The sequence below is a fragment of the Glycine soja genome, chromosome 16 (genome assembly GCF_004193775.1).
Source record: "Glycine soja cultivar W05 chromosome 16, ASM419377v2, whole genome shotgun sequence".
NCBI lineage: Eukaryota > Viridiplantae > Streptophyta > Magnoliopsida > Fabales > Fabaceae > Glycine > Glycine soja.
The window spans coordinates 30665396-30806043 of NC_041017.1; the positions used below are offsets into that span (position 1 = coordinate 30665396).

The 140648-nt window shown below is 33.7% G+C and overlaps 6 protein-coding genes and 1 pseudogene across 8 annotated transcripts; 3 read left to right on the forward strand and 4 right to left on the reverse strand.

The window, feature by feature from the left end:
* Window positions 1-3658: 3658 nt before the first annotated feature.
* LOC114390575 (wall-associated receptor kinase-like 14) lies at window positions 3659-8586 on the reverse strand. The gene is made up of 4 exons (XM_028351355.1): window positions 8110-8586; window positions 6942-7732; window positions 5552-5626; window positions 3659-5176 (listed from the first exon to the last, which is right to left on the reverse strand). Exons 2-4 carry the CDS (start codon window positions 7723-7725, stop codon window positions 3885-3887), a joined length of 2151 nt encoding a protein of 716 aa, XP_028207156.1. The 5' UTR covers window positions 7726-7732; window positions 8110-8586; the 3' UTR covers window positions 3659-3884.
* Window positions 8587-23064: 14478 nt separating this feature from the next.
* Window positions 23065-23964, reverse strand: LOC114389450. The gene has a single exon (XM_028350132.1). The coding sequence runs from the start codon at window positions 23786-23788 to the stop codon at window positions 23465-23467; it is 324 nt and encodes a 107-aa protein (XP_028205933.1). The 5' UTR covers window positions 23789-23964; the 3' UTR covers window positions 23065-23464.
* Window positions 23965-24244: 280 nt separating this feature from the next.
* Window positions 24245-68222, reverse strand: LOC114389449 (annotated as a pseudogene). Its single transcript, XR_003661773.1, has 36 exons — window positions 67713-68222; window positions 67501-67597; window positions 64413-66616; window positions 53142-53256; window positions 49279-50145; window positions 48823-49090; window positions 48307-48740; window positions 48007-48133; window positions 47802-47926; window positions 46595-47250; window positions 46374-46491; window positions 46168-46284; window positions 45847-45938; window positions 45194-45345; window positions 44183-44238; window positions 43839-44052; window positions 43015-43431; window positions 42666-42940; window positions 42469-42554; window positions 42296-42382; window positions 41935-42196; window positions 41451-41858; window positions 41274-41370; window positions 39408-39727; window positions 32110-32226; window positions 31806-31973; window positions 31511-31633; window positions 31334-31423; window positions 31136-31242; window positions 30918-31066; window positions 28166-28248; window positions 27972-28067; window positions 27732-27854; window positions 26134-26217; window positions 25486-25629; window positions 24245-25037 (listed from the first exon to the last, which is right to left on the reverse strand). The product of XR_003661773.1 is annotated as an uncharacterized LOC114389449 (transcript).
* A 17832-nt stretch (window positions 68223-86054) lies between these two features.
* Window positions 86055-90236, forward strand: LOC114389521. Its single transcript, XM_028350207.1, has one exon. The coding sequence runs from the start codon at window positions 86959-86961 to the stop codon at window positions 89761-89763; it is 2805 nt and encodes a 934-aa protein (XP_028206008.1). The 5' UTR covers window positions 86055-86958; the 3' UTR covers window positions 89764-90236.
* Window positions 90237-93413: 3177 nt separating this feature from the next.
* Window positions 93414-98767, forward strand: LOC114390861 (extra-large guanine nucleotide-binding protein 1-like). Its single transcript, XM_028351769.1, has 8 exons — window positions 93414-94998; window positions 95196-95333; window positions 95459-95563; window positions 95672-95863; window positions 96073-96250; window positions 96802-97043; window positions 97619-97782; window positions 97909-98767. The coding sequence occupies exons 1-8, from the start codon at window positions 93922-93924 to the stop codon at window positions 98498-98500; spliced, it is 2688 nt and encodes an 895-aa protein (XP_028207570.1). The 5' UTR covers window positions 93414-93921; the 3' UTR covers window positions 98501-98767.
* Window positions 98768-106832: 8065 nt separating this feature from the next.
* LOC114389434 (protease 2-like) lies at window positions 106833-111894 on the forward strand. 2 transcript variants are annotated; one of them, XR_003661769.1, is made up of 11 exons: window positions 106833-107429; window positions 107959-108181; window positions 108478-108619; window positions 108694-108891; window positions 109095-109226; window positions 109327-109455; window positions 109965-110377; window positions 110502-110718; window positions 110825-111015; window positions 111189-111307; window positions 111436-111551. XR_003661769.1 is itself a non-coding variant. In XM_028350107.1 (10 exons), exons 1-10 carry the CDS (start codon window positions 106925-106927, stop codon window positions 111611-111613), a joined length of 2328 nt encoding a protein of 775 aa, XP_028205908.1. In that variant the 5' UTR covers window positions 106835-106924; the 3' UTR covers window positions 111614-111894. The 2 variants fall into 2 exon arrangements, 1 of the variants encoding a protein (XP_028205908.1); XM_028350107.1 differs by lacking the exon at window positions 111189-111307 and having other exon boundaries at window positions 106835-107429; window positions 111436-111894.
* Window positions 111895-113582: 1688 nt separating this feature from the next.
* LOC114389455 lies at window positions 113583-117604 on the reverse strand. Its single transcript, XM_028350138.1, has one exon. The coding sequence runs from the start codon at window positions 116707-116709 to the stop codon at window positions 113902-113904; it is 2808 nt and encodes a 935-aa protein (XP_028205939.1). The 5' UTR covers window positions 116710-117604; the 3' UTR covers window positions 113583-113901.
* Window positions 117605-140648: the final 23044 nt, after the last annotated feature.

Consider the following 140648-nt stretch of genomic DNA (forward strand, 5'->3'; position numbering starts at 1 on the left):
CTTGCCTTAATCTCTCTCAAATCTCAATGGCTCGCTTGTCTTTAAACTTCTCAGCTCTTCACATATTCAGACCATGCTTAAATATTCCTCAATCTCCTCTAATAGTTGCAAATCTATTAATATTGCAGCATCACAAGACTCGTAAAATCAAGATCTTAGCTTGCCAAGCTAATCAAAACCTTGGCCAATCATAGACAACGGTAAATTTTTTAATTTATACTATTATCATTCATATATAAATATATGATTATGACTATATAATTAAGATTAGTTTATTTTAATTTTCAATTTTATTAGGCACGTCTACGATTCATTTTAACATAAGTCATGTTAATCTATTGAACTTGTTAAGAATAATTCCTCAAATAGTTGAACCTTCTCTCGTTGAGTAGAATTAAATCATGTTGTATGGATCAAACAATATTATAGTGTCTGTACAAAAGAAAACAATAATATAGTGTTTTATTGTGAAAAATTAATACCATTACATCATATATTGATCCATATTAGATTAATTAAAATAGATTTAAAATATAAATATTCTTATACTTTTAACTAATCTTATCATTGATTTTTTAATATTTATTTTAAAAGTAATAATTTTGAAATTATCTTTAATAAAAAAATACACGTGATCTTTTAAAGAAATATTATATAATCTCTACACCAGTATATTAAAATTAAGTTATCAATACATATTAAAGAAATCTATTTATCCATATAATTATGTTTCGGTTAGTTGTAATAACACTTACACCTATGGTGCCAGGAAAAATCTATAGCTGAACTTGGCAATAGCAAAGGAACAAGTTCCACAAATGGTGCTCCCCCTAAATTCCCAAGCAAAGATGTCAAGAAGAAAATCGACATTGCTTCCTTTTTAGGAGCTCTGGGACTTTTATTATCTTTAAAGCTTCACTTCTTTGGTGTTCCTATGAAGGATCACTGTACTCATGCTCATGCAGTACCGTCCAAAGAGGTTTGCTCCTCATGCATGTCACACGAACATGATAATTGATAATTCGTTTATACCCAACTCTAATTCCACCAGAACATAGTTGACAATAAGGAATTTCATTTTTTACATGCCAGTAACTCAGTAAGGAAAAATTGTTTCTTTGAAGATATATATGATAGATTGGCGAAAACTTTAATTTGTTACATCACTTCATTTTTGCTTATAGGATTTTTAATTGTAATTTACTTTGTTGTTGGGTGTTCCAGGCTCGACCCAATGGGAGGAAGTCCACTGTCGTGGAGTTTAATGCTGATTGGTGTGAAGTATGAGGGGAATTAACTGCTGATGTGTACGAAGTAGAGTAGCAGTATAACAGTGTGTGGATCAACTGGTGTGGCTTAACAAGAGGTTTCAGATTTGAATCCTAAGCATGCAGTTGCCTTAAAAGAGAGAGAAAGTAGCAGTATAAGTGATGGCTACTATTGCTGTAGATGCCTTTTGCATAATATCTCAAATTATTGAACTTTTTGTAACTTTTTAGGTGCAATAATTTACTATCTTGATTCCACTGACATCTGAGAACAGGGAACGGGTGAACTTTGTTATGTTCAATGTGGATAACCATGAGTAAACATGAACACTTTTTATCCTCTTCCCCTTGTGCCCAATCAGAAAGCGCGTGTTTGGTAGATGGAAACAACTCACAACTAAGAAACCGTAATGAAATTATGCTTGATGAGTTGAACCTAATGCGTGTCTTCTACAACTTTATTAGGTTCTATCTTCCTTTTACTTGGACACTCTTCTATGAGCCACTATCTTTAGGTTCAATTCTTGTAATGTTCCTTGGTGCAACACAAAATTTTATAGGGTATGTTTGATTTAAAGTTATAATAGTGTTTGGAAATTTTAAGGCAAAATTGCACGTTTCAATGTATAAAATGAGAAGGAAAGAGTTGTTGTTTTGAAAGTAAAAGTACTTTTAAGCTCTACAAACTTTAATTCAAACATGCACTATGTTTTCACATTAATCTAACAGCCACCTGTCGTTCATGTTATTTGTCAATTCAACATTGATGATGTTACGGAAAACTCAGATAGCGGAAGCAGCGTTATTCAAATGCTTATTAAAATCGGTTGAAAATGGAGAAATTTGAATTACAACTGGATAGAATGGAGGATGTCTGATACTTCATTTTCCTACTTCCAATTTTATTTGGTACCTTTCAAATACCTGGCAGGTGAATTTAATTTCAGCGAACTCTTTTGGTAGCAAAATAACACTCTTGTCAGCAAAAGATCGTTCAGTTTTCTTGTTGAAAAGGGGTAAAGTAAAAGTAGAGCATGTTTTAAAATCTTGGTGGTTACCTCAAAACCACGTGTCACCATGATTTTTGCAAAGTAACTATATGTTGCTTCACATTCACCATGATTCCATAATTGAGTTTGGTTCATCTGGCTGCTACCCCCAGACATGCTAATAGTGTGCTACAACTAGGACCTTTGTCGAAATATATATTAGTTTCCCTGGCTGATTGCATGAACTTGATACTATTTCTTGAATGGCAGCACCTGAGCAATATTTTTTATTGGACTAGTGAAACTCTTGATGGAGTTGTATTACTATCAATTTTATTTTTCCTACAACTGAATGCTACAAATCCTACACGCCTAATTTCATAGCAAAATTGGCTAAGTTAACTCACCTTCATATTCATTCCCAGCCCCCTCTTACACAAAACTTCAACATTTTTTTCTTTCTTTCTATAGTTTCCACCCAAATTATGGGTGCTTTGAATAAGGGACTACAAAAAACAATAAGAAAAACCTTGAAGGTTGCCTTTAGGTTCTAATGGTAGTCTGAAGTTGAATGAATAAACCGCATTACACAAGCATCTGTCAAATTGTCATTAAATCCTGATAGGCTGATACAACCAGTGAATGCAAAGTTAGGCCTACAGATATCACCACTAGAGGGAAGGTAGAGTTGTTGGAACTTGGAACACATCATTTCTTGTTGAAAAAATCCAATATTAGCTTCTAATTTATCCAATTTGCAACAATTTAGCAGTAAATTTTGATCGCGAAAGAACTAAATTGGTGTGCATTTATTGATGTATATTTTGATCAGTGACGGGATAGATTGCTAAAATTGATCAAAATACTTTTTTTTATTAGTTTGAGTTGCTAAATTTGAGCCTTTCCCTTGACTAAATTCTCTGGCTTACACAGAAACGGGGTTAGAGGAGTAAAAGCCTAAAAGGGCATGGTAGGAATCGGAACCATGACATCAAACACAGAAACGAAAACAATGATTGTTGTAATATCACTTATTAGCTCATTGGCTAAGTTAACTTCTACAATTGAAGCACCGATAGCAAATAGCATTGTCATGTTGCATGTTTCAACTAATAGGTGTGCCCTGGTAGTATATTCACCTAGCAACCTTCCATCACCAAGTGTGTGTTTGCGTACGAGTTGAGGAGAACACAACTAGTGCTAAAAAAAAAAAAAAAGCCACCCTCACGTAGCTTTTGGTTTTATGCATTTGGACATGTGATTTCTCCGTTCAACGGGATTTCAATGCGTTTCAAAACATACCCTAACTAAACAAATACAAACAAGATAGCTATAGGCTCAGGCGTTGGTTATTTCCAGCAACAATTGTACATGGTAGCTCTTCATATATCACTTTCTGTATGAACAAAGAATAGTGAATTCTGTTTATTAATTACTTAGGATTGGTCAAACATAATTAACTGCCTTGGATGAGTTAGTACGATTCAGAGAGAAAAACGAAAGCAGAATCCTGGTGCCAATCATACACCAAAATGGTTATATCCTACAACTACAAAAGAGAAAAGGAAAACATTAATGACCTTTGCCATTCAAATAATAGGTGTTCCACCCAAAATAAGTATATATGTCACTGAACTACATGTCCTAACAAGCTATTTGTTGAAGGTGAGCTAGTTCCACTTAACCAACTATCATGCACAGACACAGGAGAGCTGTCCTTCACCTCCTCAATTGATTGCAAAAAAACATCAGTCTTGTGGGGAACAATCAATGTCTCACTCCCAAGTCCTGCAGCTCTCTCAAAACTAACACCTCTAAGTGAATTAACACTTCCATTTCGAGGCGATGAACACACGGACCCAACCGAAGAAGCCATGCATATGGTTTCCTCCATGGTCGCCCACCCACTGCGCCTGATAAGATCTAGCTCCTCAGCCACTTCAATCATGGTAGGCCTCATGTCACTATGAAAAGCAAGGCATCTAAATGCAAGCTCAGCCACCTTGTTAATAGAATAGAGCGTCCAAGCATCCCTATGTGGCTCAAGGAAGGGATCTATGATGTCATCTATGCAACCCTTCTTGATCCTATCAACAGCAAGTGCAGCCAAGTTGATTTCACTCTGAGGCCGTGCGAAATCAACCACTTTCATGGCTGTTATTATCTCTACCAAAACCACTCCAAAACTGTAGACGTCACTTTTATCAGAAAGGTGGAAGTTCTGGTGGTATTGAGGATCAACATAGCCCGGGGTCCCTTGTGGGGCGGTCGAAATATGTGATGTTTCTGACATGCCAAGCCTAGAAAGCCCAAAATCTGCCACTTTTGATTGAAAATTATAATCCAAGAGTATGTTGCTGGATTTTATGTCTCTATGATAAATTGGATGATCATTTGCGGAATGGAGATATGCTATAGCATTAGCGGTTTCAGTAGCAATGGTGAGTCTTATTGTCCATGGAAGTACTCCACCCCTCTCTCTTTGCAAATGTTGAGATAGTGTTCCATTTGGCATGTACTCATAAACAAGTATCTGCTCTCCCCCTTCTATGCAGCAACCTAAGAGGCGCACTAAATTCGGGTGACTCACCGAAGAAAGGAGCTTGATCTCATTCATAACTTGGTCAACACTGTTGGTGTCTCTATACTTAATCTTTTTTATAGCAACACACTCATCATTGTGAAGGTGTCCAGCATAAACTGTGCCAAAAGCCCCAGTTCCCAGCCTATGTTTTTCAGAGAAAAAACTGGTGGCTCTCTCTATTTCTTTGTAGGGATATAGAGGAACAGTGGAGTCTCCTGCAGCTTCGCGTAATAGGCGCTTTACTGTCACTTGTTTTCTCAGCCAAGAGGACTGACGCCTATTAAAGTAACATACAAGAAACAGAGCAGCCACAAGGATACCTCCAAATATGATCCCTGCAAACAATTATGCAGCATTTGTTCAAATTCTACTTGACATTTTTTCATGAACAATGAAGAAGAAGAGTATAACTGAATCAATTATGTATCCGGATAATGGGAGCAGATAAGTAATTGAATCAAGAAAAACACAAAAACTACTTGTACTTAGTCTTATAAATTGAAATTAGTGATTTACTTTTCATTCAGTTTTCTCCAACTGTTGTTTATTTTAGTATTATCTTTTAATAAATCTACCAGTACACTAATTAACAAGAAACTTTGAGGGGATAATGATTTCTGTATAAAATCCATTTATCAGGTAATCATTGAATAAGAAGTCTATGAACTATGCTATATACAATATATTAGCAGAAGTTGGTAGGGGTTTACCTCCAACAAGGACACCAATTTTGACTGCTTTCCTACATCCGCCAGACCACAGTGTTGAAGCTTTGCATTCAGAAACTGATGAGAAGGCAAAAACGAAAAAAAGGGATTAGGAAAATGACAATATTAAATACATAGAAGCTTACTTCTCCAAGGAAATCAAATAGTTAGTACTACAGTTATTACACGATGCAGCTGATATTTTTACACATGATTTTATTCCAGACACCAAAACTTACACCTAAACTAAAACATTATGGCATTACTCTGGTCTGAACAACAAAGTCGGTGAGTTCAATAATGTTCCTTATTGATTGAGTCAAAGTAGATGTTTACTTAGTTTTAGTTTTCCGAGGACTCGTATCACACTCAATTTCTAGTGTCTGCAAAACATAAAATGATAAGCAACATGTGTCGGTTGGTGATGTCCTTAACTTAGAAGTTACAACTTGATATTAGGTTCATTTCCTAATTCTCCACATGATAATTTACCACTAATCTCTCCCCATTGACCACTTATAATATAGAATAAAAAAATTCAAATCCATCCTACCAGACATGGGATTTGCCTATATTGATCCATAAACCCAAAGGTACCACCAGAAAATGTTGACTTTTGAAGGATTCTTTATTTGTCAAGTTACCCTTATTCAAAACAAGAACATATCAAGCCAAGCATTGAAAAGTTCCAATTTTTCCATATTCTCTGCGAAATTAAGGGTGACCAATCACCCATTAACTTCAAAACTTTCTCAATAACCAATTACCCCACTCTCCAGAGAATCAAGAACATCATGATCAATATTAGATTTGGCCCACAAGAATCAAAATAGTGAACCTTATGCTTAAATCGACACACCATTCACACTCCTAACAAATCAAATCTCGCCATTATGGACTTGGTAAAAGCACACCATTATCTTTAAAAGATTCCCCCACTTAAAAAACTCAACCCAAAATTCCCGATGCACAATCCCCACATTAGTATGATATATACTCAAACAACCTGGTTCCCCTAAGCATAAAGCCGCAACCAGATGTCAAACACCACTTGGTCATCATTCAACAATCATAATCACCGTCCATAATAATAATAATAATAATAATAATAATAATAATAATAATAATAATAATAATAATAATCATTTTCACAATAATTACTTAATAAAAAGTAAACAATACATAGACTTCCTTTCTTAAACAATAATTTAGACATTATTCACCATTTACCTTATTACAATTATTCCCATAACCAGGATAAAGTTAAATACATCTACAATCAATTTCTGCACTATTAACCAATCAGACATTTTTCTTAATATAACTTTTAAAATAATTATTATAAAAATTTGCAAATTTTATCACAAATGACAATGTGAAAAGACAAACTAACCTCTCCGGCAACCATCGCCGGCTCTGAATCCGTCTCCGATGAAACCTTCATCGCAGCGGCACCGGAAGCCTCGTTTTCCACCATCAGTATTCACCTCCGTGCAGGACGCATTGTTGGAGCAACTACAGTTTCCTTGAAGCCACCACCCCAATTCAACCATCTGAAATTGGAGCGAGAGCTCCTTCACTTTACTCCTATCAAAAGCAAGAGCAGAGAACAAGAATCTACACCCAACTCGCTCCCAATCACTGTGCGTGAGAACATCATCTTCCCTCGAGCCATTACTCTTACTCTTCTGCAACTGCGTGAAGCAACTAAGATCTTCACACCCCTCCACATCTTTGCGGCCGCCAGCGAAACTCGATGTGGGGATAACACAGCCATCGAGCTTGGGCTTGCAGCTCTGCACAAGAAAGGTGTTGTTCCACGTGGGAGCAAAGTTGTCTCTGAAGAGAGGGTCAATGAAACTCACGCTGCGGTTGCACTGCACCGGAAGACTAACGAAGATGCCATCAGAGGTCACGCTCTGAACCTCTAACTCGCCAATTTCAGCTTTGTTCTCTTTGCTGCAATTTAGTTTCACTTCGCAATCAGAAGAGAAGCCAAAAGGGTATTGCAGGGAATGTTCTCCACAGCTACGCTCGCAATTGTTGTTACTTCTGGCGCTCGTTGAACAGAAAAAACAGAACATGAAGATAAAGAAAGTGAGGACCATAGCGAACTTTGTGTTGTAGTGAAACATTTTCTGGAGATTTGAGGGAACAGTGTTATAAATTGTAATCATCACCCTTCTGCGGAAAATAAAGAGATACAGTTAGTACTTTTTTTTTGGTTAGTTTGTTGTCATCATGAGGGATCAAACTGGTCTTCTCGTTCTCTTTTTTTCATAACTACCCAACCAATCTTATATCTTCATAAAGTTAGTAGTACCATGAAGTATCTATCTTTTTTTCTGGTGAAATTGGAAAAAAAGTGTATAAGTATGTGGTTGACTTTGTGGACTAAATGGAAATTAAGTCTTGTGAACGAGGCGGTTGGGGAGCCATCTATCTCAATAAATGCTTGCAGGAAATAAATAAAGGTTTTCAATGGAAAATAAGAGAGAAGAAAATTGAAAGAGTGATGTTGATATGCATGAATATGCATATACTACTACTACTACTACTACCTGGTGATAGCTTTAGCTTCAGGGCTGGGTAACGTTTGGAGAATTAATGGGTGTGGCAGTGGCAGGAGTTACTCACCAAACCAAACAACTCGAAGATCGAGCTTCAACATCAATGAAATGTCATGTACTATAAGAAATAAAACAGAGTTGTCTATGGATGTTGTTTGTAAAGAAGAAAACTATGGAATGAAAGAAAAGCATGGTATAAAAGACAGGGAGCGTTTGGTTATGAATCAATGAGGGAGATTTTCTGAGAAGGTTCTTATGGTTCACAGAGACACGCTTGTAATTGTTCTGTGGCGGCTAAGATCACAGACTTGTTATGGAACCGTAACGTAAAGTAAAATACATGTCCTCATTTTACGGTTCTTTTTTGCTGAATGACGAATATGGCCTTTGTTGAATTTTCTTCGGCACAGAAAAGCCCCTGCTCTTCACGATAAATTGCCTCTGTGCCGCTGTGTTTGGGGCAACAGGATGGATAGAATAGAAAGGATTTTTGGATTATTTGATTTGAAAGAAATTGGAGTGAATTGGAAGGAATAAATAGAATTCTTTCCATCTTGTTTGATTTGCAACGAAAACAAAGAAGAAAGAAAAAAAAATAATGAATTTTCTGTAATAAAGGTTATTTACAAGATTAAGTTTATTATGTATAGACAAGCGCATTGTATTTGTTTTAACATCTTCACATAGGTATTATTGTATTAGGAAAACTTTTGATTTTCTCTGATTGCGGGATATGTTGTATCATTTTGGGTTTAATATAATTTACATTTTTTCAAAAAAAAAAAATTATAGATTATAAGACTAAACTATCCTAACAAATAAATTGATTGTCCAATCATAAAAATTGATTCTTAATTATGGAAGAAAATTATGTAAACTGAGAATACTTGATTTCAGTTGAACCACACTCAATTATGTTGAATGCATGAGATAAATCAAGACAAATAGGGAAAAGAATTGACCGTAATATCTCACAATTGATTATTAAAATGTTTAAGCGAGGGTTTAAAGGCACCTAAAAGTATGTTTGAGACAAAAGTGACGAAAATATATTTTATTTGAAAGGACATTCAACTCACAGGAATTTTCATCCAAACAAGCATTTTTCTTGTAAAAGTTTAGATCAAGACTCTCCACGACCTAAAAAAACAATTTTTTACACAAACTAATTGAAGCTTTAAACCATTAACTTGGCATCAAAGATAATCAACAATCAAGCATAAAAAGGCAACATGTAATCTCTATAGCATCTAAAAATCGATTCCGTGCATACTTACGTGTGCCTTTGATCGACGCAAATCCAACGAAGGTGGGAATAAATCTATAGTTCTGTAGTGGTTGAGAGACAAAGACTCGTCTTAGGACCGAAAGGAATAATGAAATGAAAGAGTTGATTTGAGCATTTATTTTATAATCTCTTCTTCTTCTTGTATCAGAATTTCATCATATTTTTTCCTTTTTGGCATGAAAAGTTTCGATGTGAAATTTACCAATTTTAAGTTTTTTCGAGACGTTTTCTATTTATTGAATAAGCTCAATTTTAAATTTTTTCTTTATTTTTTTTTTCTCTCCTCTCAACTTGTTTAACATTCACTTGATAACCTATTCTCTCTTAGTAGGTCTTATTCTCTCTCCTATAGTCTTAGAGTTTCATCCCGTTTCTTTTCCTTCTAGGCGTGAAAATGTTTTGATGTGGAACCTATAAACAAATTCTTTTGAAACATTTCATACTCATTAAATGAGCTCAATTTCAATTTTTTTATTCTTCTCTCCTCTCAAATTGCTTAACATTCATTTGATAACGTATTCTCTCTCCTTAAGTATCATAATTTTGCCCCCATTTTCTCCTTCTCAGCATGAAAAAGTTTTGATGTGAGACTTACATACTTTAAGTTTTTTCAAGACATTTCCTACTCATTAAATGAGCTTAATTACAAATTATTTCTTTATTTATTTTCTCTCCTCTCAACTTGTCTAGCATTCACTTGATAATCTATTCTCTCTTCTCATGTCTCGGAATCTTATCCCCATTTTTCCCTTCTTAGCATGAATTTTTTTTTATGTGAAGCCTACCAACTTTAAGTTTCTTTTGATATGTTTCTTAATCATTAAATGAGCTCAATTTCAAATTTTAGCTTTATTTCTTTTCTCTCCTCTCAATGTGTCTATCATTTTCATTGTATCAAATAAAGTAATAATGTTTGACACTATTTGGATAAGCATCTCTAACAGAAATTAATCATTGATAAAGGAAATGTTTCACATCAATAACATTGTTACAAAAGAAAAAATGGTATGAGGATGTAATCCTATAGTGTGTGATTTTAAAACTTGTGTTGAGCTCCTTCTAAATTCACTAAGAGTCTTTCCAATGCTAATTGTATAAGCAATTTATTTTATGTCATTTAATTGTACTAATTCAACCAACTTTCTCTCTAGTGAGAGTTTCTATTAACAACTGCTTAATTCACAAATATCCTCCATCTCTCTTTAGTATATCAAATTCTCTCTCTTATTCTCTCATATACTCAAGATTGCATATAGGAATTTTGGAGTCTTAGGTAATTTTTTTAAAAAAGACTCAGAAAATAAATGTGTTTTATGAATGATAACAATTTTTTAAGAGCACGTGCTGCATTAAAATTGAATTAATTTTTCAATTTTTTCTTTAAAAAACTATAAACCAAATTCATACTTTTATATTTCACATTTTCTATTACTAAAAGTACAAGAAAAAAAAGAAACAACAATCAAGAAATATAAAATAATTTTTCAAAGTAAATAAAAAATAATGAAATGATAGAACCCGAAAAATGAAAACAATTGCATGTCCATATTATCTCTTGCAAGTCTATAATGATTTGATATAACCTTTGAAAATTCACTTCAAGTCTTCAAAATAATATTCAAATGAGAAGAAAAAAAGAGATAAAATAAGAGAACTCAAAAAAATTTAAGTGATAATAAGAAAATTTTAGAATATATATAAATAATAAAATAATGGTTAAGTTTTGGAATTTTGAGATGATTAAATTAAACGCGGCACTGTAACCTTTAAATAATAAAGGCAATAATATTTTAATAATAAAAAATGCAACAACAATAAAACCTAAAAGCTAGACCTTGTAAGTTGAAAACATAACTCCCACTTACCATACCCAAACGACACTGTAGCCTCGTTAGGCCTTAATTATTGAAACTCCTTATCAAGCCAATTGTCATCATCTATTATATATATATATATATATATATATATATATATATATATATATATATATATATATATATATATATATATATATAAAAGGTTAAAAAAATATGAGACCTAATTTGTGTGGCCTAACTGGCCGTGTCTTGTGCACGGCTTTGATTATACTTCATATAAATCATGAGCAACATCAAATAGTTGTTTATATAAATAATTCTCTTTAAATTTAAAATTATATTTGACACATTAAAATAAAATTTTAATATTTTGAGAAATTAATTTTTAATTTTTTAGTATATTATATCTTAGATCCATACAAAATTACGTTTTTAACTTTTAAGGATGGTATCAATGAAAAAATGATGACTGTCTATGTTTGTTTGAACAAAAAACTAGTTTTTGAATAACACGAATAATCCGGTAGTGTGTGGGAGGGGTCAAATTTCAGTAGTTAAAAGCCATTGATCATCATTAACCTACAAGTGATAAAAGAAGGGATAGTGATACTTGTATATGTATAATAATTTTTACAATTAATTTATAAGAAAGATAAAATAAATAAATAAATAAAATATATAATGTGGCAAGCAAAATAGAAGATAGTAAATTATAAATACGCAACCAAAGTTGTCATCATCGGTGGACAACGACAAAGAGACCAAATTTCGGTAATCAATAACCACGGTAGTGATTGATTAACAACAAGAACAAAGAGGAAATAATAATAATAATAACAATAATAAAAAAGTACAGTGTAATAGTCATCCAATTGCAATTAAATGAATGAATAAACCGCGTAAAGATACTGGAAATTTTTTTAAGTTTAAAGAAGAAAAAAAAGTAAGGGAAACAAAAGTTGGGACACAAACACTTTTTAGATGGTGACAGCTTGTGGGCCATGGATGAAAAATTGGAATTGTCGTATACTCTTTTAAATTCCACTAGTAGTTGTATCAAATCTTTGAATTGATTGTAGTGGCCAACAAGGAGCTTTAAAAGGTTATTAAAGGAAACTGCAACTAAGGAGGGATTTTTTTTTTAATGTGTATGAAAATAAAACAATCACAGAAAGATTTAATGTAATAAGGAGGGATTGGTTCATAACTACATATATTAATTAGTGTGAGAGATTTACCATAGAGCGTGAACACATGCAATGAACAGATAAATTTGTAGGGAAAGATTTTTTGTGTATATAAAAAATTAAATTGATAATTTTTATATTATTAAAAAGATTTAATATTAATTCAAATTTCTTCAATATGAAACTTGCTCATAATTAAAAAATAATAAAATATGCTTATTTCAATACAACTATAAATTTAAAATTGACAATGTTGCTTTTCTTTTTTTTTAAGTTAAATATGTGAGATTCATTAAATAGAAGAAAAAAAGAACTATGATCAATCAAATGATTAGACACAAGTGATTAATGTGTTAAAGTTAAGGTTGAATCACTTAGATAATGTCCGAATTTGATCCTTAACGAAAATAATTTTTTGTTAGACTTTACTTATTTCTCGTCTGAATTTTGAATTAATCAAGGTTTCTTTCCTATGATAAATATGAGGTTTAAGACAAAAAAAAGGGGCCTATGAACTTTTGCAAAACATGATTTATCTTTTGCCATCAAGGTTTAAGTTGAATCAAGCTTCTTTTTGGTAGATTGCCTCATAATTGTTTGTAACTTTTGTGATTCTCAACCAAAACCAAATCTCTTGCTTGACCATCATCGATAATTGGATTGGTTGAGACATTTAGCCAAGAAGAACATAGATGTGTATCCTCATCATTTGTAAAGTATATCTTTCTTTTCTTCTTTTTCAAATTCTCTCCTCCTCCATCTAGTGTGATACTTTCTAGCATAATTTTGGTAGAAAATTGTGAAATTATGTTTCAACTTCATCAATGGAAGGAGATTGTGTACCACTATAAGCATTGGCTGGCATACAAAACACACAGGAGGTGTTTGGTGGAATTGAAGAAAAAGTTTAAGAACTTTTGAGAATTTTCGGTTGAGATGGATTTACTATTTTGCATGAAATTCATTGGTGGTGGTTGCAATGGGAAAAAAATGAGGAGGATTTTAAGAATTTTCGATTGACAAAGGTATTGGGTTATTTTGCAAATAATTAAATATGCTTGCCAATATTGTTGATTCATGTTCATTAGGCAATAAAAAAAAGTTAACCTAAAACTAGGTTTGGAAAATTTGGATTGAGAATGAGAGAATGACACTCAAAAAGGAAGGAGAATGAAAAAATGGTGTAAAATATATCATGACCAATGGGTGAATTTATAAAATTTAAAATACCTAATTTTATAGTTTTTAAATTTGATTAGACAAGATTGCTTGACAAAAATCACAACTACATTGGTCTAATTTTACAATAGCCAACATTATAATTTTTGTAACAAACTTTCAAATTGCAGCTGGTTATTGCATACAGTCATTCCTGATGCCTAATTGGCAATGTGCAATGGTAAGATGTTACTTGCACAAAAAAAGGAAACCAATTACTAGTCCCTTTCCTTTCCTCCCAATCTCAAATCCTAAAACTCAGAGAACCTCTTCTCTTTCTCTCCTCACACCGCTCCCCTTCCCTTTCCTTGGATGCTTTTCTTCACAACCCACACTCATCCATGGTCGCTCCTCCTCACGACCCATAGTCATGACCCACACTTGTCCACCATGGTCGCACCTCCTCCGATCTCGCCGTTGTCTTCACCGAAGTGGACTCCTTCAGTGCTCAAGGTCGAGATCTTTACTACCTGGGTGACATCTTCAGTGCTCAAGGTTAGGGTAGCCATGGTCAAGATCTTGAGAAAAAGGACATAGATTAGCACTTGAAAGCGATGATCACCTCTCAGACCAACAAATTGTGTTGCCTCTTTGCTTCCCTTTGAAATCAATTAGGGAAAGAGACATTAAAAAAATTATTTTTTTTAAAAAGAACAGTTCTTGAAAATTCTTCCTCTAAAACCTAACCCCTGGCCTCGAGAACTTAGGACATGTCTAGTGATAGATCGGTGAAGAGAAATTATTTTACTCAAGAATTCTCATTAAAGATGCTTTAATCATCATCATCAACATTAAGTTTGGTCCATCATGTAATTGTTTTATTTTGGTACATTAAGTTTTAAAAGTTTTATTATGATCTTTTATGTTTTCAAAATGTATATCGTTTTTGTCCTTTTTTTTTCAATTTTCAGTTAGAAACATTAGTATTCTATTAATTTTAAATTTTAAAAAAAATCAAAATAATGCAATTTGAAAACACAAAAGACCAGAATGAAACTTTTAAAACTTAATGCACCAAAGCAAAACAACTACAAAAAATAATGGACCAAAAGTGACATTAAACCTTTTAAAATAATTAATTTTACATAGGAATGATTAAAAGCCGCCACTATTTTTATTTTATTTTTTTAAAAAATAAACAGGTAAAAAAAATTAACATCTCCTCCAACCACTTTCAGTCTTGAAAAAGGTAAAAAAATACAATACCATATAGATTGAATGGTGTTAACACATAATCTCGATGGGATCATCTTTATTAATGCATGTCATGCTACCGGTGGCCGCCATGATGAGATGATTGTTGTCATTAGGTGAGGTGGCAATTTGGGTTGTGTAGAGAGGTTGTGACAAAGATAAAAGTAGGGATGAGACATCGGTCTTTTTGGGTCAGCAACAAGAGATGAATTGACCAAAGGAGAAAGAGTTCTTTGAAGAAGAAAAAAAAAATAAGAAGAAGATAATAATAATAATATTATGTGAGTGAAGGTTGTTGTTATTTGTGGTTTCAAATTCATATTCTATTCATTTACTTAGTGATTTTTTTATTTTTTAAATAAAAAAGATAGTGTCGATTTTTAGTGGTCATTATATTAACTTAATTATTTTAAAATTGAAAACACTAACAGACACTTAGGTTGCTAACGAAAAATTGAAAAATGACTAAAATGATATATTTTAAAAATATAAAGGATCAAAATGAAACTATTAAAATATAATCTACTAAAACGAAACAATTGAAAAACATAATGCGACAAAAATAATATTAAACCATTTTAAATTTAAAAGTTAACAAAATATGAACATTTTTATCAAAAAATTGACAAAAAGGACCAAAATGATACATTTTGAAACTATAAAATACTAGAATAAAAATTTTAATACTTAATATAGGGAAACAAAACAACTACAAAATATAATATACCAAAAATAACGTTAAACATTTAGTTTAACAGGTTATATGGTGATTGTTGCTCAATAAATTTTGCTTATATCATAAGCTTATTTTAAGTTTTTATTTTATTTTCTATATATTTATTTTAATTAGTTTTCTGTTAAAATTCATTTTCATATAATTTTATATTACAATTTAATTCTATATTATTAAAAAAATAATTATAATTCATTTTAAAATGTTTAATTTTTAAAAATATTATTATGATACACTACTAAATAAGAGAGTAAATCTTTACCATAATAGATAAAATTAATAATTGAGAATTTATATAGAAAAAGTATTAATGGAGCATTAACAATGCATAATTGATTAGATGAGTTGTTTATTTTAATTTTGTGGACTTATAATTTTACATAAATTTAAGTATTCTACACGAAAATTTACTCCAATGTTAAAGTTGTTAAAAATGAGTGATTAACATAATTTCACATATACCACAATCATTGAAAAATGTTATTTTTGTTATAAATTTGTTAAGCAATATGTTTATATAAACAATATTATATCACTTGCTCTAGTGTTAAGCAATATTACTTATACTTAAACAAGTCAAATAATCATTCCATCGGAGATGTTATTAGAGTGTTTGGAAATGTTTATATAGAATATTATAAAAAAAATTGTCATTACTAAAAAAAACAGATGTTAGGCATTACAACTATTTCCAGTTTTATAAAAAAATTATAGAAATTAAATTGTTAGTATATATATTAATTTGTGTGTTTATATCAATAATATAATTATTTATATTAATTGTATAATATACCAACACTATAGTAATATATTAAGATTCTATATCTTTTTTTATCAGTCAATTCCATATTTAGAGATATATGTTCCTAATATGCATTAATTATGTTATTACAAGCTCACGAACCAATTTATTTTCCATTAAATAATGTCTACACCAAAACCCGACACTTAACTTTTGGTAGTATATAACATTTTTTGAAACTTGGTTGAACTTTTTTTTTTTTTTTTTGACAGAATCTTAGTGAACTTATTATATCATTCACACTTAAATTGGAAGTTGAAAAGAAGATTTTTACGCATATGAAAATGACTAATATTTTATATATTATTTTTAATCTATTTCAATAAATTCCATATCACAAGTATAATTATGGAAATAAACTTTCTAAATTAAATACTTATATCATAAACTCTATAAGAAACTTTTGTTAAATACTAAATCTTTCCTTGTTTTTTTAAGTTGAAAATAAAAAAACATGACGAGCTACAGTACTCAACTACTATTTCAATAATTTGATACACCAAATTAGTGACTAAGATCTTCTTTTAAGATTAACACGAAGAATAGGTACTGTATGAGGAAAACGCCCCGAAGCAGACGCCAAATTTCATGATAATGATTTTTTATTTGAAAAAGTAAAACAAAAAAAAAAGTAGGAACATGTTGGTGATGGTGATGGTCAACCAATAAATTATAAAATGGTTTGACTAGAAAACACAAGATGGAGTGAGTGGGATATGTGCTGTGAGGTCACAAACTTAGTATATCAATAATATAAATTTATGAAAGGCTAGGCGTAGGACAGCATATGCATCTTCAAGTGGACAAGTTAAAGGCACACAGTATTTTATGGTTGCTTTTTAGAAAGAAAAAAAGAAGTATTTTATCATTGCCAAATTAAGTTGTTGGGTTGCAATTTGGATTGTGATGATGAAAGTGTATCCCTTCCCAGTCCAACACATTCTGGTTGAACCTAAATGCTATGTTATGTTCCCAAGTCAATTCAATTTATGTAGTACTACATATGTATTGATTTGGATTTGGATAATTACAGGAAACAAACAATGTTTAGGTAACCTAACATAAATATAATATGTCACTTAACCAAACTTGGCTGTGTTCTCAAGGCATTAATATCAATGATTGCTACCACAATTGGGGAGGGAAAACCTTTCTAAAAGGTTGAGAAAAATCGCAGCAATACTAATTATTTATCAGACAAGAGCAGGAGGAATATAAGAGTCTGGCCTGGCTTCAATTGTTTTTCTGAAGTTATACACGTGTTGTATAAATTAATGTTAGCTTATTTTTTTAATATTAATAGTTAAAAATATTTTTATTATTTTAATTTGATTTCCAGTTCTGAGACTTTATTAATTTGACTGTGTAATTGTTTTTCAATATAATTATAAACATAAAAAAATCACAATTAAATTCTGTTTATTTTGTTATTAAAAAAGTTAGTTTGTTTTATCTAACCGTGTGGTCTAGTTGTCGGTCAACAACATACATTAAACTTGTAAAAAAGAGATATAGGATTGATACTAATATAATACAATTTTTTTTAGAGAAACAAAAAGTTAACACAAAACACAAAAACATATGAAAATGTATTAGAATTTTACTTAAAAGTCAAAGGTTACAAAACAGAGGTTATAAAGAAAAGTTTTTTATTATTTATTTTCTGTTATTTGTTGAATATAAGGTTTAAATCCATCCTTCTTTCAATTTGAAAGAAAAACCTGTTTATGGTTGAAGTAAGTTAAGAAAAATTACATCAATTATTTTCAAACAAGAATAAATTATTAAGATTTTTTTGGTATGTGTATCCAAGAGGTATATAGGACTTTTTTCTTGGTATTCAACTAATTTTCTTCCACCTAGTCTAGGTATTGCTATTGGCACTACTTATGTGGGTGCCTTTTAGACATATTCCAAAAGGATTCCATAGATAGAAACAAAAAAGAAATATATTTTGGTTGCCTAAATGGGTGAGAAACAATAAAATATAATAAAAATATGATTTTGTTGTAATTTTTTCACGTCCATATAGACAACAAAATCTTGTTTTCATTGATGAATTGGGGGTGAAAAAAATAATAAAAATATGATTCTATTGTATATTGTATAACAACGAAATCATATTTTCATTGTTCTCTCCCCAATCCTTCCTTGCAACCCTCTTCTATCAAACCAAAACATCCCCAACCCCCAACCCTTTCCTCCCCTCCTTGCCGCAACCCCTCCTGCCCCCTCCCAAACTAGATCACCATCCCAAACCCCTAAAAAAAATTGCAACAAAATGCAAAAATGATGGTGAAGGGGAGTCACACTTGTAGTGATGGAGTGCGTGGATGATATGATGCTCACAAAGCCTCGAAGGGAAAGGGTGGCGCGAGGGGATGGGTGGTGTAGAGGAGGGAGGCACGATCTGGGGTGGCATGAGGGAGGGTGGCAACACATGTGTTCTGGATCTAGACTGGGTGACGGAGACAGTTTTGAATTTAAGGAGAAAGGAAATGGGGGTGTGGGGATTGATGAATGGGCAAAAGAGAAATGATAACAATACAATCCAAAGGGAAAATAGGCCCAAGAGGGTGCAGAAGACACCAACATATTCCTTGCTCGACAGCACTATCACAATTATAACAAATTAGCATGTTTTCACTATTCTGTTATTTGTAATTCTGTTATCATTATCTTTTTCTGTTATGGGTCATAAGTGTCAAGCCTTATCAATTGTGTATGATCACTATAAATATACCATGGAAAGAAAATAAGAACCAGAGAAGAATTATCAAATATAGGTTAGTGTAATTAGTTAATCCTCTGTTCCTATCAAGAAATTTTCCTTGGTAGTACCAATAAGAAGGATTTTTAGTAGAAATAGTAGCTAACCTTACTATGTCAATTTTTAATTTTTTAAAAAAGTAGTATCTCTACTAAGCAATTTCATATTTAAGTTGGAGATTTAATTCCAAATCTTGATTAAGAGACCCAAATACTTATAAGAGACCTGGCCATGGGGGGAGAACTAAGATCTTTGAAATTAACAATGATTTGCTTGATCAAGTTGTAACCAATACAATTAGTTCAGTTAACTTTCTAAAATTTTAACTGAAAAAAGCAATTGAATCATAAACTAATGGAAGTTCATTATGAATCCACCTTAAGCCGTCACTCTTCACATCCAATTTGTACGTCATTTTCTTGTTTTTCATTGATTGGCCCACCAACCAAAATCAACCTTTTACTCAGTCTTGCGAAGAAAACCAATGTACCCTTCAGAAAAATTGTTCGCCACGTCCAATGTCAATGTGCCCCTCTTGAATTACTTGCGTTGGCTTTGTGTGCACTTTTTCTTAGTTTTTCTCTGCCTTTTCTTCTTGGCATTGTTAGAATAGACAGATGCGTGTCTCTCCATTCCACAATCACTGCGTATTCATGCATTGCAAGTCCATCATATTATCATGGCAATTCATAAGAAACCTTCTAATTGTGACGGGTCAATTACTTTAGGCTCTTGTTTCTTATCTTTTTCTTTGGATTTGGATTATTCCAATTGGATCTTCTTTATGACGTGTGTGTATATACTTATTTATTTGCATGCATACATAATTACATACACACTGTACAATTGCCCTCAAAATGGTTTGGTTGAAACCACTATCACTATGATTGCCACAGTGTAGTAGAATAACATCATCACACATTTAATAAGACGCAGAGAAATTAACAAGGATTCAACATAGAAAATGAGCGTTAGGGACCGTGTCTCGTAAGCCGAAGATATTTTCAATGGCCACAACGACTTGTAGTCCACACTTGTAAAAGATCAAAGGAGTTACACCTTTTTTTCTTTTATTCTTTTTACACACTTTATTTTGGCATATTTTCATATTATGGTCTTGATTCTACTTCGTTGGAGTGCAATAAGATTATTCCTCCACAACTTATATGTAAATACGTAGCTATTTTAAAAATTGTATTTTTTTTTCTTCCAAAAACATAATAAAACAGCACCGGAGTACCCATTAACGTACCGTGAGGTTTTTTTTTTTATCCAGCCGTAAGACAACAAAGTAGTTAATAATGTGTGTAGATATGATTAATTTGTGTCAATGAATGTAATTATATATAAGAGGAGGAGTGTTAATAATACATTTTTTAATTTACTCTAAAATTGATTTAAAATTATTAATGCTTGTTAACATTAACTACTAAAGTTATATTCAACAACATATTTTAATTAATTTTTAATTTTTTTACTAATTAAAAAATTTATTTGGCTGTTCGGTAAACAAACTTTTTTTAATAGTTTCTAACATTTTTTCGAAACACTAATTGAAGTAATATTTTTTAAAACGTTAACTTCTAACTTATAACTTTTTATATTTTTTTTCTTTTTTATTCTCAATATATTTATCTAATTTTCTAGTTATCCTTTTTAAGTAAATCATGATTTTATTATTTTTTATTTTTTTATATTTTTTAACTACTTCAACCCTTATAATTTATTAGACTAATTTTTTTAGCTTTAAGTTAGTTTTTCAATCAAACATAACCTAGTTTTAAGACACAATAACAACTACTCTTTGTCTCTCTCGTATCGTTGTATCATTGTGTAAGAAAAAATAAAAATTATCTTAAAATAACTTTATAAAAATCAATAACTTTATGACACTATTATCATCGAAAATGCTAATGACATATTTTCTAACACACTTATTTAACATACTCTATTATTGTTAAAATTTAATAAAATTAAAAAATAAAAAAGATTCAATAAATAAGAAGTTAACTAGTTTTATTTAGTATACATTCAGCACTATTTTTTTTCAGGCAAGTAAATATATTACTTGAATTTCCACTGTTTAAAATTGGAATATTAACACGCATTTATATATATATATATATATATATATATATATATATATATATATATATATATATATATATATATATATATATATATAAGTATACCGTAGTTCACATTTTCTTTCCCTTCTTTTTCGGCTATATGTTCACTTTTCTTGTCTGATTGACATTTGAGCTGTCAAACAGAAAGGCCTGCTTTTTTGCTCTTTAAACAGTGGCATATTCTCATATGATTCTATTTGCACTCTTCTCTTTTATCTCATCTCACCCCTAACTTTTGATTTTTTGGTAAAAAAATCGTTTTTGAAACTAAGTTTTTAAATGTATTTTTTTTATAAGATAATATTCTGAAATCTAATATATGATTTGGAAATTGATTTTAAGAAAGAATGTTTTTAATATATTTAAGGAACTAACGCATTTGCGTATTCCTAAAACAAGGTTTCAAAAATTAGTTTATGTGAAGGATTATTTTAGCAAAACAAATTCAAGAAGAATCATCCAACAATTTCATATTTTTTCAATTTTACCCTTTCATCCGTCCGTATAAGGCATAACATTATAAAATAAATAATGTTGTTATACATAACATTAAAATTTCTAATGTATATTTAATGCGTATGTAAATTTAAATAATAAATTTTGTGACAATTAATTTTGATATAATTCATACGAATTATTTAATCTGTATATTTTTTATAAATAAAAAATATTTATTATTATAAAATTTAATATATATTAAATTTTGTAATAGTAATCTTTTTAATGCACAAATGAGTAATTTAACATACTAATAATTAAAAAAAATAAAAACTTTAAGGAATTAAAAGAAAAACCAATATTGATGAACTTTATCCATATAAACCATATGGATCAACTTGATCCCTATGCTTTATACATACGGACTTCATACTTACGGATTAACTTCATCCGTATAATTCATAGGGATCAAGTTGATCCATTTGTGAAAAATCTGTTTATAGATCACCACTAGCCAAAAAAAGTAACTTGAAAAGAAACATCGAGTCAGGGACATTTTTGGCTTTAACAAAAAATGTTGGGTGAAAAAAACCTAGCAACACCCTTATTTGGGTCATAGGCTATGGAATAGACCACCAATAGTAGGGCTGATGTTAGGTACACCCAATATTATTGTTGGTGCATCCAGCATTTTTTAAAAATGTCAAATGCCCCTACGCTTTCTTCGCATTTGTGTTGGGTATACGTGAGAATGATCCGTAAATCGTACGAATCAAGTTGATCCGTATGTTGATATTAAGCATTCGAATCAAGTTGATCCGTAAAAGACAATCAAGTTAATCCGTAAAAGTCTTTTACGGATCAACTTGATCCGTAAAAGATGATCCGTAAGTCTTTTACGGATCAATTTAAAAGGCTTACGGATCATGGACATTTCAATTGTTGGGTACACCTATCATCAACTAAACTGTAGCTCAAAGACAAAGATTATTTCTTTTTGTACCCTACTTTTCTTTCTTCCCCCTCCTATTAAATAGAAGGCGTATAAAGTAAATAACTCTTAAAATATTTATCTACTTTATACATCTTCTATTTATTTATGGCCTTCTAACAACTTTTATACTTAACGGTAAAAAGAAAAAAGTGAATTAACTGGTTTACCTACTACTGACTGGCTACCCAGTGCTTCAATAAGATCGGGTCGATTTTTACAACACTCATTGATACCATTCTTTTAACAGTTTTATCTAAAGTTTCCTCCCGAAACTAAAATAATAATAATAATAAAAAATAGAGCTGCATATGACGTTCAGATTTCTTTGCAAGTGACATGGATGCTGCTTAAGAATCTTAAGCCAATTTTTCTTTTCTTTTTGTGACACAAAATAAAAACTAATTGTCTGTGGATCAAACCGATCCAAGTAGCAAACAAAGGTTTCCAAGGATTGCCAACCTGATAGTGATGGGTGATGATATACTTGCAAAACAAAGCTTAGACTTTCCATATTAGATATATAACATCATAATATAATATATTTATATAACAATTGAACGTGGTATTCACAAGGTCACACCTAAAGTAGCAAACCGACAAGGTCTACTACAGTTAATAGATACATAGTGGGATTTCTTAAGCATGCCGATAAAGATCGGGTTGGATTTCCTTTCCTAGCCATGCAAGCGTATGGAAAAGATGACTTTGTTGGGTGAAGGAAACTAAAGAGGGTATTTATAGATGGGTTGCAAACTGGGGGGAGATTGTGTTTCCAGTTAAGGAGATGAGAAAGAGTCACCCAGTTGAAGCCACTTCTGTTCTTGGGCAGTGCCGGTATTGTTGGCTTCTGAGGTGCCTATGAGAGCTTCCAGAGCGGTTTTGGCTTTGTTATTAAACCTGCGTTGCCTGATACGTCGAAGGATTGCATGTTTGTCCATGCTTTGATGAGAAGACGCTTTGGATGACAAAGAAGACTTCAACTTGAGCTGGCTCGATATCATACCCTCTGTGGTTGCACACTCCTTGTCAACTAAGTTGTCAAGATTCTCCTTCTCTCTATCTGTCAAAGCAGATTGAGATCTGGAAATCGTGAAAGCCATTTCTCTCTCTTTCTCTCTATTGAGAATCTGAATCTTTAAGAGCGGATACTTGATTATTGAGGTTCACATATATAGTGACTCAGGGAAACATATTACTAACTTTTTTATGTGAAATTTTTTTTCTCGTGTTTATTTCTGGGAAATGGTTTCAGTTTCTTTTCAGCCAGTGGTTTTACTCAAACAGGGGTTATAGCCGAAAATATGGCGGTAGAGAGAAAGAGCGCGTGGCAAAAGGATTGACACCACACCATCAACATTCAGTTGCCTCTGTTAAGTAGTGTGGTGTCAATCTTACATGATGCCACATTTTTTGCTTTTCCTACGTGGCCAGTTATGGTGAAGAGATATTTCGGTTCATCATTTACTGCAAAACCGATAACATGCATTGGGTTTGGAGCATAAAGAATGTACTGTACTAGTATAACGCTATAATTATTAAAACAGTTAAAGGCGGTATGCAATAAATCGAATTTTATATAACAGAGGAAGACGAGTAAATAATTTTTACAGCAAATTATTCTCACCTCTCAAATAGGGTGACTATTTAGATAATCAAGATCTCCGGTGCATCAATTACCACTGCTCCAAGATACTCGTATTAGAGAACCAATCTCAATTGTGTTCTGGGGACAAGTGAGATATTGACCACAGTTACGTAAAAAAAATGATTAAATTGTTAGTACCAAAAGGAGGGAAGGATTAAACAGCATTGGTCGATCAGAAACCAGTGAAGTCAATACTGGAGGTAGTAGGACCCTTAATACTATTTAAAAGGTATTGAATTTGAACGTGAAGTTACGCAAGCTTGTCACCGATATTCTCATGTACACGATGGGATTGTTTTCGGCATGTCAAGGCACAAGGGGACATCACATTCTATTTCTTTTGCGAACATAAGAAGTAAAATTTGTTATTCATCATCATTTTGGTCAATATAACTCAATAGAAAACCACTAACTACTCTCCGTGCTACAGGATTGGGAATGCCACGGCATAGACGTCCATCAATATATGCCAACAAGCCAGACAAGACAAATTTGCCGATTCCCCATTTTCGAATGAAGCTCACTTTCTGCACTTTTTGACTAGAGTTTTCTGGCACTTCGGCATCATTGCCAACATCCTCTGACTTCTTTCCCCATTTTATGCTGAACATAAACTTATTAGCCTGCCTTCGCAGAATGCGTATTGCAAAGCTAACAAAAAGATGTTCGCACAATGTCAACACTGTTGGCCCTATTCTCCATTCCTGACACAAATATATATCCCCGAATCAATAACTTCACATATATAATTGGCAAAACTACTTACGGCCATTAGTGATTCTATATCAAGAAGTATGCAGATTTCCAAACAAGTCAAGCTCTGAATGTTAAACTAACTAACAATAGTATATAAGATAATCATATATAGAATCACTTTGAGGCAACTAAACTAGTGCATTCCAGGCATGCAGAGAAGTATTAGTTCGGAAAGATATTTAGCACGATATCATAAATATATATACCCGCAATTCTCATATAAAGAAACGGGGATACTTTAAATGAAAGTAGAGAAGATAGATGAGTCATCATTATAATCATGGGAAATTATTGCTGTGACAAAATATGACAAGCAGGGAGATGGAAATACCAAATAGAGAAGAAAAAGATCAGATAGTGGGATAAAGGAGACACGCTCACTAGAATAGAACATACACTTTCTCCACGAAGACGGCTTAAAGGGCGCGATGTGGTTGAGGGATCTCCTTTTAGCAATGCCTTGCTCACAAGGAACTCCTTAACACGACCCGTTATCTCATTGATAAGAGAATGATTTGGAGGTAGGTTTTTCAGGATAACCTAAACATGTACAAGAGTCCATCACAACCGCACAGTAAAGGGCAAAGTTTAATATATTTTTTATATCGAAAAAAAAATCATTAAGAAAGCAAATGATTATAAAGATAGGAGGATAACAGGTCATCCACCAGACGACTAACTAAAGGATATTACAAAGAAGAATAAAAAAAAAGCTCAACAGTAACAATGCACAAAGACAGCACAATCACTGTGCAGATCAAATTCCACACTCCTTAATCAGTTGTCCTTCATGCATACTCAAGATATTTTGTTTAATGATTTTCGAATTTGTATGCTCTCCAGTATTAAAATCCAACCTATCACTTCACTGCATAACGTACATGAAAAGTTGTGAACATTCTCAAAACAAGGTTTTGTGATTAATTTCAAAAGAATGTGCTAGTGTTGGCATGCAATGCAATTTTTCCAGATGTAGTCAAACTTGAAAGATACTCAGTTATGCATACCTCACCAACTTATATGAGCACTTAGCTCAACTATTACCTGATTGTCAATAACTCTCACTCTAAGGTATTCTTGTCTATAAACTGTATCAAGCATGGCTTGGATATATCCTTCAATGTATAACTGCACCAGGCCACAAATCTAATTATTAGCAGACAACCAAATCAAGATTTTCAAAAATCAAGATGGAAGAACTGAAAGTATAAATATTTCTTTTGTCAAACATTAATGTATAAACATAATCACATAAGTTAGAAATTGAAGTCATTAGCATAATTAATCATTATCCTTAGAACTCTTCGTAGATTTTGTTAGAATATCTAGAAATATCTTGTAAAAGTCTCTGACAAGTAATAATTTTCTTAATCCAAAAGTTGAAGGTACAAGACAGATTATATAAAATATAACCTGAGCTAAATGGGCCTGTGGGCCTAATACTAAAAGATATTGTAACATCTTTCTTAGAATAAATAACATATTAAATGATCTTATAAGAGTATACATTTCTTGCAGTATATTTTTTACTTAGTTGTTATTCTAACTATAGTTAGTAGTTAGTCAGTTTATATTTAGTTGTTTAGACTGTTAGTTCTGACAGCTTTGTGACATCTGTATCAACTAACTCAGGTTAGTTGACAGTTATCCAACTATATAAACAGACTTGTAATCTGATTATACTTTGGGTTGAATAATATCTGTTCTCTCAATCTCAATCTTTCTCTTCTCTCAAATTCTCTCAACTCTAGTAAATCTCTTAGGAGTGGTTTCCATATTTCATAATATTGCGCTGAATTGGTTTGTATCTGTTGCTCACTATTGTTAGTGACTTAGTTATCATTTGTTAGGACTGAGAATGAATGCCCCATACAGTTACAAGTTTACTATAAAAAGAGGAGGAAAGGGGGGAAATTAGTAACGAGGGTAGTTTGGGGAAAGTGAGAATGTTATTAGGCTGTGGTGAAAAGTGAGGTCTGTTAGTATAAATAGTGTGTGTTAAGGGAAAGAGAGGGCATTATTCATCAAATTTGTAAATTGAGCTTAGGCTCTTTGTGAAGGGGCAACCCTTGGAGGAGGATTCATTCTCCTAGTTCTTGTACTGTCCTTACCCATCAATAATATTCTCTCTTTTCATCTCATCATTTCTTGGTTCCTAACATCAGTCTAACAGAATTTGACAATATATGCTACGAAGATTGAATCTGGCATTGTGATCAGTACTCATGGACAAAAACTAGGGCTAGACCACTTTATATGATGTGTTGCATTACTAGAATGAGATGCAAAGCATGAAACAGAAACCCTTAATACTATATCAATATTTTTTATTCTAAAGAACAAATAATAACTTCCTAAAGATAAGATCCCTAATAATTAGTCTAGTGTAATGCTGTGTACAGTTGCATTTATTCAAAAATATAATATTCAGTTCTTTTTCATTCAATTTCTAGTTCTCTTAGTCCCCCCACCCCTCATATCATATGTTTGATACATGCATACATTCGTTCAACCTAAGAAATCGGAAACAATTTTTTTTTAAAACAAAAGAACAAAGAAAGAGATAATCCGGGGTATAAGCATACAACCCAAGGGAATGAAATACAGAGATTTTATAGGCACAACAAGATATTATTTAACACCTCATCGACTCCTGGACTTCGATCAAGCAATATTTTTCTATCTGGACCACCTTCCATCAATGCAGTTCCCAGAACTGATGGCTCCATAGCCAATTTTAGAATTCCTTGGTGAAAGCCACTCACCTTAAAAATTAAATTTGTCAAAATTGCAAATATGAAACACATCATAATTCAATAGAGAATAAATCCAGCTAAAATTATGGTAACTGAATTAACAAACAAAAGGTGGTAATTCATTACCAATCCATTGAAACCATTCGCCTCTGCACCTTTCAGAACAGAATCCGATATTTCAGCTACAACTGCAAAAGCTATATTGGAGCCAGCTGATCTCAACTGCTGACCAGTCATGAATTGATTAATATGCTGATACCCCACAATGACAGTGTAATTCAATGAAAAAAATAATAAACAACAAAAAGATAAGAACTTACAGTTTTCCCTAAATCACCAAAGTACCGTTTTGTCCCTGAAAAACCTTTACCTTTGATACATTTACTTATAATTTTAAAAGTACCTGATCAATAGCAAAGCAGAAAAAATTAATACAAATAGTTAGTAGAAATACCGTAGGAATACTTGTCCTAATGTCATATTTGAAATAGCAGACACAACTATCACCCTGCACTTACTAGAAAAGATTAATTGAAAAATAAGTGAATTTTGCAAATGGACACTAATTTAGGATGGGCAATTTTTCATCATGGCTGAAGACAAGTTCCTCCTTCTAATCATTGGGTCCTAGTAAATGCTCTTTTAGTAAGGGTTCTCAGTAAGCCTTCTGGCACCTTGATCAATAAATTTTTATATGCTTATTATAGCTTTGAACTTGACTTTATTGGATGGTTATTTTTTTTTTATATGGGCATTTTAGTTGAGTTTTGGATGTTTAAACATAATTGGACTTTATTGAAAATCCTTGTTGATTTTCAAATTTTAGCTCATTTTGACCTTGTCTCTAACAGGGTGCAACTAGAGCTACAGAGGTAGAACTTTGCCAAATTAGGATTGTTATTAAAAAAAGAGTAGGTACACTATCTATAAAAGATGCAGACTATGGTCCACCTCATGGTAGTGCATGTTTCTTGGAGGAAATCTGATGGAATGCAATATTAAGCAAAATATAATTGCACAATCAAGTGTAGAAGTGGAGATTCGAACAGTGTCACAGTATCAGAGAAGTGTTATGGATGAAGGTCATACTTGATGACCTAAAGATAAAGTATGAGAACCCAATGAAGCTATTTTGTGAATGATTTTGTTATTAGTGTTGCACACAACTCCAATGCAACATGATAGAACCAAGCAGAGAGATAAACACACTTTATTAAAGAGAAGCTACCCTACATCCTTTCGAGACTCCAATTGGATGATGTATTTATCAAGGGACTTCCCACAGCAAATTCCAAGAACTTACTAGCAAGTGGGGAATGATTGAAATCAATTCACTAACTTGAGGAAAAGTTTTGAAAATAGACACCAACTTAGGATAGACTATTCCCCGAACATATTCAGATTATTTTGTAATTATTAGGATAGATGTTATTTTTCGTATTTTCTGTCTTTCCTTTAATAGGTTTAGCCTACAAATATAGATTAGTGCTTGTATTGGAAACATCGTAAAATAATATTTGGTTTTCTTCTGCTCCAAGTGTGAGTAACCTTTCCCACTTATCTATTTGTTCATCCAAATCTACAAGAACTGAGTTCAAGAAATATCATTGAAAATAAAATGATTCTCAGTTGAAAGTTGATATTGAATCTCCTAAAGATGAGGAAAGGCCATAAGGGAGTGCATAATTTGCATCCCATAATCGGTGCTTCTTTATCTTTAAATTCAACTCTAATGTGAATAACCTGCTAGTGCTGCATAAAACTATTTACTGCAAAGCCACTACTCAACAAATGTTACACCTATCAACCTGCAAAGAAGATTACATCTTAGGTTCTCAAATTCTAAGTCAAAATCAAAATGCAAGGAAGATACTACAACACCATTATGCTGCCATGGGAAGCTCTTTTAGTAAACACTGTAAATTACCAAATGGGGAAAACTTTAGCCAAAAGCCACATTATCCCTAAAACCTACAAAATCAATCATCTTATCTTAGATTTTCAGTACCCCTAATAAGAAATCACTCAAGAAACAAACAGTATGTCAAACTTTCATGAGGAGGTGTAAATTTAGGCTATTGCCTATTCATGACTATGTATATTGCATGGATACAGGTATGGTACCAGGACACGGTACAGAAACAAGATACGACAAAGTTTTAAATTTGGAGTACAAGACTAAAAGTACATTATGCAATATATTTTTTAAAGAAATTATATAATACAAAACCACACAATCACACGTGCGTGTGCATTAGCAGTATCACTTCATGATAAAATTATATAAAACAAATAATACTTTTCTTTAACACTATCACTTTAGCCACTATTTAATTATTTACAGAATGATGTTTCTTGTCATGAAGGATATTATAAACATTTTCTCTCTAAAATCATTGGAAAAGCTTTCATTAGAAATTCATAAAGTTAACGCCAATATTTGAACATTAAAAGGGCATTAATATAAAATAAAAAGAAATGCAAACTGGGAAAAAATGAATGTTTGCCTCTCCAAATGGTATGGAGCAAGTAAACAGAGAAATAATGTTGATGCCACCACTAAATTGGAAATACTTACCTAATAGTAATACTCCTATTTCATACAAGGCATATCATCCCATTAGCAGTATTTTTCAATTTTCTCAATCTAGGGATGGACAAAATTTCTGAATAGCTTAAGGAAATCCTCATCCAAATTCATTATATGTACATGGTTTAAAATATCTAATATACTAGGAAACTAAGAAAGTGAGGAATCTAGAATAGATAGTTATGTTCAGGGGATTCAAATTTTAAGGTAAATCAGCTTAAATATTAGAGGGGGGGAGGCATTCAGATTGGTTAGCACATGGGAATTGGGCCTTAGTCCAGTTGTAGAAAGGGGAAAGCCTTGGAAGGAGAATTTTCTACTTTGGTCTCTGTTTTTTTAATTTAATAAAACATTGCAGAAGTATTCTTTCACTTTGCACTACTGAAAACACAGAATCTATTTCTGGGTTCTTAACACAAAATGGAACTTAATACAAAATACAAGTGGGAGCAGACAAGAAGCCCATAGAGCATATCATATACCTAAGGTGAATCCTGGAAGATTTGCCAATCCACGGGACGGATCAAAGAAGACATCAAGAGATGATGAAGCCAAGTCATCAAAAATAGAAACAAAATCTGGAGGAAGCAAGGGGCTTCCTTTAGCAATATATATGGCCCTCATTGTATACCTGGACAAGCTCTTCAATTTTCAGTCGTGACTTTGATATAAAATTGAAAAGAGTATTTCATAGGCTTACCATGAATAATGTTGTGCACATTTAATAAATAATTCACGCATTGTTATCAAAGCATGGGTAATCAGGACCCCGTTCAATTCTACTACCATATTTTTTATGGGAGGCACCTGAGAAGAGCAAAATGAGTATTAACATGACTAAGTACATAAGTATGCATCACAGTTTAGAAAACAAGGCTGATGAAGTATGTTAAACAACCTTAATCACACTATGAATTAAGGACCTCAGAGCCTCCTGCGTTGAGCTGTAACTTGAACGTGATTCCCCAGGGATAAAGTTTGCAATGATCTACAAAACACAGGATAGATTCAGAAATAAAAATGAAGTCAAAATATTCAAATTTAAGGAAGGATAGATATTAATGAAGGACAAAACCTTTATTGGATGGATTTCAAAATGATCAAAGTAAAACCGCTGACTCTCTGATTCATTAAGAGATGTCCTCCAAAATGATGCAATTTTCATTAATGTCTCCTCATCAAGGTTCAAATCAATTGGCTACACAAAATGGTATGTCAAATCAGCACTACCAGTTCACATATGGAACAGTTGAATTGATTCCTCACAGTTGAATATTATTGGCTTCTTAAAATCTAAAAAATCTTAAAAGCAAACAAAATCCAGGAACAAGGGTAAAAAAGGGAGATAAAAAGCTAGCGTTCAGCTTTACCTGAAGAAAAATTGATGAGTATCTAAATTGCTTAACATTGGAACTTGATGCAAGTAGAACAAAAACAACCGTCAGTACACTATCATTTGAGTCACAGTAATCTAATTGATGTCTGCGAAGCATTGATGCAAAGGGAGCTCCATTCCACTTAAGCTCCAAATTGATGTACTGGAACAATAACAAATAGGATATGATCAACAAAGTCCTTAACTGCAATAATTTCCTTGAGACTTGGTATTTAAAAAGGTGAATTAAATACTACAAGGAAGTTGTGAAGTTGAATTAAGCATTTTAATCTTATTACCTGTAAACTGAACTGGTTATATGTCTGGTGATTATTAGAAATACTAATCATGTGCAGATTCCCAAGCTTTGCAATTACAATTGGTGTAAAATCTTTGCTCTCATTGTCATCTTCTTCCTTCACAATGGAAGCTTCGTAATATCAGTAGCAATTAGCAAGTGTGCAAATGTTTCAAAACAGAAAAGTGGAGTTTAAAACTTGGGAAAACAAAAGGCATAACTGTACCTGCTGTGCTTTCACTGTGAATGGAATATGATAACATATTGTAAACAAAGAAAAACGAAGTCCCTTTTCCAAGGGAAACATTTCATGACACTAAAACTTCACAATCACTATACTTTTGTCAATGTTTGAAATTGTGCCATTGATATTATCCATATAAAATCCTTAATTACAGATATATGTGAAATACCCCGTTCCATTTTATTAGGAAAGACTAAACAGAATTGAAATGAATGGTGGAGCTTATTATGATTACTCAAATTATAATTGGGGTACAAGCTATCCTTATATAGAAGGAAGCTACAGCTGCACTGTACAGCCGTTATATATTCTAACAAACTAATTATGAAATTATTTTTCTGTATATTTACACATATAGTGTATTTACATACACCAATACCCCCCTCAAACTCATGAGGAAGGTTTTCCAGAGGAAAATCCTTTCGCATGGAGTTTGGCCTTAAGAACCTCAAATCTGGATGGAGAGCAGTGTTGTTAAATGGCAGCCATGGCGGAAAGGCGTGGCGGTTTTTTGAAAAAACGTCACCGAATAGCGGTGGCGTGGCGGGTTGTGAATGGCAGCGCCATGGCGGTCATGGCGGCGTGGCGGAAATGGCAGATTTTTTTTGTTTTTTGTCCGCGGTAGGAGTTGGGCTGACCCGACCCAACCCTACCCGGTAATTCATTCAAAAGTGCAGCCCTCCCCTCCCACGCAGTTGTGAATCAGAACGCAGCCCTCCAACTAAAAGCGCACTCAGCCGCAACGCCCCGCACCCAGCCGCGACACCCCCTGCACGCAGAACGCAGCCAACAAAGACTACCCTACGGCGGCGACGAGCACCCGCACGAAGGCAGTCAACATCGCGGGCGAAGTGGTGCGGGTCAGCTTTTATTTTTTTTTAAATTTTGTTTTTGCTATTTAACACCCCTTTTTTCTGTCTACAGCTTTTTTTCCTTTTGCTATTTGACACCCCTTTTTACTTTTGACAGTCCCATTTTTATTTTTTTTCTATTTGACACCACATTTTTTTTCTATTCAGTCCTCTTTTAAATGGCTGAACCATCATCTAATGCTGGTACTGCAAGTGCAACGAGAAAAAATAAGACAGACTCAGGCTGGAAATATTGTCATACACTGGTGGAAGGAGATACAAACACCATTGTTTGTAATTTCTGTGAAAAAATCACAAAGGGAGGAATAACCAGAGCCAAACAACACCTAATTGGGAAGTCGGATAACGTTGTAGCTTGCAAGAAAACTCCACCAAATATAGTCGAAGAGTTGAAGAAATATATGACTACCAAAAAAAGTGGGACCACTTAAAATACTTCTGGCAGTGGTAATATGGAAAATATAAGAGATTTTGAATTTGGTGAACCAATTGGATGTGATGGAAGTGAAGAAGATGAGTTTGCGGACTCTTGTAATGCTACTACAAGTGCAAAGACAAAGTGTGGACTAAAAAAGGACCAATGGACAAATTTTGTAAGAATCCAGAAAATGCAATCAATCGAAGAAAAATGGAGATGTTGAGGCAAATGAACAGAAGAGAGTCAATGGATAAGAATGAAGTATTGAAGATGCATCAACATATTGCTCGCTTTTGGTACTAAGCAGGTTTGTCATTCAACCTCATTAAATTGAAAAGCTTTGAGAATATGGTTGCAGCCATTGGTCAATATGGGCCACATTTGCCCATTCCTAGCTATCATGACATCAGAGTTCCACTCTTGAAGAAGGAAGTTGAATATACTGAAAATTTGATGAAAGGCCATAGGGAGCAATGGGTCAAGTATAGTTGTACTATTATGTCCGATGCATGGACTGATCGGAAACAAAGATGCATCATTAATTTTTGATTAACTCTCAAGCTGGTACCATGTTTTTGAAGTCTGTTGATGGCTCTGATTTTGTAAAGACAGGTGAAAAGCTTTTTGAGTTGCTTGATGCCATTGTGGAGGAAGTTGGAGAAGAGAATGTTGTTCAAGTTGTAACCGATAATGGGAGCAACTATGTTTTAGCGGGTAAGTTCTTGGAGGAGAAAAGGAAACATATTTATTAGACTCCTTGTGCAACTCATTGTATTGATTTCATGCTTGAAGATATTGGGAAACTTCCCTTGATAAGGAAGACAATTAGAAGGGGAATTAATCTAGTTGGGTTTATCTATGCCCATTCTAGTACCTTAAGTTTGTTGAGAAATTTTACAAACAAGAGAGAATTGGTGAGACATGCTATTACTAGATTTGTCTCTTCTTATCTAACCTTGGAAAGGCTCCACAAAGAGAAAGTCAATATTAGAAAGATGTTTACTTCTGATGAATGGACCTTGAACAAGCTATCTAAGGAGCCTAAGGGAAAAGAAGCTGCAAAGGTAGTGCTCATGCTTTCTTTTTGGAATAGTGTGATATACACTCTTAAAGTCATGGCTCCACTTGTGAAAGTGCTTCGTCTTGTTGATGGTGAAAGGAAATCAGCCATGGGCTATATTTATGAAGCAATGGACAAGGCAAAAGAAACAATTATCAAGTCTTTCAACAACAATGAAAGCAAGTACAAAGATGTGTTTGCAATCATTGATAAAAGATGGAATTGTCAGCTTCATAGGCCATTGCATGCAGCTGCCCACTTCTTAAATCCAGAGTTCTTTTATGACAACACTGACTTGGAGTTTGATTTTGAGGTCACCAATGGTTTGTTTGAGTGCATTAAGAAGTTGATTTCACAATTTGATGTGCAACAGAAAATTCTAACCGAGTTGCATCTTTACAAGATTGGTGTTGAACACTTTGGTTCTGACTTTGCAATGGCTCAAAGGAAAACTCATTCTCCTAGTAAGAAACTTTTACCATTTGACAGAAATTTTTTTATGTATTAGTGTTATAATTCAGAATTCTAAGTTATGCTCTTAGTTGGTAATTGGTATTGCAGCATATTCGTGGCGAATATTTGGGTCACAAACTCCAAATTTGCAAAAGCTAGCTATTAAAATTTTGAGTTTGACTTGCAGTGCTTCAGGATGTGAAAGAAATTGGAGTGTGTTTGAGCAAGTAATTGTGACTAAACTCTAACTATACTTTTTAATTTTGTTTAATTTTGATGATCAAGTTTTATTTGGAGTATATTTGAGATTGAAATCAACATTTATTTGTTATGTTGTAGATTCATTCCAAAAAAAGAAATAGGCTTGAGCACAAGAGGTTGCATGATTTGGTGTTTGTCAAATACAACCAACAATTGAAGCAAAGATATAATGCAAGAGATGAAATTGATCCAATTTCTCTTAATGATATTGATGTGTGCAATGAATGGCTCGTGGGAGAGATGGATCAAGATGATGATAATGATGCTGGAAATGATTTGGTATTTGAAGATGATGATGCTCTAAATTGGGCAACTGTGTATCAGGCTTCGGGGGTTGGAGAGTGTAGGATGTATACTAGGCGGAAAAAGCAAAAAACAACAAGTGTTGCTGCTGCCCAAACTTCTAAAAAAAGGCAATGGTTGTTGGATCAAGGAAGCAAAAAGCAGTCCAAGAAAATGATGAGGATCTAGATTTTGAGGAGAATATTGATCTTGAATCTGAAGAAGAAGAAATCATGGTCAATTTTGAGGCGTCTAATGGGGAAGAGGGAGAGGGAGATGCTCCATTACCATATGATAACAACGAAGATGATTATGTTGGGATTGGAGAAGATGATTAGAGCTTCAACCTTCACTTTGCACTTTACATTATGTTTTAATCATTTTCTTATTTTGAACTCTTTAATGAGTTTATTTGGTGTTGGTAATTGATTATTGTATGAACTCATGAAACTTTTTTAGTTTATTTGAATGCAATCCATTGTTTTTTTCAATTTCAATGAGTTTATATATATGTATTTTTTTTTTTGTCCGCCATGACATCCGCCATATATTTATGGCGGATTTTTGGCTTTCCGCCATGAACCGCCATCCGTCATTAACAACATTGGTTTGAACTAGGGGAAGCAACAAGAACATTTGGTTGAGGTGAGGACTGAGAAGAAGACTCGGAGGAGGCAGACTCAGTAGCTGCAGTATGAGAGGACTAAGATGCAGAATGAGTGACAGAATTAGATGACTGAAGAAGAGGGTGACAAATCAGGTTGGAGAGTGAAATATTGAGGCAAGATGGAGGAGGCAACAGGACATTGAGGGAACAAATCAGCATAAGGAAATCTTTGTTCATTAAAAATAACATCCTTGGAGATGTAAATTCTTCCATAAGCAGAAAGACACTTATAACCCTTGTGAGACTGAGAGTAGCCAAGAAATAGACATTCTTGAGATCTAAAATTTAGTTTATGAGCATTGTAGGGTCTTAAGAGAGGCAAACAATCACAACCAAATGATTTCAAGAAATTATAATCTGGAGATGTTTAGAACAAGACAGTATAAGGAATATCAAAATTGAGTGCAGTACTAGGTAACCTAATAAGGTAAACTGCAGTCATAAAAGCAAAGTCCCAAAATTTTAATGGTAAAGAAGCACGATGCAACAAAGTGAGACCACTTTTGGCAATATGTCTATGCTTCCTCTCAACAGTCCCATTTTGACGATGAGTGTGTGGGCATCTAAGTCTGTGAGTAATGCCAAGAGAGGCTAAAAAGGATGTAAAAGGTCTAAATTCCCCTCCCCAGTCAGATTGTACACTTTTATCTTATGATTAAGTTGAAGTTCAACCATAGACTTGAAGTGTTGAAACAGAGAGCCTCAGATTTTTCTTTTAAGGGATAAATCCAAGTATATTTGGAAAAGGCATCAATAAAAGCAATGTAATAACTATAACCAGAAAAGGAATGAACCCCATAAGTCTATGTAAATCAACTCCAATGGAGTACTGTAAACAGAATCAGAAAGTGCGGAAGGTAAACAATGAGATTTGCCAATAACACATGATTTGCAAAAGACAAAGGTATTTTTATTTACTAAACCAAGTTTACATTGATTGAGAACAAGCTTCAGTACATGTAAATTTGGATGGCCTGGCCTAGTGTGCCAAAGAGTACTAGAACTAGAAGACAACAGCAGGAGCTGGAACATCAACAGAGGTGACAGTAGCCAGGAAATGTACAGGGACAGAATGTACATCAGCCTTATTCTTGCAAGGGGAAACAGCAGAATCAGAAGAATCGTGCAGCCTTAGATGAGGAAAGGAATAGAGACAATTGGATCCAACAGCACCTTGAAGCAAAATTTCATGAGTCTCCTAAAATTTGACCAGACACAAATGAGGATGAAACTCAAAGTATACTGAATTGTCTTTAGCAAACTGACTCACACTCGACAGGTTTTTAGTAATGGCAGGAACATGGAGTAAATTATTAAGTTTAAAGGAAACTTGAGAATTAAAGGGAGAGATGATCGATGAAGAACCAGAACCCTTAATTTGCAAAACTTGACCATTACCAATGTAGATCTGGTCAGGACCATCAAAGTGTGAAAACTGAGTGATGTTTTGAACTGCACCAGTAACATGATTCGAGGCACCTGAGTCTGGGATCCAAGTTGTGTTGGCTTCAGCAGAAGAACCTTGAGAGGTGGAATCAGTGATCATAGCACTAGGAGCAGCAGATTTGTAACTAGGATTCGTCCAAATGTTGGAACTTTTGAAATTGACAGGTTGCTGTGTTGTTGGATCATACAACACCATAGAATCTGGTGGTTGATAGGATTCATCAGCTCAGAAATGGAAAACATTAGCAGTATGACCAAATTTTAAACAGATTTGGCGCTGAAAGTTTGCAAAGCGACCACCGCGACCACGGCCACTGCAATCAGAGGCACCACCGTGTTCCAAGACACTACCACTGCCGTGACTAACACTGGAGGCTCCATAGCCACCACGACTGCCAGAGGAGCCACCGCGAGTTCCAGAACCACCGTGCGACGCGTAATTGACCCTCGGAAAGGACTGCTGACAAAACTGATTGTTGAGAGACTCAAAGGAAAGAAGTTGAGCCTCAACTTCATTGACCGGAGGCGTTTTGAAATTTCCTTCAATAACAGCAATGACCAGTGCATATTCTTGTGGAAGATTGACAAGAATCACATCAACATACTCCTCATGCTTCACCAGAATGCCAACGCTGGCGAGTTCATCTGCTATGCTCTTGATCTGCGAAAGGTACTCGCACATGGATTTTCCATCAAGTTGAACCGAGCAAAGGTCGGGGCAAAGTTGATGCACACGAACCTTCATCTGCAGTTGGAAGTACTCATGAATCGTCTCCCACACCTCGTAGGAGTGAGTCGCACTGAGGGCACGCGATAAAACGGACTTTGACAAGGTTGATTCAAGCCATGTCTAGAAAGTTTGGTCTTGAACCTCCCACGCCTTAAATGCAAGATTGACGTGATCGGAAGCACGATCATCATTGTTGAGGTAGCGCAGAGGAATCTGCGGATTGACAACGAAGTGCTGAAACTTGTGCGACTTGATAACAGGTTCAACCTGTTGCTTCTAATGAAGATAATTCAAATCATCGAGACGCTCAGTGAGTGAGTTTGGAAAGGATTGCGAAGCAGATGCAGTGGAATTCACCATTGAAGGAGCTTCGATTAGGAAGCAAGAAGAAGAAGAAGAACTAGGGATTCGAAAAAAAAATCAGAGAGAAACAGGTGGGGCTCATTATGATTACTCAAATTATAATTGGGGTACAAGCTATCCTTATGTAGAAGGAAGCTACAGCTGTACTGTACAGCTGTTATATTCTAACAAACTAACAAATATCCTAAAAAACTAATTATGAAATTACTTTTCTTTATATTTATACATATAGTGTATTTACATACACCGATACGTTTGTGTCTCTTTTTGGATGGATGGACTCAAGGTCATACAAACTACAAACTGAAAAAAGTTCAGTATGACCTGATAGAGCAGGATGCAATGTATGTTTTTTGTTCCAAAACTAACTTCTTTTTCATTATGTTCACACAACATATATACATTACCAGCAATAAATACCAAACATGGAAGGTACGCCATCAATGACAATCAACAGATATTAGATGTTGACAGATTCAAACACCCAATAGAAGCAAGAATACCTGTTTTACATGTTCAAGTAGGTGAACTGCAAACTGAGAAGCTCTCAATTGAATTTTTGCACACAAATCAAGAACTGTATCTCTCTTGAAACTATCAGAGATTTCACAAATTCGTAAAACTCGGGTTGGACCCTCGGCATATATTTCATACCCCACTTTTGTCATTTCCAGGCCATTATGCTCACTGAATCCCATCATCTGATCTCTTGATCTTTTGTCTAAAAGCAAACGTGGAGCCAATACCCTTTGTTGCCCAAGTTTGTGAAAAGGTTTCCATGCTCGCACCTTATCCAACTTAATCTCTCGTAATTGAAGGCTATCTACAACAGAAATCAATAGTGCTATTAGATTTTAACATAAACCACTCTACCACTGCCTGCATCAGACTTTAGATCCACCTACTAACTAAAACGTTAAAGGGCTTAACAATGCAACAAAACAATGCAATCATAGCAAACCTTAATTTTCTTAACAATATAACAACACCATGCAATCATCTTCAGGGGGGAGAATAGTAGAAGACTTAACAAAATACCTTCAAATTGATGAGTCAAACATGTTAAATAATGGAACAAGTCCTGTGAATAATGAAAATTTTAGTGCCAGTCTTGTACCACGTAATGAAAATTCTACAATTCATGACTTGGTATAAGCCTATGAGAATATTGGTCCTAATCCATATCTTCAAGTTGTTGTGCGGATTGTCTCAGTCATCATGCTTCCAATAGTGGGACCCTAGTGTGGGCTTTATTTCAGCAATCACAAGTTGTTCACCTTGGGGACAAGATGAAACTTTAGGGGGAGGAGTATTTGATAGAACTGGTATCAAAAACAGTAAGGAAATTGAAATTTTATTGAATGAATAATAGGGGAATATCTCCCTGTGAGAATGATGCAATCCTCTTTATGTTTCAAGAGGTCTGGCCCCACTCCTCACAACTTTATAACTCAAAAGTCACCCTAAACTGTTTACAGTTATTCCTATGTATAGGCATGTAGTTGACAGTTTATAACCAAAACCCACTCTTAATGGACCTAATCAGTTGCAGACCATTCCCCTTCTTTCACTGACTAAATGGCATCTATCACATAATCACCTAAATCAGTAATGTATTTAATTAAATAACCCAAAATAATTAAAAATGAATCCCAACACATGAATAGTCTTATGTCTAACACCCCCCCCCCCCCCCCCAACAGCAGTCCTTTGGTCTTCAACTAGACAATGCACAGTATCATCCTACCTTCTGCAGAAATTCAACTTCTGTATAAAACAGACAACAAGGATGAAAGTCTAGACTGCATGGCTATCATTGTAAGTGTATACGAGTAACTAACTCTTGTAGTCAGTTGACAGTTAGCTTTAGTTAGTCTTCAGTTACAACTTAATTTCAGCAGTATAAATACTGCTCTTCTAGGAGATCTCAGTGGCTTTTGTAGTATTTTCTAAGGTCAATATACAAATCCCTTTTCTCCTCTCTAGAGTTTCTACAATCATGAACCAAGTATCCCAAAAGTTTCATTGGGGGAAAAACACGAGTGGTTTATAACCAATAGTTTCTTATCTAATTCACTTTAAGTTGTATCGCTAATATTTTTTGTTCAGGAAAGCACAAAACAAGAATCACAATTTGGTAATCATGGTCAGAACTAAAAAAATCCAACTTAGGAACATTAAACATTTTAGTGGTTAATGTACTAATCTCGTGCCAATTTAATCAGTTAAATGGTCAATATTCATTAATTGGAATTTTTTTTACCAAGATTTATTAAATTTTAACTTTCCCAATCATAAGCACCACTCCAGCATTAGCTATACTGAGATTCATTTAAAGAAAGAGTCTATAGCCAGGTTCAAATGACAACCGTTGATGCGGATAACCAGCCTCCGAGGAAGGGTTAGATCATCCCAGACATAATCAGCACTACATGCAGGTCCAAGAACCTCTGGCTCCAACAAACCCTGGAAATTTCTCAAATGATGTGATGGGAAAAAGGGAAACGATTAAATGAAAATACCAAAAAGACAGAATTTTATGCAACCTTTTGATAGTAAGTTATTGATAGACTATGCAAACAATTCTCAATTCGATAAGGCAGACTCGTATTTGGTGGCTTGTAGAACCTTGAGACAAGAGTAGAACCTTCTTCCACCACATGCACAGCTGCAAATTGTGTCATTTTGTTGTCTGATATTGTATCTTCATTAGTCTGTTTTCTGAATTTCAGGAAAAAATGTCCTAGTGAGGCTATACAGACTGGCCCAGACCATCCCAATCCAGCCTCATTTAATTGAATCTGAATATATAACAAGGAATTGTCACTTTTACTTCTGTGCTTTCTGATAAAATGCTCAAATAAACTGAACTCTCTTGTGTTTTTAAATCCTTCTTTCAGCTGTAGTGGCATTCTCTGTTTGCTGTTAATGGAGATAACACCTGCCACCTCATCCTTCACAGACAACTAAAATCACTTACTGAAGACACATACACGTGCACATATAAACTACTACATACATAATGCATACCTGAAAATAGCATTGGCGTATGGTGATACATTCTTCATATTCATTGCAAACAACATACCGTGGAACCAAAGTCACCATTTGTGATGGCACAACAATTTCTCCTGAAGAAGGACCTATAGAAACTCCAAGCTTTGTCACAGATTTAATCCCAGATCCCTCTTCTTTCTCAAAGCTTATTTCTGTAAGGCCTGATAAAGAACCCAAGTCAAGCAGTGCCTCAGATGTATGGTTGTCCAGCAATTTCATTAGCACTCTTTCAGATCTGGAAACAGGGAAAAATAAAGAGTATAATAAAACAGGAAAATCTAGGTTGCATTGTATAACAATAAATCAGTAAGAAACAGAGAATAACTCATCTTACTTCAAGAACCATGAGCTAATTGACTTTGGAGGCAAACATAAGCCTAGTGCTGAAGGAATGCTCGGATTTAAATTCTCCAACTCAATTCTGCATATGGAGAGCCAAAGGATATGTCAAGAATGGATAGACATGCAACTAATGCTTATATTAATTGTCTAAAAGTGTGGAAATACCTGGATAAAGGTGACCTTTTAGTTTCAAGAACATAAATTGGGAAGTCTGTGTCATTCTTCATGGAATACGATGTAAAAATTACAGCCTGCATGCAGCCCACAGATTCACAAGAAACTAGAGTAACTGTACCAACCTATATATAGAAATTCACCAGATATATATTCTGCAGAATGAAAACAAAGGCTAGGATAACAACCTCTAATACACCCCTGCTTCCACGGTACAATCTCAAGGTTGCGGAAAATTTTCCTCCATCAAAGTCCAAATTTATATCCAGATGATGGACATCATTGTTCTTCTTCAGAAACTTCTTCACACAGTCCCCACTATTTACCAGCTTGGAACTTGAATTAGAAGTTAAAGTAACAGTGAAGTATATAACTTCTGGATTGGCATAAAAGTCAACTGTTGAACCACATGATATGACTGCCTGCTTTCCAATTTTGTCATATCCATCCAGATTCGACTGATCTTCAGCATAATTAACATTAAGAATTAATTCAGAATTAAAAGAAATACATTCTTTAATGCAATTATTTCTATACCTGTTTCACTTAGAATGACATCTATCTGGGAATGCAGCAAATTGGTCATCCGTACAGTAGGAAGAAGATATATTTCTTTCTGCTCTAGCACTGAAACTGTTGGATTCTCATTTTTAAATGCAACAGCAGACTTTTCAGGTGCAACAGGGATATCTCTAGCAACTGTCTGAATGAGAAAATGCATATTGGCAACACTCACCCCCTCAGACTTAATGGTGCAATGTGCTGTGCTAAAGGAACACTTAACTGATTTTGCAAATAATGCCTTGCGAACTCTGTAGTTTAATTTATTAAATATTCCAGAAAGACGGACAGCTTTTCCACCTTTAATATAATCCGACCATTCCAAAGAAAGAGAACTTTCAGAATTAATTAGTTCCTCTGTTATTTTGGGTCTAAATGAAAATAAGAAGTTACCTGAAAAGTAATCATTAAACTACATCAACTCAGGATAAAGGTTAAATGATGCAACCAAGTCTTGGAGGAAAAATAATGACAGATCCCTCAGAAGAAAATTCAGCCACATACACTATCATATTAACCAGGATAGAAGAGCTACCAATACCAAGAGCAGCCACATACAGTATCATTTTCATGTTCTACGTAGTAAAATAATGCATTAGAATAGTGAATGGATAGCATACAACAACAACAACGCCTTATCCCACTAGGTGGGGTCGGCTACATGGATCAACTTCCGTCATAATGTTCTATCAAGTACCATACTTCTATCCATCCAAAAAATATTATTATAACTTCTAAGGGATAGCAGTCAATAAAAGCAATAGCAGTCAATAAAAGTACATGTAGATGAAAGTGTATACCAACACTTAGAGAAATTAAAGCCCTCTTTACTCCCCCAGAGAAGTTTATGGCATCAAACATAGCCATCGAATCATCAATAGAATCGCCTGGTCTTAACAAAAGAGATGCAAACTCATCTTCCTTTGGTTCAAGCCGCTGGAATTGAAGTTCCATTGAAAATCCAGTTCCATTATGTATTCTAATCAAAGGAGAAACCTCAACTGACAAACCAACCTGATTAAAAAAATAAAATCATTAAAACTTACAGATATAGATGAGGCAATCTATCTCTATCACGTAAATTATACACACATATAAAGACAGGCACACAATTATTTTTACTTTTCAGTGACATTGCAGATACCTCTGAATTTCTAGAAATGTTAACCACAAACATTGGCCCAGGGAAAGTCGTTGAACCTGTTCAATGAATAATGAAAACAATAAGAACAGTCTTTTCCGATTTTGCATGATCTCAAATATGCACACCAATAAATAAACCACAAATATAAAGAGCATAAAACATCCTAAACCACTCTTAGAATTGTAAGTTTGGGACAAGCTCAACCCTACAAAAATAGCTTGTAAGGTGAGGGTTGTCCCTACTTATATATTTTAATTTGGCCATATCTCTAGTCTATGTGGGACTAAACCACTAAACCACCACCCTCAAGGTTGCACTTCAGGCAACCCCCAAAGAGGCCGCAACTATGGCGGGCTAAGAGGTGTCCGCAATTAAGACGGCTTTTCCAACACTCCACTTCACGCCTAGGACTTCCATCCCAGAGCATGCCAAATGCAAGTAGCCCAACAATGGATCTAGGATAAACTTTGATACCATCTTAGAATTATGGGTTTAGGCCTAACTCAACCCTACAAAACCAGCTTGTGAGGTGAGGGTTGCCCCCCAATTACATATTTTAAGTTGGCCATATCTCTAGTCGATGTGGGACTAAACCACCACCCTCAAGGTTGTACTTCAGGCAACCCTCAAAGAGGAAACAACTAAAGCAAGCAGGCTACGGGGTGTCCACAATAAGGCGGCTTTTCCAACAACCACTCAACACCTCCAACCATGGTTAAGAAACTTCATAGCAATGAATGAGTATGAAATATATTGTTTATCAATAATTTGCCATCATGTCAGATAATTCCATTTATATTGCATGTCACAAATAATTCAAGAAGATAAGGTAACAAAATTAATATTTCAATGAAGGCAGCATACTGCATACGAAATGTAGTTCAAATACTTTGGTGGCTAGAAACAACATTGCCATAGTAAAAAAGTGTCTTTAAATAATTTTACTGTAGACCATTTTAGATAATGTCAGTTTAACAATAATGCATGGGAAAGAAAATAGTTATGAAAAACCTTCTGTAGACATAATTCGAGTTCTCCAAGCAAGAGTTTGTGTTCGTGAAAGTAAGAGATGATTAGAAGAAGTTGCAAAAGAACCAAAATCAGTAAGTTGGATAGAAATAGAAGTTGCTTCTGAAGCTTGATGTTTGAAATCAGAGATCCTCCTGTCACATAAAAATCACAAATTCACGATAATAAAAAACACAGGTATCCAACAATAAATATTTATTTTCTCGTCAATAACAAATATGAATAAGCAATAACTTAATTACATGGCATGAATCATTGCTTAAAATAGAAGAGAGGAGTACAAAAGAGAAAGGAAAGATGGATCCTTCGAAAACATTATCATAACATCAGATAAGCACAAAATATGAACACAATTTTATCAAGAGCTACCATTCAATAAAGCATCAACCTCGATGAAGCCAAAAATCAAGATATTGGATCAAATAGTCAAATTTCCAACCAAAATCAAATGATTGTGAAATAATACTAAAAAAATTAATCAGGAATATGTATGCTATGTATGAAAATAGCAATTAAATAAGTGTGGAAATGAAATTTCTTTTCTTTGCCAGAGCCTACACTCTCCAGCATAAGAAAAGGGTTGTTTGATATTTGACAATAAGTCATATACATGGAAATGAATAACAATTGCATACCTTAATAAAATGGAGGCAGACTGTTTTCTGGGTATTGTTATACTTTGCTGATCAAAGTGAACAACAAGATTTAAGCCTGACTGATTTTCCACCTGCCATCTAGCAATTATTATTAGTTGATCATAATGATACCAATTGCACTATTAATTTAGTAGAGCTTAAAACATTAGCTTATTTGATTTAAGGTAAACAAGATATAGACAATGAGAAGATTAAACAAAATGAGATTAAGCAAAAATGGAAAATGAGAGAAGGACCATCAAATAGGTCCTTTTGTTTCTTTATAATGGTAAGAACACATTGATGCACTAGTTTTAGAACCTTGCAGCAGTTAGCCTGAATGATGGAGCTTCGCAGTGAATAAGGACCAGATAGGTTCAGTATCCCAATCACAAAGAGAAGCACATCCAATGAATTCTCATTTAGGTAAACGTCCATCTGTCCAGATGATCAATAATTTTAAGAAAATAGTGATACAATGCTAAATGAAAATAAAGAACCAAAAAAACAGATATAACTCTAACAACCTCTTTCATTCTGCAGAAGAAATTAACAGGCACAGCATGAGATCTATACTCTGAAAGCTGGGCTTGAATATTAGATCGGTAAAAAATGCAAATTTCAACAGGATGGAGAAGTTCTCCCCTATAATTTAAAAATAAAATAATATCATGAATGTAGTTCAATTGAAACGTGTTAAAAAGTAAGTGTACAGGAGTGGACATTTCAAATGGGAATTTAGACTAACCATAAGTTTCTTTCAGCATCAAAATAATGTGCTACTGCACTTGACGTGCTTATGACCCTGGATTTTGTTGCTAAAGTTTGTATAATAAGTTGTGTATTGTTGATGAACAAGCAAATGAGAGGGAAAAGATATTCTGTATCTGAAAGTTCATGAACGATATTCAGAGAAATTTTTTCAATTCTTATATCAATACAAGGATGTTTCCCACCCTGCCACGAAGTACTTTCTTCATCTGTGCGCAGAGTAGTTTGTGGAGCCATTCTAGGATAGCTGGCTGTCTCTGAAATGCCATAAGCAGCAGTAATATCATTAAAAACTTTGAACTTGATTGGACTTCCAGGCTTCCTGACAAACTCTAGAGCACCATCAACAAAAGCAATAGCAGAGTCATTCTTTTTGTTCACAAGGTAGAAAGTTCTCTTCATTGATTGATTGCTAGCCTCTGAGTCAGTGATTCCTACATAGTTTTCACCTTGAGGAGGATAAACTCTCCAAAGTGCACATCCTCCATCATTAGTACAAGAGATGTCAACAAAACATGATCCTGGTTGAAAATTTAATCTTAACGGCACACCCATATCATTCTTAGCAAACAATGATATAAAGGAAAACCACAAAACCGTTGACTTCCACCTTCTTTGGGGACAATGTTTGACCTGAAGAAAAGCAATAGTGTTAACCTAATAACTCCCTTGTAAATTGTATTTGTAATTTATTTATCTCTGTAATCTTCATGCATATAAATTAAAAACATACTGCTGGATAAGCACACTAAAGTCAGAAAAATTCTTATTTCTCATTTATCACAAACACAAACTTCCACAACTTAACAAAAATCACACCTACAACAACTAAAAGTATTACTGATTTGATAAGTGAGTAATTAAGATAGTCTAAATCAAACTCCAATAAAACTATAACAGTTTGATTCTTCTAAAATGAGAAAATAAGGGTGTACCCCTCCCTCCCCCCCCCCCCCCCAAAAAAAAAAAAACTCCAATGCTTTGCTAATTGCTAAGACCGTAAAATTACTTTATTTTCTAAAAACAGATAATTAGGAGTTTAACAAGGATGTCAAGAATATATTACTGAATGGAGAGGGACATCTGCAAAATTTGCAGCAATTGAGAGATAGAGCCAAAGATCGAACAGTGATTAAAAAAATAAAATAAAATAGAAAGGAAGATAAGCTAGACATATTTCATACCATGAAAAGAGCCCTTTCTCCTACAAGTGAATAATGCATGACACCGCCTAAACTGAAATTCTTTTCTTCACCTTCAACTGTAAAATACATGTGTTGGTTGACATCTTGAATAGCAACAATTGCCCCTACACAAGATCATAGCTAATTACAACTGAAATTTTGCAATAGATTACAGACAGATAGCATATAGCTAGAGTTGGAATACCATCAGGAATCATTGCTTCCAAACTATTGTCAACTTCATGGCTAGTAGACCAATGATTTCTCTCCAAATTTTTTATTGTATTCTGACTAGATATCCCAGAGAGTGCGGAGTACAGTAACAAAATTGTCTGGCATATCAGCATAGCAAAACATAAGTTAGAACAAATGCAACATAACTTTAGTAGCTGTACATGCAGGAAAAGAAAACAATAATAAAAGACTGTCATATTTGATTAAAAAACAAAGCAGCAGGGGCAACTATTGACTATTATAATAAATTAGTAATACTATTAAAGTTCACCTGAATTTCAGATACAGAAAGTGTCATATCAAAACCTGAAAGAGAACCAATGCCAAACCAACACCGAGACAAATGCATAGTACCATTATCTGGCCTCTCCAGTGACATGAAAGCTCTTAAATTTTTCAAAATTTGGTTTTGATGACTTAACTGAACAGGAACAATGTTTTTTGAACTACTTGCTTCACTAACTGAGTTCAATGCACCAAAGTTCTGAAATCCTGAAATAGGATCTGCTGAAGTAAGCTGAGATGACAAATCTTTTGATGAAACAGAAGAAAAATGAGGAATTGCTGTTTCATCTTCCACCCTCCCTTGCATAATTTGAGATAGGATTGATAAACGAGAAAGGTCAATTGTTAATTTCCTCCCAGTAGTTGCCAATTCAAAATTCAGATGAATGTCAACCTCTACCATAATTTCTTGGATACCACCTGCAGTAGTGAACTGTATTATATTTGGAAAAGAAAAAAAAAATCCAAGTTACACTACAAAACTAGAGAAGAGATTATTTACCAGATTCGTTTTCAAGAGCTAAAACAAAAACAAAGTCAGACAAAGATAACTGAAATGCATCCGGCAATCTACGTGAAGCTTGTTGAGATGTACTAGCAGTCCCTTGATCAATCACATCATCTAAAGTATTGTTTCCATCCTCATCCTTCTTGGTGCCTTTATTAGGTTGTCGTGCATCAGAAGTGAGATTGCCAATACAATGAAGATATGAAGAATAGTTATCAATGGCCATTGCCAAAGATGTTGTTTCAAGAAAAATGAATCCACCCTGATCAATAACATTTATAATTTAGTATGATAAGATGTAAATTTTAAATTCCGGGATGTTCAACAAAAACAGCTTCATCTGTAAAATTGATAAACTCACTGAGATTCAATTTGTAAAAGGCACAAAAAATAGATGCAGGAACATGTTTGAGAGATTATTAATCCCTTTCTAGCTCCTTAAATAATTACCTGGACCTTCCAGGATATCATATGAAACTCTCCACCAATTGAAAGCAAAGAATGAAGCTTATTCAATTTATGTGCTTCAATCAGATCACTCTTCAGTGAACATCTCCCTATGAAGATATTAGTTATTGCAACATCTATTAGTAACCAGTGACTAGCTGAAGCTGGCATGCTGATATTTGTAGGAGATCCCATTTTTATAACTGATTGGGAAGATTGATTACTTAACCTTTCAGAGGCTGTCAAATTAGTTTCTCGTACTGAGTAAGATGTATTGCCATTAGCATTAAAACCACCAAATGTTTTGCTTGCAGTTCCTGAAGATGAGGTATTTTGAATACCACTCAAGCATAAAGTAAACAAGCAACCCAAAATAGATATTTCATGTAAACAATTAATAGAACGCAATAGTAAATTTTCAAGTACAATATGATCAATGTTGTATCCAACTGAGTTCTTGAATTCAAAAACAGAAGACAGAATTCTTGATAAATCAGTCAGGAGATCCATTTTCCCTTCTTCACAAGATATTACAATAGTTGTTTGCTGAACAGAAATCCATATTCCACAGCCAGGCAACTTATGTACATCCATTTTGTTTTCAGTTAAAGAGTGAAACTTTGTGGTAGAACTCTCCAAATTATCACTTGTCCTAGAATTATGAAGAACAATCTCCATAGAGTTGAATCTGCAGGTCAGATTAATAAAAAAAGGGCAGACATTATTCTTCAGTAAAGCTCCTCGGGTAATTGCCTCACTGCTATCAGGTGCTACAAACAGTGATTGTTGAATAGTTTCAGGATGTATGAAATCAGCATTGCCAAAGCTACTAAACAGACAAGATACCACAGAAGACAAACTTGCAACCGCCTGTCAACAGGGAAAAGATCCTTTAATCATGACTTTGTAATATACATACATAAATTAGAATAGAACTGCATCTATTAAATCTACAGTTGCAAAATAAATGAGAGTACTTAGTGTACTCAGTGTTAGGCTACTGTATGTCCTCATGTATATTAGTGTTGAGCTGAGTCGGCACTGCTAGAGTTTGTTAACTGACAAGCTTGCAGCTCAAGCTATAGTTGTATATTTGAGTTTTTTTAACTCATTTAACAGAAAATCAATAGTCAGAATTACTTTCACTTTCAATATTTTCATTCTCTGAATTATCATAATAACCATATAGGTTGTGTTTGTTTCAAGGTATCAAAAATGATTCCCAGGAAAGTCCACTTGGGAATATCACATTTCCATGTTTGGTACAAGTTTTGAAAAAGCATTCCCAGAAATTGTTGATTCCCATGAAAATTGAACATGCATATTTGCCTTCCTTCTTATTCCCAAGGTGAAAGGTGGGTATCTAACATTCCCATAAGAATGGAAGTTATTTTCTACAATAACTACATATCCCCACTTCCATCTTCCACTTTTATTTTTTCAATTTTCCAATTAAACAATTTAAAAATAAATTAATAGATGTCAACCAAACATATTTTTGGGAATAATATTCCTAGGCATAATATTCCTAGGCATAATATTCCTGGAAATGTAATATTATACCTTGAAACAAATGCCTCCATAGTCTTAAAAAAACCACTAGTTGTCCCAGTCCTGCACTAGCTGTATCATAATTGTTGAAAAGTACGGCTGGTTGTTTGTAGTTACCCTATTTTTAGACTAGTTTAAGGAAAGTAAGTATACTGCTTAGCCTATATAATGTAATGTCTGGTACAGTTTCAATATCCAGAAATAATATCAAGAAATTATTCATTCAAGTTGGCGTGTCACTCCTGATCTAGGAGCCTCTTTTCCACTGTTCCAGCCTCCATAGTAGGTCCCTGTGTGCCCTACCTATCACTGTAGACAACTTATCCAAATTTCCAATTTCACATTTGTCCTGTTCACATCCAGCCTTCATTAAAGAATCTGCGTATGGCGGATCTAAGATGGGTGTTGAGATCGTGCCTTTGTGAGGTTGTCAAAGTAGTTTTAGTTTGAATAAGTCAAATTTATCATTTTGCTGTTATGGATAAGCTAGTTTCTGATTTGAAGTTAGTTTCTGATATTATTTTCCCATTATCAGTAGCAGTTCCTAAAATCAAGGAGCATGATCTTTTATTCAGTTATTTCAATGCATTTAAATATGGAGTCCTATTCAATCCCATTGCCTTTTCTATTTGCTATCTTTCTTTATTCAAAATTAACCAACAATGGGCAGCCACAGAAGAGAGAGGAGAACACACAGCAAAAAGAAATATAGAAGGCTCTACATACCATGTTAAAACTGAGATATTAGTGGAAGAAAAAAATATAATTTGGGTGAATTGTTCAGTGTCAAAGCACTGGACTGATATCGTATATTACACAAAATGTTAATTATGTACAGAAATGAACAATAATGTATCTAGAAAACAGAAACAGATCTGGGAACTATAGTATACAGCAAATAATGAACCTAGAACTCAAAACACTGTAATCTGAACCTATTTCTACAACTATTAACTTTCAATTACATTCAATTAGCCTGGACTTTATTTTCTGCTGTCCCATTCTTTTTCTTCCTAACATAGACTCTCTTAATTGCTGGCCCGCAGTGCTATCAGGCAACTGGAGCGTCTAATGAGTAGAACAGGTGTACGGATGCTGGAGATCAAATGGGACCAACAGTGAAATGAACAGAGGCCGAGAAGATGCATGGATCTCACACTAGGATCTCTATGAGCGTGGAGAGGCATGGAGTTTTTCTTGCCAGCAAGGCTCTAGGCACTAGTAGGCAGTGACCAGTTTCAGGTGGCTCTAACAGAGGGTGGCCTTCCACTAACAGTAGGGACACAAGACACCTAAGCTACTGCACATAATGCAAGATGCACAAAGAAAGCACAAAGTAATCCAGGAATAAGGCATGCCTAAGGCACACAGCACATTGAATAGAAAAGAATGACAACTACACAGCAGGAGCAGAAACCTACAGACTGTAGAGCTCTGACACCAACTAGAAAGAAAATTTTCAGAACATTACTTTTCAGTCATTACTCATTACCGGGAAAAGGGGATTCAAATTATATAGACTTACACTCATAATTACTTGCCTAGAATAGAGCCATATTAAAGGCAACAAATCTGTCCTAACCTAATAAAAGACAGAAAATAACAAATATGTACAATATAAAAACAAAAATAATGAAATAATGGACAAAACAATAAATATAATAATGAGGAATGTTAGCAACACTCTCTATTATTGACTGAAATTTATTGGAAATCACTAATTTTAGTGGGTCCTACTTCTAAATAAGGAGAGAGATTCATTAAATGAGAAGTGTGACCCACCGAAATTGATGATTTCCGACAAATTTCATCCAATATTGGAAAAAATCCAAGTCCCACATTGGCTAGAGATAAGGCCAACATAAAGTATATAAGTGGGGGGAAACCCTCACCTTTTGAACTAGCTTTTGGGGTTGAGTTAGGCTCAAACCCACATTCTAAGATCCAATAATAGAGTGAGTGTTAAAAAATAAAAAGAGGGTGACAGAGAGTGTCGTCGGCAAATCCATTTAATAACAACTTAACATCTAACTTTTATAATTACCCAACAAAACACTGAACCTAAACAATAGATCTCAACCTCTCTTCTGGCATAAGTTAAATATTTTGATTATATAAAAAATTGAAATCGAATATTTTGACACCAACTCTAACTGCTTTTATACAGATCACTTATTATTTGATAAATAAGAAGCAACATTAGAAATATCAAATACCTCTCTCTGACAATTAATTTATTCATGTTCCTGACCAACTATACTACACAACAAAACAATAAGCATCATTTGACTTAAATGGGTAGAAAAGATAATCACCTTATAGATCATAGACACCTCATCCAAAAATGACAAAACAGTGAATCCTTCAGCTGTTATGTCAGAAGCCATTGAAAAGGCAGACACAGTTGTGCTCAAGGAATAAATGTAATCCCTGCAATATCAAAATAATCATAAAAGTTCAAAATCAGTCACAATCACAAGGAAGAAGCTTATAAAATAACACATTTTTTAAATATGGATAAGAAACACAGGAGAGCCCCGGATTTTCTTACTCCCGATATTCTATTACTCTAACATAGTAGCAAATTGACCATTCAAGATACTTCCTATATTTCACCTAGAGGACAAGGTGAAACATTTGAAGAGGTGTATTGTTAACAGCTCACCAATAAGGGAAGTTTATGTTAGGAAGAATTTTTTTTTTTTTATCAGCAAAAATAAGTATGTTTTTTTTTTTTTTTTGATCAGCAAAGATAAAACTATATATATATTAGAAAAGTACCAGAGGTACTAAATACAGAGATAGACACCATAAATATGGTTCCTCAATCAGGCAACATAAGTCTGATTAGGAACCAAAATATGGGAAGAAAAAACATGTGATATGATCCCAAAAAACATCCCTACTACTGCAAAAAATGATGTTTGAAGTTACTGGACCAGTGATTGAAATGAATAGTAAAATCCTTCTCCAAATTATGAAGCCACGTCCACATTAAGAAAGTGGCGTCTTCAACCAATTTGTTTCCATCAAAAGTCGTTCCAGAGAACAGAATTCGGTTTCGAAGCTGCCATGTAGACCAAGTGATAGCCAACCACCAGTATTGCCACCTCCTATTCCTTCTACCATCTTCTTGCAAAAATGAGTACTGCATGAACAGCTGTTTTGGACTCAAAGGCAAAGCACCTTTGAGATTTATCCAGGACATAGAATCCCACCATAAAGGTTGGATCTTACTGCAGTGGATAAATAGGTGGGAAGCATCCTCCTCCATCCTTCCACAAAAGGGACAATTTAAATCAGGAATCTGCACTTGTCTAGCCTGCAAGTTTGATTTTGTAGGTAACCTATCCCTAAGGAGCCTCCAAGCAAAAATCGCTATCTTACTTGGAATCCTAATTTTCCATAACACCCGGAAACAATCCTCTAAATTCTCCTCTGCAACCCCTTCCCATAACACTTCATAAGCACTTTGAGTAGAGTAAATACCCGACTGATCTGCTACCCACACCCACCTATCAGCCCCATGAGTGAGAATAACTTGACCATCAACTTCAGAGAGGAAAGTGATGGCCAAATCAACTTCACTATCAAACAGCGGTCTTCTCCAAATAAAACGCCACTCCCAAGAGGAGTTAATATGCTCCCCCACTTGACCAATTAGCTGCTGCTGCTGGGAAGAAATCAGATATAGCCTAGGATACTTTTCAGCTAGAGATTGATCATGACAAATCCATCTATCTTCCCAAAATTTAACCTTATCCCCAGCTTCTACCTTCCATTTGAATTGCTGTTGAAGACTTATACCGTGGTGAGAGTGCTGAACTGCTCTTTTTAAATCCCTCCACCAAATGGACTGCGTGTTGGCTCTTCCATCTTCAAGTAAACCTCTCCAACCCCCATATTTAGCCTCCAAAACTGCTACCCAAAGAGACCCTTGGTGCTGCATAAGGTTCCACATCCATTTACCAAGCAAGGCCAAATTAAAAGTCAGAATATCTTTGATGCCTAAACCCCCCTTGTGTTTAGGAAGACACACTTTCTCCCAAGCTATCCAAGCAATCTTCTTGCTGTCTTGACCCCCTCCCCAAAGAAAACTCCTTTGAAGCTTGATTAATCTGTTGATAACTGATTTTGGTACCCTGAAAAATGAAAAATAATAGATAGGAATAGAGGTAAGTACTGATTGGATAAGAGCCACTCTCCCCCCAAAAGAGATAAACCTCTGCTTCCACCTAGCTAGTCTTCTCTCACATTTTTGAATGATTGGATCCCATACACGAGCTCGCCTCGGATTGGCCCCAATAGGTATGCCAAGATAGATAAAAGGAAGGACCAACTGACTACAGTTCAGATACCTAGCTGCCCTTTGCTTCCAAAGGTCATTCATTCCAAAAGCTCCAAAGCTACTCTTAGCAAAATTGATTTTTAAACCAGAAACCAATTCAAAAGTTCTGAGAATAGCTTTAATAGCTTTCAGATTATCCAAAGAGGCCTCCCCAAAAAAAATAGTGTCATCCGCATATTGCAAAAGGCTAATGGACACATCACTGCCTGAAATATTAAAACCTTTGTACATGTTATTCTCCACAGCTGACCTCATCAAGCCATTCAATGCTTCAGCAACCACATTAAATAAAAATGGAGCAAGAGGGTCTCCTTGTCTAAGACCTCTTTGGGGTAAGAATTCCGATGTGGGGCTGCCATTTATGAGGACCGAAATAGAGGCAGATTTCAAACAGCCCTCCATCCAACTTATCCATTTAGGGTGAAAACCTGTTCTGCTTAACATATAAAACAAAAACTCCCATGATACCGAATCATAAGCCTTCTCAAAATCAACTTTGAAGATGCAACAAGGTTTGGAACTCCTTTTAGCTTCATCAATCACTTCGTTAGCTATAAGAACACTTTGGAGGAGATGTCTTCCTTCAATAAATGCAGCTTGCGTTTCATTAATAATAGTAGGCAGCACTTTCTTCAATCTCTTAGCCAAAATCTTTGCCACGATCTTGTACATACAGCCTATAAGAGATATAGGTCTATAATCATTCAAAACAAGCGGGTCAGCCACCTTAGGAATTAGGGCTAGGAAGGATGCATTACAACCCCTAGGGAAGACCCCGTTGACATGAAATTCATCTAAAAACCTAAGGACATCAGGTTTAATCAGCTGCCAAAAATACTTGATGAATTTAAAATTAAGTCCATCAGGACCCGGGCTCTTGTCACTACCGCAATCCCAAACTGCCGACCTCACTTCCTCCTCCACAAAAGGTGCCACTAGCAAGCTGTTCTGATGATGGGTAATAGATGAAAAATGAATGCCATCCAATTTAGGCCTGTGCAGATCTGATTCTCTGAATCTTTGAGAGAAATAAGCCTTAGCTTCCTCCTTCACTTTAAGAGGTTCAGTTGTCCAAGCGCCATCCACCATAACCCCTTTTAGAGAGTTTCTGCTCCGATTTGCATTTATCAACATATGGAAAAATTTGGAATTGCAATCTCCCTCCTTAATCCACCTTGACCTTGATTTTTGTCTCAAAATAGACTCATGAGCTTGGGCTGCTACCCAAAGCTGTTCCTGCAGCTTCTTCCTTTGCTGAACTTCATGATGAGATAGCTGCCTTTGATTTGTGTCTTCCTCCAGCTTATTCAATTCAGATTCGATCTTTTTGACCTTTGTGAGAGAATCTCCAAAGTGATCTCTATTCCATCTCTTCAAGCTGGTCTTTAAATTCTTTATTTTCTCTTTAAGGATATAACCTCCCCACCCCGGTTGTTGGAAGGATGTCCAGCTGTGACGGACAGTTTCTTTGAAAGATCTATCAAGAAGCCAACAATCCATTATCCGGAAAGGTTTGGGGCCCCAATCAATCTCATTAGAACGAAGGACAATTGGGCAGTGATCCGAAAAGTTCCTTGCGAGAGCAGTTTGAATGCTGTTAGGCCATTTTTCAAGCCATTCATGAGAGATAAGAAACCTATCAAGTCTGCTTCTAGAGGCACCATTAGGTCTATACCACGTAAAATTTCTACCAAGCCACGGAACCTCCAAGACCTCCAAATCCTCTATCCATTCATTAAATTCAGTAGATGAACTGTCCTCAGCCAAGCTATGGCCAGATGTAAACCTTTCATCAGGTCTTCTGATGGAATTAAAATCCCCCAAAATACACCACAACCCTCCAACCAGTGCCTGTCTCAATTGTTTTACAGAATCCCACAGGATTCTTTTCCTATTTATATCACAAGGTGAATAAATAGTAACGATTGTGACTAGTTGAGCTTCCTGAACCCATTCTCCCATCAGTAAAATAAAACCAGGACCACTGAATTTCCGCTGCAACCTAAAGGAATTTTCACCCCATAAACAGAGAATGCCACCTGCTGAACTTATAGCTGGAAGGAAATCCCAATTTACCTCTGCATGACCCCATAAAGCCTGACACATGGCTTTGTCCACCACCTCTTTCTTAGTCTCTTGAAGACATAGCATGTCCACGCCCTCCAGCCTTACTAATCTTCTAATAGCGCCCCACTTCACACCCCTCCCAAGGCCTCTAACATTATATGAAATTATTTTCATTAATGTCAGCTGTTGTCTCCCTGCAAATAGCTTCTGCCCTGTCTCTCTCCTCCATATGTTGAAACTTTTGAATAATAATCTCCTTGCTTCCCTCTCCCGTGAGGCCCAATTGCTTGGCCATGCTCCACATCTGAAAAGCGTCCGGATTACCTGTTTTCTCAGGTTCAAAAGTTGCCTCTTTAATTCCATTAGTAAGCTGTGGCTGGAGTGAAATATCAAAGTTGTCATTGACTGGCTCCCTTTGAAGTGACGAGAGCTGAGTGTTTGGAAGTTGTGAGAGTCTTTCCTTTGCTTCAGCACCTGAGCCCGATGAGAATAGGCCCATAAGTGGTTTCTTCTTGCACCTTCTATGCCTGGAATATACCTGGAAAATATTTGCACCTCCCCCTGCTGTTGGGTTAAGGCCCAAATTGGATCTTTTATCCTTTGGGGTAAAACTGGAATTCTGATGATTAAGTGTTGCACGTGCTTCCTCTCCAGCATAAAGGGCCTCCACCTCCTTGTGTTTACCTATGCCCCGTGTCATGGTCATATCATGAACCTTCTCCACGTCACCCCCTACTTCAATATCCAGCTTTTGATTCATTTCCAATCCACTGGACTCACCATGTTCTTCGTTACCAAATTGGTGATATGACTGAAAAGCATCTCCTCTGTTCAGCAAAGTTGCCTGCTGCATGGCCCCTTTTTTTTCAGTATCGTGAGTGTCATTGGTGGCCGGGACCTGCAGGAAATTCAAATTTGGTCCGTGCGTGATTGTCCGCTGGTCTCCACCTACAGCCCGACAAACATTGTCCAGCGGGTAACCTGTAAAAACTTGACCAGTGGGTAAAGGGGGAGACTGTCGGACTTCAGGTCCGACTTCGGTCTCGGCGACGATGCCGTGATGGGCAATGTGCAAATCCGAAACCGGCAGATATTGCGGTTGCTGCTCCCCATTGTGATCTGCGCCGTCGACGGCCATTGTGCTCGGACGACCGCTACATGATTCCGTTTCCGGCACAAATGAGTCGTTATCCCCTATACCCCAGTTGGTGAAAGATGAGCTGTCGAGGAAGCTGTCATAGGAGTTAAGCTCCTCCGATGACCCACGCGCGTGTCTCCCTCTCCGACAACGATCTTGGCATCCGCCACAGCACTCCTCAGCAATCTGGACCATGAACTGCTCTTCTCCAATCTGCACCTCCACCGTATGTTGAATTAAAGGCCTCCTTGTAGTCTTAACGAGGACCCTTGCTCTGTCCAATCTCCTCTTCTCCTCCACTGAGTCATCCAAATCTACCAATTCGCCCACGTCCGCAACAATTTGACTGATAAATTTCTGGTTCCACGCTTGAATAGGAATCCCCCAACATTGAATCCATGTAAGTCGACATCCTACTCGTAAACGAGGATTCCACCTTGAAATGGAAGAAAGCACACTTGACCCCCCTGTTATTCCGCCATTGATGAGATTGTCCGCGTCGTCATCAGTGAGACCCAAGAACAGCACTTTATCATCACCCAAATATCTGGGGATCGCCTCCAGTCCAAGCCCCCAACGAAACTCGTCTTCCAATCGTTCAAACAAAGCCGGATTTTTAAGGCGGCCTACCCATGCATCCTTTAACCATAGCGTGTCTTCTGACTCCACTTGAAGGTGAATCTTGGTTAATGAAGGTATGTCATTGATGATGTTGGTTGTTGTCCTCTGATTTTCTGGCCTTCTTATGTTTCTTTTCAGCGCCTCAACATATGATGAAGGCTTAACATGTTGACGTCGAAGCTCCTCATCCTTGTTACTGTCAGGGCCTTGCCGTGTTTGGATCGCCGTCATTGTCTCCCTCTGCGACACCCTGCCGTACTTTGGGAGATTGACGAACAGTTTCAACCCCCCTATAACCATGCTGTCGAGCTGTTTCGCCAGGTAGGGGATATCATGAACCCCTTTGAACCTAACAAAACCGTATCTTCGTCCCGAGGAGTTAGGTCTTTTGGGAATGAAGATTTCTCTAACATCCTCCCATTTTTTGAAATGATACCAGAGTTCTTTCTCTGTGACATCTTCAGCGAAACGAGAAAAGTAGAAGGATGTGATATCCTTGTGGTCTCTCCAGTTAGTCACCAAATTAGAAATCTTAGATCTTCCCCTGTTTCCGACATAGCGCCGTCGGGAAACCTCTCCGAGGCTCGCTCTGTCTCTCCGTGCTCTCCTACCTCTCAGACTGTCTCTCCCCCACCCAGTGTTTCTCTCTCTACACTCTCTTTCTCTACCTCTCTCTCTCTCTCTCTCTCTACCTTTCATCTCTCTAAGAACTAGTATCACTAGTGTTATCTGTGACAAGAAAAAGTACAGCTCAAACTTGAGAAAACTCCCTAAAAGTTTTTTTCCTACCATTAATCATATTGTTTGATAGCAAAAATAAGTATGTATTATATATAAAATAGTAAGACAGTACAAGTTGTACTGATATATGTACAGCTCAGCCATACTAGTCAATACATCAAACTATGGTGTCCTAATATGGACCAGCTGAAGTACATATTAGTGTACCAGAGTCCAGTAACTAATAATACAGCTGAGAAACCAACAAAAACAAAAAATTAGTTAGCATCACCCTCCCCCTATACAAAAAAACAGCCTTAATGTTGCTGGACCAGTAATGCAAAGGTATATTGAAGTTTCTCTCAAAAAATTTTAGCCACAGCCAGGTAAAAAATAGAGCTTGTAGAGGAGGAACTCCCAGCTCACTGAGTCATGCTTTCTCATAGTCTACTTTAAAGACTAAGCATCTCTTCTTACATCTCCTTGCTTCATCAATAGCCTCATTAGCAGTAACAACACTCTGGAAGAAGTGTCTGCCCTCTATGAATGCACTTTGTCGCTCATTAATAATTTCAGGCAACACTTTCTTAAGCCTAGATTATAGGATCTTGGCAACGATCTTGTAAATACACCCTACGAGCGAAATAGGTTTGTAGACCTATTGGATCCTATACCTTAGGAATCAAGGCTATAAACGAGGCATTGTTTCCCCTTGGGAAAATTTCATTAGCATGAAATTCCCCAAGGAAGGGCATAACATCCATCTTCATTATGTCCCTGAATTCCTTGATGAACTTGAAATCCAGACCATCTGGTCCCAGACTTTTCGTGTTGCCAAATTCCCAAACAGAAGCCTTGACCTCCTCCTCCTCCTCAAATGGAGCAACCAGATGAGAGTTGTCTTGCAGGCTAATCGACTTAAATTCAACCCCATCAAGATTTGGCCTATCATCTGTGGATTCCATGAATCTACTCTAAAAGAAACTGTTTCACCTCCTCTTTAACCTATGCCAATCCCCCCCCCCCCCACCCTCACACCTCTTAGCATATTATGATGTCACTTCCAGTTTACTAAAAGGTGATAATATCTGGAATTACAATCCCCCTCTTTAAGCCACCTTCTGGCCTTCTATCTCATAATGGACTCCTTTGAGTGAGCAATCTGCCATAATTCGCCTTGTAGCTATTTTCTCATAATCATTTCTTCCTCTAAAAGGGTAGCAGATTCACGATTTTGGCCCCCAGTCAACATTATTGATCTTTAGGAGAACCGGACAGTGGTCTGAAAAGTTCCGATCCATAATATATTGCGCGCTCCCTTGCCATTTTGCAAACCAGGCATGTGAAACCAATATCCTATCTAACCTGTTTTTCGCCACTCCATTTGGCCTATACCGTGTGAAATCACGTCCAACACATGGCACATCTTCCACTTCAAGCTCCTCCAACCACGCACTGAATTCCCTCATCACCCCACTGCCTTGATCTCTTTGACTGGCCCCAACAAGTTCAGAATTTTTGCAAACACAGTTAAAATCTTCTATGATGCACCACATCTAGCTGGCTTTCTTGCTTAATCTTTTTTATTTCCTCCCATAAAGCTCTCTTCAATACTATGTCACAGGGTGCATATGTATTTACAATGGCAATTCTTTCTCCATCTTCCTTCCAAATGCCTTCAAGCATTATGAAACCACTACCCACTACTTCCTCTGCATTGCAAATGATTCTTCACTCCATATAGACAAAACTCCTCCTGCTGTATTTATTGCTGGACTTTCTGCCCAGCAAACTTCAGAATCACCCCACAACTCCATGCAAATGGATCTATCAATTCAGTGCCCAGCAAAACTCCTCCCGCTGTATTTATTGCTGGACTTTCTTTTTTCGTCTCATGCAAACAGATCATATCCACCTGTTCTTTTAGTACCAATCTCCTTATTGAACTTCTCTTAACACCATCCCCCCTCCTAGGCCTCTGATGTTATAAGTGACCAACTTTATTATTCTCCATGTCCTCTTCCCAGCACATCTGCATTGTTTTTGTCTCTTCCTTCTAATATTTTGATTCTGGATATCATCCTTATCTCCTCCTTTTCATAATTGACTCCCATGCCTTTAGCCATTTCCCAAGTGTTATTTGCTTCTTTCATCACTCCTCTACTAGTTGAATTGGATGTGGTTGGTGAGGCTGCATCACTTTTTTCCCATGTGGTTATCTCCTTCAATCCACTGCTCTGATTTGGTGTATGTGGTTATTCTTTGGTAATGCTAATGCACACATTTTAAGGGTATCTCTGGTGTTCTTTTTAAGGGAGATTCTGATATACAGAAACCTTGAGCAGCTTTGTTACCCATTTGTGCCTACCTATGTTGCATGGATACAGGTATAGGATACGAGATTTTTCAAAAATCTAGAGTACAGGTACGCTAATAGATATTTCAAAAAAAATATGTATGTATATAAAAATAGAATTTCATTTGTATGACTAAATCTTATAAGTGATAAAAAAAACACAAATAAGCATAATATATAATATAAAAGGAGATTAAATTGTTCAATATGACAAAAAAATCTCATAATAAAAAACTATAATACATATGATATCAAATTTTAATAGCATGATACCACATTTTAACAGTTTCAATCTCATCATTTTATTGTCCATGGTCACTCAAAAGAATTGCCTCTATAGCTGGTTTGTCAAGAGAAAGAGTAGTAACTTGAATTTAAGAATATCAATATTTTTATAACTCTTACTCTTTTTTAAGAGGGGATGAAGATTTGTATGTATAAGAACTAAATCTTCATCTCTCTTTGGATTGAGCCTACTTCTTTTCATAGAATGGATAAAGAAATATGTGCTTCAATTTCTTTTGTAACATACAGACTTAGGTACGGGCTTGATACATACCTAAAAAGCACCCATAAGTATCCAATTGATTTTCTTAAAAAAAAAAAAAATTGGTACGTACCCATGAGTACCCAACAAGTACTGGGTACGTACCCGGTACATGTATGACATGGTTTTAGAAGTATCCATGCTTCAGAGGTGCCTACAAAGCTTACTGTTTCCTTTTAGTTTATTTTTTAGGAGGATTTCATATCTTCCTCCCATGTTGCGATTTCCCTCTTTTCTCTCCATTAAGATTTTCCAATATATATATATATATATTAAAAGAAACACATTTGTCATGTTGTATATCCATTATCCAATCAGAAAGTTTAAAACTTCTACAGTCTGATATTTCATTTGGATAGTGGCAATTAATAACTTATAAGATTAATGTCAATAGTTTGTTGAAGATTCATAGACCTCTCACTCATTGCTATTTTCTAGCATCCATGTTACAGAACTGGACCAGAATTGAAAAGGAAGGATGGAATCTATGTTGTTAGAATTCCCAATCTCTAAATTGGTATCAAGTTGATGTTGGATGGAGACCAAGAACAACAAAGAACATGGAATACAAACTCTCACTCCAGGTATTTGAGAGACATAGGTTCTCCCCTCCTTTCTCCAAAACAATCAATATCCCCCCTCCCTCCAAATCTCTCTTTGTGACTGCCCTATAACCAATTCTAGCTGTACAGTAACTAACTAAACTTTTACTGCTGTTATCTGTCATTATTAATTTTCTATTAATGACAGATTATGGCTCTTCTTCTCTTCACTCACTCTTATTCTTCCTAACATAGATAACCACATGACAGCATGGCATTGTGTCATAAAATTCTAACCTCTTCAATTTTGTTAAAACCCTTAAAAGTTAAAACACACATTAGAAACTAAGTCAGAAGACACAACCAATACTCACCAAGAACTAAATACAGATTATCCACAAAAAATAGTCACCAGATTCATTACTACCTTGGACATATATTAGAGCGAGGGAGAGAGAGAGAGAGAGAGTAAAGGGAGAGACCGGTGGTTTGGAGGTTGCAGATCTGGGCAGTGATGGTGTTTTTGGGGGGTGTTTGGGTCACCATTGGCGGTGTTGGGCTTGGTGAAGGTGGAACAGTGGCTTGGAGGTTGCAAATCTGAGTTGCTTTGGGTGGATCTGGGCGGCTAAGGTTGATGGTGGTGGTTTGGATGGTGCTTGGGGTCATCAGCGTTTGAGTGGCTATGTTGAATAATAATAATAATAATAATAATTTTGAACATATATTACTATAAATCTGCCTTATGAAACAATGAAAAGGATGCTAAGAAAACAAGCATATCCTGTGAATAAACAAGAGATAAACAATTTTACATTTCACTTCCACCATATTCATCACACCACTGCTGAAAGAACATATTTAGCAGTAACTTGTTATCCTCTTTGCTCTCAAATCAAATCCTTGAATAATTGTCAGAAAAAGACCTCCTAGGTAAACAAATTGAATGCTTCTCGAAACGAAACATATAGTGAGACTAATAACCACCTATTTGGAATGTATACTCTATGAGGAGACATAGGATGTAGAACTCTTGCATGTGGCAGTTGTTAAGGACAGTGATGTATTTAATAATGCAGAAGCATTTAATTAAGCAAGATGGTTGTGTAGTAGCCATGTATTAAACTATGCAAGACAATTATGTAGCAGGGACGAAAGAAATAAAATTCATCAAGATAAAAGAACAGCTGTAAAACTATTTCCATAAAATGGAGGAAAAACAAAGTATCGGCCTGTGGCCATGATCATACCTAAAGGACAATATTTGGACAGTGACTGGCTTCAATGTAAAAAGTTGAATCTGATGGTTTTCTTCTGACTTCTCCAAACAAGCATTTATGCCATTTAGATGAAGGTAGGAACTAATTGAAATCTTTCCTGAGGAAGCATATTTAACATTATTTGGTTTTGGAATTTCAATCACCCGAGGGTCCAATTTAACACACTCTGTTTTGCCATTACCATGCCCCAACAGACCTGTCAATGGTGCCATACCAAATGAAGATGAACCAACAACCACTTCAATATCACAGAAATTAAAAGTGAGGTCAAAATTATCCAGACTGATAATGTCATCAATGTCTAGACCATCAAGATCGGCCTCCCTTCTGTGTGAAAATCTAGCAGCAGGACCATCAACAAGTACCCCAAAATGAATGTGCTTCTCTGGAAGCTTTTGAAGCAAGGTCATAATCAACTCTTTGCAATAACAGTCATATTTATTAACCCAATCCATTTCTGCTTTGTCCACAAAATTTGACGCAATGGATGCTTCCCTCCTGTCCTCCCAGTAAAGAGCATGTTGGATCTGACTAAGAATTAGAGACAGCGATGATACTGAAGAATGAGTCAAAACTAAATTTAATTTCCCTAGCATTAAACCACATTCACAAAACCCAAAATCTGGATTCTTCTGGTCTGGGTTCGTGGAAGATATCTCAATCTTAGAGAGAATACATGGATTTTCAGAAAACTCAATCTCATTTTCATTCAATTTTCTGCAAATTCGTTTCCAATTCACAGAAAACTTTTTCATAAAGATTTCAATATGAGAATCACAACAATCTTCAGCCTGGCCTCCATCAATTTCCGAAAGGAGAAATATTTTTGCAGGTTCAACCCACATAATTGATTCCATATGATTAATACCTTCTTTTTCATTTCCTTTAGCTGAACTAAGTGGATCCATTGTACATGCTTCTTCTGACATAGTCAAAGGTGCAGATTCAACCTTCATTTGCCCACATGATAGAAAAATTCTCTGTTCAAAAATATCTTTCACAGATATTAATAACAAAGCATCAATACAAAAACATATCGAAAGGAAAGCTGAGCATGCAATCCCAGCAAGTGACTGTAACTTTTCATATACAGATGGATCAATTTCATTGATTTGGGAAACTGTTATTATGATTTTCCCAAAGTTCAGCACAAAACAACAACTTTGGCAAGGGTCTTCGATAAGGCTTTCCAAACAACATCCATCAATATCTGGATCTTGCACTATTTTTTCCCTAGAGAAGATATTCACTAGACAATGGATAATTGTAGAGATCAATTTCCACATAAATGACAGTAATAAAATAAAAGGGCGGAAAAATTTATTTGTCGTGACAAAATCCTCATGACAATTAATTGAATCTTTCAATGCTGCTCTATGACGAGCTATTCTCCTTGCCAGTGATATGCCTTCAACAGGCAACTTTTTCTCAATGTCAGAAATCAACTTCCAGTGCCGACTAGCAGAACTTAAAATCAGCTTGTTACGAGACAATTTAGAAATGGACTTTTTCCATGTGTGGCTAGTAGAATATCCAATTAACAGCAAGATATTCTCATAAGCATTGGCATAGTGTATCCATTGACCTATAACTCCAACTAATCTATGAAATGACAACCTAGGAGTCACAGTCACATGGCCAATTCTGCTAGCAGCTATTCTCCATAATTCTCTAGCACCTCTAGATTGATTGTAATTATTAGATACCAATTTGAGGAAAAGTAGACATACAGAAATGCCATCTGGAGAGAATGAAAAAACTAGTTCTGGAAAACAGAGAGTGCAACTTGCCAGCTTAAGATCTCTGAATTTAATGTCAATTTGCATATCAGAAGAAAGCAAAACATTTCCTGTGTGATCTTTTCCAACTAATCTGGCCCTGAATCCAACACCTTTTAATACAAGAGTGCTATCTTTCATTGGAATAAAAACTGAACTAAGAAAACCTCTGAGAAGACATTTTTTATCAACATATTTAGATCTTACGCTTAACTCCTTTATTTCCCCAAAACACATAAACTCGTCATTTAAGACCGGCAGTTGAATCTCCACATGAATGCAATGTGCCACTAGATGACAGTTTTTCAGAATAAGATTCCAAAAAGATGTTGTAAAATCTTTTTTCTCAGGTGCAGCAAATAAGATCCTTTCCAAAATGTCATGCAATGAACAGCCCTACAATTCATACAAAAGGTAACTGGTAACAGTAATCGTCATAATGACATTATTTAACAAATTGAGTTTGTATGGGAAAGCAAAAAAAATCAGCAGCTTAGGTATGCCTCTCTCTCTCTTAGGACTTGGAACAATATCAATCAAAATGGATCTTTTTTCCCATTTTCAACAAATCTACCGACAGAGCACCCAGTGGTTCTCCCTATTCTAGTAGTATTCCCTCATTATGAAGAGGTATAAATGGTTAAAAGTTAAAACATGACATTGAGACAGCCACTACCTTCCACATTCAATAAACCTAAGTAGTTTTCCATTATTTTACATATATTTTGTACAATACCTTCCCATAGAATAAAAGGTTCACTAGTATGCAAATCAGTAGGGACCTCTTTGATCAATCTTTTTTGAAAATAGTTTTTGTTTTCAAAATTTAAAACTCAAAAACTTGTTTGGCCATGATTCTGTTGATTGTTATGAAAGCTTTGTACTCCACAGTCTGTTGCCAGAGTAGAAACAGGACAACATATTTTTTTTTGTTTTCTTTAACTGGTGGTCATGAGTTCTTTCTACTCTACTTCAAACAACTACTATGCCTGCAGTCACCGGAGCATCTTGCATCTTTAAAAACAATCTCAAAACAAAAATCATGGAACAAGTGATTTTAAGTAATAATTCTACCAAAATTACTTAATAATAGAATCAACAGGTCAATGTACCATCCTACCGAATAAAGTAACTGAAAACAATTACATTAATCATCTTTAATCTCATTCAATTGTGAGAAAATCCGTATCAGACCAATAAAGAACCTCACCGAGTAGCAACACTCGTCATCTACCTTAGTGTGAATCGTAAACTCAGACTCGAAGAAGTGCACTCATTACCTCAGGATCAAGCGCCGAGAGATTCTTTCTGAGATAATCCTCACAATCATACTTCGAATTTCGCAACCTCGCTGCGCATTCCTCCGCTTCCGGCTTCCTTCAAAACCAAAAACAGTTACGTAATCAGTTAAGAAACGAAAAAAAAAAAAGGAACAATAGAATGCGATAGCGTTTGTATCTTCTCGCGAGTGTTTGATTTGAGTTTTGATTACTCGAAGGATTGCACAATGCGGACGCCGTGGAGTTCGACGGTGAAGGCCGGGGGGAACCAGGTGGAGAATCGGAGAGTGAGGCGCTCGACGGAGAGGTCCTTGAAGAAGAGGAAGGCGGGAGAGTGGAAGAGGCGGTTGAGAGCGGAGGCGTCGAAGCGAAGGTCGGAGAAGACGGCGAGGGAACGGAGGAACCCTAATTGGAGATCGAGGTGAGGCTCTTCAGCGAGCCATGGCTGGAACAGAGACAGTAGTCTCCGCCGTATAACTGTTTTCAAGGGCATGGAGAGAGTGAGAGTGATATCATGAAGGGATTGGGTTGTGGTGTGGTGTGAGGGAGAAGGTGAAATTTGAAGGAAGGGTTGACAGAATTTTGGAGTGGGTGGGGGATTCGGCGGAAAGGGAAACTGTTGGATATGTCTGGGGTGGAAGGCGTTAGCAGTGGCAAATTGGCAGTGCTCAATTGCTCAGTGTCATCATGAGTATCGTGTTGGACACGTCATCTAATTGTCTTCATCCTGCTTCATCGGGCAAATATTTGTTTCATTTTAACGGTGATTGGAACTTTCCCCAAGTAAAAACAAAATGATATAATACAATATTTGTTTAACATTATTTTTTTTTATCTCTTTCTATTATTATCATGTGTAATGAATGATATACAAAACACAAATAAACACCAAAAGATACTGTTACTTACTATGTAAACTGTTCTATTAATTTTTATGCAAATAATATTTTGTTTTTATATTAATTATTTAAAATTATTATTTAGTCACGTTAAACATCAATTTGACATAACATGAATATTATACAAATAATTTTTATGCAAATAATATTTTGTTTTTATACTTGTGCTGGATCCCACGACAACAAAAATATGTTTTCTCGGTGTGAAATATGTTGAGGAGTCAGTCCTCAGAGTTTAGGATGACCCTGCAGAGTGGTACCTACAATATGATTGTTGACTTGTTGTTTCTTGGGGATATGACACTAAGTTTGTGGGCTCATTTTCACAATGCTGACCTAGCAATCTCGACAAATGCGAGACATAGTCGGCTAGTGAGAGCCTATCATTTTACCATGGTAGAGGTGTACTACTGGCAATGATCCAAACTAGAATGTTGTAAGACCACTAAGTTCTACTAGTTCCAGTGGCAATTGTTGACCAGTGTGATGTATATATGTTGAGATAATGAAAAATGACGCTTAGGATGTGTGCGAGATCCAGTAGATAACCACAACATCGTAGTTGATATTCTTGTGTGTATGACTTGTGTTTAAGTCTTGTTGTGTCTGGTCAGGAATACTCATCCTTACGTTTTTATTCAGGGTCAGATGACAACACTTGTGGAGGTCATAGAGATCTCATCCGCTTTGGCTTTACTAGACACATCATCGTATTTTTCCTCAGACACGCTAAAGTATATGTCCTAGCTGACACCATTATCTTCTTCATCAAACACACCGAACTACGTACCCGAGCCACAATACAATGGAGAGGGTTCTTCAAAGTATAAACCTAGGTCGCCATATAAGGGGGAGGACTCTAAGCATACCATGTTTGTTCCTCTTACTCTGAGACACGTACCACCATTGGGGGTCGAACCTCATGCTTAGACTTTGGTTGAGGTCAATGCTCATGTTGTGGCACCTCCAGTCATGGACGTGAGGGACGGGGAGATTAAGGAGGCCCCCAAGATGCTCTAGGAGGATCAGCCAAAGGCAGTGGAGGAGGTCCCTGCTAGAAAGGACCAGGAGCCTCTAGACTAGGCCATAGAGGATGACGTGGCATTAGTGGCAGCAACTAGTGGGGAGGTTCTCCAAGGAAGAGCGGGGTGGCTCATTGAGGAGAACAACAGTGAGGAGAATCCTAATGAGGATGTGCATGATATATCCTCATAGGGTCGTTGTTGAATTATGACCTCTTATCTCACCCCTTTTGTGTATAGCATCCTCCTTAGGTTTTGGTTAATGGTGACTACTCTAGGGCTTGGTGTTTTCCCTTTCCTTTGTATATATGTGGGTAAACCTAGGTTTCATACATTTTACTTGTATATTCAATTATCAATTTTCATTACATGTATTTTTTGATGTATTCACACTCTGATGTATCTATTACCTTTCAAACTCAATACTCATTATATAATATGCACTATTTTATAAATCCGTAATCTAAAAATTATCTCATTTCCCTCTACCTTTCATTTTAAAAGGTGTATGACTTATATTTGAAAACACTATTTCACATTCTTAAAATATTTCAAAAAGATGCATTTATTTTATGGAGCGATTTACTATCTGTCATGACTTTGTACATATAAAAGAAAAAAAAAACTTATCACGTTTCTTAAATTACAAAGCTTCAGCAATCACATTAATGTACACATTTTATAAAATGAATTAAAAGGAGATTAAAATGCATGTTTATTCATAATAGATTTTAGGGTGTCATAATTTCTCTCTAAATCAAATACAGCATAAGTGTATGTTAATTTATTTTATTTAAAACTTGGTTAGAAATACTTCAAGATATATAATATAAGATTCATCATAACATGTATTGTATGAGAAAAATATAATAATTGAAATTAAAATAATGTATTGAAAACAATTGATCTAAAAATAAAAATTATAAGATTTTAAAATTAATTAAAAATTATGATTATAATTATCTCAAAATATATTTATCAATAAAATAAAATAAATTTTTTTTTTATAAAATATCTTATAAACATATTCATATTTATCATTTATATTTATTAGTTACTTTAATATATAATTTTACTAAATATTTATATAATAATTTAATAAACTAGTTTAAACTATCATCACCGACTAACTTTTAAATTTCCAACTATGTATTGTTAGTTTTTCTACTTTTTAAGTTAACTTTTCGATTACTTTTGTGAAGCATAACCTTAATAAAGCATAAATAAACAATTAACATGTATATAAACAAAGATTCTTTGTGAATAAGCGTATTGCTTGAAATAAGGATATTAAATATCATGATTTGTCTTAAATAAACTTATTTAATACGTGATTAAATAAGAATTTAACATATATAAATACTTAAAAAGAATTTATTTATTTTTATAAGTAAAATAAAAATAGGTTTGAAATAAACTTATTTAGTAAAAAATATTAATAACAATATGTTTACAGAAAATATTAATAAATAGAAAATCTTTATAAATAAGGATACACATTGACTTAAGAAAAATGTTTGATTGACACTCATGATGTTATCTTACACCTAAAGAAAAAAGTTGAAAAAGTAAAATATATATATATATATATATATATATATATATATATATATAATAGAATTTATAATTTGATAAAAAGAAATAGATAAAAAAAATGAAAGATGTTGATGAAATGTTTAAAATAGATGAATGTCTATGTGTTATTACTTTGACTTAAATAAGGATACACATATTATGAGTGAGAGAGATCTAAGATTTGGAGATACAGGAAGCAATGTATTCTAAGGAAATCTAACTAAAAATTACCATATATATGAAGATAAAGACAAATGTTAAAATCATAAATTTCAAGCAAGTCACTCCTTAATCAAGATGTATTTATGAGAGAAGAAAGCTATTGTAACAAGTCGTGAATCAAGATGATTAGTCGCACAGTATAAAATGAGATCAAAGCTATGTAAAAGGTAACGAGAATCGTAAAAGAAAGAAATGTGTGAGGATTAGTGCACTAGTATATCAAACAAAAAGACGTGTGCGAGCCGTGTTATAAGCAGCCCCCTTATACGGGAATAAAAAAAAAGCTCTTAAAACGCTCACAACTCATACGACTTGGCGTGATAGATTCAAAAGTCAACGTCAAACAACTTTCAGTCACTTGAGAAATTTATTACGTGAATGATGTCATTCCAACCTTGCATATGTTCTTTTTGGTATTACCGATCATGCATATGTGATACGCAATTGAATTTTCCAATCAAAAAGAGTTAATATATATGTAAAAGTGTAGATTGACATTATGTAATAATTTCTGTTCTCGTTGAAAAGTCTATGTTACATCATTGGAATGGAGGAAAGTAAGTGGAAGCTCAATGGAAACGAAGAAACCAAGGTTGATTCAAAATCATGCCCTATGTATATATACCATGTGCCGCAATCCCATAATTTTAATCTTCTCAATTACTATCCAATCCCATACATTGGAGCTCAAATTTTGAAGGAGAAAGCCAAGGTATTCACTATATATATCGTTGGTTCTGCCAGTTTCTATGCCTTTGATAACTTGTACATTGTTTGATTGAAGAGAGGAAGGAGGCCACACCAAAGGTTGGTTGTCTCATGGGAGAGAGACCATAGAACCTGTTACCTTTTTTCACATGATTTGATTTGAAGAGGCATTGAGGTGAGAGAGATTCTTGAGCTTATTCACAGAGAATTTTGAGCAGAAACTTAAAGTTGTTGGTGCTAGCACCAATCAAGTGTCCTTTCCGCGTTCTCGAAAACTTTCATCTTCAACTTGCTCAACGGTACACTCAAGTATAATCATATCGTTGAGCAAGTTGAAGATGAATGTTGTCGGGAACCGAATGTCCATTCTTTTGTTGGCTGGTTTGGGTGGATGGGGTAAAATAACTTTGGCTACAAAGCTCTGACTGTTGGGATGAAGAAATCAAGGGTAAGTGGTAATTTTCCTATGGTGTGCTGATATTGGCTTGCTAATTCTTCTTTGTATGTGTGTTTGGAATCCAATTTTTCCAATGTGAACGGAGACGTTTGTGCCAACGAGTTGCATGTTTGATTTTCAGATTGAAGGCCCAAAAGTATGTTCAAAATGTAAAATTCAAAAAACATCTTGTTTAGTTTTCAGTTGAGCCTGGTTTAATTTAAACTGAATTTTGTTACAATTTTGTCTTGAAACTGTTTGAGAGAATTACTCTGACAAATACAGCTGACACACCCTTGTTCCTTCTGCGTTTTCTCTTTTGGAGTGTGAGAATAGAGTGCGTGATAGTTATTTCCTCATTTCATAACCTCATTTATATGTTCTCTATCTCATATGCAACACTCTTCCATAAACTCTTACTAGAGATATTTTAAAAGACGAATTTGAAATAGGTTACTGGAAATTTGAGAACATCAAATGACATTCAAGTATATTTGCAAGTTTTATGTGCAATAGATGAAAATAGCTGCATGCAAATTTTTTTTGAATTTTCCTAAAATAGCAGCTTAAAGCAGAGGTCAAACTTGCTGTATGCTGATGTCCTTTGAGAGATTAATATGTATCTTTAGGTCAATAAGAACATACCATAAGCATTTTATATTCTTTTGAAATAAGGCTTTAACAGATTAGAGAAGCATTTCCTTTTGACCTGCATGCATTCAGTAAATGTTGTGTGTTTGGTACAAGGCATCAAATCAAATGCTCTAGGCTGACAAATCTCTATGCTTTCTTCAGGTAAATTCAAGAAAAATATTTTATTTGTCGCCTTATCACATGTCTAATCTGAAGAATATTGTAGACAGTTTTGCCTTCCATGATGCTAAGAAAATGCCCTCCACTTGGAGACTCACAGCTCAAGTTAGGACTGAATTCTTTCAGCCACTTAATGTATAAAAATACATAGCTCATGGAAGTAATTAGTAAAAAGACCAAAATGACATATATTATCTTGGAGTGAATTTAGACTTCTACTTAGTTTTTAATAATTATCAACTCTACACTTATTTTAATGAACTTACTCTGTGGACAGAAGTTTGCTAATAAGGGTTTCTTAATTATAATTTAATTATCATTTAAATATATTTATAGTCATTTAAATTTGAATAATTATTTTTTTGTTATTTGAACAAAATTTATATTTATTAGTCTCTCACATTTTTAAAAAACTACTTTTAATCTCTCTCTTTCATTGTTCATTGTGTTAATGATGCTATAATTTGTAATTATTTTTTACCATCACAATTTTTTTAAATTTAATTTCCTTAAAAACGATTTATAATGGTTCACCGTATTATATAAAAATAAATAAAAATTATCACAATTTCATATTCATGTTTTCTTTTCTTTACGAAACCGATAGTGTATAGTTATTTTTTACATCGATTTTAGCATCAATCAAAATAGAAACATGATAAAATGTATAAATTTGATGTACTTTCTTCATTGGTTTAATCCAAAATCCATATAAAAAGTGATTTTTCACCTCGTTTGAATGCTAACGTTGAAGGTGAAAGCTTGATTTAACATCAAATCAAAACAAATGTTAAAATCCTTTTTTTAAAAATGTTAAAGACCTTTTTTATAGTAGTGCATGTTATGATTATTTTAATTTTTAAATCACCATAAATCGTTATTTAAAGTTTTAAATTAAAAAATAATTTTGATAGTTAAAAACTATTACAAATTATAAAACCATGAATACAATAAATAAAGAACCAATAAAAGTATCTTTTCAAAAATGTGAGGAATTAATAAAAATATTTTTTTGAAGGATTAATAAATAATCATCTAAATTAAAAGTACTAAAAATATATTTAATCCTTTAACTACAGTTATAATCATTGTCATTTAAAATAATATTTATTTTCCTTCAAAGAAAATATTTATGGAATTATAAAAAACACAAAGTATGACATAAAAATAAATTTAAAACTTTATCGATTTAAATATAAAATAAACTAAATATTTTATTTGAAGAAAAATAAATATTATTTTAAATGACATCGATGATAGCAATAATTAATTATGATTAAGAAACCTTTATTAGCAAACCATTACTAATATGTGGTTTTTTAGTCAATTAAAATATTTTTTTTAATTTCTAGTATTATTTAACAAATCATAAAAGTTGTTTTTCGTTTTTTTACATTTCTACTACTATTACTTTCCAATTATCATTCCCCGTGCAGTGTACGGTGTACGTGTTGAAAAATTATCATTCCAATTATCGAACAAAAAGACATGAGCGCAGCACCGTTAAACAATACTTGGTCCCCCCTTATTAAGGAATCACTTTTTGTTCTGTCGACTGTTATAAGTAAATAAAATCATTAGAATCGAGGAAAGTCACTGGAAATTAACCAGGTAGATTCAAAAGTATTCCCTATATATACCGTGTTTCGCGCTCCCATATTTTTCAACTTCTCTCAAATATTGCAATTCATAATCCCACACACGTTGGAAAGCTCAAAACTTGAAGGAGAAAGGTGTTCATTGTATCATTCATTCTGTGAGATTCCTTGCATCTATCTATCTATCTATCTATTCTTCTTTCTGCTGTCTGTGTTTTTATTTATTTCTCTTTTCTGCCTTTGACACCTCGTTATCTTTTTTACACGAATTCAGAAGGCATTGTGGAAAAATGTAGAAAGAACAAAAGGAGCAAGCGAATACTGAGGTCAATCCTCAAGGAGTTAATACATTGAACGCTAGCTTGAACCCACCCAGGGAAGAAAAAGATGCATGATAAGTACTTTGGCGGCATAATAGGAATGATTCCTTTTGTGGATGGCAAACAAGCTAAGGATATCATAAACACACTGCACAAGGTGAGATGAGCTTATTGACATAGAGAATTTTGAGCAGAAACTTGAAGGTGTTGGGACACCAATCAGGCGTCCTTTCGGTGTTCCTGAAACCCTTCCTCTTCAACTTGCTCCACGGTATCTCAATGGTTGTTTGTTGGGTGTACCGTTGAGCAGGCTGAAGAGGAAGGTTCGTTCTCAGGATCTATATCCATCCTTTTGTTGACGAGTGTGTTTGTTCCAGGGATTAATAACTCATTTCCAGAAATGTGAATTTGGAAATGCAGTATTTCCATATTTGTTATGACTTTTTTTAAAAAAATATTTTTGGGTATTGCTTATTCCAGGAAAGTAGTTGTAGCATGATCTGAGTCATTTTTATTCCTATGAATTAGGATGAAAAGTGAGAAAGTTATATTCTGATGAGAATGTGGAAGGTTATTTTCTAACCCTTTTTGAAATTGTTTAGAATGATAGTTATTCCCTCATCAGGGCTTTCATAACTTCATTTATGTTCTCTATTTCATAAACTCTTACTAGACATGGATGTGAAATAGGTTATTGGAAATTTGCGAACATCAGATGGTATTCAAGTATATTAGGAAGTTTTATCTGTAATTGATGAAAATGGCTGCATGCGAAATGCTTTGAATTCCTATTTCCGAAGTGTACAGCAGCTTAAAGCAGAGTTCAATATACTGATGTCCTTTGAGAGATTAATATGTATCTTTACATCAATTAGACATATAATAAGCATTTCATATACTTTGCATGTAATGCTTTAACAGATTACAGAAGCATTTTCTTTTGATCTTTATTCATTCAGTAAAATATTGTTTGGTACAAGGCATTGATTCAAATGCCCTGGGCTGACAGATCTCTTTGTTTTCAACAGTTATATGCAAGGAAAATATTTTACTAGTCACCTTCTCACAAACGCCTAAGTTGAAGAATATTGTAGAGACTATTTGCACATTGTGGATGTCAAGTGCTTCAGTTTCTAAGTGATGAAGATTTAATTAAAACGGTCAGGAATTTTGCTGCAAAAAATTGAGGGAAGTCCACTGATGTTGGTCCTGGGTGAAAAATTTAAATTCCAGAATCCAGATATCTAACTATAAAATTTTGGTGATTTCAATTTTAAAACCACTTGCTCAAGAAGATACAATCACCCTATTCCGACACCATGGTTTCTTAGAAAAAAGCAGTTTAAGTATTCCACTATTCCTGATGAAGAACTTGTTCAAAAGGTGCTTATTCTTACTTTATGACATGGGAGTAATCTGCACCTGCCTTTTTTGTCTGAAGTTGACATCATGACATAGGACACAACCACTTATAACTCTTTTTTCCACTAAACTTATTGTTGAGTTGGTCATGGCACAGCGGTAAAGTTGTACCTTCGTGACCGGTTAGTTTTGAGTTTGAATCCAAAAACAACCTCTTTACATATGTAAACGTAAGGCTAGTACAATGACCCGCTTTCATACGTTCGCATAACGATAAGCCTCTGGTCATTGGGTATGTTAATCTAAACTTATAAATCAGGTTTTGACCCTTTACTTGAAATGCAGGTTGTGAGAGATATTGCAAGGGCTTACCACTTGCCATTAAAGTGAATCAAGTGATTGGCAGATCACTAGGTCAGAAGACCATAGAATTCCTCTTCCTGTTCTCGTTAATATGTGGGCAGAGTTATATAGAAGACCAACAGGTTCCAGCCACATATTATCTGTATCAACTGTTTAGTTATACCGTTTTCTAAAGTACATACTCTTCCATAGTAAAAATGCTAATAAGAAAGTTGCACTGACCCGCCATTGATTACTGTTCCCAAACTAACATCATATCGGTTGGGTTGTTTTTGCAGATGAAACTTGAATGTTGGGTGCACTACAACCATCTTAAGCTGATAGACTGATTTTAAATCTTCAAGCTAAGCAATACAACCAATACTTCTTTCTAGAGTAGATGGACAAGATGAGGAAACAAAAAGTTATTTTCGTGATAAATTATGGTTTCCATCCTTCTGAACTGGACAATTTCAAAGTACTAGACTCTATATCCAAACTGAAAAGAATTAGACTAGAGGGGATCTCTATTCCTAACTTGGACAAATTGAAGAATCTAAAAAATTTGTCGGCAATATAAGTCAGGCTTTTGAAAATGGTATCATCCTAGTTTCAGATTCATTTCCATAGTTATTTTTGAAAATGGTACCATCCTAGTCAGGATTTTGAAAATGAATTATAATAAATAAAGAAAAGAAGATTAATTAAAAGACTGGTCCAAAATGACAAAAATTGACTAAAAAAATGACAAAAAATTGACCATCTTTTAAGCAAAAAAGCTTTGGACCCTTTTTCTCCATATTGGGAATCCAGCCTGATAATTCTGTGTTATCTGTTTTCTTTCTTTTTTTCTGTTTTTCTTAAAAATAATTTGAAGACCTTACGTTGAATTTTAACTTACTCTTATGCACAAATTTGATAAATTAAAGAGCGGGCTCATATATTTTCATTAAATATAAGTTGAGTCTCTCTATGACTGCTAGGAGAGAGTCAAGGAGTTTTTTAGGAAGTGTATCCACCATAACATACTTCAGTGGATTATTCTTTCTGAATTTGTTTAAGGGATTATTTCACAATAGATTTAAATATGTTGAAGATCTTAAAATATATCTGAATTTTGTAATTGATCCTTAATTTTTTTTTCTCATTGAGTCTATAAAACTTCAAAAATTTTGTGAGAAATGTATTTTATTAGTCTCCATCCAAAACGTGATGACATGTTCGTTAGTTAGACATGTCAGCAATACACTATGAAGCTATGTTAGAGATATTAATGACATAATGTAGCATTGGATTTTTTATATATTTAATTTAATAAACTATTTTATTAAAAAAAGAAAATAAAGTTAAAGTCAAAGAAATTTGTGTCCATCCGTTGTCAATTTTCTTGTTTACTTTTTTTCCTTTTAGTTTTTCTTCCTTTCCTTCCCATCATACCCTTTTCCCTCTCGCTCTTCCTTATCTTTCTCCGTGTCTCCTCCTTTCCCTTTCCTTTACCAAATCGCAGATTTGGTTGCACCTTTTCAACTGCGAGGCCATGATCAACACTATGGATCATCACAACCATTTTTTTCCAACAATCTTGTTTTCTTCCCCAACGACACCCACAACCACAATATGCAAAACCCAGTCGCGACCCTTCGACTATGTGCTGGTCATTGTCGCTTCATCCATGTGGGGGAGCGAGAAAGAGAAAGTGGTGGTGCAGGGTGACACCACCACTGTGGTGCCATTGGTGGTCATAGGATATGATAAAAGAATGAATGAGAAAAGAAAAAGGATGAAAGAGAAAAAAAATGAAAAGCCTTTAGAAAATGCTTTTTCGTGGTGGCGTGCGATGATCATAGAGAAAGGAGAAGGGAAATAAAGGAAGAAAAGAGGAAAGGAGGAAGGAAGGAAAAAAAATTAAACGTCGCCGCTGGAAATCCCCTTCGGCGACGACGTACGGTAGTTCACGACAAAAGTCACAATGATAGATGTCATATGTTCCCCTTTTCTCTCTGTGGTGCATCATGTTACAAGATCAATTCCCAATAATTCTCAATTTCAGTTTTGATTGTAACCTTAGTTTGTTTCATACGGAATATGAACAATTCATAAATTAAATAGTTATCGTTATTTCAATTCAAATCTTGATCTTTTACATGCTTTGATGGGTGTGATTTTGTGAAATTAGTGCTTGTTTGGTTCATGTGTGAGAGTAAAAGAATGGGTGGGGTAGTAGAGGAGGTAAGGTACGACCGTAAGGGGTTTGGGATATATGAAAGAAAAGAGGGTAAATAGGAGACTTTAACTTTTTTTTTTATAAAATAGTTTATTAAATTAATTAAGGTTAAATTACTCATTTGGTCCCTATAGTTTTATGGCTCTTACCTTTTTAGTCCATATAGTTTGAAAGTGGTCTTTTTAATCCCTATAGTTTACATTTTAATTCTCTTTTAGTCTCTGTAGTTTAAAAGTGTTCTTTTTAGTCCCTATAGTTTACATTTTAATTCTCTTTTAGTTTTTATAATTTAAAAACTATAGAGACTAAAAAAGTAAGAATTGTGAAACTGTAGGGACTAAAAATACCACTTCCAAACTATAGGGACTAAAAAAGTAAGAATCATGAAACTATAGGGACCAAATGAGTAATTTAACCATTAATTAAATATAAAATAAAAAATCCAAGTTGCATGCCATGTCATTGATATCTCTGACGTGGTTCTACATGTTTATCCCTGACATGTTCAACTAACAGATGTATCATCACGTTTTGAACGGAGACTAACGAGAGAGATTTCTCACAAAACTTTTGAAGTTTCAGGGACCCAATTAGAAACAATTTTTTTTCAAGAATTAATTATGAAATTCAGGTATATTTCAATGATTTCCAACATATTTAAGCCTTCACAATATAAACATGTTGGTGGATATTGCTTGTGGAGGATCTTACATCATGATACTACTAGATAAGGGCATTAAAATAATTGAGATCATGATAAAAACTTATAATAATGCACAAACATAGAAAAGGAGTCATGGACAATAATTAAATGTAGGTAAACTACATCAACAATAGTCCAAAACAATAAAACAATCCACATTCAAATATGTACAACCTTATTCCAACCCCTTAATGAGGAGAAAACTTGCATGGGAAGTCACATTATAAAAGTTTACAATGCACAACTCCATTTTCTTCCAGAAGATCACAAATTTCATAGGGAAAGCCAAAGCAAATTTCATAAATCAAGATGCTTCCATCAGAAATCTAAAGTCTTGAGTGGGACAACTTGCCAAACAAATATCAAAGATACCTTATAAGGGTAATTAATATTGCAACTTTCTAGCAATTAGTAGTGTGGAGGTGATTGAGCCACTACTTAAGGAGAAACAAAATGAAATGGAGTTAGAAGTTAAAGAGGTTTTTTTTTGCTTGACAAAGGAAGAAGTCACCCCCACCTATTATCAAATTTCCATTTCTCAATGATTGAATAAGGAAGATATGCCAATTGCACTTACTAAAGAGTGCCACACTATTTTGCAAAGGACATTGCTCCCAAAACTGAAAGTTCCTAAGGTTGCACACTTCCTTGTATTGTAGGGAAGAAGATGTTGAACAAGACTCTATGTGGCTCAGGAACTAGTGTGAATATCAAGCCTCTTTCCTTTCTAAAATTAAGATATTGGTAAAAAGAAACATAGGCTAATAAAGATGATCCTACAATTAGTTGACAAATCCATCAAGCATCCCTATGGTATCATAGATGATCACCTTATAATAGTGGATTTTTTTTAATGTTGTTTTGAATGTTTTAAGTGACATCCTATAGATGATGACCTTATAAGGCGACTTAAAGGTTTCACTTGTCCGAAAAGACTATCTCTTATAACTTTGGAGATGCTAGTAGATATGAAACAAGGAAAACTTACACAACAGGATCAAGATGATTGGATAAAGAAGTTACACTTAGGACTTAATCATAACTTTTAATCCTATATTAGTATTAGCTATTGAAGGATCAAGAGAGATACTCAAGAAACACATAGCTACATGGAAAGAGGAAATCTTCTACTTAGGTCAATAGGTATATTGCTTTAATCATAGACATTTAACTACTTTTTTTACTACATAGATATTTAACTATGAACATGCATAAATTGAAATCTCATACTTAGTATGTTAGGCCTCCACTATTAGCAAAGTCTTATGTAAATCCTGTTGTAATTCTTGTAAATCTATGATATTGGTAATTTATAAAATGGGAAAAAAAATAGAGAATAAGGGTTATGAATTAGACATGGGTATGGGTTCGAGTTTGAGTTTTTTCCGATAATCAAAAGTCGAGTATGGGTACAGGTATGAGATTACTACATTCGGCCTGACCCCGAGCCCGGACCCACCCTGCTACTTAAATTTTTTGCATAATTTAATCAAAAGGCTTAGAATTTTTATTACTAGTTAATTTTATTTTAGAATTTTTACATAATTTAATATTCTTTTCTTAACGATTTTTGTAAACACATGCGCTATAATAAATTTATTGATATATAAGTAGTTAAAAATAAATGTTTAACAATCAATTTATTTTTTCTAAAATCAAATTTTTAATATTTTCTTTACAAAAAAAATATTTTTCTAATTTGAATCGAGTATGGGACAGGATTAGGGATATTCGATACCCAACAGGTACAGGGATGAGATACTAAATTTTAACCAGTCCAAGTACGAGTATGGAGACATGTTGAGGAGTCGGGATCAGAGATTGATGAGACAATACCCGTCCCCATCCTGTCCAGTTACCATGTCTATTATGAATTATTAGTATAAATTTTTTTATATAATCATATAATCACAACCTACAATGTATGATAAGTTTATTAATTTTTAAAATAATTATCTTAAATAATTCAAATAATAATTTTTGATTGAATGATAAAAAAACTATTTTAATATAAAATAAAATATTATTAGTACATAATCATTAAATTCAAAAAATAATCTTGCTATTCACATGTGTTGATCAAACATATTTATTAAGAAGTCCGTACATTCAACATGCATTAACGTGAGTTTGCTGTTTACCTACCTTGATTAAGTTCGATGGATATGACAAAAACGTGGGTGATGACTGATGGACAAGAAACTCAAAAGTTATGCCTTGATCACTTAATAACAATAGTGAAGATCAAAAGACACTTAATAATAATAGTGGTAGTACTAATTATATTAATCATTATAATAATAAGTAGTTAACATCACATAAACGTCATAAACAATGCCCTTGTCACGGATTGATCATAAACTAGGCACTAGCAGGCATGTCTATGAAAATTTATAATTTTATTGTTTTGATTGATCCTCCACTTGCAAGGGTTGACCAAAATGTGAGTTATTAAAGCCATAAACTGAAATTATTTCTGGGGTTGAGGTTAATGAAAATTAATATAGGGCAATTATACTCCCTCAACTTGATAATATTCTTTATTAGATTGCATTTCTGATTTCTCGTTTGTCTCTTCCGAAAAATTAAATAAAGAAAGAAATAAATGGATATTGTTGATTTGGCTCAATAAACTAAATATTAATTCTCAAGTGATAAACAGGGATACAATGAAGTTTTAAAATCTATCAAAAAATTAGCATTCTTCCTCCAATCTAAAATACATGTTATAAAAAATATATGATTAAAATGAGATTTTTTAAACTAAAACCAGAACAAATTTAATCAAATGATTTATGTTCTCTTAATACACTATACGATATATATATGTTCGTAACAACAAATTTAAATAAAATAATTCAAATGAATGACATAATTCTTTGTACAATTAGAAAAAATGGATAATTCACATTATTATTATTATTATTATTAAATTGCATAGGTTGATATCATTGTTCATTTATGTGAATGTATTGTTCCCCCATTACAAATTGTTACATTATTTACTGTTTGGAATGTTGAATCTAACAATAAACTTTTTCTAATTGACCATCTGGATCAAAGATTCTTTTTTTTTAAAAAAAAAAATTCTCTTTTATAGCTTTAAGTGGCTGTGAGAATATATTCTTTCTAATTTCGATACTAAATTGAATTTGAAACTTAAAGCTACACCTTCGATTTGAGCCAAAACAAAGGGAAAAACAAACACACAAAACGGGTCTTCTTCACACTCTTTTAAATTTTCAAAGTAGTAATTTGCCCGAAATGCATGAAAATTCAAAAATGATCTGTGAAGCAAATGATATCAAATAAATCATTACAGCTCTACCATAAGTGAGAGAATTTTACCCCATTGAATAATTTCACCTAACATGATTCAAATGTGTCCAACTTTTTCAACTGACAAGGGTTTAAGAAAAAAAAAATATCATTACTTCTTTTTTTGTGAGATAAAAAAGAAAACTCTGAAATTAATTTTATATAGAATACTATTTCAAATAATTGTCATTTTCAATTTTATTTATTTATTTATTTAAAAAAATTATTTTTTGTTAACTAACAATAATCAATTATATTTTTTTTTATCTTTGTATATGATAGACCGGAAACTGATAATTATTATTTAAAAAAAAATATACAATGGTTCGAATATAATGGAAGCAAGTTATGTGATTGTGGGTGATAATCTACTTCTTTATTATAAATTCGAATATACAAATTGGAGAGTTAGAGTATTTTCACTCTTTCACTTAGAAATTATTTTCATTTTTCATCTTCTTTCATTTTGAATGTGAATTTCATATTACTTCATCAATTGACCAATTTTTTTTCCCTTTCAATTATCTCAAATCATTCTAAATTTATTTTTATATGAATATTTGACCTTTTTAAACCCTGATCTCTTTCAATTTTCCTCTTTTGTATTTATCACTAAATTAAACTTTAATATCATTTTGTTAAAAAATTGTAAATAAATAAAAATAACTCTATATAATAAGTTAAACTATTTATTATAATTTTAAAATACAATTTATATATTTAAAAATATTTATCTGATACAAATTTTAATTATAATATATTTATATACTAAAATATTTATTTATTATAATTTTAATTATATTAACAAAAACTTTATGTTATGCAATATATACTAAAACTAAAATACGATTCCATTTAAGATTCACAAATCCAAGCCATAATGGGATTGGGGGCTTTGGACTTTGTGGTTTGCCTAGTTGGACAGATAACAACTTTTACAAGCCAGCTGATTATTTGACTTTGAGTCATTATTCAATTTGCGGGTCCCACCACAACATAGACAAAGGAACCTCATTTCTTAAATAATACTAATAAATAATACTAATAGCAAAATCGAAAATTCATTTTAATATACTAATAAATTTTCTTTTTCCATAGTCAACGTCCCTTCTCCCCTGAGGCGGTTAGTTTGTGTAATTTCATTTGGAAAATACTGGATTAGGGTAGTTTATAAAAAAAAATTATTAAATTGGTGTATGTCGTTGAAATTATTAATGAAATAGCAGTGATAAATCGTGTGTTAGAGAAATAAAACATTTGTTTAATTTAAGGGAAAAAAAAAACATGTACAAAGTCATATATCTGAGATACAAGTCATACAACTTACGGTTTTTTTTAGTGAAAATTTATACTTCATTATATAAAACAGGGCTTGTATGTAATTTTTAATTATATTTTGAGAGTTTTTATGATGCCCTAAAAAATTATGAGGGTTTTGGTACTGTTATTTTTTAATCAATAAAAATGTTATCTTATCTGTCTTTTCATTAATTCAAATTTTCTTTTAAATTAGTTCTGGATTAATTAAAATATTTTAAAAATCTAAATTTGAAACTATTTTAATTAAAAAATTTGATTAAATATAAATTAAAGTGACTGTTACGGTCAAGAAAAATAAAATTATGATTTTATATTAATATTGATGAAAGAGATTAGGATTCATATTTTTAAACTTATCTTTAATCAAATTTTTAAAATGTAAAATAGTTGTAATTTTAATTTTTTTTAAAAATAATCAAGGACTAATTTGGAAAAAAAATCTTTAATTAATGAGAAGACTTATAACATGACAATTTTATTGGTTAAAAAAAATACTAAAATCTTCACAAATTTTCAGAACCATAATCATAGAAACTCTCATATATTGTATATTTCTTTTAACACCAGTTTTAATATTTTTGAATCGATTTCATTAATGATTACTATTACTTTTTTTCACATTGTCATTAGCATACCAACAACTATTGTTAGAAAATGATCATCTTGTGATACCTCATCAAATAAGAGAAATGCGATGGCCATAAAGATGATATCAATGACGATGATACTCATAATAATTCTGACTTTCTTTTTACAAAGATGAATGAACACAGCTAGAAATTAATATGTTCAAACAAAAAAGTAAACGCACCCAACAAATAGAATACCGTCGAAAAGTTCAACCATTACGCCACAAAAAGCGATCTCATTATGGAATATCATCTTATTTCTTCGGTAAAAAAAAACATCTTACTTCTGATTTTTTGTCTTTATACTTTGTTATTCTTTTTTTTTTGTTTTGTTTTATATAAATTTTTAATTTACATTTAAATTTCTACATTTTAATCTTTATAGTCTTTTTTAATTCACGTTTAAATTTTTTCAGGTTCTATATTTTGTTACTATATTACATTCTATATTCAGTATAACTTTAAATACGCTTAACATTTAAGAAAAAAAGATTAAGGAGGTCCTGGTTTGGCAAACATCTCATATGTATATGTTGAAATTAAAAAAAAAATCTAACGACATTGTATACTCTAACGTACTCTTTTAAATATTTTTTTTAGTATATATAAGAATTTATTAAAAATTACATAGTTTACTCCGTCTTTAATTTTCATTTATTGAATCTCTCTTTTAATGTTAGTATTGTACAGTTTTCAACAATTGTAGTCAATAACAGAATATAGGTTAAAGATAATATAATAATATATTTATTTTAAAAGAAATTAGCAATGTGAAAATTTTGTTATATACACAACTGATAAGATTTATATATTTATACTCTGAATTTAATGTTTATATGTAAAATAATTTTATATTATTATTTAATTATATATTATCATTTGAATTTTTTTAAAATAATTATTTTAAAAGTTAAATATATGTAAAACTTTTGACTGCACAACCGTTTTTCTCTTATACTTTTTGGTCAGTTGTTTTTCTCTTACAATTAAAGAAATTTGTGATCTACAAATTCCACCAATTTCCGATAATTTGAAAACGGAATTGAACCTCCGGTGGAAGCTAAGCAAGGGTTGTTTTCCAAGAGTTGAAAAGAGGTTTTTGGGTCAGAGAGGACAACAACGGGGTAGGGGTTACTGCTCCGAATTGAAGTTTCCCTTCTTTCTTTTTTCTTTACCTTTTTCTTTTTGGTTTTCAATTTTAAGAAGAAAAAATAGTAACAGTGAAGCTATCAAACAAAAACCGGTTTCGTTTTGGTTTTACTTCTCCCATAGTAAAAGGAGAATTTGTTGTGGGGCGCTGTGCTTTAATTATGCTGCAGTGAATTGAACACGCAGAGAGAGAGAGAGAGAGAGAGAGAGAGAGAGAGAGAGAGGGTCTTTTCTTCACCTTTGATGGCTTATTTAGGTGTTTTGTGGAGTGTCTCTGGCTACTACTGATTGAGCTTCTGGGATTCTATTTTTTGTCGTTTGATTCCTCTTCAAACCCATTTCTCCAAAATTCTTTTTTGTTCCTTTTTGAATTTTCTTGTTGCTGTGTGGAGCCTTCCAAATTTTGGGATCTGGGTACTAGGGTTTGAAGGGTTTCAGCTTTTGACTTTCTCTCTCCTTGGGTTTCTCTCTCCTTTTCTGAGAAATTGGGTTTGAAACCTATTCTGGATTCCAGACAAAATAAAACCTTTATTTTGTCTTTGTTGGGTTTCTTGTGAAATGGTGAGCTGAGTTGTTTGTTTCTCTCTCTGAAACAAAAATCTCATGTTTTTCTTACAAATTGGGTTGTTGGGGTGGTGTGGTGTTTAAGATTCCAGATTCCTTGTCTTGTTAGAGTTTTGTTGGTGAAGGAGTTGAAGCTGAATTTGTTATAGATTGATGTGAGGGGCTAAGCTAAAGCCCTCTTGTTTGTGTTGTTTGAAGTGTGTGATAATCTCTCAGATTGGTTTGGGTGAGAAGAGGAGGAAGGTACTAATACCATGCATCTCTCACTATGGAAGCCCATTTCACACTGTGCTGCACTGATCATGGACAAGAAGAGCAGGAGGAAAGACGAATCCAATGTTGACATGAGGAGAAACCCATCAATGCTTCGGAAGCTGCAAGAGAACAAGCTCAGGGAAGCCCTTGAGGAAGCTTCTGAAGATGGCTCACTCTCCAAATCTCAAGACATAGACCAGCCTGACTCTGCTGCCAACCAGGATGATGATGGCCTTGGGAGATCCCGATCGCTCGCCCGGCTGCACGCCCAGCGCGAGTTCCTTCGCGCCACTGCTCTTGCAGCCGAGCGAATCTTCGAGTCCCAGGAGGAAATTCCCAGCCTCCAGGAAGCATTTGCCAAGTTCCTAACTATGTACCCAAAGTACCAGTCCTCTGAGAAGGTTGATCAGTTGAGGTCTGATGAATACTCACATTTGTCACCCAAGGTATGCCTTGATTACTGTGGTTTTGGACTCTTCTCTTTTGTTCAGACAATTCACTATTGGGAGTCTTCTACGTTTAGCCTGTCTGAGATAACTGCTAATTTGAGTAACCATGCACTTTATGGCGGTGCTGAGAGAGGAACCGTTGAGCATGATATAAAGACTAGGATCATGGACTATTTGAATATTCCTGAGAATGAATATGGCCTTGTTTTTACTGTCAGCAGAGGATCAGCTTTCAAATTGCTGGCTGATTCCTACCCTTTCCATACGAACAAAAAGTTGCTGACCATGTTCGATCACGAGAGCCAGTCCATTGCTTGGATGGCTCAGAGTGCCAGGGAGAAAGGTGCTAAAGTGCATAGTGCATGGTTTAAATGGCCAACCCTCAAACTCTGCTCCACTGATTTGAGGAAACAGATTTCCAACAAGAAGAAGAGGAAGAAGGATTCAGCCACCGGTCTTTTTGTGTTCCCAGTTCAGTCTAGAGTAACCGGGGCTAAGTATTCATACCAGTGGATGGCCTTGGCCCAGCAGAACAACTGGCATGTCTTACTGGATGCTGGATCATTGGGCCCCAAGGACATGGATTCTCTTGGCTTGTCCCTATTTCGGCCAGATTTTATAGTTACATCATTTTACAGGGTTTTTGGATATGATCCCACAGGTTTTGGTTGTCTTCTGATCAAGAAATCAGTGATGCAAAGCCTTCAAAATCAGTCTGGTTGTACTGGGTCTGGAATGGTGAAGATTACCCCGGAGTTTCCAATGTATTTGAGTGATTCTGTTGATGGTTTGGATAAATTGGTTGGGATTGAAGACGATGATGAAATCACTGGGATGGGTGAAAAGACTTCTGAAACTCGTCAGGGAACACAGTTGCCTGCCTTTTCTGGTGCATTCACATCTGCACAGGTCAGAGATGTGTTTGAGACCGAAATGGATCAAGACAGCTCTGAAAGAGATGGAACTAGCACCATATTTGAGGAGACTGAGAGCATATCTGTTGGTGAGGTGATAAAGAGTCCCATCTTCAGTGAGGATGAGTCATCGGACAACTCATTTTGGATTGATTTGGGTCAAAGTCCTTTGGGATCTGACAGTGCTGGTCAATCGAATAAACATAAGATAGCTTCTCCCCTACCACCTTTCTGGTTCAATGGGAGGAGGAACCAAAAGCAACATTCTCCAAAACCAACTTCCAAGATGTATGGAAGCCCAATGTACAATGACAGAGAGGTAAACCTAGGTGCTCACGAGGACCGCCACGTGCTGTCATTTGATGCTGCTGTCCTGATGTCACAGGAACTAGACCGGGTCAAAGAGGTACCTGAAGAAGAGCATGTCGAGGAAGTTGATCATTATTCAAGAAATGGTAATGGGTCAGATCATCTGCACGTCAATGAGATCCTGGAAGAACCTGGAACCAGTGGAGTAGTCAATAATGGATCTTGGCTCGATTCAACTTCTCTTGCCAGGCATCAAAGCTTGGAGAATGGCTCTACTTCTGAAATATGTCCTGATGTCAAAGAGAGTGCCATAAGAAGGGAAACTGAAGGTGAATTTAGGTTGTTGGGTAGGAGAGAAGGGAATCGTTATGGTGGTGGTAGGTTTTTTGGTTTGGAAGAGAATGAAGCCAACAGCAGGGGAAGAAGAGTGTCATTTAGCATGGAAGATAATCGTAAAGAGTACCTAAGCCAGACCCTAGAGCCAGGGGACATATCTGCAACTAGCTTTGATGATGAAGAGGTCACAAGTGATGGAGAATATGGTGATGGACAGGACTGGGGCAGGAGGGAACCAGAGATAATATGTCGGCATATCGATCATGTCAATATGCTTGGTCTCAACAAAACTACACTTCGACTTCGGTTTTTGGTAAATTGGCTTGTTACCTCGTTACTGCAACTGAAGTTGCCCGGTTCTGATGGGGGTGAGAAAGCAAATCTTGTCCAAATCTATGGTCCAAAAATAAAATATGAAAGAGGTGCAGCTGTGGCTTTCAATGTTAGGGACAGGAGTAGGGGGCTAATCAATCCAGAGATTGTTCAAAAGCTTGCTGAAAAAGAAGGAATCTCTCTTGGCCTTGGTTTTCTTAGTCATATACAGATTCTTGATAACTCGAGACAGCACCGTGGAGCTCCAAATCTTGAAGACACAACTCTTTGCAGGCCAATGGAAAATGGTTGGCGCAATGGAAAAGGTAGCTTTGTAAGGCTTGAAGTTGTCACAGCCTCACTCGGCTTTCTGACGAATTTTGAGGATGTATATAAATTGTGGGCTTTTGTGGCGAAGTTTCTCAACCCAACATTTATCAGAGAAGGAGGGCTTCCTACTGTTCAAGAAGGCTCCGAGGCATGAGATGGCAAATTCGCCCGTGACTTTATTCAATTTTGGAAACCGAACATGAAAGATTGTTTGTGACAAGTTGCCTACAAAAGAGGCTGCAGCAACAGCCATAGTAGCTTCATGAAGAATGCATTGATTGGTGATGATTTGTAAGCTCCAATATAGATGCAAACTTAGACAAGTGGGGTGGATTTGTTAATTCATGTTTCTTGTTGCTTACATTTTTAATTTTCCTCTTTTGTTTTTTGAGCTGCTTGTAGAGTTGGCTTTAGAGATTTGTTACATATCGGGAAGCCATGGTGTACTTTGAAGCAAGATTGTATGTATGGGTAGAGAACCTCTACTGATATATATAAATCGCTTCTTTTGCATACAGAAAGGATTTCCAACTTGTGTAAAAATTTAGTGTTCATTTTCATGCTATACTGTACCATACCATCCAATTGGTGCTTTCTTTGTTGATATGAATTGGTTCTTAAACCGTAGTATTTGACTAAGGTGAGAACGGAATGGGGCTAAGTGGAACGAATATGCTTCCATTTTGGTAGCAGAAGATAACAATCACCAATAACTTGAGTTATCTGTTTTTCTCTCTTGTTTTTATTCCCTCAGGAATTTTACAGACACCTAAATCCTCAACATTCGATTTTTTCCCCTACCAAGTGACTGTGGTGATGAAGTCTATCTATATAAGAAACGACAAATTGATCAATGCTTTACATTGTGCTATTTCTTAAACTGTATTTCTTTTTTTTACGAGTAAATTACATTAATTATTAATATCTTTTGGGGTTTTGTGAAATTGTTTCCGAAATTCCTTTTTTTTACACTTGCACTATTCTCATGGATTGTTTGAAAAAAAAATATACTGGCTTTCCTTGTATTTTATATTATTTCCCTTAGTTGTTGCATATGTTAAAAAAATAAATAGGGAGTTTATGTGTAGTTTTAAAAAACTTTAGGGAGGACTATCAGTGTAATTTATTCTTTATTTAGTAACATACTTTTGTTTCTATGTATTGTAGTAGTGCATCGAACATCATGTAGGTTTTTCTTGTATAATCGCTAGAGATTGTACATAGAGGACATTGTCCAATTCCGTTGTATTGGAGGTGAATTGTTTACACCAAATCTGTGTAATGGTAGGAGTAAATGCTAGTTTCTAATGCATGGTGGTTCTGTGTTACCCTTAAAAGTTTTAATACCTCTTGAATTATGTGATTTAATTAGATAAATAGTTAACTATCTTATATTTTAGCAATTAATTAATGATTGATAATATATAAACAAATGATTACCTGACAGTATGACCCCTGCTTGGCACCCCAACCAACGCAAAGTTTCTATGTTGAATGAAGAATATCTATTTCTTTTCTGGCTCAAATTTTTTGCTTCAAACTATATATTTTTTTTGGGGGGTAATAATCATTGTTGGGTCTCACCCACTAAGTTTTGCTTCACCAAAGGAACTGTTGTAGAGAAGTTTATGATGCTGTTTTTCCATCTGGCAGTTGACAAATAAGTGATCTCTACTTTGCCATCAGAAAGAAACAATTTGTTGGATTCGGCTTTTGAAGATGGGTCATTCATTGAACGTGTGAAAGAAATGGTTTAACGATGAGTTAACATGATGATCGGCTAGCCAACTTATTATATATAATGAATTATAATTAAATAATTATATACAAAAATTTACACGGTTAATACATAAGTTTTTTTCTCTTCAACATAAACTTAAAAACTTATTATTTAACATAATTAAAAATGTTTAACACCTGAAATCATGAATTATCATTACTAAAATTGAGTGTTGTCAAGTTAAGATAATGAGATTTTATTTAGGGATATAAAAGAAAACTCAATATAAATGTAATGAGTGGTTTGATTTGGTATGATTTATAAAGGAATATAAAAGAAAACTAATATAAGTATAATGTGTGATTTGGCTCAATTTTCACAATATGAATTGAATATCGAATCAAATTACAATAAATTGTGTATTTTTTTTAATATGTTCAATTTCTATTATTTTTTTGGAATCAATTTGGTTGTTTAAAACAATTTGATTTATTTTGAATATCCTGAAAGAAATTAATATAACTAGGCTTTCATCATGGGTTATCACAATTTGAAGAAATTTCTTTTTCAAACTTCATTAGTTGATTTTAGAGAAAAATTACAATATGATAAACTACCTTAATGATCAATTTGATTTAATAGAGAAATTTTTAGAAGACCAAAATGAAAATTCAAACTTAAAATATTAAACTAAAATCTAAAATATGACTAAAACTACCATGCACAAGTTATGTAAGTTGTGTGTGGTGCACAACAAAATAAAGTCTTTGGATTGACCTCATTCCAATGTATTATGATGTACCCTCCACACCTTACCACCATCTCCATCTCTTCTTTTCCCTTGCTATTTTGTCATTGTTTGCTACTCACTAGGCTTTATCTGTGCCACCATCATGGCCCATGAGGACATCAAATCAAGCTTCTAGCATGCCAACCACGCCAAGTAAGACACTGCTGAAGCCGTCATTGCCTCCACAAAGTAGAACACCACCGCCAAAAACACAGTTATTCCCCTTCAGTCACCAGAAGTCATCGATGTTGATGGCAATGATGACATTTGGGGATAGGTATGCTTAGCATCAATGAAGGAAGCACTAAATATGAACCATGTGCGATGAAGGAAGTGTCAGACCCCTACATGACAGTATTGAATGACATCGACATCGAGATCAATGAAGACAACAACAACAGAAATCAGGGTTAGGTTTGGTATTCAACGAGGGAAAGTATGGTGTGTTGTTTTATGAACAACTAAAATTTGGTTTAACTTTGATTGTTGTTAAGTATAATTTGACATGTTGGGTCACTATATAATGTGATTTACAATTACATTTTCTTGAAGTTTGACTTTCTGGTTAACATATGATGTGGAGTCACCAATGATGCTAGTTTTTTGTTGTTACATTTAGATCTAATTTGTTGGAGGAGAGAGTATTTAGGAAAGAAGGGGGAGTGGTTTGGTGGGTGACGACAATGTTTTTGGCGGTAGTGAATGACGACCAACTACGACGATGGAGGAGTTGCTGAGACTATGGTGCAGAGGGTGCACCACTAGTAGAAATCACCTTCGACGACGCTGAAAGTGGTCAAGGATAAAGGTAACTTGGGAGAAAAAGAGAAATGACAATAAAATATGGAGGATATATCATAATACTATAAATAGAAAATCAATCCAAACATTTTTTTTTACCCTATACATAACTTACATAGTTTGTGCCCGGTAGCCTTAGTCCTAAAATATAAATACAAGTAAACATTTATAAATTAGATTGGTAGTTGAGGTAGGAAAGAGTGAATATTTTTCAGGTCTGAGTGATAACAACTTAACATTTTGGGTGACAAGGATGAATGAAGTTGAGGATCCAATGTGTTGGCACTTAAAAACTTCACGCGGAGCCCGTGTTAAGCTTATGCTCTTTCTTGCGTCGCCATCCTTTGCTCTGCCCATGGTCCCTCCCAACCTCTATTATCCAGAAACCAAAAACTCCCATACTAATTACACTGTGCTAAATGACACCACCTCCGACCCCACCACATGCACAAAAAACTAAAAACTAAAATTTTAAAATTAACAACAAACACAAAGCAAAGAAAAAAGATTCCTCGCCCACCACAGTTTCCGTTTTTCTTTTCCCTGTCTTTTTCCCTCCCATCTCTTCCACTTCACTTTCTCGTTTTCTCTCCCTCACTAGTACACAGTACTACACACTTATTCTCCGTGATTTTCTCTCACTCTCTTTTGTTTTCCCTACTTTCAAATTTGAACGTATCAATCATCCTACGTAAAATTAAAATCCACATTCTGTGTTTGCTGCATTCTCACGAAAAATATATATACCACCCTCTTACCTTTCTTCTTCTTCCGACTTAAAATTTGCTTCTCTTTTCCTTCCTTCACTGTTTCTTTATTCTTTTTAGAGAAAATCAAAATAACAATATTATATAAAATATTGCACCTTTATTTTGAATGTTCAATTTCTATTGTTTTGGTGCGAACTTGAATGAATTGAACTCATAGTTTCATATTCATTTACCTTCTGATACTTTCGTTTCATTCTTCAATGTTGCATCGGCGTGGAAACTAGGGCAACCATGTCGCCGGTGAGGACAATGACGGTGGCTGCGGCCGACGTCGCAGTGTCATCCGACGGGGAAGCCGAGTACTCGTTTGCCGTGGCGTACAACGGACCTCCCCCGGCCTACGATCTCCCCCGGGCGGTCCCTATCGCCGCCGGAAAGATTCCGGCAGCGGTTACTTTGGCGCAGGTTCCGTTCTCCGACGCGCTGTCTCTGCCGATGGTGCAACCACTCTCGAAGGAGCTGAAAACGCCGAGTTCCGAGCCCGCGGTTTCTCCGACGTCGGTGATCGCCTTCGACCGGAGCCACGGAGGCGGCTCCGGGAGAGTCACGGTGTCGCCGACCTCCGTGATCGCGTTCGAAGACGCCGCCGCCGCCGCTGCAGCGGAAGCCAACGACGCGAGCAGCGAAAACTCGTTCTCGGACAATTTAACAACACGAAGGCACTCGAATTGCGAGAAAGAGAGTTCGAGTTTCGATTTCAACGATTCGAGCCAACGCGACTACGCTTCCACGCTGAGTTCCGATTATCCATCGTCTCATAACATTTCTCCTCTGAAAACAAACGAAACCGAACCAGAACACGACGTTAAACGCGCACCTGTTCTGCGTTTCGAGGAGGAACAAGAACAACACGAAGCGAAAGAGAGGGTTAAGAGAGAAAATGTGAAGAAAGTGAAGAAAGGTTCGTGCTATCGCTGCTTAAAGGGAAATAGGTTAACGGAGAAAGAAGCGTGTCTGGCTTGTGACGCTAAGTATTGCGGGAACTGCGTGTTGAGAGCGATGGGTTCGATGCCGGAAGGTCGCAAATGCGTTGGCTGCATAGGGCTTCCGATTGACGAGGCTAAGAGGGGCAGTTTGGGGAAATGCTCGCGGCTTTTGAAGAGATTGCTCAATCATTTAGAGGTTAGGCAAGTGATGAAGGCGGAGAGGTTCTGTGAAGTGAACCAGCTTCCGCCGGAGTACGTTTGTGTCAATGGGAACGAACTTGGTTTTGAGGAACTTGTCACGTTGCAGAGTTGTGCTAATCCTCCCAAGAATTTGAAACCCGGGAACTATTGGTATGATAAGGTCTCTGGGTTTTGGGGGAAGGTATGTTTAATTTTTTTTTTTATTCTTTAATCCGCGTGTTAGTAGTATTGTTAGTTATTGATGTGGAAGATTCGAATCCCTAATCTCTCCTCTCCCACTTCCCTCCACCACTAGTATTTTTGGGAGGTAATGGTTTTTTTTTGTCTTGGATTTTTGAGTTTTATCTCATTGTTTGTTTGTTTGTGTGGATTTTGCAGGAAGGACAGAAGCCTTGCAGAATTATTAGTCCTCATTTGAATGTTGGGGGTCCCATCAAACCGGATGCAAGCAATGGAAACACACAGGTTTTCATTAATGGCAGGGAAATCACAAAAGTTGAACTTCGAATGTTGCAGGTTGGAAATTCAATTCAAGATATTACTTAAAAAAGAATAGAAAAGTTTAAAAGGCTCCATGATCTACCTTAATTTTTCTTTTTGTTGTTAAAAATAAATAAAAGGTTCTTGCTTTGGTTGGCCAGTTGGCAGGAGTTCAGTGTGCTGGTAACCCACATTTTTGGGTCAATGAGGATGGTTCATACCAAGAAGAAGGACAAAAAAATACAAAAGGGTGTATCTGGGGAAAGGTAACAATTTTTTATTTATTTTTGCTTATTTTTGTCTATTGTTTTATTTTGAGCCAATGTTCATTTGGAATTTTGCATTATTAATCACTCTTTTATTTCACTTGTTAGGCTGGAACCAAGCTTGTATGTGCTTTACTGTCCTTGCCAGTTCCTTCTAATTCTAAATGTTCAAGTTCGTGTGGGTTTCTATCCTCCAATGTGGCTACCAGACCAGTTCCTGACCACTTTGAGCATGGAATAGTTCATAAACTCCTCTTACTTGGTTACACCGGGTCTGGAACAAGCACACTTTTTAAGCAGGTGATTTTTCATTTTATAATTAACTAATTCTTATGCATTATGGGTCTTGCTTAGAACTCTCTCTAGTGAGAAAAAAAAGATACATGTGTATGGTATGGTCATAATAAGCATATGTGCATCAAAATTATCATCTCTTAATTCCAACTTGCATGTTGTTGCTGAAAGCCAAAAAACCAACGTATTTATAGAATTGTAAATGCTTATGTCAGGCCAAGATTCTTTACAAAAGCACCCCCTTTTCAGAAGATGAACGTGAAAATATAAAGTTGACCATTCAGACCAATGTCTATGCTTATCTTGGCATACTCCTTGAGGGTCGTGAGCGTTTTGAAGAAGAAAGCTTCGGGAATTTAAAGAAAAATCAATCTTCTGTGCTTGACACTACAGGTATGAGTTCTGTTTTCTGCCTCCTTTCCACTCTTCCCTCCAAAATATGTTAATTTCTATTGAATTTTGCTTCAGTGGCCAAGCTTTCTTCCTTTTTAAGCACCACAACGTTACACATCAAGTCATCAACATTGCATCATCTAGTTGTTGGTCCAAATGGTGCTCATTAAGCTTATATGCGATTTTATCGTGGCATTATCTTTTATGCTTCATAGTTTTTAGTCTTGTAGCCCCTTCACCTAACTCGAACATTCTTATTGCTTAGAATATAAAATAATTGTTTCTTACGTATTAGATATATTTATTATAAGGACTTAAAAATTATGAATAATTATATAGCTGTCAAGTTTGTTCAGATGACCAAAAGTGTTTTCTTGTAGACTTTGAATGTTTTGATATTTTTTCAGCCAAAAGAAGAAGAATGCTGATATGCAACTAATGATAGTGACAGAAATAATAGATAACTACAAATTCCTGTATAGGAGACAAATAGATTTCACATTTAGCTTGTCCATTTGAACTAAACATTGACTGGTATCATTATGGTTCAGGAACCAGTCCAAAACTTGGTGACAAGACAATTTATTCCATTGGCACAAGACTGAAAGCATTCTCTGATTGGCTTCTGAAAACTATGGTTTCCGGCAAACTTGATGCTATCTTTCCAGCTGCTACTCGTGAATATGCTCCTTTGATTGAGGAGTTATGGGATGATGCAGCCATTAAGGCCACCTATGAAAGAAGAAATGAAATAGAATTGCTACCTAGTGTTGCCAGTTATTTCTTAGAGCGGGTATGGGATCATTCTTTTGTTGTGTTTATTTTCATCAAAAATTTAATTGGTGCATGTACTCTTGTTAACTTAAGTGCATGAATTTTGAACTGAACATTGACATGTATTTTCTATTCACTTGCATACAACAGAAAATTTTAAGAGCGGGGTACATATTTTTTTCTTGCAGATGCTGGAAGAAATGATTGACATATGTTAGATTTTGTGTTTATGAAAGATAATGGGATCCTCCATTAGACAGGAATAAATCTTCACTTAAATTTATAATGTATGAATCATATGAACTTAAGTTCAATAGATTTGTTCCAAATGAACTTAAGCATATGGTTTTTGCTCTCACGGCTTGTTTGCTTGGCCAGACTTAAATTCAATTTTTAGGCTTCTGGTTATGTTAGTTAATTCATCTGCTAACTAACCACACTCAACCTGCTTTTTATCCATCTGTTAAGCATTAGAATGCTTCATCAGGATTATTTTTGCAAAATTTGCACTATTATTTTCTTAATGTTTCCTTTATAAAAAAAGTTTGTTGGGTTAGTGGCTTTGAGAAACTAACATTCCAATTCTTTGTTTAGGCTGTTGAGATACTGAGGACTGAGTATGAACCCTCGGATTTAGATATCCTCTATGCTGAAGGAGTTACTTCATCCAATGGGATGGCTTCTGTAGAGTTTTCATTTCCTCAACCAGCTCCCGAGGAAACTGTTGACACTGCTGATCTACATAATTCTTTAGTTAGGTGGGTGAAAATATTTGTGCCTAATGTTATATGTGAGAAGTTTTCTGGGTAGCCCTGATTGATCCAATTGCAACAACTGCTAAAATGTTGCTAACCTGTACCATGCTTTGTTCTCCTTGATTACAGGTATCAACTAATTACAATACATGCGAGAGGGCTAGCAGAAAATTGCAAGTGGCTAGAAATGTTTGAGGATGTTGGATTGGTCATTTTCTGTGTTTCCTTGAGCGACTATGATCAGTTTTCTGTTGATGGAAATGGTCGTCGCACAAACAAGATGATATCAAGCAGAAAGCTTTTTGAAGCCATTGTTACTCATCCTACTTTTGAGCAAATGGACTTCCTGTTGATATTAAACAAATTAGACGAGTTTGAGGAGAAAATCGAACGAATTCCACTCACCAAGTGCGACTGGCTATCTGATTTTCGTCCAGTAATTAGTCAACATCGCTCCGGCATCAACAGCAACAGCATTAGCAATAGCCCCTCCCTTGCTCAGCTGGCTTCCTATTACATAGGAGTGAAGTTTAAGAGGCTCTATTCATCTCTTACCGGGCGGAACTTGTATGTTTCCCTGGTGAAGGGGCTGGAACCTGATAGTGTTGATGAAGCACTTCAATATGCAAAGGAGATTTTGAAGTGGAACGAAGAGAGACCAAACTTTAGCTTAAGTGATAACTCGATGTATAGCATTGAGGCGAATTCATTCTCTCATTGACAGATAGTTCAGATAAGAGTGTTAGTTTAAGTCATATCATCTATGACTTGGATTCTGTTCTTTGTACATATATTGCTAACTAGGAGCTGTACACGGAAGCACATTCCTTCCACGGGCTATTGAGTTGTAATATGCACTGCAGCTGTATGCTTCATGCTGTTGGGGTATGTTGTGTGTTAGCACGTGCCAGTGTGCCACACGGATGAAGTTGTAATGTTTAAATTCAATTTTTCATATGGAAAAGTAGTATATTGATGTTTGTAGTTATGGTGCTTTTTCACAATCTTTTTATTTTATTTAATCTTATTTTATATATATACTTTATATTTTCTATTTTTAATCACATTATTTATTACATTATTTTTTTTCTGTTTTCCTCCTATAATACACTATAAAAATTATTTCCTAATATTGGCAACGATAAAACGGTTTCTGTTCATTCCTATTATCATCAAATCAAATTCAAAGTCGATTCTGTATTATCTAACCCACTGTCAAATATAAAAGAAAAATGTTTTTTTTACTATTTAAATAAAATTTAATGATTCATATTTACAGCTCTTATTTTTAGTTTTTCTTTTGGGAAAAAAGCACACGACATATATAAAGCGCGGAGAAAATAATGAACCTGGAGTCATTCTATTCATTAATATGTACAGCAGTAAGTTTTTTTAAAAAAATTGTACAGTATCATCCATGATATATATACAATAACCGACGGGGAATACGAGTAGGACTATGTACAAAATTCTAAATGAGTAATCCAAATACTAGGAACACCTGAAAGTGGCTAGTTCACAAAAGTCAACCAAAAGAAGCCAAGAAAGAAACCCAACATATCCTATAAAGGGCAATGTCAACTGATAGGAAGATTTAACATCAATCTTCGTTGCTTCCTCTACCGACATTTGGTTTGTATCTATCTTTGGACTGAAATTATTATGTTGATAATGATAGGTGTAAGTACACATTGGTACTTACTTTTGTATAGAAATGGTTATTGTTTTAAGGTAAATATTAATTTTATATTTGATTAACTAATATTGTCTTTTCGAGACAATATTGATTTGGGGCTACTGTTCTAGAGTAAATATCAACTTTACATGTGATGCAAAAATAGTCATAAAAAAGACGATTTAAAGATTACAAGCTAACCACAAGACCAAGGAATCGACCTAAGAAATGCCTGAGTGGCAAGTCAACTTTAGATATACTCAAAGTAACCTTGTAGATAAGGTACTTAACGCAAAATACCTATAACAAGCCACGTGGACAATGATGTCATGGAGACAAACACTATAAATATGTACCCCGTAAGCATATAAAAAGGTTTCTGAACACACAATACGATTCAATACCACAAGTATTCTCAGAGCTCTCTCTCATTTCTTTCTCGTGTCTCTCTCTCATTCTCTCTTATTTCTTTCAACCTCTCTTGCACTTTGTGTCCTACATCGTAACAATGGCGTCATATGTGGGAATCATTGATTCTCTTAGATAAAAGGATCCATCGTTTGTGGATCTTTGTTATGATGAGCATGCAAAGCAAAAAAAACTTTAGCAGCAACAACACAATCTTCTCCTATGACTAAAGCCACGACCTCTCCAACAATGGAAGAGAACGCAGGGTTGACGAACGCACAATTGGGTAAGTTCATGGAGATTCTTAGACAACAAAGGTAGTGCTTGAATAGCAACAAAAATTAATCGCAGATCTACGAACAAAAAAAGAGGATACATAGAACGAGCAGTTGAAAGAAGTGGAAGACAAAGGAGATTCAAAGGCAGAGAAAAGCATAGTGAAAATAAGATGAGCAAATCAAAATCGCAAATTTCACTGAAATCTAGAAAAAAAAGAGTCTTTGATTGTGAATCATGCAGGTTTTGATGATGCCGAAAAGAATTTACTTGATAATGATTGTCATCATAAAAAAAGGGGAGAATGTAAATGTATGAATACAGGTTTTAATGATGCCAAAGAAGATTAAAACAAGGTTGCTTCAACAAACATTCAAAGGTTAAGCATTGCTTCAAGATTAATACAAGGTTTCTTTAGCAAACATTCGAAGGTTAAACATTGCTTCAAGATTAATACAAGGTTGCTTCAATAAACATTCAATGGTTAAGCATTGCTTCTAGATTAATTCAAGGTTAAGCAAACAAGATCAAGAAAAAGATAAGGTCTCAAACAATCTCATTGGTTGATTAAGCTTTTGCCTCAAAACACATTGTTTCCAACATTCAAGGCTCTGGTAATCGATTACACTTCCTGGTGTAATCGATTACCAGAAAAATATTTTGAAAATCAGCTTTTAAAAAGGATTTTGAATTTGAATTTTGAATCATGTAATCGATTACTAGATGTTTGTAATCGATTACTAGCAACGACACTTCAGATTACACTTTGAAAAGTCATGACCCTTCAAAATATAACTGTGTAATCGATTACCAGAAACCTGTAATCGATTACCAGTGAAGAATTTCAGAAAAAGCTTTTTGAAAAGACGCATCTCTTCAATCCATTTTGAAAAGGCAGGATGGGCCTATATATATGTGTGTGTCTGACTTCAAAAAGTAAGAGAGAGATATTCTAAGAGAACTTAATTGTCAAATGCTCTCTCAACAACTCTTGGGCAAACACTTGCAAATCTATTGAGAATTCATCTAGGAACTTCAAATTGTATTATCATCTCTAAAAGAGAGAAATTCCTCTAGGATCTTCAATATGTATCATTCATTTTAAAGGAGAGAAATCTTTCTGTTCATCTCAAAAAGTCAGTTGTAATCAAGAGACTGGTTGTCTCTTGGATTGTGAGAATTATAATCAAGAGACGGGTTGCCTCTTGAAGAATCTTGAACACAAGGGTGAAAGATCCCAAAGTGTGTTCAAAATATGTAAAGGATTTACAAAGATAGTGAAAATCTCAAGTGATATGATTGGTCAAATTGTGATGAGCAGAGAGAGATCTAGAGCCCCTGATCGACACCAAAGAAGAGGACATTCCAGGGAACATTCTCTATGGTTTAGGCATGGAACTCCAGAAAGAGAGGTAAAAAACCATGTGCATACAATACATCGAGATGACTTTGACTTAAAGCTTAAGCCAAAGTCTCCCGAAAGAAGGAATAACTCCCCTCAACGAAAGCACGAGGTAATATATGTCATAGTAAGGGGATTTGTCGGTGGAGGACCGTCAAACAATGCTTGAAAAAAACATGCGAGAAAAGTCTTAATTTCTACGCATGGTGGAAGAAATCTCAGCCAAAAGACAACCTCCACCCTTGATATTTGATGATAAACATGTAGACATATTAGTCTTCCTTGATCATGATGATCCCCTATGGGTGAAAGCCTTCATCAACAACAACAAAGTACACCAGTTATTAGTGGATATAGGCAGCTTTACTGACATAATGTTTATGACTTCTTCAAGAATCTCAAAATCCCGTTGTCAAAGTTACTTCCCTATAATGAAGACCTAATATGTTTTTCTGGCCACCACATAATTTCAATAGGATATGTGAAGCTACATGTAACCTTTAGAAAGGTGCTAATAACCAGAACGATTGTTGTTAGGTTCATTTTAGTAAAGTTATAGTCATCCCATGATGCCATACTAGGCAGATTGACTTTGAACACATTAAGAGCAATAATTTCAATGGTCCACTTGCCCATGAAATTCCTCAGTGATGAAATGCAGGCCATAACTTTGAAATGAGATAAGAAAAAAGCTCATGAGTGTTATAAAAAATATTTAAAGAGAAAAAATTGGGACAAGTCGGAGGAAGTGAATTATATACCTCAAACTTAAATACAGTCTGAGGTGATGCTCACAGAGTTAGATTGCAGAGAAGATATAAAAAAGAAAGCATGGGCAGCTAGACCAAAACTTTGAGGTAATTGCCAAGATCTCTAGATTGGGAAAGTAAAAGAACAAGTAACATTCATTGAAGCATATCTGGATGAGGAGACTAGAGAAACCTTATCTTCTTTCCTCAAAGAAAATGTAAACGTTTTCACATGGAAACCAGAAGATATGCTAAGGATAGACCTAAACTTCTTTTGCCACAAGTTGGCAGTAAATCCATTTGTTAAACTTGTATGTCAAAGGAGGAGAAAAATGGCTCTTGAGCGATTAGAAGAGATTGAAAAACTAGTAAAGTAATTACAAGAAGCTAGTTAATTAGAGAGATCAGATATACAACTTGGTTGACCAATGTCATTCTTGTTAAGAAGCAAAATGGGAAATGTAGAATATGTTTTGACTATACTTACTTAAACAAGCATTGTCCTAAAGATTTATATCCTCTTCCCAACAAAGACAAATTGGTGGACGAACCTTCTGACTATCGATATCTGAGTTTCATGGATGGCTATTCAGAATACAACCAAATTCCCTTACACCTTAATGACTAGGAGAAAACAACCTCTATGATAGAAAAAGCGAATTAATGTTAGAAGGTCATGTCCTTTAGATTGAAAAATGCAAGTACTACTTACCAAAGGATGATGAACTAAGTCTTGAGAAGCAAATAGGCTGAATGGAAGATTGGAAACACTAACTAACAAGGCTCATAACTAAATCAACTAGAAAAGCCCCTTGCCTTTCTTCAGAATTCTGAAAAAGGATAAAAGGTTTGTTTGGACAGAGGAGTGTGAAACTGCCTTTCAGAAATTTAAGGAAACATTATCCGCTCCATCCATGTTGACAAAGCTAGACCATGAGGAAACATTGTACCTATATTTGGTTATAGCAAATGAAGCAATCAGTGCAGCATTGGTCAAGGACAATAACAAAACTTAAAAATCGGTGTATTTCCTAACTGGGCACTTAAGAATGCTGAACTACGGTACCCAAAAATAGAGAAAATCATATTAACCTTGGTGCTCTCAACTCAAAGGTTACGTCCCTACTTTCAAGCACATCCAATTGTAGTAAGGACAAATCAACCAATTAGACAAATACTACATTGGCTTGACTTGGCGTGAAGGATTGTAACATGGGAAATTGAATTGATGGAATATGGTTTGCAATATCAACCAAGACAATCACTCAAGACCCAATGCTTGGCTGACTTCATAGCTGAAATGACACATTCTAAAGAGGAGACGAGACTAGAGGAGTTACCCTAGACCCTATTTGTTGATGGATCATCCAGTGAGACACAATGTGAGGCAAGAATCTTGTTAGAATCCCCACATGGAGTAGTGCTTGAACAAGCACTTATGTTAGTATTCCCACTCATAGAAAATCAAACAAAATGTAAGGCATGTCTTGTAGGACTAGAAATAGCAATCAACATGGAGGTTCAAGTGCTAAAAGTATTCAATGACTCCAAATTGATGGTCAATTAATTGAATGAAGAATACCAAATAAAGGAACTGATTCTACTAAAGTACGTTGAAAAGATAAAGATTATTAAAGAAAATTTCAAAAAAATGGAATTCACTTATATTCTGAGAGAGAGAAATTCCAGATCCAACTTATTGTTGAAACTATCTAACATTGAAGAGTATGATGGGATGTACAATGATATTTGACAGACAATACATGCTCTGAGGTTTGTCATGATGATAGAGATGCAAGAAAGTTGGATGAAGCCGATTTTGGAGTACATACAAAATGGTGTAAGCTCAAAAAATCTGAAGGAAAGGTGCAAATTGCAAAGAAGGGCTACAAAATTTTGTATGATAAATAACAACCTTTACAGAAAAAGTTTTATTCAACCATTCTTGAAATGTTTAAGAGTGACAAAAGTAGAGTATGTAAAGATCAAGATACACAAAGGTTGTTGCGACAACATTTTGGATACAAAACTTTGGTAAGAAAGATATTAAGAGCTAATTATTATTGGCCGGCCATTGAAACTAACATAGCCGACTATGTGCAAAAATGTGAAAGGAGTAAAAAATGTGCCAACATTCCACAAGCATTGACAAATGAGCTACATAGTTTCACATCTCTATGGTCATTCGTTTGGTGGGGAATTAACATAATGGGACCTTTTCCAAGGGCCCTAGGACAAGTCAAATACTTAGTGGTAGTTGTTGACTACTTCACTAAAAGGGTCGAGGCAGAAACACTTGTTACTATAACTGCCAAAAACATCAAGAACTTTGTGTTTAGGTAAATAATTTGTAGGTTTGGGACTCCCGACATTATAATGACCGACAATGGTTTTCAGTTCACTAATAGGAAATTTCGCCAACTGTTATCAGGGCTAAACATCAAGAAAAGGTTCACATAAGTAGAACATCCAGCAACAAATGGCTAGGTTGAAGCCGCAAACCAAATTATTCTACAAGGATTGAAGAAAAGAGTAAAAGAGACCTAAAACACTTGGGTAGAACAACTACCACATGTTTTATGGGCAACTATTTTGAGGTATATATCAACTTTACACTTGATTAGCGGACATTGCCTCTTCAAGACATATCAACTCAAGGGCAACTATTCCAGAGTAAATATCAACTTTACACTTGATTAGCCAACATTGCCTCTTCGAGACAATATCGACTTAAGGGTAATTGTTTCGGGATAAATATCAACTTTACACGCATGGGCATATGGCACAAAACATAATCATAAGAGGAATGACTTAAAGATTACAAGCCAACCACAAAGATCAAGGAACCAACTTAAGTAAGAAATGTCTTAGCAGCAAGCTTACTTTAGATATACCCAAGGTAACCCTGTAGATAGGGTACTTAACGCAAAATACTTGTAACAAGCCATGTGGACAATGACGCCATAGAGGCAAACACTAAATATATACCTTGTAAGAATATAAGGAGGTTTCTAAACACATAATACGATTCAATACCATGAGTATTCTGAAAGCTCTCTTTCTCATTCTCTCATGTTTCTTTCAACCTCTCTTGCACTGCCCAAGCTTAATCACACTTTGTGTTCTACACCACACAATTATTAAATATAAATAAAAAGATCATCAAATTTTGTTTTAAGATAAAAACAGATAACGATTTAAACATATGAAAATATAAAGAAACAATTATGTAACATACTTCTAAAGTATAAATGTTATTAGCCAAAATGTTAAAAAATATAATTTAGTCTATATATGCATCGTGAATTCTCGATTTGGACCATATATAAGATCTAATTAAATATCAATCTTTATAATGTCACCATTAACCCCCTTACTTATTCTTCATTTAGTCCATATACATGTAACATGTTCTTAATTTAGTCTCCTACATGTAACTGTAAGGACAAAATTAAGAAGGCACATTTATAAGGACCAAATTTTTTTTGTTGACCATAATATTGGAACCAAGTTGTCTCTGTCAAAAGAAGTGTTAAATCTTCGTCAAAAATCGCAAGCGCACACAAGGTATGTATTCTCCTTTTAACGTAATTTATTTCATACCCAATGATCAACTAAGATTCAAACAAATTGTGCCAACCATTGTTGGTTTACAATGACTAAATTAAGAATACATAAGGAAGTTAATGGTCAATGTATAGTTGTAAAGACTAAATTGGTAATTAGTATGTATAAGGACAAATTTAATAATTTTTGACATATAAGGACCAAACTGAGAAAATGACTAGCACACATTAATTAATTAAATAAAAAGAGTGAGATGATGAGTTCCAATCATTTTAAAAGTAATTTTGAAAAAATAATATAAATTTTTAACAAATTTAATGTTGTTAGTTAAATTAACCATCTTTCTTAAAAGATGTGAATTAGTTAAAAAAAACTTTTATTTATTAATATGGTGTAACATGATTGATAGATAATTTTATTTACCAATATAAACCTTGATCCTTGCATATATATAAAAAAACGTTTGAAAATATCAACCCTTAAATGAATAATTATAACTCGAGGGATTAGTTTTGGCTCTTGGTCAAGGGATTTTTAAAAAAAAATATATTAGGGAGAAATGTTGTATTAATTTAATTTTAGTAAAAAAATTGTCTTAATTTTATATTGATTTTTTTATTCAAAATTTTTATACTACTAATTTGATAGAAATGCAAAACAAGAAAAAAAATTTATCCTTAAAAATGTGATGTGTTAATAAATTGATTTCTAAAAAATGAAAAATATAAATTTAATTCTTAAATATATATATAACAAATGAGTCATACCATTAAATTTGTAAGACCATCTTAATGTTCAATAATGTTCAATGATCAATTTAATAATAAATTATATTTTTTAGAATTAATTTAATATTAAATTATAAAACTTATAAACTAAACATGAATAATTTAGCGTAGTTTTTGCTAGATTTAAATTTCATCTCTCAACAAAATTTTCCTGTCTCACTTTCAAGAATTAAGAATTTACCCATAAGAAAAAAGAAAAAGTGGTCAGCTAGGCCAAGGGGGTTTATGTTTTGTGAGGAACTAGCCTAAAACCCTTCCCCTCCGCCCCAAACCCCCAACAATGCGCCCTCTGTTCCGTTTCGCTCAATTGGCTCGGCGCCACTACAAGGCGTCGCCACCACCACCACCGCCGACCCCACCGAAGCCCCCGAAGAAGCCACAGAAGTTCAGCTTCCACGGCGCAACGTGGGAGGATCCATACAGCTGGATGTCGCAGCTGAACGACAAGGTGGCGATGCGGCACATGGACGTGTGCATGGAGCAGGAGGAGAAGTACACGGAGGCCGTCATGTCGGACTCCGATAACCTCCTGAACAAGCTCCACTTCGAGATGGCCTCCCGCATGCCCTTCGACCTCTCCACCCCTCCCCTCCGCTGGGGCCCCTGGCTCTACTACCGCCGCGCCGAAGAAGCCAAACCCTACCCCGTTCTCTGCCGCCGGTTGGCCGCCTTGTACGACGACTTCATTTCGCATAAGTATCCCCCCGCCGGGTTCGATTTCACTACGGGGAAGACCATTGAGCAGAAGCTCATCGACTATAATCAAGAAGCCGAGAGGTTCGGAGGTAAATTATGCAATCACAATTGGAAATCTCAAATTCATTAGTGTATATAAGTGGGAGCAACCCTCACTTCAGAGTTAGCTTTTGGAATTGAGTTATATTGAGGCAGCTCACAAGCTAACTTTTGAGATTGAGTTAGTACATGTTTGGATTGAAGTTTGTAAACTTAAGTTTACAACCTGAGTTTGTCAAAGTTTTCCAAATCTTTCTTCTCCATTTTTCTTTTACTACCAGACATACTTATGGGGGTAACTAAACATGACCCCAAACTGATTTTACCCTCTAACATACTTTTGGAACACTCCCACTAGAAATCCAAGCATACCCTTAAGCCTAAACTCAAATTTGATGATGGTATCAGAACATATCTTAGTAATTGTTGTTGGCATATTGGACTGTTATTGGACCATGAACAAATGTCCTGTCTTGCAAACTTTACGCACAAAATGTCCAATGACTCACTTATTCTTATCTTTGATATTGGTTTATGATGTTTTGTAGTGCTGACTATTGTTTGACCTGACTTTTATAGGCTATGCTTACGAGGAGCTGTCTGAGGTTTCACCGAATCATCAGTTTCTTGCATACACTATGTATGATAAAGAAAATGACTACTTCAAGTTATCTGTGAGAAATTTAAATTCGGGCTCCTTGTGCAGTAAGCCTCAGGCGGATCGAGTTTCCAACCTGGCGTGGGCCAAGGATGGACAGGCTTTGCTTTATGTTGTGACGGATAAGAAAATGAGGCCTTACCGGTGGGTGAATTGTTGTTGATCTATTGGTGGTTGGTGCTGTAATAGAATTGAAAGAAGGGCAAAATTTATATACGGTTCCTTGGATGCTTTTAGTGATGTTCTTCAATCAGAATTGAAGTTTAATCTTTGTAACCTATGTTAACTTTAGTTTTGATTGAAGAATATTACCAAAAGCACTTAGGAATTGCATGAGTTTTATCTTTAAAAGAATCCCTTAGTTTGTGTTTTGCTTATGACTGCTAACATTGAAGTTCATGTGATCTTCCTCAATCTCATCTTTCTGCTTGTTGCCACAGTATCTACTACAGTCTGATTGGATCAACTGATGAAGATGTTTTGCTTTTGGAAGAGTCAGATGAAAGTGTTCATGTTAATATTAGGCACACAAAAGACTTTCAATTCGTGACTGTAAATACATTCTCTACCACATCATCAAAGGTAAAGATCTTTCCTAGGGAACTCTGAAAAATTAAGATCCTTGGTATTGGATAATAATTGTAACCATTTCTTAGGTCTTTCTAATAAATGCAGCTGACCCATTGTCTGGCTTGAAACTAGTTTGGGAGTGTGATGTTCTAGCTCACTGCATAATTGAACATCACCGAGGTTACCTTTATTTATTTACAGATGCTCCCAAAGGTGGTCGATCAGTTGAATGTCATTATCTTCTTTGTAGTCCAGTGGATCTTTCAAGTACTAGAAAATGGGAGGTAGTTTGGAACATCACTTTTTTTTCTCTCTATGGTTGACTTGTTTCATTTTTTCCCCTCTTTTTATATCATAAGCAAAACATGTGTTTACTTGAAACAGTGAGATAATTTGTTATTACACTCTTACTTTCATGTTTTCTTAGTTAACTTACCTGTGCAATCTGCTTTACCTTACATGTCGTATTTGGCCTCATGAACTGCAGGAGGTATTAGTTGATGACCCAGGTTTGATTATTGAGGATATTGATTTTAGTGATAAATACTTAGCACTCATTGTAAGGGAAGGTCGAAAAGTTCAGCTTTGTTCAGTTGGACTGCCATTGCCCTTTGGGAAGGTAATGCAAGAGAATTTGCTATATCTGTTACAGATAAACTCAATGTAATTTTGGTTTATAATCTTATTGAATTATGTTGACCATCTTATTTTTGTGATAGGGAGCAGTTAAACTGAGGAAGCTGGACCTACAGTACTTGTCTATTCCAAAACATGTTTGCCAAATTATGCCTGGACCAAACTATGACTTTTACTCATCTGTCATGCGCTTTATAATATCATCACCTGTGGTATGTGAATGATTTTTTCTTTTTTTGTAATCTCTGAAGGAGGTTGCTCTTCATGATTCTGTTAACATCTGTTTACCTTCATAGCTTGCCAACTCTGAATGACATTCACTGGCTCTGTTAATTATGCATCCAAGAAAATTTTGAGAAGTTGAAAAACAGTTTGTGGTTCCAAAAAATACTTCATGATGTATTTTGCCAGTAAGCCTGGTAGAATTGATTTTGGCATTCCATGATTCCAAGTTTTCTCTTCCTCTCACTTTCCTCCTGGTTAGGTTTTTCTGCCTTTTTATACCAATTTGTAGTATGCTCAGTGCTGATTTTTATTTATGTATATGGTCTCTGGAGTTTACTTTTTGTTCAATCTTATAGCACAGCTTCCCTATGTATGTATACTACTAGGCTAAGAGTGTAGCACAATTCAATACAAATTACAATGTACATTTGCATTTCAACCTAGAAGAAAGACCCAATCACCAAATCCTGATATGCTCACCACAAGTTTCTTGCAGATGCCAGATGCTGTGGTTGATTATGACCTGGCCACAGGTAAGTGGAACATCATTCAACAGCAAAATATGCTTCATGACCGGACAAGAATACTGTATGGTAAAAATTCTGCAAGTATTAGTATGGAGCCCTCAAATTCCAAACACTCTAGTCCTGTGAGTGTTAACTTGGAAGATGACCACTTATGGAATGACCTGTCTGAGTTTTATGCCTGTGAACAATATGAGGTCCCTTCATTTGATGGAGTTTTGATTCCTTTGACTATTGTTTTTGCACGTAACAATAAGACAGAAGCTAAAAAACCTGGCATATTGCATGGACATGGAGCTTATGGTGAATTACTTGACAAACGGTGGCGCAGTGAACTAAAAAGCCTCCTAGATCGAGGTTGGGTTGTTGCCTATGCCGATGTTAGGTAGGATTCACATTATTTAATGGCCATATATTCAATGCATATTCATATGGATATTTTTTTATTGTTAAATTTATTTTCTCCAAAGTCTTATCGCTTATATGATAGTTTTGGTGGCCTGTTTCAGAGGTGGAGGTGGTTTTGGTAAGAAATGGCATAACGATGGAAGACGTGCAAAGAAACATAATTCAATTAATGATTACATCTCTTGTGCCAAATTCCTCATTGAAAAAGATATTGTGCATGAAAACAAATTGGCTGGTTGGGGATATAGTGCTGGAGGACTTTTGGTTGCTTCTGCCATTAATCGTTCTCCAGATTTATTTCGTGCTGCAGTCTTAAAGGTGTTGAAGAATGTTTGCGTGCTTTCTGGTTTTGGTTTACTTAGGCTCCACTTTAAATGTGTTATCTCAAATACTCAAATACTATCTTGTATGTTTTATTCTGTAGGTTCCCTTTTTAGATGCAACAAACACTCTTCTGTATCCCATCTTGCCACTTATAGCTGCTGACTACAAAGAGTTTGGCTACCCTGGGGACCTCAATGATTTTCTTGCAATTCGAGAATATTCTCCATATGACAATATACAAAAGGATGCTCTTTATCCAGCTGTATTAGTAACCTCATCTTTCAATACACGGTAAGCTACTGATGTCTTTGCATATCTTCCTAACATGGTATCCAAGATTTCTATGGGGTTGGTTTGAGTAGTATTTCAGTAAAAATGAAGGCAGTTATGATAAAAGTGACAACCAAAATATAGATACTTCAAAATGCTGTTGAATTGATGTTGGATGTGTATCCATGTATCAGAAACTTGGAGCATTTATAGCATGTGGGAGGGAAAGGATCGGAAGCCCGAGAGATAGGGTTAAGTATATGGGGATTGAGCGAAAATCATAATTTGGTTACCTGTCATCAACCATCCAAATGTACCCTAACCTGTCTATTCCCTTCCAGAGACTGTTACCTATACATTAATTGTCGTTATGTGAATAGTAAAAGAATCAAACGAGTTATACCGTACTAATGAACCTTTGTTTTTATTTTCATGACTCAGATTTGGGGTATGGGAAGCTGCAAAATGGGTTGCACGAGTTCGTGATCTCTCAATTTACGACCCAAAGCGGCCAATATTGCTGAACTTGACCACAGATTTAGTAGAGGAAAACCGTTATTTGCAGTCCAAGGAATCAGCATTAGAGGCTACATTTCTCATGAAGATGATGGAATCTTAGATATCCAACTATCATTTGCTAAATCTCTTATGGCAACCTGATATAGAATTGAAATTGTACTTGCCATCCGACATTCTTTTCCAACTAGTTGAGCTTGTAGCCTTCAAAACTACTTGGGATCTACAACCAATGGAATGGACACTAGAACGTTTGCTGGTTTATCATGTAAAATGGGTTCATTACATGTTGTAAATGTTACCGTGTCTTGTTTAACAAGAGCATGATGCAATTTTGGTGTTAATGGTAATGCTATCCACGCGTGCACGCATGTATTTAGCTTACATGGAATTTTCATATTAGAAATTGTAATCGTACGGCACCATGATCTTTTCCCACGTTCGACAATATTGTGATCGCTTCAAAGATCTCCAAATCAATCAATCAATCATCAATTAAGTTTTAGGTCTAATAAAATATTACAACCGAACGTGTATTTGCATCTAAATTATTATACACTCGAAATAGCCCACAAATCATCCTATGGCTACCCCCCACATAGCAAAAACAATTTATTTTAACGTCAGAAGTTGTAATTTCGATAACTCATCCATTGCAGGGAAGTGGCACATTCCTGACTCCAACAGGATTAATCAATTTGAAAGAAAAAACAAAACTGAAAAAATTGCTCATTTAAAAAACACTTAAACCTTTTGAAGTTGCGATTTAATTTTATGAAAAGAAATCATACGTGCACGCCTGCACGAACTTTTTCTCTTTTCTCTTTCTCAGAAAATTATTTTTCCTTCATCTAATTTTATCACCCAACTCGCATCATATTATTTTCCTTCACCTAAATCACATCTCACAGGTTGGCATTCAATACATGAATGATTGAAAAATAATGAAAAAAAGAACTAATCAAGAGCTCACTGATTTGTCAACTGCTGGATGAACAAAACAGCTTCATAAAATCACTACAATAGTTCCTTTGCTGAAACAAAACTTAGTGGGTGAGGCTATGCTATGATTCATACCCCGTATAAAAAGATATTTGGAACAAAAAAGTCGAGCATAGAAAGAAAAGATAACTTAAACAGGGTTTAAGCAGCGGGGTCGCATCAATAGAAAAAAAACGCACAATCAATTAATCATGAACTAATTGATTAATTAACCACTTAAAAATAATGAAATTAAGTATATATCTAATTAAATCACCAGTCAAAGTATTAAAACTTTAAAGGGTAGCATAGCATCCCCCAAGCAACCCAGAGAGTGTTTGGATCAACTTACATACTTTTTGTTTATTTTACATAAGATACAGATTTTTTAGGTTAATCATAAGTCTCAAATTTGAGTCCATTAACTATTTTTTTTCGACTCAAACATGATTATTTATAGTAAACCATCCTGTAATTTAAACCCAAAAAAAAACCCGAATGTGGAACTAGCATTTTCCCTCCATTTGCAATCTGCGGAGATTATACAAGCAAAAAGCTACATATTGTTTGGTGCACGAGTCACGACTACAACACAGGAATAACCGCAAAAGTTAATTATTAATATTAATATATTAATATATAAATAAAAAGTAAAACCCACTTTCGGAAATAGCACTAAGTATTGATCAAATTGTCGATTCTTGTTCTTTTACCTTTTTTCTTAAAAACAGGACCAATCCTTATCAAATTCAATGTTTAGGATTGAGGTGTCTGTAAAAATCCCGAGAAAACAATGTTCCAAGGCATATCCATCAATCACCACATTCGTTCAACTTTGCCAGATTCCGTTTTCACCGAAGTCAATCAAATACCCAAGTTTCACTAACATTTACGCACACAATTTTTTATTTTTTTTAAAAAGCACCAATCGGATTGTATGGTAAACTATAGCATGATGACAATGGAAGCTACAATTTTTACAGAAGTTGGAAATCCTTTCGTATGCAATGGAAGCTAAGTGTGTGTGTGTGTGTATATATATATATATATATATATATATATATATATATATATATATATATATATATATATATCAGTAGAAGTTCTACCCATACAATATTGCTTCAAAGTACACCATGGCTTCCCAATATGTAACAAATCTCTCTAAAGCCAACTCTACAAGCAGCTCAAAAAACTAAAGGGGGAAATAATAAAAATGTAAGCAACAACAAACATGAATTAACAAATCCACCCCGCTTGCCTTATCTTCCTTTGATGCAGAAAATAAGTTTGTGTCTATCCATTCTTCCTGCAGATATGGCTGCTGCCCCTTTTGTTGGCAAGTTCTCACAAATAATGTTTCATGTTCAGTTTCCAAAATTGAATAAAGTCACAGGCGACTTTGCCATCTCATGTCTCAAGGCCTTCTTGAACGGTAGGAAGACCCCCTTCTCTGATAAATGTTGGGTTGAGAAACTTGGCCACAAAAGCCCATAATTTATACACATCCTCAAAATTCGTCAGGAAGCCGAGTGAGGCTGTGACAACTTCAAGCCTTACAAAGCTGCTACCTTTTCCATCACGCCGACCATTCTCCATTGGCCTGCAAAGAGTTGTGTCTTCAAGATTCAGAGCTCCACGGTGCTGTCGTGAGCCATCAAGAATCTGTATATGACTCAGAAAACCAAGACCAAGAGAGATTCCTTCTTTTTCAGCAAGCTTTTGAACAATCTCTGGATTGATTAGCCCCCTACTTCTGTCTCTCACATTGAAAGCCACAGCTGCACCTCTTTCATATTTGATTTTTGGACCATAGATTTGGACAAGACTTGCTTTTTCACACCCATCAGAAGCAGGCAACTTCAGTTGCAGTAATGAGGTAACAAGCCAATTTATCAAAAACCGAAGTCTAAGTGCAGTTTTATTGAGACCAAGCATATTGACATGATCGATATGTCGACATATTATCTCTGGTTCCTTCCTGCCCCAGTCCTGTCCATCACCATATTCTCCATCACTTGTCACCTCTTCATCATCAAAGCTAGTTGCAGACATGTCCCCTGGCTCTAGGGTCTGGCTTAGGTACTCTTTATGATTATCTTCCATGCTAAATGACACTCTTCTTCCCCTGCTGTTGGCTTCATTCTCTTCCAAACCGAAAAACCTACCACCACCATAACGATTCCCTTCTCTCCTACCCAACAACCTAAATTCACCTTCAGTTTCCCTTCTTATGGCACTCTCTTTGACATCAGGACATATTTCAGAAGTAGAGCCATTCTCCAAGCTTTGATGCCTGGCAAGAGAAGTTGAATCGAGCCAAGATCCATTATTGACTACTCCACTGGTTCCAGGTTCTTCCAGGATCTCATTGACGTGCAGATGATCTGACCCATTACCATTTCTTGAATAATGATCAACTTCCTCGACATGCTCTTCTTCAGGTACCTCTTTGACCCGGTCTAGTTCCTGTGACATCAGGACAGCAGCATCAAATGACAGCACGTGGCGGTCCTCGTGAGCACCTAGGTTTACCTCTCTGTCATTGTACATTGGGCTTCCATACATCTTGGAAGTTGGTTTTGGAGAATGTTGCTTCTGGTTCCTCCTCCCATTGAACCAGAAAGGTGGTAGGGGAGAAGCTATCTTATGTTTATTCGATTGACCAGCACTGTCAGATCCCAAAGGACTTTGACCCAAATCAATCCAAAATGAGTTGTCCGATGACTCATCCTCACTGAAGACGGGACTCTTTATCACCTCACCAACAGATATGCTTTCAGTCTCCTCAAATATGGTGCTAGTTCCATCTCTTTCAGAGCTGTCTTGATCCATTTCGGTCTCAAACACATCTCTGACCTGTGCAGATGTGAATGCACCAGAAAAGGCAGGCAACTGTGTTCCCTGACGAGTTTCAGAAGTCTTTTCACCCATCCCAGTGATTTCATCATCGTCTTCAATCCCAACCAATTTATCCAAACCATCAACAGAATCACTCAAATACATTGGAAACTCCGGGGTAATCTTCACCATTCCAGACCCAGTACAACCAGACTGATTTTGAAGGCTTTGCATCACTGATTTCTTGATCAGAAGACAACCAAAACCTGTGGGATCATATCCAAAAACCCTGTAAAATGATGTAACTATAAAATCTGGCCGAAATAGGGACAAGCCAAGAGAATCCATGTCCTTGGGGCCCAATGATCCAGCATCCAGTAAGACATGCCAGTTGTTCTGCTGGGCCAAGGCCATCCACTGGTATGAATACTTAGCCCCGGTTACTCTAGACTGAACTGGGAACACAAAAAGACCGGTGGCTGAATCCTTCTTCCTCTTCTTCTTGTTGGAAATCTGTTTCCTCAAATCAGTGGAGCAGAGTTTGAGGGTTGGCCATTTAAACCATGCACTATGCACTTTAGCACCTTTCTCCCTGGCACTCTGAGCCATCCAAGCAATGGACTGGCTCTCGTGATCGAACATGGTCAGCAACTTTTTGTTCGTATGGAAAGGGTAGGAATCAGCCAGCAATTTGAAAGCTGATCCTCTGCTGACAGTAAAAACAAGGCCATATTCATTCTCAGGAATATTCAAATAGTCCATGATCCTAGTCTTTATATCATGCTCAACAGTTCCTCTCTCAGCACCGCCATAAAGTGCATGGTTACTCAAATTAGCAGTTATCTCAGACAGGCTAAACGTAGAAGACTCCCAATAGTGAATTGTCTGAACAAAAGAGAAGAGTCCAAAACCACAGTAATCAAGGCATACCTTGGGTGACAAATGTGAGTATTCATCAGACCTCAACTGATCAACCTTCTCAGAGGACTGGTACTTTGGGTACATAGTTAGGAACTTGGCAAATGCTTCCCGGAGGCTGGGAATTTCCTCCTGGGACTCGAAGATTCGCTCGGCTGCAAGAGCAGTGGCGCGAAGGAACTCGCGCTGGGCGTGCAGCCGGGCGAGCGATCGGGATCTCCCAAGGCCATCATCATCCTGGTTGGCAGCAGAGTCAGGCTGGTCTATGTCTTGAGATTTGGAGAGTGAGCCATCTTCAGAAGCTTCCTCAAGGGCTTCCCTGAGCTTGTTCTCTTGCAGCTTCCGAAGCATTGATGGGTTTCTCCTCATGTCAACATTGGATTCGTCTTTCCTCCTGCTCTTCTTGTCCATGATCAGTGCAGCACAGTGTGAAATGGGCTTCCATAGTGAGAGATGCATGGTATTAGTACCTTCCTCCTCTTCTCACCCAAACCAATCTGAGAGATTATCACACACTTCAAACAACACAAACAAGAGGGCTTTAGCTTAGCCCCTCACATCAATCTATAACAAGTTCAGCTTCAACTCCTTCACCAACAAAATTCTAACAAGACAAGGAATCTGGAATCTTAAACACCACACCACCCCAACAACCCAATTTGTAAGAAAAACATGAGATTTTTGTTTCAGAGAGAGAAACAAACAACCCAGCTAACCATTTCACGCGAAACCCAACAAAGACAAAATAAAGGTTTTATTTTGTCTAGAACCCAGAATAGATTTCGATACCCAATTTCTCAGAAAAGGAGAGAGAAAGTCAAAAGCTCAAAGCCTTCAAACCCTAGAACCCAGATCCCAAAAATTGCAAGGCTACTCACAGCAACAAGAACCCAACAAAAAGAAAATATTTTTGGAGAAATGGGTTTCAAGGAGAATCAAACTATAAGTAAAAGAATTCCTGAAGCTCAATCAGTATCCAGACGCACTCCAGAAAACACTTGAATAGCCATCAAACGTGAAGGAAGAACCTCTCTCTCTATCTCTCTCTCTCTCTCTCTCTCTCTTCTCTTCTCTCTCTCCCTCTCTCTTCAATTCACTGCAGCATAATTAAAGCAAAGAGCCCCCACATCAAATTCTCTTTTACTAAGAGAGAGTAAAACCAAAACGAAACCGGTTTGTTTGATATCTTCACTGTACTATTTTCTTCTTGAATTGAAAACCAAAAAGAAAAGAAAAGGAGAGAAATTTCAATTCAGACTAACCCCCATTCTCTCTCTGTCAACAATCTAGAAAAACAACACTTGCTAGGAATCCAGGGAGAAGGGACATTGACTCTCGCAAAAACCAAACTAGTTAGTGATATTAAAATGATTTTTTCGATTTTGCATACATTATTATTATTTTAACAAATGAGGTTCCTTTTGTCTATGTTGTGCTGGGGCCCACAGGCTGAAGTCATGGTTAAAAGTCAAATAATCGGCTGGCTTGTAAAAAGCTGCTATCTGTCCAACTGGGGAAACCACAAAGTTCAATTCAAAGCCTTCCATATGTGAATCCACAGATGTTATCAATATCATATCCACCACCACACAACCTCTTTTCATTATATTCCAATTTTTAATATTCAAGGCTATATCATTTCCGAGTTTAATGTCCATGTTAAAGGAAAATAGTTTTAAATTATTATTTAGTTATTATTTAAATTACTTTAAAATAATTATTTGAAACCAAATAAATTTATCATACATAATTAATTATAATTACATAAAGGTATAAAATTACACTAAGTGTATAAACTTTTTTCTTAATCATTTACATATATAGATAAAAAAGTTCAATATATATATTTTTACACCAATAATTAATTGAACGTTATTCAAGATAATGATTAAAAAAAATTATAATTTTATTATATAAGACAACATATGATTGAATAACCTTATAGAAACTTATATTATCAAATTATTTATGATTAAAAAATGTATTGTTGAATATTATGAATTAACAAAAACCATAAATTTATTTTTAAATAAATAAATTTTTGAAAAAGGATAATTATTTAAAACTATATTATCGAATATTATGAATTAACCAAAAATTTAAATCCATTTAAAATAAATAAAAAATATTAAAATGACAATTGTTTAAAATAGTAAGTATGATATATTTCATTTTAAGAAAAAAGTTAATTTCAGTGTTTTCTTATATATCTCGGCGGAAAAGCAGTAACGAATCTTTTTTTCCCCAAACCCTTGTGAATAATGTTAGGTGAAGTTATTTAATGAGGTAAAGTTCCCTCATTTAAGGTGGTGGTATAATGCAGTAATAATTTGATATCACTTGTTTCATAAATCATTTTTGAATTTAGATTCTTTTATGACATTTGGAGATTTAAATGAGTATGAAGAAGGCCCGTTTTTTGTGTTTTTTTTGCTTTTGTTTTTGGCTCAAAGCCAAAGGTGGTGCTTTAATTTTCAAATTCAATTTTGTATTGAAATGAGAAAGAATCTATTCCCTCAGCCCCTTAAAGCTAAAAGAGAGAAAAATTAAAAAACTGAATCTTTGATCCAGATTGTTAGAAGAAGGTTATTGTTAGATTCAACAATCCAAACCCTTAAATGATATAACATTTTGTAATAAACTCATAGATGGAAGAACAATACATTCAAATAGATGGAAGAACAATACATTCAAACAAATGAACAATGATCAACCAACACAACCTCCAATGTGTCACATATTTTTTTAGTTTGGGAGGAACAGCATTGATCAATTTTTGTTTGATTTTAAAAATGATAGACTTTATTGTGTCAGTGTCTTGTGCTTGAGGATTTTATTTATTTAGCTAGCCAGATCAACAACATCGATCTCTTTCTTTCTTTATTCAATTTTTTTTTGGAATAGACAACAAAAATCAGAAATGGAACCCCAAAAAACTATAAAAGAATATTATCAAGTTGATCGAGTCTTGCTTTATTTTAATTTTCACTATGAACTCCAGAAACAATTTCAGTGAATATTGCTTTCATAACTGACATCTTAATTTGGTCAACCCTTGCAAGCGGAGGATCAATCAAAGAACTAAAATTACAAAAATTCAAAGACACGTATGTCTGTGCCTATGTAGTTTACAATCAACCCAGTGACAGGTACCTTGTTTATGACGTTTATGAGATGTTCACCACACGTTATTATAATTACTACTACTACTATTATTATTATTATTATTATTATTATTATTATTGCTAAGTGATCAAGGTATAACTTATGAGTTTCTTGTCCATCACCCACGTCTTGGTCATATTCATTGTACTTCATCAAGGTAGGTAAACGGCAAACTCACGTTAATGCATGTTGAATGTATGGATTTTTTAAATAAATATTGTTTGTTCAGCAGAAATTAAGAATGAGGCATCTTGTTAACCCCATTGTATATATTTACCAATGATCAGAGATTTACAAGAATTACAGCGGGATTTACAGGAGATTTTGCTAACAGTGCAGATTAGTGACGGATTCAAGATGGGGGGCATTGGGGGCAAATATTAATGAATAAAATAATAAGAAAAATAAGTTTCTAAGTTAATATTTGTTTAATTTTCTTAATAGACGCATAAAATTAATAATAAATATTTTATTAAATTCATTATTTATTCAATAATTATTTGTTAGAATTCAATCAAATAATTCTGTAAAAAAAATCCACTCCCCTTTTGATAAACTTCTGAAATTGTCCTTATGCAATAAGGATGTTTGCGAATTAGATTAAATCGATTTTGAAGGAAAAAAATAATCTGATCCAATCACTTCAATTTTTTCTATTCATAATCTAATCTGCTTTGTTCAAAATGTTAATATGATTTGATCCTATCCAATTTAAATCAGTTTGAATTGGATCAATTTTAGGTTTTAATCTTACTTTTATTTTATGAGAAAATATTAAATAAATATTAAGATATATAATAAATATAATAAAAAATATTTAAAGTATCAAACATTTGATTTATATATGCCATTACATAACTAGTAAAAGTATAATTTTTAAAATATATATTATATTTACATAACTTGATAATTTTATAACTAAATACAAGTTATGTAATAATTTGGATTAGATTAGATCAACCTTAAAAATCAAATTCAATCTAATACGATAGAAAATTTCAGTTTTTCTACATTTTAATCCGTTCGAATTTAAATTTATTTGATTTAAATCAATTTTTCAGTTTTCATTAAATTAGATTGATTTATCAACACCCTAACGTGCAGATCCTAACATACTTTATAATCACGAGAGTTCAATTAGTTAGGTTTACAGTTAACAATGTGTTTGGGATGTGGATGTGGATGTGGATGTGAAAAACCATGTATGCTTTGAAGCAATATATAATAGTTTCTAGGTATTACAAATGATAATTTATAATTAATATTTTTTTTGCATGAATTAAATAACAATCTAATATATATATATATATATATAATCAATGTATTTAAATCAAAATCTTTTTAATTTATAAAAAAAAATTTGGTAAGTAATACAATATTATTATATTATCCATATTATGCAAATCTTTATATATATAAAAGTAAAAGTGTGGATAATTTTTGTAATTTTAATTTTCCGATTCTTTTTAAGGTTAAAATAGTAATTATGTTAGCCGTTTTCTCTCTCATAATTTTGAAGTTAAAAGTGTAATTTTATTAGTGAAATATAACTATTATAATTTTATATTTAAAAAACATTATATTATTTATTTAACCAGAGAGATTTCTAATTAAAGAGAAAAAAATATGATATATAAAATGTTATATTTTTGTGTTTTACATTTTCAGTTTATAATTAAATAGATAATAATTCTATATTAAAAAATATTTTTTAAACAAAATTTCAACGTTTAGAACAATTATATGAAACCATAAATTATTTTACATTTAAAAATGGTACAACTTTGTTTTATTTAATTCTTGAAATTGTCATCTACTACCATTTTAGTTTTTTGAACTAACAAATATAAGCCCCCTTCGGATTGGTAGTGACTTTTTTATTTTTAGTTTTCAAATGTTATTTTTAAAACAAAACATGTTTGAGAAAAAAGAAATTAAAATATTTTTTTTAACTCAATTTCAAAATAATTTTATATTTATTTTCAAAACAGAATAAAAAAATTACTGTGAATTTGACTTAATTTTAAAATATGCAATCTCACAATGAACATTAGTATTTTATTGTCACTATCACCATTATCACATCCTTATGGCTACCATCACTAGATCACTATTTCCAAAATATTAACTTAAGTACATTATCTTTATAATGAAAATGCCTAATTAATATGTTATGTGTCCGTTAGTAGTCAAATTATTGATTTCATCCAAAAAGATTATAATAGTCAATCTATGATGATAATGAATCCTAGACACAAACTAAATTGTGCTAAAGTTCCATCAAGTGATGACTTGTTTGTTGTTTTAGGGGTAGATTTGAAAAACAAATTGGTGAATGGAAAATAAACTATTGGTTGATGAATGAGATGTTAATGCAAAAAATATGACCTACATTGATAAGGAATAACACCCCAAAAAAAGAACCATAATAATCATCTTAATTTTTGTTTTCAGATGAGATTTATTTTTTACATTAATCCTTGTTGATGAATCGTCATTAATTTTGAATTTATTGTTTTCATTGTCAGAGTTGAAAACTAGATTCAAGTTTAGATGTCTTGAAGCGCCTCAAGCATGCAAACAAGGTTACCAAACCCTCCGTCCAATGCTTTGCAAACACTTTACGACCTTGACTAAGTAGACTCGATTTAGTTTCAATGTTAGGTAATCGATAAATGATCTCAATCTTTAATTTTTTTTAATAACTCATCTGACGATTAAAAAATGATACTTCTGGGGTGTATCACCAAAATAGGTGTTTCTTGTTAGAATGGGCGCAAGACTTGTATTCTTGCTCAAACTACAACAACAACAAACATACAAACCTTAGTGTACAACCTTGATGTAATCTTCAAGAAATCAAAGAGAGCAATTAGGCATTAATTTTGATAGCGTTTTTCCATTGTAAGATCATTTTTTCAATAACAAATTTGAACAAAAATGAACCCTATAATAATTTATTTAGTGATCATTTAATTCTTGCTAAATTCAAACTTGTTCACAAGTACAAGTGAAAATAAAATAGACAACTTGTCTAAGACTTGGTGCTGGTTTGTTTAAACTTTTTAAAAAAATTAAAAATAAGTATTTTTTTAAAAAAGAAAATAAGATTTGCTTCTCAAAATAAGTAAAAAAAAAAACTTTTTTTGAGCAAAAACACTCTAGACAAACACATTAAGAAAAAAAACTCCTTATTTTATTATAATAAGTGTTTTTTAAGAAATAAGTTTAAACAAACTCACTCTTAATTATTGTCTAACTTTCATTAAGCCTAGTCTAAACTTATTTATTAATTAAATAAGTTAAGAATACAATAATGTATTTTTCTATAAAGTTAGGTTTTATGTCATCATCCTAAAGATTAGGTTAACTAAGTTTTTAGTTGTTAAAGTTTTTTAAAAACTGATTTTTAGTTTTTAAACTTTTGTTTGATTGGTTAAAATCTCTCAACTTTTATCCTTTAACGTTTTTAGTTTCTAAACTTTTGGGAAAAAAAATTAACTTTTAGTCCTTCAAATCTTATTAAATAAATAAAAATAATGAGTTCAACATTTTGTTCAGGGAATTTTCTAAAAATTTAGATAGGGACCTTAATTAGTCAAACAAAAATTTAGAGATTAAAAATCTTAATGAGAAAAAGTTAAGAGATCATGACCAATCAAATAAAAATGTAGGGACTAAAAACTTAGTTAACCAAAAAGCTTTTAAATCTAAAAGATTGATTGACTTATTTAAATAAATATTGTTGTTGTTGTTATATATTTGGCTCTATATATTTGAATTCATGATAAATTAATTGTATATCTGATAGTAGTATATATTAGTTAATTAAAAAAATTAAAATCATAAATATTTTTTGACGGAAAATCATAAATATTTATATATTAGTTTTGGTAACGATAAATATTTATATATTATAACATTTAATAATAAACATGTTATTAAAATTAAAATTTATATTTTAAACTAATTAAAATTATAGTAATACAATCATACTTTCTTTTATTTAATTATTGTTAAATTCAAAATTGTTCATAAGTACGAAAGAAAATAAAACATATAGATGAAGACTTAATTATTATTTAACTCTCAACAAGCCTAGTCTAAAATAACTCATTAATTAAACAAGTTGAGATTACAAATATATATATATATATATATATATATATGGCTATAAAAGTTAGGTTTTATGTCATCTCCGAAAAAGGATTTTAAATTTAATAGATCGATTGACTTATTTAAATAAATACTTGTTACATATTGATTATATACTGTGATATTTTGAGATTAAATATAAATATTTATTAGTCAATTTATAAATACAATATTACTTGGCCTCTTTAAAAATTATACTACAAATTTGAGAATAAATATTTAAGTCTTAAATAAAGGAATATATCAAATAAATTTGTCAACTTTATTCTTTTTTATTTTCCTCTCCAAAGTCAAATTCATATCTTATGTTTAAAAAATAAATTAAATATATTTTGAGGTAAAATCTAACATCACCAATACAATTTCAAAACTCAGTAAAAATTTATCTATGCAAATGTCATTGTCTGCGATGCTATAAATACAAAACTTAGTTGCAATATTATTTGCGCAATATTGTATTAATTATTAGATGGAAACGTAATTGAGTAATCAATCAAAACTCAAAAGCAATACAAATGGAAAAAAAAAAAATGAAAGCAATTGAATCATGGGATGAATATATTTGATAGTGACTATTTTTTCTCAAGTTTCTTAAGAGTGTGTTGGATAATCATATCAACTTATAAGTTAATTAGCTTAGTGTCCTTCATATTTTATAATTTATAAGAGTAATTTTTAATAAATTATTAATTATTTAGTTTAAATTTTAATAAATATGTTAGTAAATATGTGAATAAATATTTTTTAAATATATGAAGTCATTTAATTGCATAAATTTTCTTTTAACTTACAGTTATAATTTCCAAAAAATATACTTTTATAAAAAAAATGAATAAAATATGTTTTTGTCTTTCTAAAGTTTTTCAAATTCAGTTTTTTCCCCCAATTTTATTTGACTTATTTTCATCCCGTTAATTTGAAAATACTTACTTTTAGTCCTCAAAATGTATTTTGTGACGGTCTATAATCAAATTAAATGTTAATTTTTTTGTTACACATTAACTATTAATAATAACTACTTCAAAGACTAAAAGTAAAATATTTTTAAATTTGAGGAACAAAAATAGATAAAAAAAATTGGAGTAATAAATTGAATTTGGAAAATTTAAAAGGGACTAAAACATATGTTTTATCCAATAAAATTATACAAAAAACAAAGTTAACACGTCTTTATAATATTTTATATTTATTAATTAGTTTAACCATTTATTTTACTAAACACTTTTATTTAACAAGTTAACGATTTGTAACTTTTGCTAAAAAATCATACTTTTAATTTTTAACAATTTATCAGATTTTTTTTTATCAACACGACCTAAATATATTTTTACATAAATAAAATAAAAAAAAGCAATAGTTTTATCGGATGTACCCGAAGGTATAAAATTAATAGACGTGGTAAAAAAAAAATGCTATAAGGAAATCTTGGTTTTAATGTTGAAGTGATATTATGATAAAATAAGAAGAGTTAAATATGTTTTTGGTTTTAGTGTTTTCATTTTTAATTTTTGTAAGTTTTTGTTTTTAAAATTTTAGTTCTTTTAAGTTGCCTTTTTCTAATTTTTATTTTTTAAGTTTTTGTTAGTCTTCGTAAATTTGTGTTTTTTTAAGTTTAGTTTCTTTAAAATTTTAATTTTTTCATTTGTAGTCATAACTTGGCTCTTACAAGAAATAAAATTAAAAAACATAAACTTATATGGAATAAAAATAAATAAAATATCTTACTCGAATCAATATTAAAAAATACAAATGTATAAGAACTAAAAATTTAAAAAAATTACAAAACCAAAATTAAAAAAATATAAACTCACATAAATCAAAAATATATTTAAGCGAAATAAAAAAACTACATTAATCGTGCCCTCTAAAGCTTTTCATTTAAAGTAGAGTACGGTATTAAACAGATAAATTTTAGATATAATTATACTGAAATGCAAAATGAATCGATACATCATTGATATCTGCTGCATGTAATAATTTTGAAGGAATTGTTGTGTTGCATTTATAGATCGACCACGCATTATATGTACCAAAATTAAGCAACCTATTATAAAATTTCCATGTCAAGTCTATACGATCACACTTTACAACCTACTATCACCCATTATTTTTTAACTTTTTAAGCACAACATTATTTATTCAGAAAATGGAGGGAAAAAAGAGAAGCATTTACACTGAAGCACAGCTACACAACCATATTTAAGAGGTTAGGTGGAGCTCCTTCCCCACAAAAAGATTTGCAATGCAATTTTTGTTTTGGTGAGGAAAAAAACAATCACCAAAGAATTACGTGATATTTTAGGTAGGTATATAAGTTGCACTTGTCAGAGAGTCTGCTCTAATATCAAATTAGATTTCATCTTAAACCAATTGACATTAAGTGAAGTTGTATATATAAACTACACTCCAAAGAGACAATCAATGTGGGATTTAATTTTTTTTCAATATTTACTCCCTCTTTTTGCTAATGCACTCCCCAATTAAATTCATTTACCTAAAATATCCTCTCATAGGAAAATAGATTTTGAAATTTATTTACACTCTCGTCTTTCCGGAAAATACCCTCTTGCTTCAACAGTTATATAATCTGGATTGGCTACCACCATAGGAATTCCTTTGGCAGCATAAAGATCCAAAATTCTCTTGTAAGTCTAAACAAATTCAGCTTCTTCAACATTCTCCACATCTTGCAAGTCTAAGCCCTTGATGAAGTTATGCATATGATTAAGATTTTGAAGCCCTTGAGGTATATTAAAATTCTGCAATCATCTTTACATTATTTAACTCAATAATTTTATATCCATATATATTTGCCATATTACTGATAATTGAAAATCATTTGACTTTGATTTCGGCAAATGTGAAAAAGAACTCACTGATCTCATGTTTAGTGCAAATCAAACTCCTCAATTCATTCAATAAGTTAAGAAGAAAGGAACCCCTTTTAAGCAGATTAATTGATACAACTATGAGAGAAAATGAATGGAAAGGAAAGAGGGACCTTGAAACAGAAGTGGGCAGAACAGAGCATTTGGGGATCATTCTGTCCTACGCTCCCAACCTTTGCTCTTCTATGCTAAAGTGAGATTCATTTAAGTATTCACTCATGGTTTTTTCCTTTTGATGCTCTGCAAATGAAGACATCTTTGTTTGCTTTTGATGGGAGAGTATTCACATAGAATTGCCTTCCAGAAGTTAGATTCCAGAAAGAGGGGAGTGTAAATAAATTCTAGAGTCTATTCCCAGTAAGAGGGTATTTGGGTAAATAAATTTGAAAAGGGAGTGTCTTAGCAAAAAGGGGGAACCAAAATAGCAATTGCCTTTTCCTTTATGTAACCCATGGAGACCGAATGTTGTTAAATAGAAATAAAACTTTTTTTTATAAGAAAAGAAGAGATTTTTTAGTTTTTTAAATATTTTTGTTTTTATTTCAGTGTTTGTATTTTTGTTTTGTTTTATTTTCTATTCTCAAGCAATAATATTAACTAGTGATGTAATGTTGACAACAGTCTGACAGAATAATCATTTGTAATTTTTTATAAACTATGTTTTCAAATTCTTATATTTTCAAAATAATTGATCACGGTCATTGACGAGAAATTTAATAAATGTATATAAAAAAAAGTTATGCGTGTTTATCCTATTAAATTTCTTATGATAACATGAACTAAACCGAAAGTTTTAAATATTATAATAACAAATAAAATAAAAATTAAAAGGCTGAAATAAAAAAAAATATTCTATTTTATAAGAACCAAAAGATTAACATACAAAAACAGAACTAAAAGATTATTTAAATAAAATATAAAAACATTAACAACAGAATGTAAAAGTTGGGGCACTTTACTTTGTGTTTGTGACTACCTTTTGCCTCTACGAATGTAAAGGCACCACGAGTCTACAACCACACGACATGCATGTAAGATGAGATATCATTTATATTATGGGATTGGGTGAAATATTTGTAATGATTCAATGAAAGGGTTGAATCATACTGAATGCTATCCGTTGGCATGTTGCTAGGATATGTACTTGAACGTGTTTGAGTGGATATAATGCAAAAGAATTTATTTCACTTATAGGTTATATATATATATATATATATATATATATATATATATATATATATATATATATATATATATATATATATATATATGATTTTATAATAATTAAAGATTTGAAGTTAATTTAATTACTGACACTAGGGGAAGAGAGGCATGGTGCCTCTCTGTATATTTTAGATAAAATAAAATAAAAGTTTAGAAGATAAAAATAAAAAAGTAAGAAAAGGAAATAACTAACTAAAAAGTAATGAGACAATGGTTAAAAAAATTGATGGAGGATAAAACTATGTAAAAAATGTGTAGATCAAATCAAATGAGATAGTTCACATTATTAATAGTTATAGATTTAATTTATTAATTACTATGACTTGAGTAGAATTGAATTTGAATATCTTAAGAAATGTTTTGAATTTGAATTTTATAAATAAAAAAACATAATTTGAAGACGAAATTTCACTGAAGTTAATTAATTAATTTTTTTATAAAAGTTAGTCATTGATAAATATTAATAAACAATTTAATGACATAACTCAAGTGTTTCAGGTATTTACAGAATATCCATTATAAGATATATAAAAAGCCTAATTGATTTGGGGTCTTGGGCAACCCCTCTATCCAAGGCTCCTTTACCCTGAAAGAAATAGAAACACAACAGAGGTGTGATGACTCTTGCGGCAACTCTATAACAACGACAACATATGTTCCGAGAAAGAGTAGAAGAAAGAAAGATCAAGGTTTTGAAAATAATAAGGCAACTTTAAGACACTATTGGGTTGTGAGCACAAAAGTCCAATTAAAAGAAAGGTTTCAAAAAAATGGGTTTGCACCACAAAACAAAGCCTGCTACAATGCTCCACAAAATGTAATTAATTCTTTTAACATGAAAATCCAATTTTGATATCCACACTCATATTCTCAAATTAATATTTATTTAATTATTTATTTAAAAATTCACATATACATATAAGAAAATAAATAGTGGGGTGTTACATGAAGAAGTTTCATGTTTTGGCCTCGACACAGAGGTTTGGTGTTTGATGAAGTTCGATGGTGATTTGTCTCAATTATTTGTGTCTTGTGATTGAAGGTTGTGATGGTTTGCGGAGGATTATGAGGTGCAAGATATGATTTGTGGGATTGAATTTCGATTGGATCTTTTGTGATCTTAACTATAAACAATATCCTTCGCTTCTTGTTTGAATTTGTGGCAAAATAAATGGCAAATTTGCTAATTTATTATCTTTTGAAGACTTACAATAACATGTGCCAAAGACACAACAAAAAGAGAATGAAAAGAGCAGAGAAAGTGTAAAATGATTTTTTTAAGGTTTAAATATATTTTTGTTTATGTAAGTTAGTACTTTTTTATTTTTTTTCTTTATAAGTTTATTTTTTTTAATTTTTTGTCCCTATAATTTTGTGTTTTTTTTAATTTTAATATTAGTAAGAAATTTGTTCATTTTTAGTTTTTGTAAGTTTATATTTTTTTAATTTTAATCTCTTTAAACGCGAACTTATAACACTAAATAAAAAAAAAAATTAAAACTTCACATGAACAAAATTAGAAAACATAAACTTATAGGAGCTAAAAAAATATATCTTATAAGAATCAAGAAAAATATAAATTTATGGGAACTAAAATTAGAAAAATAAACTTACAAGGATAAAAAATGAAAAAAAAATATAAACTTACGCAAACCAAAAATATATTTATACCTTTTTTAATATATTTATAACAATGACGATTTTAAACCGCTTTAAAATTGTTTAAATATGTTAAAAGGAATGGAAATCTTACGAAACCTTTTTTTTTTTTTTTATGTTGAACTCTATAGTGCCTACACCAAATACAAAATATAATATAACCTTAATTTACTTTGAAAAGGTGTAAACATACCACTTCTCTTCCTCTCTTGGATTCCATTATCAATGATAATAATGCACAAAACCCTAGAAGTTAAACTGATAAAGAAAAAGGAGTTGTTGACGACCTTATATTTACATTCTATTTTTATTGGATTTGAAGAACAAATTGACCAATGAGTTAGCAGCTGTATCGTTCAAGAATAAAGCGTTGTTCTTTTCCTTGTCAAATGAGTGATGAAAATAGGGCAAGTTACAGGGTAGGTCAGTTTTATAATAATTAATTAATTATCCTTCTTAACTATTCTTGAGCCAAGATACCGCTAATGTGGTCCTCTAGACATTGTAATATATTTGGTGCCGGTATTCAATTATTTTATGTGGTAGTAATTTTTAATGAATCTTCTAGTGTATGTGAAATTTGTTATTAGACAGACGATTATATATATATATATAGATTCTGTATATTAGAACCAGAAAGATTCATATATAATATCACATGAATTGAAATTCTTAAAGTAACAAATAACATATTTTTATAAAACTATGAGTTTGTATATATATTTTAAGTTCTACTTATATTATCACTATTTTTGTTTTCCCCATCTTTCTTTCTTTTTGTATTTTTTTTCTTCGTGGATTTTGTTGATTAAAAATAAAAAATAAAACTATTATTATTTTGAAAATAAGATATTCTCATACATCATATCCAAAAGTTATGAAAGTAATCCTAAGACGTAATTATCGTTAAAATATATCTTATCTCTCTCAATAAAATCTTTTTCATACACCCGACCAAATAATTGAATCACTTAATACATTAAAATTATAAAATATTTTCTTGTTTGATTAGTGTCTATTGTTTATTTTGTTAATCTGTTCAAAAATATTTTTTTATTTTATTTTTAACATTGTCTTAAAAAAATTAACAAAAATTAATTATTTTATTTCATTTTACTCTTAATATTAATAAGTGGGAGAAAATATTAATGTAGTGATAAAAATAATTTAATAAAATTAGTTCAATTAAATAAACTTATAATTTATTTTCTTCGTATAATTGAATTTATTTATTAACTCTTTTAATTCTTGTATAAAACCTTAGTGATAAATAAAAAATAAATAATATTTTCATTACTTAATTATTTCCTAATGATATGCTTGTAATAACATATCATAACAATCTGTTTTTTATTTCATGTTTTGAATGCAACTTCCTCAAGAATTGGTTGATGCCCTAGCTAGATATTTCGTATATTTGGAAAGATTTCTGGTATAGTGTTAAATGCCATTGCAAATTTATTTTGATGTCTATATTTTGTTTGAACTCTATATTTTGTAGTATATATTGATTATTATATAAAATCATATAGCGTGATTGCTTTATGATAAAAAACATTAAAAATACCTCAAACTAAAATTAACCCAATAATGTAATATGAGATTTATAAAGTGATTATAAATAAATTATTTTTTCCTCAACTTTATAGGCGCTGAAAAGAGGTGATATGAAACCCTGTACTAAAAAAGGAACACAAAAACCATGATGAAATTATAGTGGTTTAATCACCTTTAATGGATATGGACATCACGTGCATTACTACAGACAATAATTGGTATTATTTGGTGGCCAGTTTGGAATGGGAGAGTATGATCATCATAATCTCATTACTAGTCAACCAAGTTTTTTTTTTCCAGTGCACAAAATTGCCCTTGGTCAAAACCACGAGGGAGAAAGTGGACTGTATCAATGATCAGAGATCAAAAAAGAGGTTGGTGTGCATGATGCATCATTCAATCTTTGATGGAAACGAGAATCTTTTTTTTCATGAAATGGTTAGAACAGATAGAACCAATCAAAGCAAAGACAAACCAATTGTGATTTGTGACTAGTGAGACTTACCAAAATTGCCCTCGGCATGTAGCATATATATAACAATACATGCTCTCAACAACACAACCACTCCATCCGACATAGCCAACCCCACTTCTGAAAAATGGGGAAAAAAAGAGAAACCTTTGCATGTCTCCGAGGCTTCAAATGAAAGAAGGGATAGAAAAAGACTTGGTTGAGTGGGGTGATGGGGCCTCACATAGCTAAACTTGCATTAGTGTGGTCTCCATGTACACCAAGGTATAATCAAGTGCTTTAGACCAGGATCTTAACTTTTTCCCAAAGGAGGGATTAGGGGAACTTCATTGACAATTGAAAATAATGAGTAAAGAGAATGTTTCTTACCTTGCTATGACATGGCTTTTTCATTTTTCATTGTGTGACTGTGTTTCTTATCCCCCACTCTTTTTCATTTTGACTTTTTATAATGTTTAATGATCTCAAAGTCGCTCCTACAAACAAATCATATAATTAATAAATTATTGATCTAAATAATAATAAATTTAATATTTTTAAGAAAGGTTTAGTGTGGATAGAAAAACATGATTGTAAGGAAAGATCTCACTTAAGATTATTAATAAAAAATTTAACAGAGATTAATCGTCAATAAAACCGATAAAATATTCACACCAATAACATAGTTATGAAAAAAATTAGTATTTCTAATTAATGGATGTTTGACTATAATTGTTGGGCCATTTGTTATAATTTTCTTCTAAAAAAACACTTAATTTTTTTACATGTTTTCAAAATATTTAAAATTAAAAAAATTAAAAAATTGATTAAAATTAAAATTTATTTTGATTGGCTTCAAAGAAAACAACTGCTTTTAAAAGTAAATTTTATATTATAAACAAACAAATTAATTTCTAATTTTTTTAAAAATCTAAAATAATAATTACACATTTTTCATTTTTTTAATCTAAAATATCCTTCAGCATCATGAAAATTTATGGTAAATTAGTAAAAAAAAATATAATTTGCTAATAATTTGTCGTTGGAGTTTTCCATATTTAAAGTAGAAGCTTGGTTCTATTTATTGATGGGATAATGGACCCAGGTCCAAGATTAGGTTGTTTGTGAAAATCTTAAACGGGCCTGTATCCTTTCTTTTTGGTTGCACGTGTGTGACTCCATTCTAAGTTTTGGAAGCTAATATCTAGTCCTCATACCTTATATACTATTAACATTATTGGGCCCTTTTCATTTGGATCATCAAATATCTCATCAATAACATCGAAATCTTTCCTATTTCTAACGTATGTGTTTTGAATGAACCCAAAGAAAAAGGGGGCTATTCATTTTGGTTGTAAAATACATAATAAAATCATAATTTTGTTATATGTTTTATTTTATTTTTTATTTTTTTACTTTTAGATAAATATAATATTTTTTATTTACTTTAATTGTTAAATATAATTATTTATTATGAAGAATTACTGACTTATTTTTTTATTTTTTTCATATGACACGTATGAAGCAGACATCGTACATTATTGGACATGGCCCTCCCATGAAGGTCCTTTGCAGAAGGAAGATATGCTATAGAGAGACATCATAGAGTCACTACATCGGCGTGCCAACGCCATGATGACGAGTGGCAACCACAAGAGGCAAAGCTAAAGCAAGAGCCACAACCATAGTAAGGGCCAACTACTAGTAGAATCATAGGACCACCATTTGGAGGAGGCCCAATTGATTTGTCCTTTTTTTAGTCTTATAGGTACCATTGTGTTGCTCATGTTTGGATCTGTCAGGAGTGGCTAGAGCTTAAGCTCCCAAGTGCTAGCACTGTTACTCATCCGCAGGTTAAGGCTTATGTGGAGTGATCGGGGTTATTAGCTCTTGTTATGGTGCAACATCCTACTGCAAACATGGGATTGGTGAATGCCTTTTTTGAAAGGTGGCACCAAGAGACATGTTCCTTCCACCTACTAGTCAGAGAGATGATCATCACTCGGATGATTTGTCTTGTTTGCAACACTTGCTTGTGACAGGTAGACCCATTGATCATGTCCCCTCACTATTTAACAGAGAGGTGGTGAAGATCCTGCTGGTGGCTCATCTGGGCATTTTGACAAAGATAGAGGCTACAACAGCGACAAACGCAAGCGCAAGGGTGAGGTTGACATGGCTGGAAGACCCTTATCACTGCTATGTTGAGTTAAGCTCGTATGTTTGGGTTGCCATGACTTATCTCTTGCACTTAATCAATAGTACAATATTTGTTAGCAAGTCATCAACTCACATCCATGTCACCTACCTTTAGTACCTCGACAACCTAGATGCTTGTTGGGATATGCATGAAGAGTTGCTGAGCTGGCGTACTTCTACAACCACTTATGAGAGCCAATATAGTAGCAAGTAGTGTGGAGGCTAAATTACATTAAATTACTCATGGTAAGTAAATTATTATAGCATTTTAATTATTTTTTTATTATTGTTATTAATATTTTTATTATTATTTGTTACAGTCATGGGTTTATGTGCATCTGCTTAGTGTTGGATACTCAAAGCCATATGAGGATTATGTAGTGGAGGACCCGATAGCCACTAAATGAAAGGTATTGAGAGGTACTCGGTGTGCCCTTTCGGTTAGGGAGAAACTGGATGACCTATAAATGGATGTTGTCGTATGGTGTTCATATGAGGACCGTAGGGATGTGAGGCCTTTCGCACAGTAGAGCCTTTTCTCTTACTTCATTAGATTCAGGATTAACGTGATGTCGTATCATCTGGAGAGAGTGATGAGGTAGTTTGGCCATGTCCAGATGCTTTGATGCTAGCCACCTCCTCGTCCTATGTATCAACTTTGTGATCAGGCAAGGGCAAAGTGGCAACATCATATCATTCCTCTTGGCAATGTTATGCCACCTGGGAGTCCTTGGGCTTCAACCTATGACTATCTTCCTTGGTTTTACAAGGTTTCCCATCCCTATGTCATTTTGCCAGAGGAGGGAGAACCACCACATGGTCTGTACATTTAATGCCCATCAGAGTACAACCATGGGTTGAGAATCCATTATTAGACAATATACCAGGTGGAGACTACTCTTATCAAGTAATGCAAATTGTATTTTGTTGATTTTTTCCCTAAATTGTTACTAGAAAAATAGTTACTAATTATAATTGTTATTGTATGATCGATTTCAAATAGTGTTAAAAACAATGTAGAGCTTGCTAGACCTCACAATTGTGTCAGAGGGTACAAGTCATCATTAGCTCATATAACAAGCTTTACAACTATTGCAAAAAGGCTTAACAGTTGGGTGCAACTCAAATACATAGAGACCCAAGAAGAGGGCTGGCAAGGATGGTGTCAAGGGTGCACAAATGGTTGATTAGTATATTGAACAAACATTGTTGTTGTTGTTGTTGTTGTTATTATTATCTTTTCTATGGTTTGATGTAATATGTACAATTTTTATAAGTTTTGAATTTTTTTTTAGTTTATTATTATCTTTTTTCTGTTCATCAACTGTTTAAACAACACACACTTAGTAATTTAGCAATAACATTTTTTTCAATTGATTCATGAAACAAACATGAATAACTGAGTAAGCACAAATAATACAAACTTAAAAAAAATCAGCGCACAATATTTATAAAGTAAAAACATGACTACATGGATTTATCACGCATCAGAGGAATGATCTCATCAGCACATCTTTGTTTCCTTGGTTTGCGCAACAGGGTAAGGATTTCATTTGAAGATCGACCAAAAGTTACATTCAACTTAATTAGACCTTTGTTACTAAATTCCAAAAAGATAAAAAATATTTTTCACACATAATCGTCGTGTTTGAGCTCCATACACGTGTATTGAATACAATCATCACCTACGCAAACAGGTTGACATTAAAAAGATCAAATAACATTTTGTAACCTCTTATGACATGCATAATTGTTTTCCTTAAAGTATTAAGTGACATGTCGTCACTTATTCTGACGACTTTAGGACCATCAGAACATTCAAACAATAACCCTTCAGATGATGAAAGTATGTCATCATCGCAATATATACAACAAGAGATGCACTCTTTATGTTTTAAGCCATATGGTAAATATCAAAAGCAAATGGGTTAAGTTGCATCAAAGTCTTACTGCTATTTATATTAGATGATCTATTGTTCTCTTGTGAGTTATATTAACCGTTGAGATTGCACCAACAATATAAATAATTTAGATTGTGTTTATATTTAATACAGTTGATATACGTGTCATGAAAAACAATGTTCAATCAATACATCTCAGAAAAAATAGTGTTCGATCAATAAATATAACGTTGTAATGTTCAATCAATAAAAAACACCAAATGTATTTATTATTTTTTATTTGTAATTAAAAAAATATTACAACAGAATCGTGATTCTGTCTTTATTTTTTCTACCATGATTTCGTTGTGCTATGGAAAAAATAACCATGAAATCATGATTTCATTGTTTTAAAAGGGGTGTAAAAAAATTATAACGAAATCATAATTAAATTGTATTAAGGGGTGTGTTTATATAATGAAATCACAATTCTTTTGTATTGTGGGGGGGGGGGGGGTATGAAGATAAATGCAATCATAATTTTATTGTGTATTTTATTTAATAAAATCATGATTCTATAAAAAAAATTGGAATAAAAAAAAAGGATTCAACTCGTATATAAGGACTAATAACAAACCCTCAAGAAAAAATCTTTCTTGTTTTATTTACAATGATTCTTCAATGATGAAGAAATAGTTTCTTTAGGGGTAGTATGTCTTGCAGGAATTTGAAGGGCAATAAAATAGAAAATGAATAATTCTTTAAAATAATATTGTTTTTTACGATAACGTAATTAATATAAGTTTATTGTTATTAATCTTTTCTTATCAATTGACATTTGTTTTTTCGTGCCAAATATTTTTTTTAATCAATTTCTATCATACGCATGGTTTTTTCTTTTTTGGAGTGTCATAATGTTGAATATTTTTCTAAATATAAATTTACATTCATTATAAACCATTTTAAAACACGAATGCATGAATAATTACACAACTCTTTCAAAAATAACATTTCGTTTGTTTTAAAGAAGTGGGAAACGCAGTAAATTACACGCAAATCACTCTGATTTAGAGTTTAGTCTTTTTTTTTTTACCATGTTGGCAATGAAATTTGAATTGAAGACTTTGTACAAATTATTCAAACTCCATCACTAGATCGATCCTAATGGGTTATTCAGAGTACGTGTATTTCCGATTTTGTTACTGCAATGGTGTTTTTAACTTTTTATCACGCTAGATGTTTTGACTTTTCAAACTTTGTTTCAAAAATGGATTTTATAATTAAAACTCTTTAATTTGTAGGTGATATAAATTTTTGGGTCACCTTATTATTATATGAAATATTCATTTGTTTTCAATCATTAATTTTTGTCATAAAATTTGACTCATTACTTTAGTAAGATTTTTTTCAATCATATTTTTTTTTCTATTCGATCATAAAACTTAAACTCAAACCTTAATTTGTTTAAGAGATCTTTAATACACCAAATTCTTATTTTTTTATTCGGGGCCACAATTTTGTTGTTGTCCCTTTACAAGTAATCTCTAATCAGGCTTTAATCATTTGTGATTTAAAAAGTATCATTTTAACAACAAGATATTTTTCACAGCTCCATTCACTGTCGTTTCTCCTGCCTACTATTTCTTATTGTCTTGCCCTTTAAGCTGAACAAACAAAAAAAATTGTAAAAGAGAGATCACTTACGAACGACAATCTGACAGTATTAGGTTTTTATCACTTGTGGGATGATAAAAGTAGGTATGACAAGAAAATATTTAAATTTAAGAATGCATGCAATGGTTTGGACAAAAATAGTGTATAAGGTAATTTCTAAATTATAAATGGGAAGTAGTGTCTTTACTGGATCAATTACTTTTTAATGATGAAACCGACCCTAAAAGTAAATTTTAATTTTTGAGATTGTAGGCATAAGTTGTTTAATTTTTGACATTATAAGACTTTTACTTTCTTAATTTTTAAAATATTATTCACTTGTATTTAATATATATTGGTAAAAGAAGACAGATATAACGATATGTTGAAGGGATATTCAGATTCCAAACATACCAGCTGTAGTTTAACTCTGTTGAAAGTGAAAATTTGTCACACATTCTGTCTATTTATCCTCATGTAATTCAACAGACATGACAATGATTGAAAGAGAAATACACGAATAATGCTCTCTCTCTTGATTCAAAAAACTAAAGTTGTACATTTACACGAGATTTTCATATCATATCAAATATCCAAGTGATAACAGATATTTTATCACATTCCACGACAAAAAGTCTTGAGATAAAAATGGTATTCTCATGTCTTTTTGGGCATAAGCTTAAGTGTCTGAGCAAGTATTGGAGGAAGAAGAAAATGGCCTCATGGCAAATGTTGATGTTGAACGTCACAAAAGGCAATGATCTCTTTGTTGATTCTTCATCTCCATCACTTTATGCTATAGGATTCATAATATTCTCAAACACTCGACCTTACATTATGTTTGAATAGGAGAAAAAGACTTTTTTTTTCTTTCTTTCCCATACAACAATATCATTATCAGAAGCTGATAATCCTATTTAAGTATTGTAGAACTATTATGAGTGAATTTTTTTCCTCCAAATATTTAATATAACTACAAATTCAACATTCAAATTTGAAAACATTGGTTAAACTAAAATAATATGATGCTAGTTGATTTATGCTTAGTGATACGGGACTAGGAGAAAATATTTATAGTATATTTGGAATAACTTTCTTTTTCAGCGTTATAAATTATTTTTATTTCATATTTTCACATACATATTTAATGGAAAGCAATGCTAAACAAATAGCATGAGGGATCAAGTTTTTGCATCTGAACAATTATGAATTATTAATACTTTTAAGGGCAAATACCTATTTGATCCTTGAATTTGTGATGCACAATGACACATGAGTCTCTAAAAGATGAAAAATTAAATTTTATCCTTAAATTTTTAAAAAATACAATAAATTTGTCTCATCATTAATTTTCTCTGTTAACCCAAATGATTAATCTTTCGTGACATTTTTGGACTTATTTGTCATCCTAAATTTTGTTGTGTTACCAACACAAATGAACTAATTTGTTGCTAAAATTTTGATGGACTTATTTGTCAATTTGAAAAATTATAAATACTTTTTTTTATAGTAACCAACGATTATTGACAAATAAGTCTTTAAATAATATTACTTGAACTTGATGTCATTTTCATTCCTATATGAAACAACCTACTACCAAAATAGTCCACGATTAACTGCTAAAACCAATCTCTACACTAAACAACTTACATTCTCATTTCATATAATGTAACCACCAAGTGACTAGCCATAAACAAACCACCATAACACAAAAATAGGAAAACAAAGTATTTTATAAACCAACTCTTTTTGCAAGTTATCACTTTGTTTGCATGTACATCCCTACTGTCGAGTTAACACTCCATTTGCATTGACTCTGGTGTCGATATTGTTGCTGACACACTCATGGTGATCTGCTATGAAATTGGAAAGCCATGATGAGTTTGAAAATGATGCTACACTCTTCTCAAAAACAAACATAGAAATCCTCAATTTCAGCCGCCCATAGCACACTCACATTTATGCTCTTTTTCGGTCTGGGGATATGATGTTCCAAATTTATCATCACTCTTGCTAAAACTTTCAATTCAATTTCCGGTTTTATTTTTCCCAAATTTTTCTAAGGTTTTAATTACACCCTCAGTGAAGTAAGCAATAATCGTTGATCAGTTTTTGCATACACCCACCAATTTGTTCAATACCCACTTTCATAAGGCTCGACAAAATCCCCTCTCAATCTTGTCTCTTAAAGGTTCATCAAATGAAATCCCCCCTTTTGCTTTTTTAGGAAATTTAATATTGGATTGAGATTATGGTGTGACGAATTTGAAAAAGAGGATGTGAAATTTGATTTTGGATTTTAATTTCAATTCTGGTTTTGGTTTTGGTTTTAATTGTATTTGATGTTTGGGTTCTTCTTGTTAGAGCTGTTGATCCTGCACTTCTTCGTAGTTGGAAGCATGACTTTTAAATTTCATTGGAGATACTTTTTGAAAAAATTATGGAAGCAATTTTTTTGGCAATTTTTAACCGCCAAAAAAATGATTAGTTATATTTTAAATAATCTTGCCAAACAATTAAAAACCGTTAGAAAAAAAAAGTCACAAATTTTCTCTCACGTCATCATTTAATAAAGAGACTTAACGGTAGGGATGTAGATGCAAATGAAGTGATGACTTGCAAAAGGAATTGGATTATAAAATACTTTGTTTTCCATTTTTGTGTTATGGTGGTTTGCTTATGGTTGGTTTAGGGGTGGTCACTAGGTGGTTAGATTGTATGAAATGAGAATGTAAGTTGTTTGGTGTAGGGATTGGTTTTAGCAGTTAATCGTGGACTATTTTGTCAATAAGTTATTACATTCAAGGATATAAATGACATCAAGCAATATTATTTAGAGACTTATTTATCAATAATTGATGGTTGTTGTAAAAAAATATCTATAATTCTCTAAACTGATAAATTAGTCCATCAAAATTTCGATGACAAATTAGTTCTATGCATTAGCAACACACAACAAAATTTAGGATGACAAACTAATAGGTCTAGTGATGCCATGTATGATTAGCTGTCTTGGTTAACAGAGAAGATACTACTGGATAAATTTGTTGCACTTTTTTAAAATTTAGGGACAATTTTTTTTTCATCTTTTAGGAACTTAAGTGCTAGCAGCTTACAAATACCCTACGTTTAAATTTAGTGAAAGTTTAAAATTTACTGTTTTTTTTTTCCTTTTTTTTTTATAATTTTGCTTGGTCCATTTGTGATCACAACCTCAATTTTAGTTTTGTGCCATGTTCTTAACCCAATTTAAACTCCTTCAGGCTTCAACTCTCGTGTGTGCTTTTTTTGAGGCCAATTGCTACTTGCACCTTCATAAATGCTTTTTGCATCTTTTTAACCTTCAGTAAAGCCTAATTTGAAATGTAATTTTACATTCCAGATTAGCCTTTTTGGAATGTAATTCAGAATGTAAATTTTTACATTTTAGATAAGATGCAGGAAGCAATTGCCTTTTAGGGATGGGGGAGTAGCCACAATGGTTTAGGCGCATCCATAAAGGTGTGGGCTCAATGAAATTAACCATTACAGATTTGAGACAATTACTTCTTGTACCTCTTTTTGTGC

Bases quoted from the DNA above. Each gene is read 5' to 3' on its own strand.
- LOC114389450 (XM_028350132.1), bottom strand. From the start codon at position 23,788: ATGGCTTTCACGATTTCCAGATCTCAATCTGCTTTGACAGATAGAGAG.
- LOC114389521 (XM_028350207.1), top strand. From the start codon at position 86,959: ATGCATCTCTCACTATGGAAGCCCATTTCACACTGTGCTGCACTGATC.
- LOC114389455 (XM_028350138.1), bottom strand. From the start codon at position 116,709: ATGCATCTCTCACTATGGAAGCCCATTTCACACTGTGCTGCACTGATC.
- LOC114390575 (XM_028351355.1), bottom strand. From the start codon at position 7,725: ATGATTACAATTTATAACACTGTTCCCTCAAATCTCCAGAAAATGTTT. The intron at 5,627-6,941 runs GTTAGTTTGTCT...CCTTCTCATCAG, and splicing joins CGGCGATGGTTGCCGGAGAG to TTTCTGAATGCAAAGCTTCA. The intron at 5,177-5,551 runs GTAAACCCCTAC...AATTGTTTGCAG, and splicing joins AATTGGTGTCCTTGTTGGAG to GGATCATATTTGGAGGTATC.
- LOC114389434 (XM_028350107.1), top strand. From the start codon at position 106,925: ATGCGCCCTCTGTTCCGTTTCGCTCAATTGGCTCGGCGCCACTACAAG. The intron at 109,227-109,326 runs GTAATGCAAGAG...TTTTTGTGATAG, and splicing joins TGCCATTGCCCTTTGGGAAG to GGAGCAGTTAAACTGAGGAA. The intron at 110,378-110,501 runs GTAGGATTCACA...GGCCTGTTTCAG, and splicing joins GTTGCCTATGCCGATGTTAG to AGGTGGAGGTGGTTTTGGTA.
- LOC114390861 (XM_028351769.1), top strand. From the start codon at position 93,922: ATGTCGCCGGTGAGGACAATGACGGTGGCTGCGGCCGACGTCGCAGTG. The intron at 94,999-95,195 runs GTATGTTTAATT...TGGATTTTGCAG, and splicing joins TCTCTGGGTTTTGGGGGAAG to GAAGGACAGAAGCCTTGCAG. The intron at 95,564-95,671 runs GTAACAATTTTT...TTCACTTGTTAG, and splicing joins AAGGGTGTATCTGGGGAAAG to GCTGGAACCAAGCTTGTATG.